Here is a 138,644-nt window from a genome sequence, read left to right on the forward strand (position 1 = left end):
GCGGCTGCCCCGGTGAGGAGCGGGTGAGGCGCGGGTGAGGCGGGGCCGGGCCGGGCCCAGCGGCCGCGGCGGCCGGAGCCGCGGGGAGCCGGGCCCGGAGCGCGGCGGTCGGGCCCGGCCCCGCAGCTCGGTCACCGCTCCGGCGGCTGGGAATGAGCCCCAGCCCTGGGCGAGCTGTCGGGCGCGGGGGCACCGAGGGACTCTGACCCCGAGCCCGCGGTGGCCTTGTTGTTTGTCCCAGCAGCCCCAGGCCGGCGCGGCGCCGTGCCCGTGCCGTGAGGGAGGAGCGGCGGCCGGGCCTGGAGGGATGCTCCGGGAGCGGCTCCCCGGCTCTGCCTCCGCGCTGCTCTGACTCGAAAGGTAACTCGGCAAACTGGCCTCATTGCCCCGAATGTACGGCTGAGATGCTCCACGAGTGCGTCCGCAAGATGCCTGTGCGGCACTTGAAGCTCTTTGTGGCATTTTCAGTCGCGAATGGGACTGTTTCCCTGTTTGCGTTAGAGCACTGGACAAGAGCTACTGTTACTAATTAATTTTCCTGTGTTTTCTGGGGAATCAGTTTTCTTCCACACATCAGTGAAATGTCCCTGTGTCACCTGTGCCATCTCCATATTTCATTATTTCCCCCCTTACAGCTGTCTTTACCTAATAACACACAGTTTGCTTTCTGACTTTTCAATATTCTGTTGGGCATTTTAAAAAAATTTATAAAGCTATCAGTATTTTTTTTTCAACCTGTAAAATGCCTAATTATATTTCACATTGCTCTAGATTGGTTACCTGGGTTTTTCTAAAGTTTAGTATGCTATAAAATAGCTGTCTCAAACTGATAATTTGAATTGGATGCATTAACTTGGTTGATGTTGCAGGGTGGTGGCAACTCTACAGAAAAGTTAAATGTCTTCAGAGGACAAGGAGGCTCAGGAGGACGAGCTGCTGGCTCTGGCCAGCATCTACGATGAGGATGAGTTTAAGAGAGCAGAGTCTGCCCAAGGAGGAGAAACAAGAATTTGTCTGGAGTTGCCTCAAGACTTCAAAATTTTTGTGAGGGGTGAGTTGAGATGTTTTGTGTTATCCCAAGGGAGGCTTTAGCAAGCTGAGGTGGTTGTGGTGACCTGAGGGAGCAGTGACTGCACAGAGCTGTGGCTCACCCTCTGCTCTGCTTGTTGGGGATTGTGTTTGAGCAGTTTAATCCTCATACACAGAACGTCCTCAGTAAACTTCACAGATGAGTAACAGCACTTCTTCCGAATAATTAAGTTTCTTTATTGGGGTTTCATTCCCCCAGTGATATGTGTTTCCAGGCTCCTGGTTTGTGCAGAATCTGACATTTCACAGTGCTGCTGTTTACCTGCTTTAATCACAGACCTCCAACCCTTGACATTTTACTGCACCGAGAGTTTTGTTATTTAGGGTGGAACAAATAGATTTAACCCCAGAAATATATCAAACTAGCAGACATTGGGTGCTGTCAGAAGCAGCAGCAGTTGGTTCATTTTCATTTTTCTGTTACTTCTCCCACTGCCTCGGTGGGCCCTGGCTCAGGCAGTTCCGCAGAGAGCCTCCAGAGCAGTGGCTTCGAGTACTCCGTGTGCTTCCTGCCTCCCCTCGTGCTGAATTTCGAGCTCCCACCTGACTACCCATCGACCTCGCCGCCCGTGTTCACCCTCAGTGGGAAATGGCTCTCCCAGGCCCAGGTTTGCAGAGGATTTTTTACATTTTGACTGCTGAGTTAATAGTTAACAGTTAAGCAAAGTAAAAAAACCAGTGACATTGCTCCTCAGTTGGCCCCTTGTCTCTTGCTGGTTTTCATTTGAGTACTATTCTGAAGAAAGAAGCCTTGCATCTGTGAGAACTATTTTAATCAGCATGGAAACTGTTGAATCTGACATCAACCTTTGCACTAGGGACTGCTTGAGGGGAGGAGCCCAGTGAGGAGTTACAAACTTACTGAAATCAGGAATTCTTTGCTCTTTCCTAGCTCAGCGCTCTCTGCAAGCACTTGGACAACGTGTGGGAAGAGAACCGAGGCTGTGTGGTGCTCTTTGCCTGGATGCAGTTTCTGAAGGAGGAAACACTGAATTACCTGAATATCTCATCGCCATATGAGCTGGAAATGTGCCCTCAGGGGAAGGGGCAGGGCCGGAGCCCAGTGGGGCCCCTCGAGGCTGGGAAGGACTGTGGGGGTGCCACAGGCTCTGCCACAGCTGAGGAGGAAATCCTGGATGCCAGGGCTGTGCAGGATGTGGAGTCCATGTCCAGTCTGATCAGGGAGATCTTGGACTTCGACCAGGCCCAGAGGAGGAAGTGCTTTAACAGTAAAATGTACTCGTGCAGTATCTGCTTCTGTGAGAAGCTGGGCAGTGAGTGCATGCACTTCACCGAGTGCAGCCACGTGTACTGCAAGGCCTGCCTGAAGGACTACTTTGAAATCCAGATCAGGGATGGACAGGTGCACTGCCTCAACTGCCCCGAGCCCAAGTGTTCTTCTGTCGCCACTCCAGGCCAGGTAATCCCGTGCAGGGGCTGGGAGTTCTGGAACCCAGCCCAACCCAAGTTCAGGGCCTGTTTGTGGCCCTGCATGCTGGATGCTGGCAGTCAGAGTAATTTAGGTCAGAACAGACCTCCAAGGTCACCAAGTTCAGCCTTTGACCCAGTCCCACCATGCCACTAAACTGTGTCAGGAAGTGCCACTTCCTTGGACACTCCGGGGATGGGGATCCAACATTCCCTGGGCAATTCCAGTGCCTGAGCACCCTTTCCATGGGGAAATTCCTGCTGGTGTCCACCCTGAGCCTGCCCTGGCCCAGCCTGAGGCCGTTCCCTCTCCTCCTGTCCCTGTCCCTGGGAGCAGATCCTTGACCCACGGTGACCTTTTGGAGAATCTAAAGCGGATTCATCCCAGCTCTTGATATGTTTTCAGTGACTTGCTGTTTGTTGCTGCAGCAGGCTCAGAATTACAGATGCAAGGAATCAGGGAATCCCAGCCTGGTTTGGGTTGGAAGGGACCATAAAGCTCATCCAGTGCCAAGGCCAGGGACACCTTCCACTGTGCCAGGCTGCTCCAAGCCCTGTGCAGCCTGGCCTTGGGCACTGCCAGGGATCTGGGGGCAGCCCCAGCTGCTCTGGGCACCTGTGCCAGGGCCTGGGTGCGTGTGGGTGAAGGCTTGCTGCCTGCATGGGCTGTGTTGGCAGGTGAAGGAGCTGGTTGGGGAGGAGCTGTTTGCCCGCTACGACCGCCTGCTGCTGCAGTCCAGCCTGGACCTGATGGCTGACGTGGTTTATTGCCCCCGGCCTGGCTGCCAGACCCCCGTGATGCAGGAGCCCGGCTGCACCATGGGCATCTGCTCCTGCTGCAACTACGCCTTCTGCACCCTCTGCAAGATGACTTACCACGGGGTGTCCCCCTGCAAGGTCACTGCAGGTGAGTCACCTCCCCAGGGCTCCACAGTCACCCACACACAGCTGGATCTTGGGAGGAAAAGTCCAAAGTTGGGCAAGGGAGCTCCTCACCCTGAGCTTTCGGAAAGATGCATTCATTTGAAGGAGGGCAGTTGCTGGCAATTAAATATTCCTTTGGTGAGACTCCTCAGCTCAGGAGCTCCCTAAACTGCTGGTTGTCAAATGCTGAGAGGCTATAGCAGGGGAAGAATTCCTTTATATTTTTATTTGTATTGTCAGAGTTAATTCTGGAATCAGGTGGAGGCTTCTCTCTCTGGCCTTAAAATACCGTGACAGAATTTAATTAAATACACAGTCAGAAAAAAAAAATCCATTTTCTGTTTATTTTACATTGTTCTATTTCCATCAACAGATCTCTTTTATAATAAAACAGTGTAAAACTGCTGAATTTTGAGGCAGAGTGGGTTTAATATTATCATCTTATATATTATAATAGTTTTCTTGCTTTTTAATTCATGACATTATTGTTCTTTGAGAATCTTTGTGCTGCAATTAACTGGACTTCTGTATCTAATATCTTACAAAAGCTGTCTGGTTTGGTTTGATTTTGCCCCCCAGAGAAATTAATGGATTTGAGGAATGAATATTTAGAAGCAGATGAGACAAATAAAAGATTTTTGGAACAACGCTATGGCAAGAGAGTGATTCAGAAAGCCCTGGAGGAGATGGAGAGTAAGGAATGGCTGGAAAAGAACTCCAAGTCTTGTCCTTGCTGTGGGACCCACATCGAGGTGAGTGAGGAGGGAAAGGCTGGGGAATCATGGAACAGGAAATAGCTCACAAGGAGGCAGTTCTGGGTGTGTTGGAGTCTCGAGGGAGAGGAAATCTCTAGGAAATACTAAGAGAACTTTCCATTTCTGTGTGACATGGAAAAGGAGGTGAGGTGATATTTGTGGATCCCAAGGACTGGAGTACAGACAATGACTGGTGGTCAGGCTCCCACACTAAACACATCCAGGCTGACTCTGGATCTGTATGAATCCTTTTGTTTTCCTGGCGTTTCAGGCTACCTCTGGCTCACACTAGAGCCAGGAAATCAAGCCAGCTTCAGAAAACTACTAATTTCCAGTAGTTTTAGTATTTTAACCAATTTCCAGTGCTGGGATTCCAGCTCCCAGTGAAAATACCGGTGTGTGGTGGAGCCAGGGGGGATTGTGCTCACTGTGCTGTGGTTCTGGGGGCTGTTGGCAGAGGGGGACTGAGGCCTGCCACAGTGGGGCTCTGTTACCAGCATTTCTTGGTTTTTCCCCCAGAAACTGGATGGCTGTAACAAGATGACCTGCACAGGGTGCATGCAGTATTTCTGCTGGCTCTGCATGGGCTCCCTGTCCCGGGCCAACCCCTACCGGCACTTCAACGACCCCTCCTCCCCCTGCTTCAACAGGTCGGTGCTTCAGGGGCCCCTCCACTGCTGGAACACCTCTTTGCTACTTTTCCTCACAGTCGCTCCCAGATTCTTTCCTGAAATTTGTAGCTACAGTTTAAGACACAGTTTCTCCTCTCAAATATTTGCACTAACAGCAAAAATCAGGAGTGATTCAGGATATGGTTTTGCTTTTGAAGAACTTTGGGTTTAAAATTCTGGAGGAGTCTTCTGAGCCTATTCCTGACTTTTTTGGTCAGGTCATGACCTCACCCTTTCTGTGCTGCCACAGCCTGCAGGGAAGTGCTTCCCTGCCAATGCTCAGGAGCAGCTCGAGGATTTGGGGAAGAGCTGCTTCAAGGAGCTGCAGATTTGCCTGACATTCCCTTGGGGATGAGCCAAGGGACAGAGGTGCTGCTGTGGGACAGGTGACAGGCAGGTCACAGCAGGGGGACAATGGCAGCCTCTCTTGTCCCGTCCACGGGGCACGGGGGGTGGTTTGTGATACTGAAGAAACCAAGGGAACTTGCTGTACTGTTGCTGCATTTAGGGAGTTACTTTTTTAACATATTTGACTTTTTTTACACCCTGATATTGCTGATTTTCTGTCTTGCAGATTGTTTCAAGCCATGCACATAGACGATGGGGAGTTCTGGGAAGTGGAAGCTGATGATCAGTAGCTTTCTCCAGCTCCAAAAGATGAACAAACCAGAGAGAGATGCTTTTTGTGTCCTTTGTTTGCTTTTCACTTCCATTGTGTGACAGAAGAGTCGTAACTGCACTGCGGGACACTCACACCTCAGAGCCTGTTGCCAAAACCAAAGGAGACCTTTTCCCCATCCTGGGATCAGGATCATCATGGAATGCCCAAACAAATGTCCATTATTAAAGTCAGAAATTGAAAAACCATTGGAAAAATATATACCAAGAGGTGCCCCTTTTTAAAAAGCAAACAGACAAAATGAAGCCTCAGATCCTGGAAGTATTCTGGGGGTTTCCTTTAGGGAGACTGACCCTTGGCTCGTGAATATTGTGGGGTTTGGGGTGGTGTGGTGGAGCTGTAGTGCTCTCTCTGGAGCTGTTTGGGCTTGGGGGGTTTTCTGATACAATACAGAAATTTCTTCCGTATTCAGCAACAAACTTTGTTGCTTTTATGAATTTCCTGATGTACGTCTCTGAAAAGCAGCTTCTGACTCTGTCACTGGTACTTTCTAATGACATTAAAGCCGATTATCCCCAACCCCTCTCGTTGGCTGCTGTGCCTGAGCCTTTGCATCCCTGAGAGCTTGGGCAGAAAATGACCCGCAGCCATTTCCAGGGATTCCTGTGAGGTTGGGACTCCCTGTGTTGCTGTTGGATTCCCTCACGTTGCCTGTCCTTGTTTTGGCAGGGATGAGTGCCAAGGCAGTGAGCTGAGGCTGTGACCAGTGAGAGGGTGAAAAGTATCAGGAAGAGATGAACTTGAATTCTTCAACATACTGACAATTACCTTGTGTTCTCAGTTGATGAAGTAATTTATTATTAACTCTTCATATAAGAAATTTGATGGCTGATACTTTTGCTTCTGGACTAGATCCTTTATTTCCACTGGTTTTGCACTTCAAATTATTTCAGTAACCAAATTGTTTCCCCTAAAATCTCAGCAAGTGGTTTTGAGTATGAAGGTGATTACTGGAGGCAAACACTGATTTTTTTTACAAGTTTTTCCACTTGCAGAACAGTCTAAAAGTTTATTTGGAAACTAGAGCTGCATGTGCTGTGTTCAAGAGCAGTAAGGCCTGGATGGAAAGCTCTGGAGCTGAGACTCCTCAGGAACTGTGTGTGATGACAGCTCACTCAGTTCTGACTGAGAGTTAATAAATTTATCCTGGGATGTGTGGCCAAAACAAGTGGTGCTTCAGTTCCCTGTGCAGAGGAAGAGTCTGCACTGTTGGAACTGGCACAGAGATTAAAAAGATGGAAGGAAGAGCAAATCTCACCTCAGCTGAATCTCTAGGTCAGTGTGTAGGAAAAGTGTACGCTGTGGGTGGTTTGAGTTGTTTTTCCTGCACCTTTCACGTGCACTAAATTCACATTAAGATGGTAAATGCAGTGTCCCTGTTTGTCTTCCTTCTGGCGTGGATTTGGCAGCACAGGTGTGCCCAGGTGCTCCTGGGAATGGAACAGCCCAGAGCTCCCACCTGGAGCTGGCAGGGATGTGTTCTGCTCATGGGATTTCATGCATGCAGAGTGCCCTCCCACCCCGAGGGCCCTGCTTTTCCCTCAGAGGAAAACCTGCCAGCAAGCACTGGGCAAGGAAGGGGGAGCAGCAGGAGCTCTTCCCACCACACTGCCTCCAGAACTGCTTTGCTACCATGAGCAGACTGAGACCGAGCACCAGATACAGCCAAATGTTACCATTTAAAAAAAATTAAAGACATTTAGTGAAGAAAGTTACATTACAGATCAACAACTTACAAAACTTCTGTATTAAGAAAATAAATGTTGCCCAGTTTTCTTGCCCCTCGTGTTGAGACAGAAATCCCAGGAATCACATTTCAGAACTGGTGGGGTCTTGGCTGTTGTTCACCTGTGTGGGGTGTCTGCAATTGAACAGGGGCAGAAGCCAGTGGGAACAGAGTGTTTCCTTTGGGGCTGGTTTGGCATTTCCTCAGAGAAATGGAAAATCCTGGAGAAGAGAGAGCACCAGGCATAGCAAATCACAGCTGGGCCTGAACATGAACAAGGGCTTTGTGTGTGACAGCAGTGACATCCTCAGGTGCCTGAGCTGCACCATGGACCCCGTGTGGGGGATGCTGCTGGAGCCTCTTCTGCTGAGGGGTCTCAAGTCCTACAGTGGCTCAAAGCAGGGCTCAACCAGGCCTTCATCCAGTCAGTTCTTGGCAACCTCCTAAGGAGAGAGCCTGCACAGCCATGGGGATCCTGTGCCACTGCTTTTCTGTTCCCACAGTGGGGTTTTATCCTCTCCAGCGTGAGCACTGTGTCTCCACTCCCACCCCACTGCCCCTTCTCTTCCTCCCCCTGGCTCCATCCTCTTGCTGCCTTCTCCTGGCTGTGGGTGCTGCTCTGAGCTTTCCCTTCTCCAGCTGGACAATCCTCTTTTCCAGGATTCTAATGTAAGAGTGTTTCAGGGAGGAGGAAGGAATAACAGAGACACTTGTCCTAATTGCAAGGAATACACCCCAAAGTTATCACCCACTTGTTTCTGAAACATTGTACTTTCATTTATCCTCACATTTCAGTTCTGCAGCCTTCAGTCTGTGATTACAGTCAGTTCACTGATCAAACAGTTCATTCTTCATTTCCTTCAGAGAATGAGTTAGTGGCAAAAGTTTGTGGAACACAGAACACTGGATCCCATCCTCCTTTGGTTAATTAAGGCAGGTGTTTGGCATCTGTCTCTTCAACGGAGAGAAGGAACCATATGATCAGTCTGCTAATTTAAGAACAAATATGAGATCAGTTTCTGCAGCAATTCCCTTTTGTCCCAGCTGTTTTCAGCAGCTGGTTCAGCACTGGCCCAGCACATTAATCACTGTATGGCTTCTTGGGCTGGCTCCTCTCCGCTCCCATCTCCTTCATGCTGTACAAGGGCTCCACGAGCTTGTTGTGAACCAGCATTAAACCTGATGGAGAGAGTCAAAAGGCAGTTTAAGTGGACATAATAAAGGAAAGTTCTCCTTCATTGGATGCTAATGGAATTAGACATTATTGTTGTCCTTGTGCCTTTGCTTCCACACCAAGCATTAAGCATTTACCTTCACACGTACTGCTGTGGTATATTTAAGGAATATACTCCTTCGGGAGTTACTTATACAGCAACACCTCTGCAAAGCATGGCTCGTGGCTCCTAAACATGTAACAGAACATCTGCCTGGCCTGGTCAAGCATTCACCTTTGAAGTATTTCACTGTTTTGACTTTGAGCTCCAGCGTGGCGTCCTCGTCGCACACGAACACGGTGTTGGGGTGCTGCTGGAAGGCCGACACCGTCCACATGTGGTTGACACCGTCCTCGATGGCTTTGTACAAAGCAAAGGCTTTGTGGGCTCCCGTGATCAGGATCATCACCTGCACCCCCAGACACAGAGAGGGGCAGTCAGGGCCTGGCACCGGGCTCAGGGAGAGCCCAACCACACCCTGCCAAGCTGAGAATGGGAGCACCCCTGTCACCCTCCCCACAGCCACTTCTCTGTGCTGCTGCTGCTCTGGCTGCTTCAGCTCTCAATGGGATCACAGCCTGCTGGGTCACTGCAATGATCCTTTGGGCACCTGCACACTGAGATTTAACAAGTGTAGATCAAGAATAGACTCCAGTAAAAGTGCTTCCACACAGTTTTCATGACCTGCTGGTGTGACATCAACTCAAGCTGATTTCTGCAGTTACTCTCCAGGTGAGATTCCTAACCAAAGACACCCTCCCAAACCTTGGCTCCCTGGGGGGAACAGCTGCTGCAGGGTTACACAGACACAAGTGCCAGCAGAGACAGAGCAAGAGCCTCTCCATGGTACTGTAGGATGCCAGAGGACAGGAGGATCAGGCATTCTGTGGCAGGAATACCCTACACCAGAGGACACACGGCTGCTCCATAACAGGATAGCCTTTGGCTGCTCCAGAGGAACTGCAGGAAGCCACTTCTTATTTCCTCACCTCTCTGGCATCCATGACAGTGCCTACTCCAACTGTCAAAGCCATGGTGGGCACTTTGGAGAGGTCTCCATCAAAGAACCTGGCATTGGCCAGGATGGTGTCCATGGCCAAGGTCTTCACTCGTGTCCTGGACACCAGACTGGATCCCGGCTCGTTGAAGGCGATGTGACCGTCGGGGCCGATACCTGGACAGGGACAGCGTCAGCAGAGGGTCAGCTGTGGCAGCAGAGCCAGCAGCTCTCCCAGGAGAAGCACAGGCAGTGCTCCCGGGAGCACAGAGCTGAGAAAAACCCCTGCAGTTCCTCTGCTCCAGCTCAGATTTGTGTCTGCCAGGAGCAACAGCAAGAGCCCCCTCAGGAGCCAGCGGACAATGCCCGGATTGCGCTGGGACAACGACAAAGCAAAGGAGGTGGCAGGACCTGATGGCAAACTGATGGGAAGAGCTGCTGTGGGAAAAGCTACTCCCAGCAGTTCCCTGTTGCCACTGACAATTGATAAGTACCTCATATTTGTACAGTTCTAGCCCTTCCCATTTCTCCTGCTAACACTTCCTGAACAATTCACTGACTGCACTGAAAGCCCTAAAGCTGGGAGGGTAGGTGGGGAGACAAGGCTGCCAGGACACTGCAGTGCCCAGGGCCACGGACCGTGGGGTGGATTTCACTGCAAATGCACTGAAAGTGAACAATCCTGGCAATAAATGAGAGCTGGGGAGGACAGGCACAGCTTTGGGACAGGGTTTAGAGGCTGCTGCTCTTGGGTTCTCACCTCCAACAAAGAGCTCGATGCCTCCAGCTGCTTTGATTTTCTCCTCAAATGCATCACACTCTGCCTGGAGATCAGGGGCGTTTCCATCCAAGATGTGGACGTTTTCTGGTGAGATGTCAATGTGCTTGAAGAAGTTATTCCACATGAAGGAATGGTAACTTTCTGGGTGATCCCTCGGGAGGCCTGGTAACAGAACACACAGGACTGAGGCCAGCTGGAACAGTATCACCCATAACAAAGCACTTCCACACCCCTGCAGTGGTTTTGGTGACAGAGCACTGCTCTCTGTCCTTTGTCACACCCTCAGCTTTCAGAGTTGTTTGTATTTCCCTAAATACCAGAATTAAACTCAGCTCCTGTAAGACATATGCCCATATTAATATACAACAGATGTTCAGAAAGCAGGTGTGTACTGTGCCTCATCTGTCAGTACCTTTTCAGCCCTTTTCCCGTTTCATATTAGTAAGAATATCTAAAAAACTATGCAGAAGTCTGGGAAATAATAATTACTGTATAATTATTGCATATTTACCCCCCTTGAATGCTGTAAACCCACACTGGACTGCTTATTCCCTAATGCTGCTTGACTGGGATTATTCACAGAAAAAAAAAAAACAAACCCTCTTGACCAGGATAAAATTAGCATTAGCAAATATTTAGCTTGTATATTTTTCACCTTTGGGTCTATTTCTTCTGAGGAGGCTGTTTCACCATGACTTCAGAAATGGCATGACTTTGCTACCTCAGCAGGAGATACCAGAGGGCACCCAGGGAGCACAGTGGTCTTTGTAAGGGACCTTTATAACCCCAGAGCAAAGGTGGAAGGTAATGCTGCACGCTGAGCCTGCAGTGATAAGCTGCTCCTTGCCTGGTCAGTACCTGAGTGCAGCTAACACACAGCAGTGTCTGTGACAGTGTGTGCAATACCGGGCAACAGCCAGCATCCAGTTTTGTCCATACGTATTCAAACATGTGGAAAAATTTCAAATTTCCTCCACAGGTTTTCAAACTGCCCCCCTTTGCTAATTCCCTGGAGGTGTTTAAGGAAAGACTGGATGTGGCGCTCAGAGCCATGGCTCAGCTGACACCGTGGTGTGGGGTCACGGGCTGGACCCGATGATCTCAGAGCTCTTCTCCATCCTAACTGATGCTGTAACTCCGTGAAATGCTGGTGCTGTAACTCCGTGAACTGTTGTCCACCTTACCTGGACAGGTGGATTTCGGGCACCGCCAGGCTCTGCCGGGATAAGGGCCCAGCGGCTCCCGGGCAGGGACACAGGCGACAGGACGGGTGGCTGCGGCACTCACCCACGTACTCGTCCATGTTGAAGGTCTTCACGTACTTGAAGGAGAGGTCCCCGTTGCGGTAATACTCCACCAGTTTGCCGTAGCAGCCCAGCGGGGTGCTGCCTGCGGGGAGCGGCCGCCTCAGCCGGGGCAGGGCCCGCGCTCGGCCCCGGCCCGGCCGCCCCCCGGCACCCACCTGTGGGCAGCCCCAGCGTGAAGAAGCGCCCGGGGCCGGGCCCGAACTGCACGATGCGGTTGCGGATGTACTTGGCCGCCCACTCGCTGGCCTGCGAGTAATTCTCCAGGATGATGAGCTTCATGCTGGGGCCGCCCGGGACCGCCGCTGCCTCCCGGGATCGCCTTCGCCGGGGACCGCCGCTGCCTCCGGGACCGCCTTCGCCGGGGACCGCCGCTGCCTCCGGGACCGCCGCTGCCTCCGGGACCGCCTCCGCCGGGGACCGCCGCTGCCTCCGGGACCGCCTTCGCCGGGGACCGCCGCTGCCTCCGGGACCGCCGCTGCCTCCGGGACCGCCTTCGCCAGGGACCGCCGCTGCCTCCGGGACCGCCGCTGCCTCCGGGACCGCCGCTGCCTCCGGGACCGCCGCTGCCTCCGGGACCGCCGCCGCCTCCGGGACCGCCGCTGCCTCCGGGACCGCCTTCGCCAGGGACCGCCGCTGCCTCCGGGACCGCCGCTGCCTCCGGGACCGCCGCCGCCTCCGGGACCGCCTCCGCGGGTCGCCCGTGTCCGGAACCTGGGCTTCCTCCCGGCTCGCCCTGCCCGGGATCACTTCCGCGGGCCGCCCGGGTGGGCGGGGAGCGCCGGGCGCGGCCCCGCGGGAGGGAGGCGGGCAGGCCCGAGCCGGGGCTGGGGCGGAGCGGCGGCTCGGGGAGTGTCACCGCTCGGCCAGCGCGCCTGTCGTCCAGGCAGAGCTGTGGGAAGCAGTGCTTCCTCCAGATACATCGAAACGGCCGTAAATATCCCGATGTGGTTCTGCTGGAGTGTCACCGTCGCCGCAGGGATCCACCCGACTCTGTCCTTCAGCTTTTCAGCCCTAAAGCGAATCTCCCAGCCTTGTTCCACCACAACGAGCTGTTCTCACGCTTGAACTGTACTGTAGGGACTCACTTTGGGGCGTGCTGGGGTTGTTCTGGGGGATGCAGAGACCATGATCTCTGTGTGCCCTTGCTCCTGGCACACTGGTATCCCCAAAACACCTTCCTGCTGTTGCTCCAGCTGCCTTCAAGCTCTCATGGAAATGTGCCCAACCTCTCCTTGCACAGGCTTGGTTCATTGCTGGGATACAAAGCTCTTACTTCAAAGTTAGACCGATTTTCAATTTCGTCAGAAGAAAGAATGAGCTACAAATTGCTTTGCTGGGATCCAGCCCATGCAGTTACTTCTCATTTTAATAATTTAAATGACCTGGCTAGAACCAGCGCTCCCGGCATTGTCTCTTCCCGGAGAGCCCTTGGTTTGCGTTGGGACGGGAATGATGGGTGTGGCGGGCTGTGGGCAGAGCCGGGAAGAGTTTTAGGCCGCAGAGACTAAATAAATTCCATGGCCGTGTGTTTCCATGAGCGGTGTCAGCCCACGGGCAGGTGTCTCGGTGGCCGCTGTTGGGTGAGGAGCTGGCAGCAGCGGCATTCCCGGCTCTCCCGCAGGGCAGGGCAGCCTGGGCTCTGGCTCCGTGGGACACAGCTCTTCACTTGTGCCATCGGGGCCATTTCGGTGCGACAGACCCACGGCTTCCACGGACACTGGCAGGAATCAGGGCAGCGGAGGGTTCAGAGGCACAGGACCGAGGTGCTGGGCTAACCGGGGGCTGTGCCCCGCCGGGATGGAGGGGATGGGGACCTGGCTGAGGTCCGGACCCTTCCCATCCTGGAGCTGCTTCAGTCCTTTCTCCAGGATGCTGCCGGCACGAAGGACACCTGGTGAGCGCCCACCTGGCCTGCAGACACACCTTGGGAGCTGCCCCATCACCCCTACTGTGGCACAACTGCAGATTCTGGTGTGCAAAGCCCAAACTGCTGCAGGGCTCGGCACGGAGAGAGCACCGGCACCGCCGCTCCCCAGAGACCCCCCAGCGGCTCGCTGGCGTTACCACGGAAACGCGGCCAGCGCTCGGAAATTTCGGAAAAGCCAATAGCGGAGGCACAGCCCGCACAGGAATTGCCGGCAGGAGACACCAAGGACTTCCCTCGGCGGTGAGCTCTAGGGCAGCAGCCGGGGTGACCTGCGGGTTGTGGGCTTTGTCTGCCCTCAGAGCGGCCTGTGGACAGCCTCACCTCATCCCCTGCTTCCATCTCACCTGCCCTGGCTCTCCTGGGACGAGTGGAGAGCTGCTGCCTTTGGCGTCGGCCTTGCAGCCCCCCAGAGCTGCTCACACAGCACCGTTGTGGGGATGGCGTCTGTGAAATCCGAGTGCTGGAAGGCTCTGACTGCACAGGTGTGGCTTTCACCTCCCCTGCGAGTGGCTTGGGCAGCTGCAGTGCACAGAGATGCAGGAGGAGCCGACAGCTCCCTGCAAAAGCAAAACATGTTTTGGTGAAAGCAAAAAGTGCAGCAGAGCCAGGCAGGTGCCCCCGCGCTGCCCACACGCAGCCCATCCTGTGGATCCACACGCTCCATCCACCCCGTGCTCCTCCGAGCTGCTCCGGGCTGGGCTGTGCGTGTGACTCGCATGCTGGGTATTTTTAGGTATGATAATTTCTGCCTGTTATTGTTCCTGCATTTACAGCGAGCTGTTCCCGTGCTGAAGAACTTCCTGGTGTCTGAACAGGCTGATTTTCCTTCCTTGCAAAAGCAGCAGATGGAAGGAAACAAACACTTCTCTTCAGGAGAAGTTGAAGTTTAATGGGGGAGCTCTAACAAACACAGCATTTTCTTTTGCCCCGTCTTGAAGGGATCAGAGTCAGCAGTGCTCAGAGACCGGGGCTTTTGCTATTGGGAACTGCTTGGGAGCACTGGGATTCTTTTCCTGAAACAGCAACAATTTAAAAATTATCTCCATGAAGAATCCTCTCTCCAAATCCTGTAATTAAAGAGTCTTTTCAATATCCACCATCAGTCACCTCTTCCTGCTCCAGCATGTTCCATTTACCTTCTGACCCCAATTTATAAGAAAAGGAGAAATAATAGATCTGGAGGAGAGCTGCTCTTTCCTGCAAGCCCCATGGACATCCTAGCTCTCCCAGCAGCACCCAAGTCCTACTTAGGATTTTTTGGGGTCACAACAAGCCGATGTGTAGGGCAATGCATGAACAGGCAGCTCCGGAGAGCACCCATGCCAGTCCCTTCCCATTTTGCAGGTGATGTTCCCATGACAAAGCTGTCAGGACCTCACTCCTCACCAGGTTCAAAACTGCCAGCCTAAGCAGTACGGGATTTAACCTGGATAGCGAGGTTAAATTAACCATTGGTTAATTGTGATTTCTCCAGTAGGGTGAAGAAACAATGCAGCAACAAAGGGCATTGGTGAAGTCAGTGAGCCGGGGCCCCTGAGGTCAGGCTGGACTGAGCTGGCTGCGCTATGTGGAGGCAATTTGGAGCTCAGCTCTGCTTGCCCCGTGCACCATCCAGCACAACTCACTGCATCCCTCCATATCTGCCCCTCGGTTCTGCTGCTGGCTTTCAGAGGAAGACAACTCCCATTGGGAAATTCTTCCAATTCAATGCCACTGTTGTTTTCATTCCTCCTCCTCACAATACTCGTGGCTTTTTGGGCCATCATTTTCCACACCAGTGAACAAGGCACTGCTTCCACCGGCTGTGGGACGTGTGGCTGGGCTTGCTGGGGCTCTCCTCGTTCCAGCAGACCCCATGTGACCGAGTGGCTTTTGTTGTTGCAATAAACACCAAAATTGCAGCTGCCTGCATGTCCAAAACCCCGCAGGGAGCCCACACCTGCAGAACCTGCTGCTTCCGAGGCAGTGGGGCAGCTTCCCTGGGCAGGGGCTGTCGCAGAGCCACAGAACAGTTTGGGTGGGAAGGGACCTTAAGATCATCCACTTTCACCCCCTGCCATGAGATTCCACCATCCCAGGAGGCTCCAAGCCCGATCCATCCTGGCCTTAGACACTTCCAGGAATGGGTCAGCCACAGTTTTACTTTTTTGGGCAAAAAGATCAAAGACGATTCAAATACAAGATGATCCCAAGCACAAAAAGTCTTTGTGGCCAAGCGATGTTTTGGGGAGGAGCATCTGTTAGACAGCATTTATTAACCCTTAACAAATCTCTCCAGCTTTATTGTACAACTTTAAATCAGGATGTTATTCCACAGTGGGAAATGACATCTGTGTATATTCAAACCCTGTGAATCCAATTCTTGCACACGGAGTGTCTCTGCCTCCAGGGACAGAGGACTACTTTCGAATTGATGACAAAATGTTTCTGTTATGTGAACATTTTGATTTTTTTTTTAATTGGGTAATTTAGCACTAAAAGGTTAGAAGAAATATCTAGCTTTAATATTCTACTCAGTTCTTACTTAGTTTAACTTACACGCCCTGCTTTTGAAGTTTATTATTTAGCTTTTGGTGTTCAATATTTATTACAAAATGCACATTAAAAGTGTTCCCTTTATTGCTCAGTTGTACACAATAATTAAAGGAACACATGTACAGCTCCAAGATTTCAGAGGACTCACTCCACTACTTGTCATACTTTCAATTGCTTTCAAATACTTTCACAGCACATCCCGTACGGAAGTCACTAAAATCAATGACTTCAAGCTTCAAGTGTCTCTTGGGAGAAAAGACATTTTGTACTGGAGAAAAAGACAAAAAACACAGAGGCATGAAGTGATTTGCCTCAAACCACTTGGGAAATGAAAGCAGAACCAGTCATGTGCTGTAACCACAGCATCATCTTTCTGCTGAGCTTCCCCACCTTAGAAAACAAAAATAAATACAGAGAGAGAAGCTGGAAGAAATTGCCCTTACCCCTCTGGAGTCAGTCATGCTCAGACTAGATGGACTAATTAGGCCATGATTTGCCTCCACTGGCCCCAAAATGGCTTTGACACAAATGGTTTCACAATTCTCCAGGATACGTTCTAGCATCTTCTCTGAGGACATGCACAGGTTGGATCTTATCTTAGTCTCTGTGTTGTCCATGTCAGTCACTGTGCAGCTAATTACCACTGCTGCCACAGCCTTACTTAGGGGTGTAATCCCACCTCAGCAGCGAGTAAATCCATGCATGTCATCAGGACAGCTCCTCACTGCAGGGAAATGCTCAGTGCAAATGGAGAGTCTTGTGGAAAGGTGAAACCAGAGTCTGTCGGTGCCTGCAGCTCTTGTTCCTTCAAAGGCATGTGTGTTGCAAGAACCCTGCCTCGTCCTTGTGTCTCCAGCACTTCTCAGGAGTCACTCTTTGAGGTTATTCATCGCTAAAATCCTTCACGGTTCCTGCCTCTCCTTCAGCATGAGAACCGGGATGTTCATTCATCTCACTAAGACATCGATGAACTCCCTACCCCTCAAAGGCAAAATACAGGGAGAAAAGAATCCAGGCTGATTATGGTAGGGATTAATGAGCATTGAGGCCTGTATTTATGACTGAGTGTGCAGCTCAAAACCATGTCCTCGGGCTTCAATGCTTGCAACTCTCTGAATTTGCAGTTTGGAATCCCAGCGGGGCTGATTCAGCCTTCCTCATCCTAGAGCTGATATATTTAAATCTCATCCACCTTAGGGATTGATGTGGGTAATTTTGTGCAAGCCTGACTAGAGCTGAACCGCGCATGTAGAAAACAAATGTTACACAAGCTGAGAAGTGTTTTGGCCAATGTAACACTGAAGAACTCAGAATAAACCAACTTCTCTCACTGCGTGGTTTCCTACACGTGCTCCGTTTGGAAGGAAGGAGCTCAACACCATCTGCTCCCTGTGGATATGGAAGAGCTGACGGCCAACACCTCGTGTTTGGTGCAGCGGTCGCTGGCCTGTTCCCTGCCCGTGTGGTGGGACAGGGATGGCTGGGGTCATGTGTGACCCAGGCTTGGTCAGTGTGGCTCAGACAGGGCTGGTTCCTCGGTGCTGGCTCTGGTGGGTGCCTGCTGAGGCAGCAAGGCTTTACATCAATTTCCTGACTCCCTAGGTTTCACGAACACATCCCATGGCAGCTTCCACTCTGAAATCTATACTTGAGTTCCACAATGCACATTATACGTAGTGCACGGAGCTTGTGGGGTGGCTCCTGCAGCTGCGGCGGTGCCGGGGACATGCTGCTGGCTCTCGGCAGTCCCGCAGGCAGCGGCACTCGGGATCCCTGCACACAGCCGGGCTGGCTCCGGGCTGGCTCCGCTCGCCCTCCAGCCCCAGTGGAGCTGTCCTGCTGGGAAACCTGGGGATGCTGGCTGACAGCAGCTGAACAGGAACCAGCGTGTGCCCAGGAGGGCAAGAAGCCAGCGGCACCTGGCCTGGCTCAGCAATAGTGTGGCAGCAGGAGCAGGGCAGGGACTGTCCCCTGTGCTGGCACCGGTGAAGCACCTGGAATGCTGCGTCCAGTTCTGGGCCCCTCATGGGGAGAGAGACACTGAGGGGCTGGAGTGTGTCCAGGAAAGGGAACGGAGCTGGGAAGGGGCTGGAGAATTCCTGAGGGAGCTGGGAAGGGGCTCAGCCTGGAGAAAAGGAGGCTCAGGGGGCCCTTGTGGCTCTGCACAGCTCCTGACAGGAGGGGACAGCCGGGGGGGGTTGGACTGGGAACAGGGAACAGGGAACAGGGAACAGGGAACAGGGAACAGGGAACAGGGACAGGAGGAGAGGGAACGGCCTCAGGCTGGGCCAGGGCAGGCTCAGGGTGGACAGGAGCAGGAATTTCCCCATGGACAGGGTGCTCAGGCACTGGAACTGCCCAGGGAGGGTTGGATCCCCATCCCTGGAGTGTCCAAGGAATTCCTGGCCGCGGCACTCGGTGCTCGGGGCTGGGGACACGGCGGGCGTTGGTCACAGCCTGCACTCGCTGCTGTTGCAGGTCTCTCCCCGCCTCGGCGGTTCCGCGATTCCGTGGCCCCTGGAGGAGCGCTGCTCGCGGCCCGGGGCGGCTCCGGCGGCGGGCGGGGCGGGAGGCGGCGCGGCCGAGCGTGACGGGGAGGGCGGGAGCGAGCGGAGCCCGCAGCGAGCAGCGACCGGGCCGCCGCCGCCGCCGCCGCCGCCTCCGCCCGCGCAGCGCCCGCACCGACCCCGCAGCGCCATGGCGGCCGCGGCCGCCGAGCCCAGCAGCGGCCGCTACCAGCAGGTGAGGGGCGCCGGGGCCGCGGCCGGGCGGCTCCCGGGGCGGCGGGGCCGGGAGCGGGGCCTGTGCTGGCAGCAGCGCCCGGGGCGGAGGCCGCGGGTCCCCGGGGGGTCGGGCCGGGCTCGGCCGCGGAGCCGCTGCCCGCCGGCTCGGGGCTGGGTGTGCCCGCGGCCGGCGTTCGCCCAGGCCCGGGGCTGCTGTTTGCTCTGTCCTGGGGCCGGTGTTTGCCCAGTCCCGGGGCGACCTTGGCGCAGGGCGCTGACCCCGCCGGTCATTTCCCCCCTCGGCCAGGGAACGGTCTCGTTCCGCATCGTGCCGAGGTCACCGTTAGGTTTCTTCCATCTTTTACGTGTGGACTCCCTCTAGGCCGGGGGCTGGCCTTCAGGAGCTCCCTCGGGAACTGGGGTCATTCTTCTCTTGCTGCCTCCCGTTTGTCTGCAGTGCCGGCCCCACGGAGAGGGCCGGGTGTCAGCCCGCCGTGTGACCCAGTTCTGGCAGGCGCCTTTCTGACATCAGACATGGAGAATTCTTTACTTAGAGAAATGGAGAACTCCCTCAAAACAGCAGACAGCTCGCTCCTGCTGCACCGAGGCTCTCCCAAGAAATCGCCGTGTTGTGACTTTTCCTGGGTAGCATTCCCAGCGTGGGTAGCCTGGAGCTCGGCAGAGTTCGAGATGCACCCTCCCATGGGATGGAGTACTTGTCTCGTCTGACAGCTGCAGGTCTCCGTGTTTTTACATACTGGTAATGTAGAAGTTCAGTAAAACTTAGACTTTTTTTTTTTTTTTTTTTTTTTTTTTTTTTTTTGTTCAGTGCTAAGCAGATGTGCTCACTTACAATGACAAATCTCTTTGTGTTGTTCTGGGACCTGCTAGGCACAGATAACCAGGTTTCTGCAGTAATCGCCTTTCCTGGCAGAGTCCTGCTGGTGGTGTTGACCCCAGCAAGTGTGTTCACAAATGCTTTTCCCAAGGGATGTGCTCCCATGGCCTGGAGCAGTGGGGATGGGCGACACAGTGGCTGGAGGACCCCGCTGCCCGCGGTGGTGTTACCTGGCTGATGCACACACTCCTGGTTTCCCCCGAGAGGAGTGTGTAAAGCTGTTGTTTGCCAGCTCAGTGTTGTGTCTGCTCACACCTCGGGCAGAGCCAGGGCAGACTCATCTGCGGAGCCCTGCGGAGATTAGGGAGCCAGGCTGTGCCAGAGGATTTGCACTGCTAAAGACAAGCACATAATGGAGACCTGTGGAGCCACTGGTTAAACTGGAGTGAGAGGCAGATTCTCACATGTAAACGTATTTACTTTTGTGCAGCTGTTTAGAAATTGCTTCTCTTTCCTTGCCCTCTGCCAGAACCCAGGTGTTGCCGTTGTGAAGTGTGTTACCACTGAACTGGCTCCTAATGCTTGTGTTGCTTCAAAACCCTGCAAGCTGTGGAGATGCAGTTGGGATTTAGATAAAGAGAGGATGAGAGAGTGGGAGAGTCTCTGTAGCACCGAATGTGTCGATTTCCCCCCCGTATTTTGAAACTTATTGTGTGTGGGAATATACAATAATGAGGGAATGTACAATAATGAATGTACCATGTGCCAAGGAAGAGAGACTGATAGTGAAGTGGTAACTGCAAGGGCTAGAGTGAATACAGGACCCAGTCAATGGAGGCAGCCTGGAGAAATTCACAACAAGCTCATTTAATCCTTTAAATTATTGGATTATGAGTCAGTGGAGGAAGTTTTAAAGCTTGATGGTTTTGGGTGATGGGGTAATGCATTAATGGAATTGGTTATATAGGTAGGTGGTTCCTGTACTGGTAAACGTGATTGACTGTCCAAGCGTGCCAGGCACGTGTAACCCTCAGTCTGGGATGGGTTCCTGATGCATCCATGTGTATGTGGGAGCAGCACTGAGGTGTGGGCACTGTGGAACCTGTACAGTATTTGTAGGATTCCTCAGTTGTCTGTATTTTTAGGAAAAAAGGTGAGAGTTAGTGACCATGATCTGAGCACAACAGAACTCAATACCCCAGTTTGAGACCTGTGTGTTTCCTCTCCTCTCCCAGCCCTTCCTCAGCCTTACAGGTGGGATGTGGGAAGGTGGGAATGTGGGCTGTGCTCCATCAGCAGCCTCCTTCTTCCCTGCAAACTTCCAGCCTGTGTCCGTTCACCCTCACAGGCAGTGTGCAAGGGCCATGCACTCGTTTATTTTCCAAAGCCAGCTTCCTAGCCCATGGCTTTGTTCAGGCACAGGATAATCTGATAACAAGTAGCCTGCAAAAAGTGATGTCTTTGGGCAATGCGAGTCTGAGCTCACGTACTGAGGAAGTGCAGCTCCGTGGAAAATAAAACTGAAACTCTGGAGAAGGGATTTCAGCCTCCCCCACCCCTTCCATGGGAAGCAGGGCTGGGACAGGCTCAGACTGCTGGATTTGGATCCTCCTCTGCAGGCCAGGTGCTGGGGCTGTGCTTGTGGAGGTGGGAATGGAGAGGTTTGGGAAGAAGGAGAGAGAGCTGCAGCCTGCCCTGGTACTGTTATTCCAGGCGCTGCTGTGTCCCCAAAGAGGGACACTGAGAGGCTGTTGTCATTTCAATCTGCCTTTGGGAAAGTTATACAGGGATTAGTGGGCTTAAAGCCTTTCCAGCATAACCCTGGGTTGAGAGTTCATTTGACAGAACTGTATTTCATCCTTGGAATAGAAATTACCCTCCATTCTGGAAAAAATAGCCCAGCTTTAACAGGTTTATTTACACCCTGTGTTTTCCAGGCATGCTTTGCACTTGGAGCATTCAAAAATACATGTGAGGTGTATGAGTAATGTAAACCCACCTAGGAAATGGTGGGAGTGTTAAATAATGAAGATGTATTCCTTTTTAAGTGTTGTGTCTTCCTGTTCCACTTGTTGAAGGTTTACATGGATCATGAATCATTCCATAAAGGGAGGCGTCGATGGGAAAAATAAGGAAGAAAGATTTTTCCATTTGTTTGTTTTTTGTTCCGTGAAAACTGTAGAAGAAATACATTGCTGGAAATAGAATAGGAATAGAATTTAAATCCATGAAGAACTGCAATGCTTCTTTAATACCTGGGGAGGCTGGAGTGGAACAGGAGGCAGATATCAGTTGCTGCCTTGTGTGTACCTTAAGCTTGTGTTTAATTTTTCAGCTGAAATGGGCACACATCTTGAAACAAAAAATGAGAACATCCCAAATCTTTTCATGTCAGCAGATAGAATCAGAAATGTCAGTGACTGTTTCCTCAGTGAGGTCCTTGTAGTGTGCAAGATGTGCTGGCTAAAGATAAGAATGGTAAGAACAGTTGCAGGGTAGGTTGTTTGCATATTTATTTATATATTTTATTCTGTTTGTAAGCAGAATAGGAGATGTCATTGACATAAACCCAGTAAAATTAGAAAAATTGCGAAGTGAAATTGTTTGTGCAGCCTCTGCTCCGAGGTTGTGCTGAAGCTGCCCCATGTCCAGCCTTGGCAGAGGAAAATCTGGTTATTTTCCTCTGAAACATCCACCTCTGTAGGCAACAGTACCTGTCAGGTAAGTTTGCAAGGGTTTAGTGATTCTGTGTGAAAAAGTTATTATAGAATTTAAATACATTCTGTCCCTAAAAATCAAAGGATGTGGGAAAGGCAGGGAAACAGCAGCAGTCCAGGGTCATCTCACAGCTTGTGTAGCAGGAGAAAATAGCTTTGCAGGCAAACTTTAAAATACAATATTATCCCAGGCATCAGGATGGTGTTGAGCTCCGAGTTGGGCTTTTTTAGTAGCTTTGCTTTCATGACTAAAATTCAGTGGGGCTCAGTAACCCCGTTGGGAAGCAGCTGTAGGAACAATTCCTGAGGGCTTTGGGTTGTTAAGTGCTCCCAGGAAATGGGCAACCTTTTTCTGTGGGTTTGGCATCATGGCTTAGAAGTTACCATACAGAATGCAAGGATCAAAAGTTCTGTGTGTGTGTGTGAATTCTGATCCTTTGTCATGGGGACGAGTGAGCAAAATTCAGAATCGAGGGCTATCCAGTCATTCTGTTCCTGCCTGTTGTGAAATATCCAAATTTGATCTATGCTGGCACAAGGGACTTTTTTTCCATAGAAGATACTTAACCCTTGTTGTACCTTCTTCATATGACCATTTAAAAAATGTGATATTTTAAAATGTTTAGAAGTCTTACTGAAATACCCTAATGTCCAGGAGAATATTAATCTGATTCTAAATATTATGAGAAGGCCTTATGCTTTAAGTGTGGGAGGTTTAATTACAGCTATCCAAGATTAAAACCTAATTTTTCCATATTAAAACCTTGATTCTCTCAAGTCTAAGGCCAGTGTGTGGCACAGGTTTGGGCTGGCCCAAGTGCTTGTTTCCAGTCAGTCCAGACCAGTCTAACTCCCTGTTTGAACAGAAACGAGGGAATTAGACCAGCTTGTTTCCCAGGATTGAGGAGCATTTCTGTGGTGTCAGGCCTTGGCTGCAGTGAGTCAGAGGACAACACCCTCATGAGCACAGGTTGTATCTTGTGGACATAAAGTTGGTTTTGATTTGTGTTTTTGCCTTTTGGTGGCTCACGGGGTCGTTGCCATCGCCCCCCTCAGCTGGATGCTGCTGCTGGTTCCTGCTCCGTGTGTGCTCCAGCCAGGGAGTTGCTCCAGCTGGATTTGGGGAGTGGGGCCGCAGTTTTCAGTCCTTTGTTAAAAGGGAGGAGTATCTCAGAATCTCAAAGTCACTCAGTTTGGAAAAATCGAGTCCAAGTTGTGCCCCATCCCCACCTTGTCCCCAGCCCAGAGCTCTGAGTGCCACCTCCAGGTGACACCTCCAGGGATGGGCACTCCAAACCCCCCGGGCAGCCCCTGCCAACGCCCGAGCCCCCTTTCCATGGAAAATTCTCGGGCTGGCATGTGGAGGGAGGTCACTCCCGGGGCTGGGCTCTGCTCAGGGCTGGTTCCCCAGCGTGGGGCTCGGCCAGGGGCATCAGCATCTCCCCTGGGAGGGTTGGCTTGGCACAGGTGCCAGGTGTGTCACCTGAGAGGTGCTCAACACACCTGTGCCAGTGCAGGGGCTGGGCCAGACACTCAGGGCTGTCGCTGCTCCGGGGAAATGGAGAGCCTACCCGAGAAAACAGTTATTTGCTCATCAGGGAGAGAGCTGCGGGGTGTGGGTTGGCTTGTGTGGTAGCTTATCATTATTCCTGCTGATTAATAAGCTGATATTAAGTTTCAGGAATTTGCAACAACATCGAGCAAAAGTCAGGATTTCAAATCAAGTTGTGTTTAATTAAGTAAAGCGAAAGTCAGTAAAAATAACTCTGCTTTTCAGAGTTGGCAGTGACTTTACTTCCAAAAGGCTGAAGATATGTAATGATATGTGATCTACTGCTAAGGCCAAGCTTGTAGTAATGCTGGTTTAGTGTAGTGATGCTGATTTAGTGTAAAGAATATTTACACATGCAGCCTCAGAATTTGGCAAAGGAGAGTTAAAAAATAAAGATTCAAAACTATGAGAGCAGCCCATATGCTGAGTTCAGGAAATTTGGAAGAATTAACCAATATATTTATTGGAAATGCTTTCTTCAAAGTTGACATGGAAATATTTCCAAACAGCTTGGAAGATTTCAACTTTTATGTTGCCATGCTGTGTATTTGTATGGGACAGGTCTCGGTCAGGGCAAGTGGCAACCAGAAGTGATGTCCTGCTCAGTGCCAGCCTTCTGATGCTGGATTTTTTTTTTAAATAAATGTCCCTGGGTGTTCTCTCAGTTAACTTTCTGTTGTTTTAGCAGTCTGGTGAAAAAATCCCAGCCAAGCTGTTGTTTCAATAACTACACGCATGGCTGTAAAGACTGTTTTATTTTTTTATGCCACGAATACCAGAACCTTGCCTGAAAAGCTAAAATCCATCAGTGAATCTAGGAAAGAATTATCCCACAGCCTCAGCAGAACAGACTGAAGTCAGACACCGCTTTAACCAGGCTCTCTGGGTACTGAAGGCTCGGGGGAATTCTCTGGGAGCCGAGTCCATACCTGGAGCTGTGCAGGGCAGGTGGGCGCCGGGGCCAGGCCAGGGCAGCAGTGCCGCCCTGCGAGGCCTGATGAGTCATTCTTCTGTCACATGAACCCTCCCTGCTCTGCTAATAGGCACTTAGTTGAATTTTAGATGCCTGCAATCATTAAAAAGGCTGGAAGGCATTTGTGTACCTTGTCCATTAGAAGAAAAATATGTTTTCTATAACTGTAACCTCCTACAGCCTCGAGCTCTACTTCAGAAAGCAGCTGCATTTTTTGGTGTCATTATCCATTACCTGAATTGGGATGTTTGAAGGCAGCAGTGAATTCAGCTGCTTTCTCCCACGTGACATTGGTGGAAGAATATGTATTTCTTTTTACTATTGAAAGAAGAACCGGTGGTAGGAGTTAATATTCCACTCAATATCTGTGTCCTCTTTGTTTCATTTCTTCCAGTGTTGTCACATGTGGTGCTTTCCTCCCCACTCCCCTGGTGGCTGGGCTCTCAGGCTGTACCTGCCTTCTTTCTTACAGGCATGAGGGGTTGAATTTCTGCCACCCTCTCACCTGGAGAGCAGGTAGCAAAGGGCACGTGGAATCCAGAGTGTCCCAGCTGTGACAGAGCCTTTCCTCCTGCTAATAGACCAGGTCCTGCACAGGCAGAGGGAGAAAAGAAGTGCTGAATTTTTGTGGGTAGACTGACAATAAGCATGGTGAAGCATTTTCTGAGAATTCATAAACTACAGAGCTGGGGGAATCGTGGAATCACAGAGTGGTTTGGTTTGGGATGACCTTAAAGATCACATCTTTTTAATCTTTTTTTAGCCCTGCCATATCCAGGGATCCGGGGGCAGCCTCTCTGGGCAGAGATTGAATCAAGCAGTTTGGCTCTGTGTTTTCCTGTCCCTTCCATTGCCCCTCTTGCTCTGTGCAGGGTGGTTTGGGATTTCTGGAGTAATGCGGTCTTTTTATTTAAAAAATTGAAGCATATTCTAATAAGCAATTGCTTCTCAAGTTAGTTTGCATTTACTTCTAATGCTGAGCTCCGTGGGGTTTATAAAATGAGGCGTTTTTGTTCTTGGAAAGGCTTTCAGAAGACGAAGGTGTGGTGGGAGTTGCTGCAGCTCCTCCTGTCCCTGCTCGGTGCCCTGGGGCTCAGTGAAGCTGCAGGTGAGGCAGGTCCTTTCACCTCCAGCCCCACACATCCCACCTCACACCCTGGGATTGTTTGCTCTGCCTGACATCTGGCCCGGGAGCAGCGCTGGGGCTGTGTCCTGCTGACAGCTGTGCTGGGAGCTGCTCCCTGGAACACGGATTAAATTTTCATCCGGATCACTGATTTCTCCTTCTTCAAGGAGATGGTTCAGCGTTGTCATGTGAGGACTGCTTATCCACAAAGCTTGGGGCTGACCCAAGTGCTCTTTTTCTTCCCCACCTATTCTGTTTAGAAAATGTTCCTGGACAGCAGAGTGAGCTTCAGCTGACGTGCAACTGGAGCGCAGGACTGTGGTGCTCTGCTGTTTGGCTGCACCTGGACTGGCAGACAGTGCTCCTGATTTTGTTCTGATGCTTTCCAGTGTAATTTCCTCCCTTTTCTCCCTCTCAGCTGACCCCTTGAACCTGCCAGCAGAACCACTTGTTGTCATCTGCTAAGCACAGTCAAGACTTTCACAGAGGATGTGGACATAGTGTGATCTGGAGCAGACTGTAGATTGTAGACTTTCACTGGCACAGAGCAGCTGTGGCTGGCCCTGGCTCCCTGGCAGTGCCCAAGGCCAGGTTGGACATTGGGGCTTGGAGCAGCCTGGCACAGTGAGAGGTTCCCCATGGCAGGGGGTAGAATGAGATGGGCTTTCAGGGATGGCCCAACCCAAACCATTCCGTGATCTTTGATGTTAAGCAGCAAAAGGAATAAAACTCCAAAGCACAGAACACTTGGATATCCAAGATCTGCATTTAGAAGTGTGAGCTGATTTATTTTCCCCTGATACAAATAAGATAAGAACATTCCCCTACGCCCCCACCCCTGTGTTAAACGCTCAAGGAGAATGGCAGCATGTCTCTCCAAAGAAAAGAAAGCAAAATATCCTGGATGGCTTCAGGAGCAAATGTGTGGGATTGCAGGAGGGAGAGCTGGAGGAGACATTGTTCAGTGGTGATTTCAAACGAGGGCAGTGCCTCCTGCTCAGCCCAGTGCTTCAGTCTGGAGGTGCTTGTTTGAGGTGAGTTGTTCTGCAGAAAACCTCAGTGCCTTTGCTGCTGAGGTGATGGGAAATGGAAGGAAGGGGAACATGAGATGGCAGCTGTAACCTCCTTTCTGGCCTGGTACTGCTGCTCCTGATCAAAGCTGCCATGGCACACCTGCCTCGTGCGGGTGATGCTGGATCTGTGATAGCTCCTGGTTATTTATACAGAGCCTGTGGGAAGCACAGTGCACAAAATAAACCGGCTCCTTTTCAGTCATGCGGTGTGAAAGGTTGAAGGGAAATGGCAACATTTATACTTCTGTGCATCATTATGTAATGTATCCATGGAAAAAAAACTTCCTTAGCAAAGCCACAGGCAGCAATGGAGCCTTTTGTTGGGTATCTCACTGTATTTCTTTGACTAAAAACAGATGCAACTGCAGCTTCCACACAGTGTGAGCTGAGGAAGTGCCAGGAAAATGGAAAGGTACTGGAAAGCTGTGTGCTGTGCTTTGCTGGAGTCCAGGTGTGTGAGGAGAGGGTTTTAAAACAACATTAAAACAAGGATGAAAGATCATTTCAAGTGGGAATGCTTCGGAGGGAGGGAGCAGCTGCTCTGTGTCCCGTGGTGCTGCAGAACAGTCTCCTTCCAGAAGAGTCTGTTGTGTGCAGTTAAAGCTGCAGGGGTGGTGTCAGAGCCCTGAGGAGCCCCCTGAGCCCTGGTGTGTGGTTCTGTTCAGCTGCAGAATGAAGAGGAGCCGGGCGAGGCCGTGCCGGTGGTGAACGACGCGCCGCCGCCCTACAGCAGCATTTCTGCAGAGAGCGCAGGTACTGTCACCTGGGCAAAGGGCTGGCATTGCTCTGCTGCCACTGACTGCTCTCCTCATCCACGGCTGGCTCTGCAGCACCTTCCCAAGCTGCAGGGATCAGGATTGATCCACACAGCCTGTCGGTACAGCCTGTGGTTTAGGGGATGCAATTTGGCTGCACTCATCTGATGTCATCCCATCAAGGGGTGTTCAAGTTACAGTTCACAGTGTTCTCAGTAAATTGAAGGCAGTTAAAAATCAAAGTGCTGGGAGGATTTGTGGTTCCTCTCTCATTATCTGGCATTTGGATGATGCTGTGCCCCTTCCTTAAAGGATTCCTTACTTAAAAGGGTTTAAAGAATTCACTTTTCCTGCACTTTCCAATAACTAAGCACTTGGCCATAAGTATGGGACTTTGAATCATCCTCCTGTCCTGTCACTAATAACTTTAATAACCACTTGGATCTGGAAACGTGACTGTTTCTGAGTATCCAAGTCAGCAGAGGCACAGCATGTGGTGTTGTTTTAAGCAGAAGTACAGCCAGACATGTTCAGTGAGTGTTCCCTGGGTTGCTGGCTATCAGAGACGGTGCTCCCTTTCTGCTTTGGGATGGCAGGAGGCTGGGATGGGGGCAAGGGTGGGGAGGGGACAGGCTTGAACAGCGTGGGGAACGGGGCTCCTTGGGAGTCACCCGGAGCACTGCTCGTTCCCAGCACGGCGTTGCTGAGGAAGTGCTGAGTCCCCTCCTGTGTAACTCCTGAGTTCCCTCCTGGTTTTGTGCAGCTTTCTTTGACTACAAGGATGAGTCAGGCTTCCCGAAGCCACCGTCCTACAACGTGGCCACCACTCTGCCCAGCTACGACGAGGCCGAGAGGACCAAGGCCGAGGCCACCATTCCCTTGGTTCCTGGCAGGGTGAGTGTCCCTGCCTGTCCCTGCACTGCTGCATGCAATTTCAGCTTTAGCTCCTGCCCGTCACGTGTCACGACTTCTAACATTTGTGTTGGGTTTTTTTGTGTTTTTGAAGCTTCCTGGGGTGGTGATATTCCACACTTCTGAGAGTCCTGTGGCTATTTTTTTTCCTTCGTTTTCCTCTGAGCGCTGTGATGATGTCAGACATCTCAGTAATGCCAGCATGTGCTAGCCAGATTAGCTTGGCAAGCTGACAGAGGGACTGTGCTGTATCCCTGTGCACTGACACTGGGGTTTTTGTTGGTTTTTTTTTCATTTTAAAAAAAGATTTAGGATTAATTCTTCAGCTGTCTGGCATATCTACCCTTGATACTCCTGCTTCTTACTTAGTTGACTTTTCTGGAGGTCAGTGTAGCTGATACAAGGATGATAAAACCATTCTGTCAGAATTACATCTTTCTGTTTTTTCAATATTATCTCTTGTTCAGCCATTCCCTTCACCCCTGCTAGCATTAGAAGTCCACTGCTCATTGCACTTCTTCACAGAAGCCAAATTCCTTGCTGAGATGATAATTTTTTGATGAGTTGAAGAATTCTTCACAGTGAGAACAAGAACATGCTGGATCTTGACTGTGTTAAAAATAAAGATACATTTCCTATTATATAGATAACATTCCATGCCCTGCACCATTTCAGGACGAGAAACAGGAATTTTCTCATGCTTGCATTTGTAGCCTTTTGAGATTTAGGATTCCAGCCCTTTTTTTGAAGAGTCACACCCAGAAGTAGGGTTGCTGTGTGGACTGGCCTGACCTAAATCCCTCATGTGCTGCCTCCCTCTGCATTGCAGGATGATGACTTTGTGACAAGGGATGACTTTGATGACACCGACCAGCTGAGGATAGGAAATGATGGCATTTTCATGCTGACTTTCTTCAGTAAGTACCTGATGGAATGAACTTTTTTCCAAGCACTGACCCAGAATAGTTAGGGTCACATTTATGTTTATGTAGCACCAGGAAAAACATGTGTGTGAGGGGTTCATGTTTTTTTTCCTTGGAATATAAAGGTGTCTTGACCTGCTGCTTTTCTCCTGCTTTCTCAGTGGCATTCCTCTTCAACTGGATTGGATTTTTCCTGTCCTTCTGTCTGACTACTTCAGCTGCAGGACGATATGGGGCCATTTCTGGCTTTGGTCTCTCTCTTATTAAGTGGATCCTTATTGTCAGGGTGAGTTGTGTGGTGCAAAACCACGTACAGACACTGACACTGTTGTTTCCCAGCAGGTTTTTATCTCATACTGAAATTAGTGATAAATTTAGCTGGTTTTTTTTAAATAATAAAATAATTTTTGAGCTACTTATTCAGTAAGAGCAGAGCTTTTTCATAATTCCATCCTGTTTATATGCTGGAATTACAATTGTAGTAAAAGAAAAGAAAGATTGCACACCCAGATATGCTTTGGGGATGCTCCATCCCTGGAAGTGTCCAGGTTTAAGCTGGACAGGGGTTCCTGGGATAGTGGAAGGTGTTCCTGTCTGTGGCAAAAGAGAGGAGCTGTAGGACCCTTTCCAGCCCAGCCCACTCTGGGATTCTGGGATGCATTCTGTGTCTGACAGAGGCACTGGCCTGATCAGAGTGTGGTTTGTGCTGAGCAGCAGCAACGCTCTGATCCTGGGAAAACATTAACCCAGGCAAGGCCAGCCCTGCCTTCAGCCTCTGCAGCCTGCTGTACCCTAGGCTCTCCTCTGGAAAGTAGGAGATTCTCTAAAATGCAGGCTAGCTGATGAGGAGAGGGAAGCAGGGCCGTGGGAGGAGTGAGGTTTGGAGCAGCAGTGGGAGAAGGCCGTGGGTGCCCTCTGGTGCAGCCTCCCTGCGGCACAGGAGCAGGCACCAGGAGCCAGCTGCCATCCTGCTCCAGGAGTGAGCTGCCATCCCGCTCCAGGAGCCAGCTGCCATCCCGCTCCAGGAGCGAGCTGCCATCCCGCTCCAGGAGCCAGCTGCCATCCCGCTCCAGGAGCCAGCTGCCATCCCGCTCCAGGAGCCAGCTGCCATCCCGCTCCAGGAGCCGGCTGCCATCCCGCTCCAGGAGCCGGCTGCCATCCCGCTCCAGGAGCCGGCTGCCATCCCGCTCCAGGAGCCGGCTGCCATCCCGCTCCAGGAGTGAGCTGCCATCCTGCTCCAGGAGTGAGCTGCCATCCCGCTCCAGGAGCCGGCTGCCATCCCGCTCCAGGAGCCAGCTGCCATCCCGCTCCAGGAGCGAGCTGCCATCCCGCTCCAGGAGCCAGCTGCCAGCTGCCATCCCGCTCCAGGAGTGAGCTGCCATCCTGCTCCAGGAGTGAGCTGCCATCCCGCTCCAGGAGCCGGCTGCCATCCCGCTCCAGGAGCCAGCTGCCATCCCGCTCCAGGAGCGAGCTGCCATCCCGCTCCAGGAGCCAGCTGCCATCCCGCTCCAGGAGCCAGCTGCCATCCCGCTCCAGGAGCCAGCTGCCATCCCGCTCCAGGAGCCAGCTGCCATCCCGCTCCAGGAGCCGGCTGCCATCCTGCTCCAGGAGCCGGCTGCCATCCCGCTCCAGGAGTGAGCTGCCATCCTGCTCCAGGTTTTTTGCTCTTATGTTTTTTGAGGGATTGGGAGAAAATATTTCCATCAGGAAATCTTTATTTGGAGCCTGTGAAATGATGGCATTCCAGGCTGAAAGTTGAATGTCAAGCAAAGCAGCTCGCTGGCTGTAAGTAGAAGTTGAGAGCATTAATGTCAGAGCTGTCACTTCCTACCCTGTCTTTTGGGGCTGGGAATTCTCATGTGTAAATACAGCATCTCTTCACTTTTCTGTAGACAGTTTTTGTGGTCATCTTGGTACAGAGGTGTTAAGGACTCTTTGCTGGATTAAGAGGTGACATTAACTGTGGATTTGATTTAGATGTCAGTAACTAACTTATCTTTTGTTAGGTTTTTAAACTTGAATAGAACAAACCCAGAGGAATGATACTGTATTTATACTGAAACTGTGAACTTCAGTGCTCTCATAGTGCTGGTGCCTTTCTTTTAATAGCAGTAATTTCCCAATTGGGAGTCTTGTCAGTGGGTTCCACAGATGTGGGATTTCTTTCCCAGCTGTTAAAGAATCCAACCTGACAGTGTAATGAATGTACTGCACTGCTGCAAGCCTGCTCTGCCCTTTCTGAACCTGCAGCTGTGCTTTATAAGCATCCAGGACACAATTTAAAACAGGAATATTTGCCCAGTGTCCTTGTGCCTCACTGATTGCCAGAATTCAGAGCTGGGTGTTGAATCTGTCCCATTCCCCTTGTTGGAGCTGGTGCAGAAAAACCATAAAGAACAGTTTGTGGAGGTAACTCATTCCTGCAGCTGGTGAAATGCAGCATTCCATGAGATCTCTTGTATGCAGCCCTGATCTGGTTACTGCTAAAATTGGTGGGGGTAGACGTTGGTTCACAAACTTCCATGTGCTCTAAACTGCATTTTTTGGCTGTTTTTCAGTTCTCCACCTATTTTCCTGGTTACTTCGATGGCCAGTACTGGCTTTGGTGGGTCTTCCTTGTACTAGGTGAGTGTCTGCGGGGGGAAAGATGTCTAAAAACTCTGTGAAGTCAGTTAGGATTTTGTGAGCATTCCTGGCTATTAAATACGTGTGTGTAGATGTCAGATGAAATGTGAGCCTCATGCTCCTCTGACTGAACACATTCAGGTTTTAAAGGCACATGTAAACATTGTCCTTCTGTTGCCAGTTCTTTGTGGCAGCATCCTGACATCATCCAGAAGTTTAGAAGAGAATACTGCTTTTAACTGGTGTTTTGTCTGCTCTTGCATCTTAAATGGAAGAGAGGATTGTTGCCTTCCTCATTTTATTTTCTTTTTCCTGCTTTGAGAATCACTGGATCTTGTTTGGATTCAAAAGTTTTGTGGTTGCCCAAGGAAAGTTTGTTTTTGAAGTTACCTGAAATGGAAAGAAGAGGTGTTACTGCTACCAAAAATAATTACTGTGTGATCAGCTGCTGTGCATCCCAGTGATGAGGTTCCTCTGTAGTGGTGGCAGGGAGTTCAGCTGCTCCCTCTCCTTGAAGAAGCAACACCTGTGTTAACTGGACAATTGTGTCTCTCCCCTGCAGGTTTTCTGCTGTTTCTCAGAGGATTTATTAATTATGCAAAAGTTAGGAAGATGCCAGATACGTTTTCCACTCTTCCCAGAACCAGAGTTCTCTTTATTTACTAAAGGTAAATTTTCTGCTTTCCTGAATTTGTTCTGCTTTGATTTTAACTCTATTTAGTGACTTTTCTAGGCCACACTTTCCATTGCTTGAATATTTTTAGAAGTGAAGGACGCAGGGAACAGTTGTTTCTTGGTACCCCCTGCCCAGCTCCTGAGTCTGCAGAGCCCAGACTGACCTGATGGGAGGCAGAGGAACACTGGACATTTCTCCCTGAGTTTTTGCTCTGAGGAATTGGATATTCATTTGATTCCCTGACTAGATACTGTGAGAACAAAACCTCTGCCCCTTGGTACTGCAGTGTATTTGGCAAATGTGTCTTTGAGAACAAATCACATGCCTGAAACACGTGGTGTGTCCCAAACCCGAGGAGGGGTCACAAAATGTTGTTAGAGGGGCGTGCTACTGCCTTTGGCTTTTGTCCCAGAACGAGCAATTTGTCTGAATTCTGCTGTTTGAAACTGCTGCCAGGTTCCTGAAGAAATGACACCCTTGCACACCTTTGCTCTCCTCAGACCCTCCCACACACCTGAGCTGTCCTGCCTGAGCATCTTGCAAAAAGTGCCTGGGAGTCTTTTGCTTCAGTGCTGAACCTCAGCCTGGCTGCCTTAATGGGGCTTTAAAGGAGGAGGCTTAAGTAGCTGAAGCCTTGTAGCATAATTTCCTGCTCACAGCAGATAATGGCCTGGCATTAACTGTCCCTCCCCGAGGGGAAGGAAATCCTGGAATAGGTTGCTTCCCAGCTGGGGAATGCAACATGATGCTCCCTTTAGAAATATCATAATAACACTCCATTTCCCCAGAGAGGCAATTGCAGCTGGGACAGTCAAAGAAACCAAACCAACCCCAGCTTTAAATTGGGGGTCATTAAATTGTTGAGATTTGAAAACCGAGCCTTGGGTTTCCAAATGCACTTCCCTTTTATTAGAAACTGCAAATTGCCCACGATTCTACTTCATTTCCAGGCTGTGAGGAGAACCTGCAGCACAGAACAGCCATTGTGCAGTGCTTTCCTCTGGTGATAGTGTGTAAAAATAGTTCAGCCAATTTCTTTACGTGTCTCAGTTCTGTTTAAGAAAGTTCTGGTTTGTGACCTCCTCCAGGATCTGTAATGTCCTCCCAGATTCCTGCTGAGTCACCAGAGGGTTGATTTCCCCCAGTTTATGGTCACGGAATGTGAGCATTTAAAGTCAACTTTATCTCTGTATTTTGTCTGACTGAACAAATTAAAAAAAAAATTGCTCCTTTACCAAAACTTTTATTTTTTATTTCCTAAATGAACTCGGTGGTTTCTTTTTGCATAGACTTCTCCTATGTTTGAAACTACAGTTTTAGAGACCTGGCTTCCCTCCTTGCTTTTGGAGATGTAGAGTTTTTAAATTCTTATTTATGTGTCATTTTAGAGCATTTTCAAAAAGCACTTTCAGATATGCTGAGATAAATGTCCAGAATAATTCATAAATATTTCAACTGTGATACTTCCCCTGAAAATAAATCTTTAATTCTGAATTCTGAGTGAAAAAAAACCACAAAAGACTTGGATTTTTAGTGTATTATTGTCCTTAGATGAGATTTCCTCTTCAGGGCATGATGCAAAGGGCACAGTGAGGGATTATTTTTATTTCAGAGCAGGGATAATTTTTAGAAAATTAGGAGGGCAATAATGAGTGCAAACCAGAAAATACAACCTGGTGAAATGAATCTGGTGAAAAGCTGGAGTTTACTATTCCATCTGTGTGTGCAGTAATGGACACAATCCTGGTGTTATCCCGTAAAATACACACAAATTCCGGAGCATTTCGCTGGAGTCACATCATTGTGTGCTGAGACACTTCATAAGCCCTTAGACATCCTGTGCTGTGTGAACAACATCCTCCTGTTATCCAAAATAACCCTCTGACTGCAGTGTCGGTGTTCAATATCCTTCTCCAACAGATGTTTTCTGGCAAATGTCTTCCTGCATTAGTGAAATCCCCCCCAAGAAGCAGCAGGACACCTGCAGGAAGTGAATCAAGGCTCTGGAGCAGAAGAAAAAATAATCACCTGCTTTAAAGTAAATAAATAAAAGTACTGTTGGAAAAAGAAAAAAAAAGGATAAGCATTACTTTTGATTTGTTTTTAGGTGTAAAATTTTAATAATTAACGCAGAATTCTGTAATTGTTGACTCATTAGTGGCTAATGTTTGAAGCAGCTCTTGCAGCCAGTGCTGATGGAGCCGTTCAGCCGGAGTTTGTGGTGTTTGGGCAGCAGGAGCCGCCCCGGGGCCAGCAGGGGCCAGGCTTGCTTTAGTTCCTCCTCCAGCCTGGGAGCTGCCCGGGCCCTGCCTGTTCTGTACAGTGTGTGTCACCCTGATCTGTACAGAGTGTGTCACCCTGTTCTGTACAGTGTGTGACACCCTGTTCTGTACATTGTGTGTCACCCTGTTCTGTACAGTGTGTGACACCCTGTGCTGGGCAGAGTGTGACACCCTGTTCTGTACAGTGTGTGACACCCTGTGCTGGGCAGAGTGTGACACCCTGATCTGTACAGAGTGTGTCACCCTGTGCTGGGCAGTGTGTGACACCCTGTACTGGGCAGAGTGTGACACCCTGATCTGTACAGAGTGTGTCACCCTGTGCTGGGCAGTGTGTGACACCCTGTGCTGTACAGTGTGTGTCACCCTGTGCTGGGCAGTGTGACACCCTGTGCTGTACAGTGTGTGACACCCTGTTCTGTACAGTGTGTGACACCCTGTACTGAGCAGAGTGTGACACCCTGTTCTGTACAGTGTGTGACACCCTGTTCTGTACAGTGTGTGACACCCTGTTCTGTACAGTGTGTGACACCCTGTTCTGTACAGTGTGTGACACCCTGTGCTGGGCAGAGTGTGACACCCTGTTCTGTACAGTGTGTGACACCCTGTTCTGTACATTGTGTGTCACCCTGTTCTGTACAGTGTGTGACACCCTGTGCTGGGCAGAGTGTGACACCCTGTTCTGTACAGTGTGTGACACCCTGTTCTGTACAGTGTGTGACACCCTGTTCTGTACAGTGTGTGACACCCTGTTCTGGACAGTGTGTGACACCCTGTTCTGGACAGTGTGTGACACCCTGTGCTGGGCAGAGTGTGACACCCTGTTCTGTACAGTGTGTGTCACCCTGTTCTGTACAGTGTGTGACACCCTGTTCTGTACAGTGTGTGACACCCTGTGCTGGGCAGAGTGTGACACCCTGTTCTGTACAGTGTGTGACACCCTGTTCTGTACAGTGTGTGACACCCTGTTCTGTACAGTGTGTGACACCCTGTGCTGGGCAGAGTGTGTCACCCTGTCCTGTACAGTGTGTGACACCCTGTGCTGGGCAGAGTGTGACACCCTGATCTGTACAGAGTGTGTCACCCTGTGCTGGGCAGAGTGTGACACCGTGTCCTGTACAGTGTGTGACACCCTGATCTGTACAGTGTGTGACACCCTGATCTGTACAGTGTGTGACACCGTGTCCTGTACAGTGTGTGTCACCCTGTGGTGGGCAGAGTGTGACACCGTGTCCTGTACAGTGTGTGACACCCTGTTCTGGGCAGAGTGTGACACCCTGTTCTGTACAGTGTGTGACACCCTGTTCTGTACAGTGTGTGTCACCCTGTGCTGGGCAGAGTGTGTCACCCTGTGCTGGGCAGAGTGTGACACCCTGTGGTGGGCAGAGTGTGTCACCCTGTCCTGGACAGTGTGTGACACCCTGTTCTGTACAGTGTGTGTCACCCTGTCCTGTACAGTGTGCGCTGTGTCCTGTACAGCCCACACGTGCCACATCCTGTCCAGCCTGTGTGCATCGTGTCCTGTACATCCCATGGACCTCCATGTACTCCGTGTCCTGTCCATCCTATGTGCTCCATGCACATCATGTCCTGTCCACCCCTGTACTCTGTGTCCTGTCCCTGTCCATCCCTGTACCCTGTACTCCATGTCCTGTCTATCCATGTACTCCGTGTCCTGTCCATCCTGTGTACTCCATGTACATCATCTCCTGTCCCGTCCCTGTCCATCCCTGTACCATGTACTCCATGTCCTGTCCCTGTCCATCTCCTGTACTCCATGTACATTGCGTCCTGTCCATCCCTGTCCCCCGTGTCTTGTCCATCCTGTGTACTCCATGTACATCATCTCCTGTCCTGTCCCTGTCCATCCCTGTCCCCCATGTCCTGTCTGTCCATCCCTGTCCATCCCTGTCCCCCGTGTCCTGTCCATCCCTGTCCCCCGTGTCTTGTCCATCCTGTGTACTCCATGTACATCATCTCCTGTCCTGTCCCTGTCCATCCCTGTCCCCCATGTCCTGTCTGTCCATCCCTGTCCATCCCTGTCCCCCGTGTCCTGTCGATCCCTGTACCCCATTTTCTGTCTGTCCATCCCTGTCCCCCGTGTCCTGTCTGGCAGCGCAGGGTGGCTCTGGAGCTGAGGTGACAGCACCTGTGAAGGTGTGTCAGCAGGGGTGGCTGCGCTCCTGCAGTCCCCCAGCACCCAGGGGCCTGTGGAGGAAAAGGGGTCGCTGCAGTCCGGACTCCAAGGTGTCATTGGGAATTTAGAGGTGGCACAAGTATTAACTTTTAACAGTCTTTATTCTCGGTGTTGTAGTATCCTTTCCTTTCGCACCACCAACTTTTTGGGCTCTCCAGGGGTTTTCACGGAACAAGTCTGTAGTGTAAAACTAAAAGATCATGTTGCAACTTTGTATAAAAACCATCTTGCAAAACAAAGGCCTTTTTTTTTTTCTTTGGCTTGGGACTTTTGAGACAATTCCTAACATACCTGTAATTCTTGCTTTTATAATTTGTGTTAGCAGAGTCTCTGATGCATTGGAAATGTAGATTTAATGTGCACTCCTGTGCTTTCTGCCAAGTGGTCATTCACTTTGGAGTTTTACAATGTTCAACCTGTAAATACAGCAGAACGTCAATAAATGTCACTTCTGTAGCAATTGTTGCTGTAGGACAATGTTTAATTGAGTTTTGATGTGTTATTGCACCTGGTTATCCATGACAAACACAGATTATCTGGGGCATTCCATCTCTTTCCATGGAAGGTGTAACAAATCTCCAGGGTGTCCCATCTTTTTTGTAACCAAGCCTGTCAGGAAATGGTGATTCCATTTTGGGGGATTTGTTGGATTTTGTGGTAGTTACACGACTTACCTGACCCATGAAACTGGTTTTGGTTCACAGCTGAACTTCTGAAATGTACAGTCCCCACGAACAAGCATTTGGGGCTGACAGAGATGGATAGAGGTTCCACAGATTCCTCTTTAAACAAGAATAAGTGAACATAGAATTAGGAATTTTATCCTACAAGGCAGAATCTGCAGCACTGGGGAACTCTGAATCACATTTGCCCAAACTTGGTCGATCAGCCTCTTGTTTGCTCTCCTGGCATCTGGGCCTTATTTGGGCTTGAATATCCAGAGAACTGGAATATTTGGCATTCCTGTTGCTCCTCCTGTGGTGGCCTGAAGCTGCAGACACCTCCAGCTCTGCGTTCCTGCACAGACGGAGGCTCTGGGGGGGACGGGCGGGTGACGGGCTCGGGAGAAGCCACGCTGTGTTTGGTGTGGGTTCACACTGACTCCAGGCTCAAACACTTGTGTTGGGTCTGTGACAGCTCAGCCACTTCACACCACCTAAGTGGCAGGGCTGTGGTCACCTGCAGTGACCAAGTGAATACCTCTGGCCTTCCCCGACAGCCAGGCTGTGATGGAGGCCTTGGTGCTGTGGAGGGCAGACACGACTGGAGCTGCTGTGCCGTGGTGGGCAGAGAGCTCAGGCTCCCCAGGACTACTGACACGGCCAGGGAGTGATAGGACGGGGGGAATGGCTCCCCCCTGCCAGAGGGCAGGGCTGGATGGGATATTGGGAAGGCATTCCTGGCTGTGAGGGTGGGCAGGCCCTGGCACAGGGTGCCCTGAGAAGCTGTGGCTTCACTGGCAGTGTCCAAGGCCAGGTTGGACAGGGCTTGGAGCAACCTGGGACAGTGGGAGGTGTCCCTGCCCATGGCAGGGGGTGGCACTGAATGAGCTTTAAGGTCCCTTCCTACCCAAACCAGTAAGAAGTGCATCTTGAGATCTGATTTCCAGTTTCCATGGAAGATGGAAAAGCAACCCAAGGGGAGAAGGCTCAGCTGAAGGGAGAACAGCACGTGCTGGAAGAAATCAGATCTGCCTGTGGAGGAGGTAGGAGCACCACGGAGGAAAGGAGTGGGGTCTGCCCATTGTCTGTGCTCTTCTGCCTGCTCTGGTGGGAACCCCGGTGAAAATATTGGTGCTAAATGTCCATGGCATAATGTGAAATAGAGGATTACACTGAGGAATAAAAACACTCAACTGGAGACCTCCCAGTTTCTTCAGCTGCACGTTTCCCCTCTCCTCTCGCTCTGGGTAATAGAGTTACATGTGCAAGAAGTCTATAAATATTGCTGGATTTAGGAGTGATTTCTCTAAACCTTTTGGCTTTATTGCAGAAATCCTTTCTCACCAGAGAAACTCCAGTGAATGAATCCCCGTGTGCCTTGGCCACACAAAGCCAAGGACTGACTCATTTTGGGTGCCTTCGTTAGTGGCAGTGATCCACGGGCTGGATCGCCCTGACCTCTCCTCGGGGCTGGGGCTCTCCTCTCCTCTCAGATCTCTGTCATGGCCCGAGAGAGATCCTGGAGCAGGGGCTGGGAGGGAACAGCTGAAAGGGCCAGAAAATGTAACGGGGGCAGAGCTCATCCTGGGGCTGCTGTGGCTCCGTGTGCCCAACCGGTGCCTGCAGGGCCTGAGGAAATTCCTTTTTACATGAAGTTAAGTTTTCATAGCACCTTCTCTTGTTTTCACTGCCTTGCGTTCAAAAGATGGCACAGCTTCCATGGGAGCAGAGAAGAAACCAAAGTGCTTGAAAATACACAAAATACTCCAAACCTGGAGGCAGCTGGATTAAAGAACTGTTTAAAACCTCGACACAGAACATTTACAAGGGCTGTTTTAGTGCTGATACCTGTTACTCATCACATAAAACACTTCACAGTGTGGTACTGGTGGGGTCGTTGTGTTCCCCCCAGGTCCTGGGAATGCCCAAATCCATTCACTGCTCCAACTGGTTGCTCAGCTGGGCTGCCACCCTATCCTGCTCAGGGCTGGGTGCTGCTTAGAAAGAGAATTTCCCCTTGGCTTTTTTTTTTTTTTTTTTTTGAGACTTCTGGGTAAAATGGACAAAAGCCAGGCAGGGAAGGAAATTATCAGAGCACAAGGATAAAGTCACTGTCTAAAGTGAAAAATCAACCACAAGATATATCCTAGAAAGTAATTATAAATCACAGGTCTTACATGGATACAAACCCTATTTTGCTAAGCTTTAAGTGTGTTAATAAAGCCTCATATCAACGAATGTAACAATAAAGCAAAAGGCAGGGATCTGTGCCGGGCTCTGGAGCATCAGGAAGGTCTGTGCCGGGTACCATGGTGCCAGGGGATGAAACATGGTCCATGTGCCAAGTGGAGAGAAGAACGAGAGCACTCTGAACTTGCTTTTAAAAAAACTTGACTTAATAGAAGCTCTGCCAGATGAAAAATTGGTGTTTCCAAAATATCCATCACCCCTCAGCGAGCTCTGATGGGCCCCGGAGCTGTAACCTCGGGTGTTTTTCACTGGAGCTCCTGGGATTTCCCCTGGAGCATCCCTGGGGCACTGGGGGTGGCGTGAGGGGCAGTGGGTGAGGCCAGGGTGTCCCCTGCCCGTGGGAGTCACCCGGAGTGGTGTCACCTCCGGGTCTGGAGGCAGCATGAGGGGCTTGGTGGGCCAGAATGCCCCATGCCACGGTCACACAGCACAGGGACAAAGTAGGTGGCAGCTCAGAGGAACCATGGGAAGAAAAGCCCATCTTCGACCAGATTCTGTGTTTGGTTTTGTTGTTGCTTTAACCAAAGTGGCCGGAGCGCCGTAATTAAAGGCTCAGTGGCTCTAATTGGAGTCGGTTTAAACTCGAGGTCAAAATCCCTTCTGGCACTTCCTCTGCCTAATAACCATCAACAGAAATCAAACAAATCCGAGCGGCTCCAGCCCCTAATCTGTGACCAGCAAAGGTCGCGCTGCTGATAAGGGAACTCGGACATGGAAACGCAGCCCTGTGGCCCCACAGTGCCGGGGGACAGCGGGGACAGTGCCATGGCCACGGGTGGCTGCTGGGGGCTGGCTGATGCTGTGCGAGTCCCTGGCCGCGCGTGTCGGGTTGTCCCGGGTGCTGTGGGACACAGCGCGGATGGGGCATCGTGGTGCGGGTGCAGCCCGCGGGACAGGAGCCGAGCATCACGATTTCACCGAAATGCCCATTTTCTCTGGGCAGATGAAGGCGCCGAGGCTGTGCTGGGGACGCAGGAGCAGATTTTACAAGGCACTGCTGATCCCGGCGGGTGTTGTGCCCCCCCGGCCACCCACGGCTGCCGCTTCCTGCCGCCGCCGAAGGTCACTGCCCTCGCCACGCTAACTGCTTCGCTAATTATGCCCGAAGCTGGACCTTTAAAGTGATCTGGGAGGGAAAAAAAGAAAAAAGAATAAAGGAAAGCCAAGGGGCTGCAGATGTGCAGAGGCCAAGCTCGCCAGGGCCGTCCCCCCTGCCCATCCTCACCGCGACGCCTCCGGGAGCTGCTGCCTGCAGGAGATGCGCCTGCAGGAGATGTGCATGGAGGAGATGTGCATGCAGGAGATGCGCCTGCAGGAGATGTGCATGCAGGAGCTGCTACCTGCAGGAGATGCGCATGCAGGAGATGTGCATGCAGGAGATGCGCCTGCAGGAGCTGCGCCTGCAGGAGATGTGCATGCAGGAGATGTGCCTGCAGGAGATGCTGCCTGCAGGAGATGTGCATGCAGGAGATGCGCCTGCAGGAGCTGCGCCTGCAGGAGATGTGCCTGCAGGAGATGCGCCTGCAGGAGATGTGCATGCAGGAGATGCGCCTGCAGGAGATGTGCATGCAGGAGATGTGCATGCAGGAGATGTGCATGCAGGAGCTGCTGCCTGCAGGAGATGCGCCTGCAGGAGCTGCTGCCTGCAGGAGATGTGCCTGCAGGAGATGCGCCTGCAGGAGATGTGCATGCAGGAGATGCGCCTGCAGGAGATGCGCATGCAGGAGATGCGCATGCAGGAGATGCTGCCTGCAGGAGATGCGCATGCAGGAGATGCGCCTGCAGGAGATGCGCCTGCAGGAGATGCGCCTGCAGGAGATGCACCTGCAGGAGATGCGCATGCAGGAGCTGCTGCCTGCAGGAGATGCGCCTGCAGGAGATGTGCATGCAGGAGATGTGCATGCAGGAGATGTGCCTGCAGGAGATGTGCATGCAGGAGATGTGCCTGCAGGAGATGTGCATGCAGGAGATGTGCATGCAGGAGATGCACCTGCAGGAGATGCACCTGCAGGAGATGCGCCTGCAGGAGATGCGCCTGCAGGAGATGTGCCTGCAGGAGATGCGCCTGCAGGAGATGTGCATGCAGGAGATGCGCCTGCAGGACGTTCATGTGAATGGTGCCGGGGAGCTGCTCCCGCTCCTCTCTCTGCCGGGCCCCGCACGCCCCATAGCAGCGGGGTTAAAGGGCTGCCAGTGTCTCGGTGCCTGGGCTTCGTCTGGAGGGTTCATCCCGTGCCAGGGGAGGGTTCACCCCGTGCCAGGGAAGGATTTACCCCGTGCCAGGGGTGAGTTTATCCCGTGCCAGGGGAGGGTTTATCCCGTGCCAGGGGAGGGTTTACCCCGTGCCAGGGAAGGGTTCATCCCGTGCCAGGGGAGGGTTCACCCCGTGCCAGGGGAGGGTTTACCCCGTGCCAGGGGAGGGTTCACCCCGTGCCAGGGGAGGATTTATCCCGTGCCAGGGAAGGGTTTACCCCGTGCCAGGGAAGGGTTCATCCCGTGCCAGGGAAGGGTTTATCCCGTGCCAGGGAAGGGTTTACCCCGTGCCAGGGGAGGATTTATCCCGTGCCAGGGGAGGATTTATCCCGTGCCAGGGGAGGGTTTATCCCGTGCCAGGGAAGGGTTCATCCCGTGCCAGGGAAGGGTTTATCCCGTGCCAGGGAAGGGTTTATCCCGTGCCAGGGGAGGGTTCATCCCGTGCCAGGGGAGGGTTCACCCCGTGCCAGGGGAGGGTTCATCCCGTGCCAGGGGAGGGTTCACCCCGTGCCAGGGGAGGGTTCACCCCGTGCCAGGGAAGGGTTCACCCCGTGCCAGGGAAGGGTTTACCCCGTGCCAGGGGAGGGTTTACCCCGTGCCAGGGGAGGGTTTACCCCGTGCCAGGGAAGGGTTTATCCCGTGCCAGGGAAGGGTTCATCCCGTGCCAGGGAAGGATTTATCCCGTGCCAGGGGAGGGTTTACCCCGTGCCAGGGGAGGGTTTACCCCGTGCCAGGGGAGGGTTTACCCCGTGCCAGGGCAGCCCCTGAGCTGCGGCCGGGTGGAGGTGGGAGTGGGGCTGCCCCGAGGCTGCCGAGCTCTCCGGGGTGGGATGGAGACACAGCTCCTGTGCAGCACCGTCCTGTCCCCAGCCAGCCCAGCCTGCCGCGGGTGTCCCGGCGCGGAGGAGCCCAGGCCACCCTCCTGCTGCCTCCTCGGTGCCGAGAGCATCCCGGGCTGGTGCTGGGGCTCTCGGGCAGCGCTGCCACGGCAGATGGCACTCCTGCCACCGGCTCTGCACTTCCAACAGGAGCACCGAGCAGCCAAAAAATCAGAGAATCCCAGAACGATTTGGCCTGGGAGGGACCTTGAAGCCCCTTCCATTCCATGCCCTGCCACGGGACACCTTCCCCTGTCCCGGGTGCCCCAAGCCCGTCCAGCCGGGCCTTGGGCACTGCCAGGGATGGGGAGAGGGGAGCAGCTGCAGCCCCACTGGAGCCCTTGGTGCTCCCAGGGCAGCTGCGATGTGTTTGCAATCAGCTCCCACCCCCTCCCACAGCTGCGAGTGGGTGGCGGTGCCCAGAAGCCCCAGCCCAGGGCAGGTGTTTCATGTTCTGGGGTCTCTGTGCCTGCAGCAGGTCATGGGAGCTTTCTCTGGGGGAAAACCTATCTCCCCTGCGCCCCAACCCTGCTCTGGGACCCCAAATGAGCTGAAACCTGTGCCAGCAGCATCCTTTGCCATAGAATGTGCTCCTGGTTTGTGTGAGGACTTGCCTGAGTTGCTGCTTGATTTCCCAGCTCACCGAGGTAAGTGAGAGCAGCACGAAGTCCTCCTGCTGACACAGAGCACTGGGATTTGTCCCTTTGGGTGGGGAAGCTCTTGGTGGAACTGGCCAGGTCCCTTCTCAGACCGACCCTTGGCTTCAGGATTGGACCTGGGGCTGGCCGCAGAGCCTGGAAGGGTAAATTCTCTTCCAGTTCCCCGAGGGGAGAGATGAGGGGTTGGATCTTGCACCGATTAATTAAAGTTGGGATTGGGAAGCAAAGATCCTGGCGCTGTTTCCTGGTGCCAGGGTGGCTTGGTGGGTGGGCAGGGAGAGCTGGGCAGGGGTCACCCAGCCCTAAAGGGGCTGCCCAGTCCCAAAGGCCCCCAGGGGCAGCTGCTCAGCCTGGGCAGGTGTTTCAGTTTTACATGTCTCCTGGGGAGTGGTTTCTCATGGCATAGGATGCAGAACTCTCTGCGGGGACTTCTGGATGAGTCCCTTGCGCTTGATTCCTGCATTGTGTGGGTGTTTGTGCCAGTGTCTTTTGTTGGTTTTAGTCTGTTTGGAGCAAAATAGCTCCTAAATGTATGGAGGAATTTTACAGCCCTCTCAATCTGTGTCTCAAAGGACATAAAGTGTCCCCAAAACACTGGGGATAAACCTGGGGCTGGGATGTGAGGACAGAGCCCCTTGTCCTTGGCACTGCTGGTTTGTGACGGGCTTTGACCACACCCGGATCTATCACCCCAACCCTCCCAGCTGGAAATAGAGAGGAAGAAGCACTTTACAGGCCTGAACTTCCTGAAGCTGCTGGGAATGACTCATCCATACGTTGGCAGAGCCTGAGCCAGCTGCCAGCAGGAGAGAGCAGGCAGGGCTGTGCCGGGAGGAGGAGGAGGAGGCAGGGAAAGGCTCTTCGTGCTGCTTTTCCCCTCGGCCAGCTCCTCTTTGGTCCAGTGTGTGCCCTCTGCATTGGGACAGGGCTCAAAGCCCAGCAGGAGGTTTGCAAAGAAAGAACCAAGGGGTTCTTTCAGCCCACCTCACCCAAAGCAGGCTCCGAAGTGCCAAGGGATGCAATTAAGGGAGCTGCTGTTTTTCGGAGATGCAATGCTTCTATTAAGCAACTGCTCCAGCTATGTCCCTGCTAATTGAAGTAAATTGCTTTCTGCTATCAAATTGGGAAGTTCCCCTTCCGATCCTAATGTGAGTTTAGAATGTGATTTCCAGTCTTTAGTCTGCTTTTAGTGCTCTCCCTTTAATTAGTTCCCTGGATGCAGCTGATTCCTGCCAGTCTGCAGAGGTGGCATTTGGAGGACTCTGCTTCCTTTTGGAACCAAAGGGAGCAGGAGGGATTTCTTTGCTGTGTATTGCTTTTCCTCGCCCCCAGCCTGTGTTCTGGGTGCATGGCTGAGGCAGAGCTTGGATAATTTTGAGGCTGGCTTCATCCAGGCAATGGCCAGTGCTCCCAGTGTGGGCTGCTGCATCCCCATGGCCACAGGCTCTGCAGGAGGAGAAATATTTTTAATCTAGTCCTGGAGTAAATTACTATTCTAGATTAGAAATGAAGACCATGAAGTGGGCATGAGTCACTCTATTTGCTGTGGTCACAGATTTTCCTCTCATTAATCTTCTGTCCTGTTCTCACTCTGTGTTCTGCATGGGAGGGAAGATGGAGAATGGGAACGTCAAGGCTGTCCATGGCTCCTTGGACCCTGCACAACTGCTGGGATTTCTTATTTTAATTCTTTCCATTCTGTGGAGTATCTGTGTGTTGTCCCAGGCGTTTTGCAATAGCTGTGTTGAAAACCAAGGCCCTATTTGCAAGCAAGCATAGACCACTTTAATTTAACCAGTGCAAAGCCATGTTTTGTATTATGTAGAATCCCAGCCTGGTTTGGGTTGGAAGGGACCTTAAACTTCATCCCATTCCACCCCTGCCATGGCAGGGACACCTCCCACTGTCCCAGGTGCTCCCAGCCCCAGCGTCCAGCCTGGCCTTGGGCACTGCCAGGGATCCAGGGGCAGCCACAGCTGCTCTGGGCACCTGTGCCAGGGCCTGTCCACCCTCCCAGGGAGGGATTCCTTCCTAACACCTAACCTAAGCCTGCATTCTTTCCTCTCAGCTCGAGACCATTCCCCTTTTCCCTGCCATTATTAAAACTGATTTCTTTTGGTTAAGTTTATATTGATTTCTAACTGGCATAAAACTTAAGGGGGAAAAAAGCACAACTGAAACAACCAAAACTCAAATAATGCCTTGGGAGGCAGGTGAGCTCGTGGTCCCGTTAGGAGCAGGTGGTGTGAATTGAGGAGTTAGGCTCGGTCCTGTTTCAAAGTCTAAAGCTAAATCCATCCTGGGACAAGCCCACTGCAGGCATTGGTGCTGATCAGGCTCATCCCAGGTTTTCACTTTCGCTTGTGGGATGAGCAGATTTGGGTCGCTTGTGGTGGCGTGAATTCCTGTCTCTGTGGCCAAGAGTCAGCAGAGAGGAGCCAGTTGTACTCTGGACTGCAGCTCTGTGCTGTGATGACATGATCAAAACATTAAGGATCCTGCTTCTTGGGGAAATGCAGGAATCCAAAACATCTGGGCAGTTTGTTTGTGTGTGTGTTGCCTTCCTTCGTGCCTTTGTTCATCCTTTCCAATTACTGCTGCTAAGTATAAACTTAAAACAGAGACGAGGCTGAGCTTGTGGGGAACATATGGACAAATGGAAAATAAACAGCATGAGGAATTCCTGGCTAATGAGCTCTTGGATGATAAGATACTACCAAAAAAAAAAAAAAAAAAGCAAAAGAGGTCTGAGCTTTGCTTCTGTTGTAGCATGAGAAGAAAATTTCCCTAATGATGCCCAGCATCACTTTGATGCTGCACTGCAGCATCTCCTCTGTGGGCTGCTGGGGACGATGCTCTGTGTCCACTCTGGATGCAGCCTTGGGGCTCAGCCCAGCTGTACTGGGCTCACAGGTGGGTTTGGGCCATGGTCTGCAGCCACCAGCTCTGCGAGGGGATGGGGTCACTGCCTCTCCCTGCATCTGTCCTCCCCCCAGCTGGCTCCACGCTGCCTCTCCATGCCCAGCTCCTGTGCTCCCCACCTCGGCCTCCCTCGTTGCACATGTGGTTAATTGCTCCAGCTGAACAACAGGAACGGGCTCCTTCATCCTGGAGTTCAAGGTTTGTGTCTCATTCTTCCTGGCAAAGGAAGAAATGCTGCCCTTGCTCTTGAGGCCAGACTTGCCCCACCAGCTTTGCAGTTTGGTGGCTGTGGGATGATTTTTGGTGCCAGGATTTGGGATTAGCAGTTGCACTCTCTAAGTCAGGACAAAGCCATGGAATCACTTAGGTTGGAAACCTCTGAGATCATCAAGTCCAGCCATTCCCCCAGCACTGCCGAGGCCAGCACTGACCATGTCCCCAAGTGCCACATCCACGTGGTTTTGGAACAATCCAGGTGTTCATCCCTGCTGGGCTTTGGCACCTGGATCTGACACTCGGTGCTGCTGAAACTCCCTTCATGTTCTCGAGGGGGGAGACAGGAAGGGAGAACCAAGGCAGCAGGGATCAGGACAGGGTGGCACAGCACATGGGAGGGGCAAATCCACTGCAAATGTAAGTGAATAAAATAAATACAGATTCCTATAAATGTAGAAAAGTAGATTGAATGCACAGGAGATAGGAACAGAAGTGTTTCTGAGGAGTTTCTGCCCGGGAAGGGCACTGTCAGACTGTGCTGGCTCTGGTGGGAGCTGGCTGTGGGTTTGGGCTGGGGGTGTTTATATTTGGAGCTGCTTATGTGATCCCCAATAGCCGCATTCAAGAAAAGCAGCAGTGGAGTGCTTCCTTCCAGAGGGCAGGAATGCAGTTGGAAATGCCTCTATCACATCCATCCCTCTGGCCAAAATGCTATTTAAGCACCAAACCACATGGACCCAAATGAGGTGGCAGGTTTCAGTTCAACTTGAAAACAATTAGTTAAAAGTTAAAGAAGCAAACACATTGTTAGTTACTGGTTTGTGCTTTTTTTTTTTTTTTTTTTTCAGGGGAAATTGGGATTCTTTAATTGGCTCAGCTGGAGCAAAAACCCCAGATCAAACAGCGAGTGAGCTGGAACAACAAAGGAATGTCCTGGTATTTCTTTTTCCAAGTTTAGAAATGGAAGTCAGGGCAGCCTTGGGATTTGTGGAAATTCCTCTGTGCATTGTTGGGAGGTAGAGGAAGTGGTTTCAAGTTGAGCTCCTGGACTGTGCCTCGCGGAGCGGGGCCAGTTTCCACTCGCCCGACTCCCGTTGTCCCGGCTCGGCCGGCGGCTGCTTCTTGCAGCAAGATGATCCTCAGACATTCACCCCTGGCCACTGCAGGCACCTGGGGGCTCCCTGTGCCTCTGCCCCGGGCTCTGCCATGGCAGCCAGCCCAGCAAAATACATGGAAACATTTTTCCATTCCTGCTGGTGTTTCTTTCTTGCAGCTGCTTGGCACAATTGGAGTTGGAAAAGGTTGTTTTCAGTCCTCTATCAGCTTCTGGAAGAGTTGTTCCCGTTACTATACAAAGCTGTTCATATATAGATCATAATTTTAAGTTTTGATGCCTGTTTCCCACAGCTACTGGGGTAATTTGATGACAAAAAAGCTTTCAAGAGCCACAGGCAGATCATCAATGAGAGGAGAGTGCTCCTGGTTTAAAGCGTGTGCTGTTCACATTCCTGTTACAGTGGAGATGTTTTGTTGGTGGTTTTTGGTAGTTTTTGGTTTTCCTTGTTTTTTTGGCCAGCACATCCATGCAGCTGGAGGGGAGAGCCGGTTCTCCAGCCAGGAGGCAGGACACGGATGGGATGCGCCGTCCCTGGGGGAGATGTCCCCCGCCGGGCAGGAAGCGAGAGCCCCATCAGCTGCTGCCAAGAAAAACCTCTCCAGAACGTCCTCGGCGCTGCCGAGCCCGGAGGATTCTCACTCTGCTCTCCCTCGTGGCACAGGGGCTGTTCTCCAGCGAGGGCTGGGGACGGGCACGGCTCCTGCGCCAGGGCCGCGCGCTGCTCGGGGCTCTGGGAGCTGCCTGGTGTCTCTTGCTGCTGCTGGGGTGGTGCTCCCAAAAAGTGCCCTCAGTGGGGCACAGCACCCGGCTGTGGGGCAGCCGTGGACCACAGGGTGCAGTGGGATGTGCAGGGCTGTGCTGCAAGGGCCCATCTCACCTCGCTGCCTGCTGGGCACCCCGGGATGGGGATGGGCAGGGATGTCCTGAGCCCCGTGCTGGGGCCCAGTTGGTTTCCAGGGTCCTGCTGTGGTGGTTTCAAAGGCAGGGATAGATTCTGCATGTGCTGAGCCAGCTGGGGCTGAAACTGCAGCATCTGGCAGCTGCCCACGGGGATGCCCACATGGAGCAGCCTTGGCCAGTGTCCCACTGTCCTCCCCAAATATATATATATATATCCCCCTTTTACATATGTATTTTTTCCATATGTGGTTGATTTTCTTTTTTTCTGATGTTTTAATGCAGTTTATTTCTTCAGTCACTGAAGTGCTTTGGATGTTAATAGGAAACAGTATCACATTTTTGTGTGTTTTGGGTTATTTGTCTCGGCTTTTATTAGGCTTGTCTTGCAAGTCATCAGGCAAAAATGTAAAAGAAGAAATTATGTGTGTGTGTGTGTTTGTACAGGGGACCAAACCCAAGAGCCATCAGTACACGGTGCAGGGAATTGCTCTTTGTTTTCCAGGGAATTGGGTGCCGGTACGAGGAAGCCCTGGGGGCGATGAGTGGTACCTATTGTTTGGTTCATGGTCTCTGTCAGCGCTGCCTTCCCAGCCCTGCCACATGGGCTGGAGGTTCTGCCACGGGCATGAGCAGATGCTGAGGGACAGCAGCACATCCACAGCAGGGTTTTTCCACTGGGTTTTACAGAAATCTGAGACTCGGGGGCTGGTGGCTCCCAGCTGGGCGAGCGTCCACGGCTGCAGCACTGCCCAGTCTGGGTGCTGGGGCTGCCTCTGCAGTCACAGGTACCCTCTGGGGAGCTTGGCAGTGCACACAGGGGTGAAAGAGACTCTGAGAAAGTTGTTCCCTCTGTGTCAGTAATGATTGATGCAATCTGAGCAGAAAATCCAGCTCCAGGCCCTCATCTCCTAGAGGCACTGTCCTGTCCTTGGCGCATCTGGGTGCCCAGGAGATGTTCTGCTCCTTCTGCAGCCATTTGCCGTGGTACAAAATAGCTGCAAACCCCTGTTTTGGTTCCACTCTCTCTCTTTTGTAGTTCAGAAGCCTTTTTAGTTGGTGTTTTTAGCCTTGTTTGCAGCAGGGTCCCTGCCTGTCCTCCAGCCTGGGGCAGCTCAGGCAGGGAGATGTTATTGGTGCTGAAAGGGGCTGCTGAGATGTGTCCTGTAGTCAGTGCAAACATCAAATTATAACACTCCCAGTTGGCATTTCGGGGTTTTTAACTCCCTTGTTCCTTCCAAAGGATGTAATTTTGGGGGTAGCCTTTTTGTTGTAGCATACTCATTACTATAATAATTTCATTTCCAGTGCTTGTGGTGCAGAAACCAGGGAATCCAGAGGGGGCAGGAGCAGTGTTTTCAGAGCTGACAGATGGGATCGTGTGCGCTGAGCAGAAATGGCAGCAGAGGTGTTGCTGAGCACTTCCGACTCATGGAATTGCTCCAGGCTGTGGAAGCTCCTGCTCTGCTCTGTCCTTCCTTAATGCTTGAGAAACCACTCAACCAAGCAGCGGCTGGTGGCGTTCCCTCAGGAAAAGGGCAAGGAAGGAGCTTTGGCAGTGAAGGACAACATTTCATCTCCCCGGAGCTTTAGGCAGCGTTTGTCACATAAAGGTGCTGGCTGGGGTTCTGAGCTGCCCTTCCAAGGGTATTGGGACTTAGTATCGAACACCATCTTAGAGCACAGAATCCCAGGCTGCTTTGTGTTGAATAGACCTTAAGGATCATCCGGTGCCACTCCTGTCATGGCAGGGACACTTCCCACCGTGCCAGGCTGCTCCCAGCCCTGTCCAGCCTGGCCTTGGAAACTCTCAGGGATGAGGCAGCCCCAGCTGCTCTGGGCACCCTGTGCCAGGGCCTCCCCACCCTCCCAGGGAAGGATTTTTATTTATTATCCTACAATCCTGTTTGTGTTTTTATCTCCACATGTGAAGTTGGTACTGCAAGTCCCTGCATGTGCCTGTGTGTAGCCAGTGCTTTACTTGCAGCTTGGATGAGCTGTTCAGGGCTGGCCCTGGTTGGAGTGAGCCTGGGTGGCTTCTCTTGAAGCCATCTGAGATCCTGTTGTGTGAGGTTTTCACATAAAAAAATCCCTCAAAACTCTCTGTTCCTGGCTCCAGTTTGTGCATTCCAGTTTTAGCTGGGATGCATGGGCTGAGCCTCCATCCCTCAGGGTACAGCAGGGCTTGCACAGGCTCTGTCTCACCAGCGGGTGATGGCCTTTCCTCCGGGACACCTGGGTGCCTGAGGGTGGGACCGGCCCTGCTGCAAACCTCCAGCAGCCTGGAGGGAAACCTGGGCTCTGAGAGGATCACAGCTCAGCGTTACTGCAGAATCACAGCAGGAGGTTGGTTTGGGTTCGAGGGACCTCAGAGCTCATCCAGTGCTGCCCTGTGCCATGGACAGGGACACCTTCCACTGGATGAAGGTGTGATGCAGTGGTTGGTGTGTCCTGGCATGGTGGGGCAGCCTTGGGTGCAGCAGAACAGACATGCTGGGAGAGCTTTAAAACGCCAAGACAAAAAAGAAATTGGATTTAAGAGAGAAAATCCTCATTTGCTGAAGGGACAAACGAAGGAAGATGGGGAGAAATTGTTTGTTAATAATAAATAATGAGCTTTTACAAAGACCTCGTGTCCAAAGCTCTTTAACTTCTCCTGGCATTTCCCATCCATTCCATTGTTAAGCCCTTTGCTGTCGGAAAACAGCGCCGGGCCAGGGCACTCGATGATCTCATCCCCAAGGCTTCTGCACTCGCCTCTGTTTACCCATCCCACAGCATTTGCTCCTCAGATTTGGTTTCCTACTTTGAAGAAAAAAAATAAGACGGAAAAATGGAAAAAAAAAAATCATTTGTGCAGTGTCTCTCCTCGCCCCCGGCGCTGGGCTCCGAGGAAAATAGCACCTTGGTGGTTTTCAAGGAGAGGATGGACCACAGCGCATTCCCACAATTTATAAGAGGAGACAGGAAGGCCTCAGTGACTCATAAACACTAACAGATTCTGTGTGTGAGCTTCTCTTTGTTGTTTGTTATCCTTAATTTCATGGTTTTCCTTCTTTTGAGCGTGTTTGTGTATTTTAGACGATGCCATCATTTTGTCAGGACACTTTGTGTGTGGTTCCCACACAGGAGCAATGTTGTCTGCCTGATGGCTGGGCTCACAAAAATGAGACAGCAGCCAGTGGAAACGCTGGAGGGCTCTGTTTGGTGCCACATCCTGACATGGGGACCCTGGGACAGCGAGGCTGGGCGGGAGGGACCCTTCCCTGGCGTGTGTCAGCTGGTGCTCTGCATGGAGAGGGTCAGGACCTCCTGCATGGGAGCAGCTCCGAGGGCTGTGCTCAGAGCTCCCCAGGCCACTGACCCCAGTCCACTCAAGTGGCACTGGGAGGGTCAGGCTGGCGTGGCCAGTGTGACCTGGACAGTGACCTGCCCTTCTGAGGGTGGCTGTGCCCCACCCTGGCTCTCGGTGCTCCCAGCCATGACTCTGAAAGTTGGGTACATCTCTGTGTGCAGGCTGTTCCAGCAGTTTTTCCTGGTTTAGTTAAAAACAAAAAATTGTCAGAGAGCTGGGATGAGTTTCCTTGAGCAAGGAGGTCTTTAGCTCTTTGTGTGGACGTTGGCTTCATCTTGCCTTTGTTTTCCCCTTGCCATCCCAACAAAACCTCCCTTCTCGTATGGCAGAGGGCATGAGCTGGCACCCGCTCTTTGCCTCAGAGCTGGAGATGGTTAAATCCTGCTGGGAAGCCAGCATGTTGTACGGCACCTAGAAACCCCTTCAGACAAGGCAGTTCATTCATGTAAGGTATTTTTAATTAGCCATGAAATGGTTTGGGTTGGAAGGCACCTTGAAGATCATCCATTTCCAACACCCCTGCTGTGGGCAGGGACACCTTCCACTAGACCAGGTTGCTCCAAGCCTTGTCCAGCCTGGGCTTTCAGTTTAGTTAAGCCATGAAAGCATCAGCTGCTGGGATTGCTGAGCACTGATGGCTGGGAGTGCCAGGATGTTGTAGTTCTGCAGCCCTGCACAGGGTTCTCCAAGCCCTCTTCCTACTCTGCTCTGGATCTGGGGGCAATACCAGTGCAGCTGTTTAAATACGCTCAAAAATTCAGAAACACAAGTAAGCACTAAACTTTCCCAAGGTGGCTGAGTAATCGTGTTTGCTTTAGCATTTTAGTCCCCCAATTACCCAAGCCAAGGATATTGCCTCTTTAAACAGAGTTCAAAAAGCCCAAGAATTTTTTATAAATAGCTCACATCCTCTTGATAACAACCCGGCTGCTATTTATTGCCCACTTCCCCTCAGACAGACAGGTCAGAGCACTGAAAATCGCACTTCCCATGAAATCCAGAGGAACTGGGGTTTTCAGGTTCCTACAATTGTTTGTCATTCTGGGCTTCCTTTGCAGTTTGCAGTGTTCAGCCAGGCTCACCCTGCAAAGGAGGGATTGTTGGGATATATTTCTGCCTCCCTGGAGCCCTAAGCCCCATTTTCTGCTCCCGTCTTTGGGACCAGCAGAAAATCCCATTGCTTCCCAGCAAAATGGGGTCCCTCCAAGCCATTTTTTTTTAAACTCACACTTCATTGAATCCTCTCTGGTCTTCTTTTACACTCCCACCTTCCCATTCAGTCCAAAGCTGTGTGGCCAGAGCTGTCTCCTGCTGAAAGCAGGTGGGAGCTGCTTGCTGATGCTTCCTTGCTTTGTGGAGAGGGAGCTGCAGGCACAGAGGCACCGTGGCTGCAGAGGCCCCTCAGGAGCTGGGATTTGTCCTGTCCATAACTCATGCTAACCCAATCCCACTGGCTATGCACCAGCCCTGTGCTTCAGTCACTGTGAAATCACAGAATCAAACAGGATGGTTTGGGCTGGAAAGGACTTGAAAGGCCATCTCATTCTAGCCCCCAGTACAGCTGGAGGTTTCTTAGCAGTGGACAGACACCCAAGTAAAGAAAAAATAAATTTAGTTCTATTCCTAAGGATAATTTACAGGAATATGAGGAAAGCTGGTTTGTGCCAGCCTTGAAGCTATTTGCCATGGGGCTGCTGCTGAGGAAAACAGACATCCTCATCCTCAGGCATGAAAGATGGTGAAAAATCGGCTTTGGTGGGACTCTAGATATATTAGATCATAGAACCTGTATGTTGGAAGTGGAGGATCTGTGCCGATGGCTCACCCTCTTCATGAAAAGCAATTAATTACTGTCACAGTGAGGATGGGTTTTAAATAATTCATTCATTCTTTAGCATCTCTTTGGACACGGCGACTTCCCTGAAGGGACAACGTGAACCATTTCCTTGCCAGCTCAGAGCAGGGCATTTCTGGGTGGAGGGTTTTGCTGCTCCACACGACGCTGAAGGCTCCAGTGCCATACCTGGAGCAAAGGGATGTGGTGCAGAATGTCCCAGTTTTGTGCTCTGAGAATATTGTGTTTCTGATTAGGAGCACCCGGTTACATAATGGCATCATAATCACAAACATACCTGCTCCGAGCAGAACGGGGCTGGATGATTTATTCATAAGAGTTTCTTCATGCAGAAACTTCTATTTATTCCCTGTTGTAAGGGCAGGAAAATGTCAATGGAAGCTGCAGTGGTATGGTGCTAATGGGAAGTACGTGGTTCAGTCTTCTCTCCCTTCAGGAATACTGAAGAGTAAATTTTTTAGGGTTTTTATGGAGAAATTCCTGTGTCTTTGTGCTTGGGAGCACAAGCCTCACTTGGGCTTGCAGAACCCAGCTAGCCTGGAAGGGAGCAGGAGGTGATTGCCCTGCCCAGTCCCTCACTGCTGGTGGAGGCTGGTGCGGCAAGAGCTTGGCAGAGTGATCAGAAACCTTAAACTTGAAATCCTGGCTGGTTCTTGTCTCTTTTCTGGGTTTAACAGGCTGTGGTGGGTGGGGTTGAACTGGTCCTGAGCCCTCATGTGCTGCTGGGGGGTGCTGAGCCCATGTGAAATAAATGCAGCTGTTTACACCAGGGAGACACAAAGGTTTGTGATTTGGTTTCTATTTATTTATTTTTATAAACACCTTTTGAGTATTTCCTCCAGTCACACCTTATGGCTGATGTTTCTCAACTTGCTGGTTGTTTTTCACTTGCCATTTATTTATTTTCTGCAGCAGCAGAAGCCTTGTTGTGTCCTAGCTGGTCATCCAGGGCTGGCTGTCCAGGGCTGTGATGGGCTCTGGTGGCCTGGGCATGGTCAGTAACTTCCATGAAGCCTCTTCACCCCTCTTGTGCCTCAAAACCTGGACCCTGGGGTCTGTTTGGGGTGGTTCTGTCCCAAAGCCTGTGGAGGCTGTGTGGGTGCAAGAGGAGGGCTGAGACCCTGCTGAAAGGCTTTGCCTTGACCTCTGTAGCCAATTCCTCCTTCCCTTGGAAAGGGAAGCTTGCCCTGTGTGGGAACCCCCTCTGAGGACATCCCTGAAGTTTTACGGTGCTCAGCAGGGGCCGGAGCAGGAGCCCAGGGATTCAGTGCTCCCACGGGAGGTTAATGTCGGGAGGAAGTAAAACAAAGTGCAAAGGCAATTTATCTCTGTCCTGGCCATTTGTCTGCCACTCACACCGGGGCCACGCTTCATCCCTGGGTGCTGTGTGCTGGTGTGGAGCCCTGTGAGGAGCCGGCTCTGTGTCTGTCCAGGAATGAGGCCCAGCCTCCATCCCCCCATTCCCACACCGCTAATCCCAGCGAGAGAAATTATTTCTTCCTGGGAAATGGCGCTGTGGGAGGCGGTGCCTGTGAGGGACCTGTGGGTGCTGTCTGTGCAGCAGCTCCTTGCCATGCTCCCCCAGAGCCAGAGAGTCAGAACTCTGCAGTGACCACGAGGCAGTGGTGGCGGGAGCCACGTGGACCCGTCACGACTCCGAGCGGGCCACCAGGTGCGCGCAATCCCGGGAAGCTGCGCTCGCCTCTGTGAGTCCCACGCCGTGCGTGGCTGGCCCGTGACAGGTTTGTATCTTCACCACTTGAGTTTCGTTTCCGTGGCGCTGACCCCGTGGCCGGCGAAGCCACCGACGGTTGCACCGATGGTTGCACTGGCGTGCTGTGTCTCACAAAGTTGGGTTGCTGCTTTTCCGTGTTTCCTCCCCGCCCGGGGGTTTTGGCTGTGTTTTTGTGACTTTGCACATTCGGTGTTCCTGTCCCGTGAGCCGCTGTCACGGCAAGGCTCGGCCGCTGCCTTCCGCAGATCGCGTCGGGTTCCACCAATGTTGGAAGAAGCCACCTGTGGCTCCGTTTTCTTCATGCAGAAAAGCCAATTCTTTATTCACATAACTCCTTTCAGACACTTTTCACAGACCTCGTGTGCAGCACCAATTGGCTAATAGTTTTCTTACTACTTCATGTATTGGTCAGAAGGTGATTTGTGTGTACTCAGATTCAAGTGTTTACATTCTTCCTTTCTGGCTTCCCACGGGACAAGATCTGTTGTTTATATAGGCGCCCCTGTTTTTCTCCCCAAAGAATAGGTTGTTGTGTTCACAAACTTTTCATACCCAAGATTGTTTCATATGGGAACTTGCAAGTTATCTGCAATTAGAAGAAGTGACAGACTAGCAGAGCAAGGCCTGGTTTCATAAGGCCTTTTCTTTTATAACATCTTTTACCTGTCTGCAACACTTACACCTTTGGGAAAATCTCATCGTGTTTATTAAGTAGATATTTTAGAAAAATAGTCTTAAAAGTAATTAAAAATGAGGTTTTTATCTCATTTTGTAGAATCCCAGAATGGTTTGGGTTGAAAGGGATCAAGGGATGCAACCTGCTCGATCTGGTCACTCATTTCTGTAAGTTCATGGTTTCTGTTAGTTTCAGCCCATTCTCTCAGAATTAATACATTGATTTAGGGTATTTTTAGGGTGCTTTGATTCACTAGAAATTCCCTTTCAGGTCTGATAGCCGAGAGCTGGGCATGCTCTAGGGCCTGGGAAGTCTGTTGTACTCTTAGCGCTGTGCATCTCTTCACCATTCCTGTGCTTGTGGAATTGGAGTTGGTTTCCTTTGAGAGCCAGTAACTGAAAATGATGTAAAAAAGGATTTAAAAAAGCTGATAATTATGGTAGATTTAAAAAATATTGCTTTAACATCTACTGCTCAAATCAAGCAGAGTGCTCTGGTTCGCTTCCAGCAGAGAGACATGAGCGTCGTGTTGGTATTTTTAAAGCTTTATGTGCAAGACATCAGTTGGTGTTGCCAAACTCTGATTTAAATTTATACATCCTGGCTCAGCGTGTTTGTTTAAAAAAAAAAAAAAAAGAAAAACCACCCCCAGCATAACAAATTCAGTATCTTTTCCTTCTTGCGAGTTTTTTGGCATCAGATGCCGTGATCTGCACAGTGTAGGTATTGTCTCTTTATCTGATCCATTGACTAACTCAACATTATTGTTTCAATAATATTATTTCAGGCCAGGTAACACACTCGGGTTACCTCTGTGATGACACAAACGTGGCACAGCTTCCAGTGAGTCACAGCTCCACAGTGTGTGCAAATAAATAACAGGAATGGTGAAAAATAACCCGGATCCTGTATTTTTAGCAGTCCAGTGTGATGCTGGTGCCACATGAGGAGCTGGGGGCAGGAAGGGTGGTGGGTGCTGGTGGTGGGAGGAGCTCCAGGGTCTGGCTCAGGGGCTGTGCAGGGTGAGCAGGGCCCGGGGAGTTGGTCCTTGGCGGTTTCTTGTCCTTTTCCAAGGAGCTGGGAGCGTTCTGGCTGCCCCCATGTCTGGGGGGGACCTTGGGGTGGGCTGGCCAGCGCTGGAGGATGCTCTGTGCCCACCCACGGCCCTGGTGTGGGCAGCTCTGCTCTGCCCCTGGAAAGGAGAAGCAGGAGAGCTGGAAGTGGGTCTGAGATGCTGAGGGAGGCTCTGTGGGATGGGGTGGCACAACCCCCCTGTGCGGTGGGGCCGCTGACTTTGTGGCTGGCTCTCTTTGGTGTCCATCCCCTGCCACACCGAGGGCTCTGCCCCGTGGAAGGAGCAGCCTGGCTCCCAGGCTGGCATATTTGAGGGGTGCAGGGAAGGAGAGGATTGCTCCTACAAGTTCACAGAGCAGGCTGGTCCTCCTCACTGAGGTGCTGGCTCTTCCCACTGCAGGGGATTTGAGGGTAATTAACTGATGATGTGCCAGGCTGTGGGGAGAGCAACGCCAGCATCACCCTGAGCTCCTTGGCAGGGCTGGAGAGCATCAAATAACCAATGCTGGGCTACTCTCTGCTTGTATTTTTAGAATAATTGCTATAAACATTCTTGGGATTTTTTTTAAAAGAACCACAACAGCCATTTATATATTTAACAATATATATTTATATATATATATAATTTCTAGATCAGTACATTCATCAGTACTTGTTTTTCTTCACAAACAGAAGAACTCTTACAATAGTAGACTTTCTAAAATAAATACTATTAAAATAGAGCTTCAAAATAAATATTCTATACAAAGAAAAACCTTCTGTGGTAACTTTTCAGGGTGTACATGTGAGGGGGTGGTGAGAGGAGATGGGGAAATATTTTTCAGGGTGTCTGAGCATGGGAGGGGAAGGGCATACCCAGTGCTGGGAAGGGCGAGGGCTCATCAGGGTGGCAAAGCCAGTGCCCAGGGAGCACCAAATCTGGGATCTGCTGCTGGCACCTGGTGGGCACGGGCACAGAGCTGTGGTGAGGGGGTGTTTGCCTGTTGGGGCCACTCTGCTCCTGCTGGGAACGTGGTGTGGCGTTGCCAGCACCCTCAGGTCCCCCCTTCTTGCCGTCTGGGCTGTTTTGTGAGGGCAGGGGCCAGCTCTGCCATGAGCCTGCTGCAGCAATTAGCAGTGCAGGTGCCCTGCCCTCCTCCTCCTCCTCCTCCAGAGCATGGCACCTGTCCCGGGCAGCTGCCCTGACCTGCCCTCGTGCCTGCACGGCTGCTCCACCTCAGCGCCGTGGCTGGAGAGGTCAGTGCTCGTTAGCAGCTGTCCCTTCGTTAGCAGGGGATCTGACTGTGGGAGGACGGCAGAGCTGCAGGGCTGTGACATGGTGACAGGGCACCGTGCCCCTGGTACCTCTCTGGGGTGGCAGGAGAGCCAAGTACCTTCAAAGGGAGTGGGGGGACGGAATTGCTGGGATGGGGAAGAGCGGGAATAGCGACGTTATTGACGGGAGCTGTTCCCTCTGGCAGAGCCCTGGCTCGGGCCAAGCCCGGCCCTTTCCCAGCTCCAGACAGGGCTCAGCACCTTCCTGCCATGCCTTGGGCTGGGAGTGCTGGAGCAGAGTCCAGCGGCCGTGCTGGGAGCCGAGGGGAGGAGGGAGGGTCACTCTGCTACACTGACCACTGCTCTAACACATCCACAACGCTTGACAGGCTCCAGCACGGCATCATGGGCTTACAGGGCTTAGATATTCAAACAAACCAACAGAGAAATAGTTTACAGCTATGTACAGTGAGAGGAAACCCGGCTGGGAGTGTGTACATCAGTGTAGATTGGCACAGTGGCAACCGCTCCAGCGGTGCCTTTGCTCACAGGACCATGCAGCCAAGCCATGGGCTCTGCCAGTGCGGGTTTTCAGCACAGATTCCCCAGGAACAGCCAGGGACAGAGGGTCAGAAGGGCAAAGCAGCCGTGGGTGGAGGCCATTTGGACATGTGTGGTCCCAGCAGAGGAGGGCAGCAGGTAAATACCTCTCCTGCTGGCCTTTTCTAGCTTGCTTTATCTTAGGAAAATGATTTCTCTTATTAAATACAGTATCTTATACATTCAACCAACAGTTCAGCTAGTTTGGGGTTGGTTTTCCTTTGATCTTTCCCCCTCCAATTTGTGCAAGATAATAAATACAGCTCTGGATCCCCACCTGCTTCCTGGTGCCCACATACAGTTAACATGAGGCTACCCTGTAGGAACTGGTATCTGGTAACAGGCATTACATCCTTTTTTTCTATGATTCAGCATGTACAAGCTAGCAAATGTTATAAATAGAAAAGTTGGTTGGTCTTCTTTTTTTTAACTCCCCCATTCAATAAATATCTACAGTTCAATTGAGCTAAACCCCAAGTCATCCAGCTGAGCTGAATTCTGAGACCCAAAGACACCAGAGTCCCATCAGGACGCTGCTGCCAGCCCCTACCCGTGGCTGCATCACAACCAGGCCAACGGGATTCCTGGAAATGCTACATGAGCTCTGCCTATTGCTTATCTAATTAGAGATGACATTTCACTGTCACTGCTGTGCACTTACTGAGGAAATCTCCTCTAATTAAAAACACCAAGAGAGACTAGGTCAGTTTTCTGCATGCAACAAGTACCTACCTACTCATTAGAGTGTTGCATGTTTGGACCAAGATTCTTGTTTAGCACCTTGTGGTTGTCAAGAAAGAGGGGTCACAGCATCCTTGGGGAAGGCAGAACCAGCCTCAGGATGAGGGCACGGACAGAGCCAATATTTGCATGCTGAAAACCACGGGCCCATTTGTTAACTACACTCTCCTCCTTCCCCTGGCCTTCCCTAGTGTGTGTTAACACTAAAATAAACAGTAAAAGCATTCTTTACATTTAAAAAGACACTTTTGTACAGAAGAGGCAAAAGTCAAACAGCAGCAATAGGGGTGGGGGAATGTGCTGTACTTCAAGCAAATGCCATTCACCCCCAAGACAAAAACAAATCTTAATATCTAATGAGCAAAGAAGAGCTTGTTCCAGGAGGGGAGGTACTGGATTGAGGTCCCTAGAAAAATACATCTATGTGCATCGTACACTTAGGTTTGTGTGACTTCTTACCAGAGGTTTAGAGGAACAAACCCCGCCCGTCTGCGCTCTGTGGCTTGAGTTACCTCCCCTTTGCTCCGGCACCGGGGAGCGAGCTGGGCCTGGGGAAACGGGGTCGGCCACCTTCCTCCTGGAGAGGGGCTGTTCTCTTGAGGGAAAATTCATATTCCATCGAGTGAAACCTGATGCCACGGATCAGCTTACAGGCAGGAGGACCCGGTGTTGATACAACTGCCCGAACACATCCTGCTGCAATTCCTCCTGGGAGGAGCAGCCCTGCTACCATCTTGCTTTAGGAAGAGGGTCCAAACCAGTGGGGCCGGGTGGCATACACCCAAGGGGCAGAAGACCCTTCAACAAATGAAATTTAGCTTCACTTCTGGTCCAAAAATCTTTGAGGGACACAGAAAGCTTTTGAGAAACATGTACTTTGTGTGCAACCAGCCCTTGGAGTGGTGTCTAGGAGGGAAAGAGGGTGGAGGGAGTTCCCCCATCACCTTCAACAGGCTGCTGGGAACGAGCTGGGGTTTGGAAGGAGACAGGAAGCAAGTAGCCCGCCCTGAATCTGAATTCAAAGCAGCTTTTTGCAGCTGGGAATGGGGATTGGTTGTGAGGCGGTGCCTGCCAAGCGAGCAGTTAATGGTTCCTGTGGTGTGCAGGCCTGGTGAGCAGCCATCCGTCCAAGCTGGGAGTTTTTCAGCAGCTGTACTTCATGATGTACAGGGCTTTGCAGCTTCACTCTGCATTATTAACATTCCTCCTTTGGCCCCATCTATTTCAACTGCGACCAGTTCCAAAAACCCTGAATAACCCAAAGTGCTTCAGTTTGTGGAAATAGTTGCTTCCGCTTTCTCCGAAGGCAAGAGGCTGACGCTCTCCTCAGAACACAGGTTGTTAAAAGAGCCAACACCACCCTGCTCCGGGGAGCATCCTCCCAACTCCGTCCTCCCAGACTATTAGAAGGGCTTTTCTGCCCCTTTGCTCTCGGGCAATGCCTTGCAAATGACACTGTTTGTGTTTTTGCATCTGCATCCGGGCCGGCTCACTTGGTCGTAGCACCTCTGGGACAGCTTGACGCAGCCAGTGGCTGGCAGGTAGCAGAGCAGGCAGGGCAGCACCAGGGACAGGGCGCTCATGAAGGACCAGCGGGCGCAGCAGTTGGAGTGGGAGCAGGAGCAGGGGTGGTCGGCACACGTGCCCTCGTCGTCCTCGTTGGTGCAGTGGTAGAAGACGCCCTTGACCAGGCACATGCAGGTGGAGTAGTTGACCAGGTTCTGCGCCGAGCACAGACACTCCTGGTTGCACACCCAGCACGAGGGCAGAGTCCGGGGCAGGGCACACTCCTTGCACTTGCATTTCCCACAGGCCTCGCACAGCAGGAAGTGCTTGTCCAGCTCCTGAGACACGGGGCCCTTCAGGTCCAGGGGTTTGCAGTTGATCGCCTTGGGCTGGATGCGAACGGCGCGGGGGGACGACTGCTCTGCCACGGGCACCGGGGCCATGTGGTCCAGGAGCCTTTGGTCTGAGGATGTGCTGCTGCTGCTGCTGATGGAGCTGGGGCGCCCGCTGAAGGAGATCCAGGGGTGGGTGACATCCTGCTCACAGCGCTGCGGGTGCTGGCTGGCCGAGCCCACTTCGTGGGGGGCTCGGGGATGCTTCTGGGCCGGCGGCTGGGAGGCGCTGGGATTGTCGGTGTAGTCGTTCTCCATGTGGGTGGTCTTCATCTGGTCGATGGGCAGGATGGTCAGCGGGTGCTGCAGCCGCCCGTAGGGGATCCGACTGTCCAGCAAGGGCTGCACCATCGCAGAGTTGGGGACAACGGTGATGTTGTGGGGAATCCGGGGCTCCATTGAGAAATCAGGCTGACTGCTGGGGGCAAATCTGCGCTTAAGTGTCCTGGGAGAAGGGAAGGAGAAAGAAAAGGGATGGGGGAGAGGGAGAGAGAGCGCATTGTTATTGTGGTATCCTGCAATCCCGGCCCAAAAGGGCTCCTTGCTGAGCCTGGTTGTTATGCTGAAGGTCTTGTAAGGCACACTTGTGTCCGAGAAGGCAGAGCACTCGGGTGCAAAGTGCCTCGCTCCTCCTTCGCTACTGTGTCCCTGACCCTGGCCATCTATAGCTCTTCCAGCCCTGGGAGGGCTGCGGTCACTGCAGGCTCCTGAAGAGCCCACTCATGGTTTTACAGAGGGAAAGCAAATCTTGGGGCTACTGTTGTACATTTACATGTGGTTTTGTCAGCAAATTTCCTGAAATGATTTCTCTAAACTTTGGAGGTTTTCCCCAGTTGACCCTGATCCCTAAAAAAACCTGATGCAGGATTGTGGCTGGTGGAAGCATTGGCCTGGTACAAAGGTGCTTTTGAGCATGGGGCTGAGCACCTGTCCTTGCTAACCAAGGATCTGCCTATGGGAGGATGGATTGATTTTGGTGAGGAAGTGTCCCCCCTCCATCAGGAGCCGCTGGTTCCAGAGGCTCCTTTATCCCTCCCAGGGGAGGTGGAAGTGCTTGCTCAGCACCTTGTCTGGAGGCAAGCCAGGATGGGAGCCAAGGGTGCAGCTCCCAGGAGAGCACCCACATGGCTCAGGCTGGATCCATCACCTCACACAGGTAATGAGACACTCGTGCTGCCCACTAAGTGCACTAATATTCAGCTGAAGTGCTGTTTACCAGCCGCCCTGGCTGAGCCGTCAGTGCCGCAGTTTCTAATTTCATTGAAAGAGTGCAATTTATCCTGGAGTCAATCCAAAGATTCAGCAGTGGCGTAGGACAAGAAACCACAGGAAGTAACTAAACTTAAATCAAAGAACGGAAACGACTCAGTTCAAATTTAGAAAGTGCACATTGTTTTCTAGTAGATGTGCCATTTCCTCACGGGGTGACCTTTATTCATAAATAATATAATGCTGGAGATCAGTTGAAAGAAGGGGTGAGTAAAGCTTTGGTCGCAGGAGGGGAAAAGCTGCTGGTATCAAGAAAAAGGAAGTAGTGAACAGCTTAAGGCATTGCCAGTTGTTTGTGTTCAACAAATAAATTAACCTTCTCCAACAGCGTGAAAGATTTGGTCTTGGCAGCGCTGGTTTAACAGCTGGGCTCGATGATCCTAAAGGTCATTTCCAACCTAAATGATTCTGTGATTCTATGACTCTTAATTTCACAGCAATGGGAAAAAGGAAAAAACTGCATCCAGCTACAACCAAATAATGCACGAGAAGTGTGTGTGTAAATGTGAGAGCACATCTCCCCTAAAACGAACACGGCACCGCAAAAATCGGAGCAAGAACTGCTTCCGCATTCTTGGAAGAAGAAAGGGAAGCCCGTTTTTACCCCCTGAAAAATGCCACCAGAGTCCACTCTTGCGTTTGTAAATCGTTGCTGTGATGGATCACTTGGCACTTGGGGTTGGAGAAGTGCCAGTTCTCCCGGGACCAGCAGGAGGGCGGGCGGGCTGAGGCCGGAGCGGCAGCGCGTGGGCAGGACGGCACATGCTGGGTCCGGCACCGCGTCCGGCCTGCCGGGCCCCCTGCGTCCCCTGCGCCACACCAGCAGGAAGAAATGCTTTATTAGCAGTCATGATCATTATTGTCACGCAGCCCTTATGCTGCTTCTCTTCCCCAGTTAAAATTCTCTGCTGGGTCTTAGCTTTGGATTTTTTTTATTTCATTATTCATAGCTCATTGACATCCTGACTGGAGGAACAAGAGGGTTCATAAAGCATCTCTTGCTAGTTACTGTATGTAAAAAACAAAGAGAAGCAATGACTCTGACAACTATGGTGTGCAGAGGGAAAAGAACTTGATTTTCTTTTGTGCATCAGAATCCAGTGTCATGATATAAAAAGTATTTGCTGCAAGCCAGAGTTTAGCAAAATCATCAGTTCTGTATCGGCTGCACGTTACATTTGCAGGGAGGCTTTGATTCCACTGGGTTTTTTGTTGTTTTTTTTTTTAAGGAGAGAGATGCAGCTGTTTTGGTTGCCAAGAGTAAGTGCAGCAGAGCTGATCTTAGATGGAAGGTAGCTGGAGGAAATGGTGGCAGCGCTGCAGGGCGTTGCAGCCTGTCTGCTCCTCCTCGCCCTGCCAGCCCTGCCTTCGTGGCCTCTCCAGGGCTCTCTGCTCGCTCCCACTTGTCACCAGCTCTCTGGAATCTGCTCCATTCACCAGACTTCCACTGGATCCATGGGGAACCGTTTGTTTTGAGGTGCCCTGTGTGGCAGCACCTTCAAATAAACGGAGAACCACTTGTTTTAAGGTGCTGCCTTGTGCGGCAGCACGTGTGTGGAGCAGAGCTGCTCAGCCCAGGCAGTGAGCTGGTGCTGTCCGTCCCCAGGGTAGCACCTCTGCCTGCCCAGGGTGGCACACCGAGGGCGTTCTGCATCTCTGGTGGCAGTGTGGGAGCCCCTGGAGATGGCACTCAGGCTTTGCATTAACTCTGCCGTGGTCCAGGGCCAGTGGTGCCATCACACAGAAATGGTGTCACCAGATTAATTTGGGGAAGGGTTAGAGCCGGGCCACTCCTCAAACACCCCTGTGTACAGACAGGGCCTCGTGCAGGCAGATGTTAAAGATGGCTTATCTGAGATAATGCTAATCAAGATTTCAGTTAATTACCACAGAAAGGAGAGGGACCCTGGACTAAACACCACACGTCAGGAGAGTTAAGGATAGAAGTTTTTCATCCTCTTTTTTCACTGTAGTACAGTTTCAAATTGTCTTTTTAACAGGTAATCTATTTCTGCAGGACAAGGGGAAGGGAAGCCTGACAGACCCTGCAGATATCTGGGCACGGGATCTACTTGGATAAAACCTGTGGAGGGAAAACAGCCAAACAAGACCCAGCTCTCCCCATTCCCAGACCCCTGCTCTGGCCACAATGTCTTTCTGGCTCAATCAAGATCACCTTTAAACCACCACAGATGTGCACCCTGACAGGTTTTGGTGCTTGGACACGTGGTCCTTCACTTTCTGCCCTGCCCTCTCTCTCCTGAGCAGAGGGTTTCTGCAGTGAACTGCTCTCCCCTTTCACGCTGCTCTTAGCAGACAAATGTTTCTGATATTTACGGAATTTTCCAAGGACCGTGACTACATTGCTGCTGCTGGCCTTGTCACCAGAAGTTCCGGCAGTGCAGCGAGATCGCTGGTGACAGATCCAGGTCAAACACCTGGAGTGCTGAACTCCGCTGAGCTGGGTGCTGTCCATCCTGCCGGGAGGCTGCTCTCCCCTGCGCTCTGCCCAGATGGCAGCCACGGCAGCGTTCCCCGGTGTAGCTGCTCCAGTGTGTGTCTGTGTGCGGGGGCACCTTTCCCTCAGCTGTCTGTGCTCCCTGTCCGTGTCCCAGGGCAGCGCAGGTGTCAGGGAAGGGCCCTGGGCAGCTGTGCAGGCACACAGCGCTGCAGCTGTCCTGGCAGAGAGCAATCCAGCCGAGTCCGGGGTTAGGGATTTGTGCTGGGCCAGAAGGGAATCGTAAGCCAGACTGCCCCTGTGGAGTGTCACAGGCCTGGACACCTGCTGGGGCCTTGTGACTTCCCTGGATGATCCTCCGAGACACCACAACTGGACCTTTTCTGGCTGCTGTGTACCCAGAGGCGGGGCAGCATTTCCTTCACCTTCCCCCAGAACCCACCACACACGTGGGGTGTTTGCTCACAAGGATAACATTGCCTTCGGCAGCAGTGCTGGTACCTTACAAACTGAATTTATAAAGCTTATCCCAGCCAGATCCCAAATCAAAATTAATGTTTGGGGTAACCCAGCAGAACTTTAGACCTTGAAAGAGGACAAGAGCTGAGGGGTGCAACCTTAGGGATCTTTGTTGTCCACTGCACTAATCCTGACTGTAAATTGCATTTCAGTCGAGGAAAAAAAGCCATACAGCACACAAAAATAATTAATTTTTGATCACAGGTAATTACAGATGTATTACAGCATTAACACAGGCACAAATTCACTGTTTGTACAGATAATTTTCTTAAAGTAGACAACAGGAAGAAAAATTCATGACTGTGTTCTTACATAGGGAATTTTTCATTCTTTAGAGGCAAACAATGAGGTTCTTTTCAAGGCAGCAAACTCCCATGTAGAGAAAAATTTCTCTTCCCCCATGACTGTACAGTCATTCACCACATACAATTTTCAAGTCAAAATATACTTCCTTCCAAGGGAGTAAAATTGGACTCAAAAGTCAAGTTCATACACGTGTTGCAGTGTTTGTTCCATCTCTTCATCAAGATATGGCCAATTTAAAATTACTGTTGTACTGGGTAATTGCAAGTCCTAAAGTTGTAGGAAACCAACTGTTATTGTAAAGTGTTTTGGTATTATTTCTGACTCAGATGTTTTGTAGGGTTTTGAAATCAGATTAAATTAAAACAAAAGGCATTTTATGTTTTAGTAGGATTTTTGATTTTCCTACATCATTTTGTCCTTGTAGGCAATTCCATGAGAAAGTCACGTAAACCCTCAGGAAAACTCATTCTCATTAACATCTTCAGAACAAGTTTGAAAGAACAAGGGTCTAATATCTTTATTTTCAGAGTGGAGTCGGACAACGAATCTTCCAGTAACTGAAAAACAAAATGGATCTTGACTTAAAAATCCAGTGAGTGCAGAAACATAAAATGTTCATAACTACCTGAGTCACCCACTGGTTGATAATTTTAATAAGTCCTTTCTCACATGTTTAACAATATTCTAGATGTTTGTGGTAATAAAAGAATAACAAGAGTAAGGGACTTAAGTCCAGAGGAGGGTCCCATGTGGAAGCAATCCTGGGCAACCCGGGACTGCCACATGCCCAGTGCAGCCAGCAGGAAAATGGGAAAAGCTTCCCTGAGCTCCTCCTCTGCAGCCAGCACCAGGTACAAGGTCCCACAGTTTTGCCCAACCCTTTTGGGACACGAGATCCTTCCATGGACATGTCTAAGGGGAATCCAAATGTCACAGAAAACCAAAAAGCCCCAAATGTGCTGCTTGGGCTGTGCTTGCTGAGAGACCCCGGGGTGGGCAGGGAAGTGATGCAGCCACCAAACCCCTTCTGTCCTTTGTCAGCTGTGTGCTCCAGATCAGGGGCCACTTATCTCTCTCTAATTAATTACACCTTAATTACACCTCATGAGCAGCCTGTCCCTTCTGTTGTGTCTGACAGCACCGGTGGCAGGAGCCGTTTGCCTCAGCAAACCAAGACTTCTCCTGGGGTTGCTGGCACTGGATTGTCCCCTCCATGTCCTGTGGCATCACTGGTGGCTCCTTTCTGGAGCCTGGACTGTGCCCTGGAACATCAGGGAGCTGCTGAACCTGACAGTGGTGCCATGCTGCCCTTTGCCAGGGGCTGGTGTCCACCTCCAGGACCATTTTATATCTATATCTATATGTATCTGTATCATCTATATCTATCTGTATATCTATATCTACCTATATCTATACACTTATCTATATATCAATATTTATCTATATATCTGTACCTATATCTATCTAATCTGTATCTATATCTTATAAATGAAAATGGTTGTAATGGTGCTGGGGACATGGAGAGCACTGGTGCACAAAAAGCCACCTCCTTGTTTTAGAATTGTTAAGGTTGGAGAAGACCTCTAGGATTGTCAAGTGCAACTGTAAACGGAATAAAGCAAATTTGATGCTTCAACATGAATTTTCAATCACAGGTTTCCAGGAGTTTCCCAGCTGTTGAAGCATCACAAGCTTCTGTGAAGAAGGGATGGAGAGATTGCCATGGGCTGATGAAAGGCTGAGCCCTGCACGGGGACGGGGTATGAGCTGAGCTGCTCATTTGGGGATCTGTTTTGGGTCAGACCAGACAACTCTGACTCTTGGCACCTACAGAGGAATCACACCTTCTCCTGGTCACTGATACTAGACCTGGGCTAGATTAAATTTTAGGAAGAACTTGTTCCCTGTGAGGGCGGGCAGGCCCTGGCACAGGTGCCCAGAGCAGCTGTGGCTGCCCCTGGATCCCTGGCAGTGCCCAAGGCCAGGATGGACAGTGGGGTTGGAGCAGCCTGGGACAGTGGGAGGTGTCCCTGCCATGGCAGGGGTGGCATGGGATGAGCTTTAGGGTCCCTTCCATCCCAAACCATTCTGTGACTCCATTACCAGTGCAAAAGTTGAATTAGTCTCTGGAAGAGTTGTGACAGTCACTCATTGACACTGACAGCAATAGCTGCAGTAAATGCACTGCAGAAATTGGTTTCTTTTCTTTGCTGTCTGGGACACACAGATTTCTGAAAATACTGAAATAGCGCAAGAGGAAGAAAACAAGAAATGCATAGAATATTTAGTCAATACAGGAAATGATCATAATTGAAAGCAATACACTGGAAGCAGTATCATGCCAGGGGTGGGCAGAAACATTTCCAGGATGTGCAAGGCAGCACAGCTCAGAGTCGATGGCAACCAGTGTCAAATCTGATCTGTCACCACCAGTCTGTCTCCTCTGTGGTTTGGTTAAAAAGCATTTTTTGGTTAAAAAGCGCTCCTCTAGAAGGGTTGCACCTGAGCATCGGGCAGGGCACTGAGGGGACAGGACAGCGTCTCACCCGAGTGGTCAATAAAGGATTTGCTCCCCAAGGCCCAGCAGAGGAGGAGCTGGAGGCAAGGGAACAAATTCTGCCCCTGCCTTTGCTTGGGATTAAGGGCATCCTCTCGTCCAGGCCTGCCAGCAGTGACATGGGACACACTGCTCCTGGTGCAAGCCAAAGGGTTCAATTAAAGCTTTTAATGAGGAAGACTACACTCAGAGGTAGTTAAAGGAGACCTTGCAGCAAGCACATGTTTTTAATGTGGGATTAAGAATAATTCATAAGGTTGGAGTTCATTAAGGCTGAGTTCAGCTGTCTGGATTTTGAGTCGAGCTGTAAATGCTTCAAAAAAAGGAAAAAAATGCTTTTTTCCCCTGAAGTATGTATTAATATTAACAAAATATTGGCATTCATTCTTTTCGTTCCCCTCCTTAGCAGCCTTATCTAGCTAGGCCAGCTAGAATCTTCTCTACAAGTAAGAAGGCAGGAAAAAAAAAATTCGAAAGCTTATTAGGGAAACCTGCCATTTTTAAAACGAGACACTAAATTCTTGCCAGAGCGTGGAAATTCAGGAGCTGGGAAATGAGACCTGTAGACTTCCAAGAAGCTGTCTCTGTCCAGCTAAAGTCTGTTCCTATGGTGCGAGTGAATAAAGCACATTTTGGCCCACTAGCATTCAGATCTCTGGGGACTTGGATTTCTCAGTCAAAGCCTTTTACTGGACAAAAACATTTATTTTAAGGTCAGAAAACTAAGCTCAGATATGATCTATTAAGCTAATGGTACTAAATGATAACCTTATTGGAAGGATTGTAGATTGTCTTGAGGAAATACATTGTATTGCATTGAAAAAGGACAAAAAAACCCCAACACTTGTGCAACTGTTTGCCTATAAAAACACAGCTTTTACTACTGGCTGAAGCAGGGAAGTTATATAGCAATATGATGAATGAATTTTTTTCTTTCACATTTAATTTTATGAAAACTGTCAGAACTGGTAATTAATTATTGCTGTAGTGTTGTAAGGGATGTGAATTTTATTTCACCGAAGTCTGAGAACAGAATTTTTTTTGGGGGGGGGAAGGAATTGCTTTTTGAGATGTTGCATTCCCCAGTACGATTTGGGAATTAGTCATGATTCCAGGAAAACAGCTTTTGTTTTGCTGTTTCAGGAGAACAAATAATTTCTCCCCTGCACATACCTCATGGAGAATTTCAAAAGGACTGCAGTATTCAGAAATTGTCCTTTTAATTTTATAATCCCAATATAGGGTCCCTTCCAGCAAGGGAAAACACAGTAACCCATGGAAAAGGGCACATTTATCAACAAGACATCCCCAGTGGGGTTCCAATAACTGAGAACAACCCCTCCTCCTGCTATCATTCATTTTTATACGGACAAGGGGGAAGCCAGTCATCAGGATCATTGTGATTCCGTGCACAAATTGGGGCTTTATTCTTTAACCCAAAATAAAGGCAGAGAGGGGAAGCTTTAATATGGGGAAAGCCGAGTTCCTCTTTACCTAATTAAACAGCAATTTCTTGCCATACTGTCCCCTTGGCACGGTATGGAGGAAAGGCAGCAGCTGGAGAAGTTTTAAAGAATCTAGAACGTGCTTTTTCCACGCTGGATAATGCAGGGATGCTTTTCCTTCTCTCTTTCGTTCTCTCTTTCACCCTTTAAAGAAAAACTTGGGGCTACAAAGGACTTAAATGAAGAAATCAGACCCTTGGTAACTGGAGGTGAAAGAGGGAAGCCTTTTCCCCCGTGGTATTCCTTTGCACTGCCATTTCCAAGGCATTCTGCATTGCCAGTCCTGCTTTCCTCTAAGACCTTTGTGCCTTTTATATGCCCCTTTCTGCTTTTTCCATTCCCCTCCTGATAATGAATTTTCAGAACATGTCGTCTCTAGGCTTGTCTTTCTCCTGTGACGCCAGGACTGGTACCAGAAAATAAAATCCTGGCTTATCTTTGCTACGCAGTTGGTAGAAAAGGAGCAGCCAGCACAGGTTTTTCCTCCATACGTAAAATATTTCATATATTAGATGAAGTTATTCCAGGTACCCATTTTTATTACTCATCTAGCCTTTAAAATACAGCATCCATCCAGATTTAAAACAAGTGTACAGCAAGACAGGGAAGAACAGTGATGGAATAAGGCACTGAGGCCAAAAAAATGAAAAAAAGGCTTGTATGAAATAAAATGCTGAAGAGCAAAGGTCATGCAGGAAAGGTCTGACACACGAGTGGCTGATTTCTGAAGTGTCCTATTATAAAGACAGCTAAAAACTACTTGACACTCACAAGACAGGGCTTTGGAAAAGAGAGGAAATGCGGATAATCCATTCCAAAGCAAGAAAGATCCAATTCTGACTTGTCAGCCCAGGTGACCATGTATTTATGCTCCTTTTCGGGGAAGGAAGGAGGGATGGAAGAGAAGACATCCCATCAGCAGAAAAAAGCCACTTCTTCTGCTGTAAAAGCCTGCAAACAAGCCCGACCCAAGTGTGCTGAAACCTGCCTGCCATATATGTACAGCAAATGCAGATGTTGATGGGAGAACACAGAAAAGAGGTATAAATCAGAGACGCAGGGACACAAATGGAAATTCTGCAAGAAACAGGATATTTCTCCAGAATGCCAAGTCTCCTCTAGGCTGGGAAGCACCAGGCAGCTCGCCACTGTACATAATTATAGCTAATCACTGTTAGAAAAGTCATCGCCAGAAATATGCTCATGATCGGCGATCTGTAAGGAGCAGCCCAACACATCTAGAACGAGCGCAGGATTTTCCCTCGGGGAGCAGGCTTGGCTTTTTCTACTTAAAACACTTAACAATTGCTCGCAAGCACCGATCTCGCACTTACTTTAAATAATTCAGCTAGGACCATCTCTCCATGGACGAGTTAATCCCAAACGCGAGGCGGACGAGGCGCCGGACCTGGGAGAATGCTGGCAGGAGCGGCAGGAGCTGCGGGCAGGAGCTGCGGGCAGGAGCTGCGGGCAGGAGCTGCGGGCAGGAGCGGCGGACAGGAGCTGCGGGCAGGAGCTGCGGGCAGGAGCGGCGGACAGGAGCTGCGGGCAGGAGCTGCGGGCAGGAGCTGCGGGCAGGAGCGGCGGGCAGGAGCTGCGGGCAGGAGCTGCGGGCAGGAGCTGCGGGCAGGAGCTGCGGGCAGGAGCGGCGGGCAGGAGCTGCGGGCAGGAGCTGCGGGCAGGAGCTGCGGGCAGGAGCTGCGGACAGGAGCGGCGGGCAGGAGCTGCGGACAGGAGCTGCGGGCAGGAGCTGCGGACAGGAGCTGCGGGCAGGAGCTGCGGACAGGAGCTGCGGGCAGGAGCTGCGGACAGGAGCTGCGGGCAGGAGCTGCGAGCGCGGCGCTGTCAGCGGCGGCCGCGGCGCTGCGCCCGCCTGCCTGGGAAAATGGCTATTTTATGAATGGGAGGGCAGCGGCCGCTCGTGCGCATGCGCTGCCGCCCGGCTCTATGAATGGGTGGGCACCGCGGCGGCACCGCGCATGCTCCGCTGCCTTTTATGAATGGGGGCTGGAGGGGAGCGCGGATGCGGCTCCCGGGTTTTTTTTTTTTTTTCTCCCTTTTTTTTTTTTATGAATGAAGGGCAGCGGCGGATGCGCATGCACCGCGCCCCCCGCCCGGGGCTGGAGGTAACGGCGGGGGTGGGGGGCACCCGACCGCCGGGGGGGCAGCGCCGAGCGCCCTCCCCTGCGGGCCCGATCCCGGGGAGCAGCCGGGAGGATGCCCCCGGCCCCTCGGGCATCCCCGGCCGCCGCCCCAGGCGGCCGCATCCCGCCGGGAGCGGGGCGAGGGGCGGCAGCGCGGGCAGCGCCTCTCGCCGGGGGGAAGCAGGGGCACGTTCGGCCGGAGGTTGTGGCGGTCCCCGCTTTTGGGGTGTGTGACCATGAGTGAAACGATGGGAACGGCTCTCCGTTAGCGCTCGGCTTCGTTTGCCGGTGCTGGGAGCCGCGGCTCGTTCCGTTCGCCGCTGCATCGTCACACACCCGTGTTCGTCCCCTGTGCCTGGCGCTTGTGGCAGTCCCTGGGTGAAAATGCGAGCACAACCCCCCCCGAGTGATGTATGTGCAACCTGTGGGTTTGTTCCATGGCCCCTCTCCCCTGAGGAGGAGAGGAGGTGGGGAAGAGCTGCCGGTTCCCCACACCCAGCCAGCGCCAGCCGCTGCTCCGGTCTCATGGACGTGAGGCCATTGATGCTGCTCTCAGCTCCGCAGTTCTGCCCCTGTTCAGCGTTTTGGGGAGCGTCTCCCAGCGCTCCGCAGGCGGGTCCTGGCCCCGGGCTTCCCTGCCTTCCTCAGCAAAGCGCTGCTGCTCTGCTCCGTGTCGGGCTTCCCCGAGAGCCCTGCCCGGAGCGAGTGCCGAGCTCTGAGCGTCCTCCCGAGCTGCAGCTCCGCTCGGCAGGGGCAGAATCTCGGCTCCCAGCTGGCGCGGCAGCGGCTGCAGGTGGGGCCTCGGGCCCTGCGGTCCCCCAGGAGCCTCCCAGACAGGTTGTTCTCCTGAAAATGCATTAATGGTGTATTTTAATATCTGCGAGGAGTCATCTGCAGAGAACAAGCCAAGGCCCTGCTCATTTCCTGCCGTATTTATGGCGTGTGTATTTCAAAGCTTGCACAACACTGAAAAAAATACCCCGTTGTTTATTTATTTAGTGCTAATACAAACAATGTATGTTACCGCAGATACAAAACCGGGGAGATTTCTTTCTCCAGGGAAGATTTCTCCCTCCAAGAGCAGTGCTCTGAGGCTGATCATTTTCTTAGGTGTGTTTGTCTCCGAGGGCAGACACGTTTCCGAGTGGGAGCCTGTTATGGGTCATGGGCAAATGCAATTTAACAAGGAAAGGACAGAAGATGGAGACTCCCTAAAGAGCAGCTTTTCCAGAAGGTTGCATAAAATCGTACTGGCCTTCAAATCTATCAGCTGGGTGCTTTTGAAAAGAAATAGAAGGTGGCTGGTAAAAGTGTTGCTTTGTTACTGGTTGTGTTCTTTGCAGTGAAGTACTGCTGGAAGGACAGGCAGACAGAGAAATTCGATGTCTATGATTTTGGAAATTGGCAAATAAAGAGATAATGGAAGAAAATGTGACTTTAAAAAAGCTTGTATAGAAGAAAAGATAAAAAAAAAAAATCATCGTACTGTATTTCGTGCTGGAAACCAGCCCAAAACTGAGAGACTCAAATTCCTGAGCACAAAAAAAATCTCTGATCCCATCATTTTACAACACTGGCACAGGATAAATTCTGCACCTTGATTTGAGTGCTGCCAGTGTTCTGTAACTCGCAGCAGTGGGAGAGTCAAGCGCCTCTGAATTCAAGGCTTTTATCTCTGAATGCCGAGTTCTGTGTTCCGGGGCCGCGGGCACAATACCCGGGGGAAGTCTTTTGTTGCAGTGCGCTGAGCATCTCCCTGCGAGCCCCCGGCCCCTGCAGAGCTGCTCCGTGCTGGCTGAGGCTGTAATCCCGCAGCAGCCCCAGGCACTGCCCTGCCAGCCCCTGCCCTCCTGAAACCCCCCAGCAATAAAGCTGGGGAGAGGAAACAAAAATTATTATCCAGGTGTGAAGGAGTGAGGAGGAAATGGGGTCTGGCTGTGTGGCTCTCAGGAGAGAACATGGGGAATATTGCTGGCATGGCTGTGGATTGATGAAACCTTTTCAAGCAGAGAATTATGAGACTGTAAATCTTGGAGCTAATTCACCTCCTCCTTAAGACATATTGAAAACATGATTTGACTAATTCTCCCCTATGGACAAAGGTGTTTCTGGCCAGATCTTAGCCTGGTTGCTATGCTCAGGCACGCAAGGCTTTGGAATTGTGCATGGATTTGGAATTGTGTGTGGGTTCGGAATTGTGTGTGGGTTCCTCCAAGCTGCTGCTCCCGTTTGTACCAGTGGGCTCTGCTCTGGCTCTGAATCAGGATCCAGAAGCTGAGCTGGGGGTCACTGAGGCAAAAGCCCAGGGTGAGGGTGGTGGATGCTCTGCACTCTGGAGATTCCTGGCTCCTCTGGAGGCCCTCTGCAAACAGAGGGAGCTGGAGATGCCTGTGCTGCTGGGCTGGGCTGGGCTGAGCAGGGGAGGGATGGTGGTGCTCTGCTCACCTCTGCTGATGCTCTGCTTCCCAGATCTCCTCATGCTGCTGTGAAAAGCAGGTTGTGCCTGTGGGGAGGAGACTCCTTGTCGGGAGGGCTCTGGGGCTGCTGCAGTGCCAGGGAGGAGCATTGTGTTATCATTGTGGGATTCTGGAAGCTGAGGCTTTAAAGGAAATACCATTATCCCAGGACATGTAATAAGTTTATACACGTTGGCAGTGCTGCTGATACTGAACTCTGCACTCCTTCCTCGTGCAGGAAATTAATTGCTCGCTCATTTCATGCCCATTTAAACCCTGAAATGGCTGCAGATTTTTGATTGTGATTTCTTCTCTGGGATGAATTGTGGTGCTGCCACACTTGCTTTGCCTCCGAAGTTCTTTAATCTAGTTCTTGCACATCCTGGGAGCAGCCTGCCTGGCCCGGCAGAGCTGGGTCTGTGTGAGTGCTGGCAGTCACCGGCTGCCGGGCTCCCTTGGAGCAGCTCGCACTGGAGCGTGGTTCTCCAGCTCTGCCTCTGCTGTGTGGGCTGGCAGAGCTCCAGGCAGGGCGTGTGTGTCTTGGCCCAAAGCTGGCGGTTTAAGGAAATGCATGGTTCCTAATCTGCCATCAGAAAAAAGCAAATATGCAGGCAATTTAGGAAAGTGAAAGTGCAACCCCCTGGGGAACGCGTAACTCGGGCTTCAGAGGCGTTCTGAACGTGGAGCCATGTTCTGCCTTAAATCCTGGGCCACTTGGCGTTCTGCTATCTTTAAGCAGGATCAAGAGCAGATGTGTAGACTTTATCTGCTGAGGTTTTCGTGCTCCTCCAAATCCTTTCTGGCTGGCGTCGAGCCTTACGGTAACGGGGGTGAGGAAGGAGCGCGATCCCTGTCTCAGCTGATCCTGCCTGTGGCATTTTCTGATTTGCTGGCAGTGGGTGCAGGTTGTTGTGGAGGAGGTGGTTTGTAACCTTGCCTGGCCTCTCAGAACCAAAGGATGCCCACATGGGTGGCTTTGCCATCTCTTGGTGATAGGAGGAGAAGAACCTTTTCCTTCTCATTATTCACTTCACCATTGCCGTGTGTGTTATAAGAATGGAAACTTTAGATTAAATTTTCCTATTAAAAATGAAAACTGAGAATTTCAGATCTTTTCATCTCTTAGATGATAAAACCTGCAAAACTGAATGCTTGTCTTTTAATCCACTGACACAATATGCCCCTTGCATGGAAATGCATTGCTCCAAAATCCATCTGGGGCAGCATCCCATATTCCTGATTTGTTTGATGCCTGTGATGCCTCCAGCCACAGGCAGAGTAGGAAGGATGAGTCCTACTGATAAGTAGTGGTGGATTGTGCCAAATCTTTGTCATACGTAAGTCAGAGAAGTTGTTTGGATGTTGCTATAGGAATTCTCCTCCCCTGGTGCATTGCAACCAGCAGTTACTGTGCTGCTCTGTCATGGAGATGAGGGAGAGGGGGTTGGTGTGGAATCACAGAAGTGTTGGGAAAACAGTGGGATCGTGGGCTCTCGGGCACAGCCTGAAATGGGAAGGAGATGCCAAACAGAAAGCAGGTGCCACAAAAGAGGTGCCAGCCAGGAAGCAGCAGTGCCTGCTCAGCTGTGGAGGTGCCGGCTGCAGCTCCCACAGGGTGAGATTGGCAGAATCTGGGAGGATGGGAGCTGATGGAGCCTGTGGCTCCCTGGGAAACACCATCTCCCAGAGCGTCCCTCTGGATGGCAGCCTCTGTGGGAAGTCAGAGAGAAGCCTGGTGCTGTAACCAGGAGGGGGTGGATGGATGGCTGGGTGTCACCTCACTGGATTTCGTGTGGGTGGGAGGCAGTGCTGGGCTCATCCGTGCAGGGACACTCGGGAAGTGTTCCCCAGCTTTATCTTGCTGCCTTGAGGTGCTCTGGCACGCAGCAGGGGCCTCTCCCTGGCAGCCAGGCCCCTGGCACGGGCAGCACGTCCCCTCCTGTTATGAAATCACCTCATAAACTCTGCAAACTGCCCTGGGGGTGGCTAAGAATCCTTATCTCTGTTCCCAGTGAAGCTCTCGCAGCCGCCGCTTCTGCGGCACAGATGAAAGGTCTGGGCTTCCTCCCGTCTTATCAGGCACCTGTTGTTGTATCCAGACATTACTCACATCCTTGGAGTCACATCTTGTTTTGCATAATTAACACCAACTGCTTCGTTTCCTTCCTTCCCTTGCAGTTCTGCTCTGTGGCCTTACCTGCCTGTGGAGCCTTCAGGGTTATTTTGGGTTTTGACACAAGCAATGGAAATCCGGGAGCAGCAGCTCAGGGAAGATGAGGAGATTTTAGTCAGGTAGAAGGCATGCTCCTTAGTCTTGACCTGGTGCTGCAGCCACGGTCTGTGGTGGGGAATTCTGTACCAATTCCTTACGAGTGGTATAAAAAATCCCGAAGCAAACCTGAACAGAAGTCTGTGCAGCAAATTTGGACTTGGAAAATGGCAAATCACAGAATCCTGGGATGGTTTGTGTGGGCAGGAACCTTAAAGCCCGTCTTGTTGCACTCCTGCCATGGCAGGGACACCTTCCACTGTCCCAGCCGGCTCCAAGCCCTGTCCAGCCTGGCCTTGGATATATGAAGTATATAAGGGGTTTTTTGAGGGTTTGGGTGTTATACTTGTTCCTTTTTTGCAATTATGTCTGTCTTATCTGGCAACTTTAATCCCACCTGAATGCTCCATCTTTTGGTCTTTTTGGAGTTTTGCTGCTTTGAAGATGTTTTCTGACTACTGTTTGCTGTGTGCTGGCTGTGTCATCATCTCACAAGCTGAACTCGGTATATCAGAGCAGTTTGCACTGGAATAAAAAATTCCACTGAGATAAATGCAAATTAATGAAGCTGGGACCTGACCAGGGCTGGGATTTTGGACTGGCTGCTCTGCAGAACTGTGCTTTGCACAGGTAGAGCCCCTCAGGCAGAGAGAGAGCGGCTCCAGCCCGGTTGAGATGGATGAGCAGGGTTCTGAGGCTGCTGGGATCCCTCCTGCTGCCCAGCTGGCAGAGCAGCAGCGCTCGTTATCAGGCAGAGCCTCTCAATCTGAGAGATGGATTTTCCCATCATGGGCTCCAGGTCTGAACCTGGACCTGCTGCTCAATCTTCTTGGAAGGGCTGTGGGTTCTTTTCCAGCCTGTAGGACCCAGCCACTTGATATTATTTCAGGGAGGGAAATATTTCAGCTGGTTTTGATTGACTCGATCAGCTCAAGGACCATCAATTGTGCATATGTCCATATTTTTTTTCCTGAATATTTATTTACGGTTCAGGTCAATAGTCTCCAGAAACACAATTCTGCTTACAAACGAAATTCCTGGGCTGCATTCCCAGGCGTTCCCATGTGACTGGAGCATTTTTAGCAACTAAGTGAACAAATGCACACATATTTTCAGGGCAGGGGAAGCGTTGCTCTCCACATTCTCTCCGAGAGCCTGGGAGCTCTCTGCAGGTGCCCTGGATGTGACAGGGCAGAGGAGCCTGTGGAGCATCCCTGTCTGGGGAGCCTGGCAGGTCTGCCCGGGCAGGCACAGGGACTTTGGCCATCTGCAGCTTCATAATGCAAAAGGAATTGGCCCCCTGGCCCCAGGAGTGGCCAGTGCCCTGGGTGGAGGCAGGTGGTCCCCTGGCAGGGCACAGCCCCCCTCTGCCTGTCTGCAACAGTGGGAATTGTCTTTCCTATGGACTTCCAGGCTCAGGAGAGGTGGATATCTGTTTTTTAAATGCCAGGGAAGAAGTGATGCCAGCAGGCAGCACCTGCTGGCTCAGGGCTCTCAGCAGCCGTCACTTCACCTGTGACTAGGAAATGAATTTTCTCAGGGAGGAAATGGTGTTCCCTGGCCAGCAGAGCAACATTATGGAAAAGTCTTGACCTTAAAAGTCGTTTTGATTAGACCTTAAAGTTTTGATTTGCTGGGGAAGGTGTTGGGGCTGTTTCTTTAAAAAGAGCTGAAGTCCTGCAATGCCAGTGGATAAATCCCTGGAGCTGAGGGAGGTTTGATCACCAAGGCACTGCCAGTGTCCTTTTCCTATTGCATTTCTGGCCTGAAGTTTATGAAACTTGGAGCAAAAAGGCACATGTTTGATCCCAGTGTAGCTGCTGCAGTAGTTAAAGGTATTCCTGTGGGGTAATTTCTGTTATTTCTGAGGTTAAGGTTTGAAGTGCAAGGACCCCACTGAGAAGATGTCTGTGGGCTGCAGTGACAGGGGCTGTGCTGGTGGGAAACAGTTGGCTTGGGGTTTTTATCCTATAAAATCACTTGGGATTGTAGCTCTCTGCTGGCTCCCCAGGATGGGGAATGATTAATTAACTGCATTTTTTAACCAGAGCTCCTCTGGGCCCTGTGACATTGATCTGGTTTGTGTGGCTCCTGTCTACAGCCCCACACGGTCATTTTTAACTGGGTTTGGCTTTTGGGGGATCTGTAACACACATCACAATGGAAATGCTGAAACCTAGCATTGCATCCATGATTTATAACAGCTAAGATAAATAGCAAGTGAAAATATTCCTCCAAGTTCAAGTCCCTTCAGGAAAGTGCCATTCCTTGAGGAACTGGTGAGAGTTTGTTCCAGGCTAAGGTTTGGGGTGAGTGTTCCAGGGGGTTGATGGTGGTTGTGGGGGCCCTGGTGGAGCTTGTGGGGGGCTTGCACCTCACCCCAGCTGCATGGGGATGAGGGGGGTCTGTCTCTCCCTGCAAAATCAGCTCTGATGCTCCTGCTTTTCCATCCCTCGTGTTTACTCCTCCACAGGGTACAGCAGTAGAACAAAATCAACCCAACCCTTCCCTCTTTGAAGTATCACTGGGTATTACAGAGTCACATAATTGTATATAATTACCACATTCTAACACTTAAATATTTTCCTGACTAATTTCCTCCTGTCTCTGCTTTGAAAATACCCAGATTATATCCATTAAAAATTTACAGACTGGAAAATATGCGATTTGAAAGGAATTTTTTTTTTGCACTTAAACCCCACTTTTCTCTGTGGCCTTAACCTGTTGCCTTTGACAGAATTACTGGGGTTTAGTGTTCTGTTGTGGTTTAGTTTTTTCTTTAAAAGGCCCCCAGCCCACAGCCCCCTCATGCTGTATATCAGGATGTTATGACAGCTTTGCTGGGCTGAGTCCAGCAGTCGATGCTCTGTCAAAATACCCATCATTTCCTGTAGTTTTGCCTAATTAATGGTGCAGTAATGTGGAAACTTAGAACAGCACCAGAAGGAAAAGTAAATGTTAAATGATTTGCCTTTAATGGATCTCAGAAGCTTTTTTTTTTTTTTTTTTTTTTTTTTTCTTTTTTATCCCTTTGTTCCTCATGAGATCTTTTTTGGGCACTTTCTTCCTCTCTGCTGTTCCTGGTTCCCTTCAGAGTTTTCTTCCTTCCTACGAGTGGGGGATTTCTCAGTGTCAGGGGCTGGCAGCACAAAGGACACTCACAGCACCTGGGAGGGGATGCATTTCCTCAGCACTGCAATTAGCCCTGGCTGCTGATGAACAAAAGCAGATAGTATTTGAAATTAATGTGACTCATTCCAGTTCAGCTGATAGCACCCTTTTGTTCCTGTCCCTCCTCAGCTTTCTGATCTTTGAATAGGATCCAGAGAGTTTGGGTAAAGCATCCCCAGAGCCTCCTTTTCCTGGCGGGGTGGGGAGGGGAGGTGAGCCCGGGTGGTTGGAACAGGTGGAAAGGTGGGCATGGAATGAGAGGACAAGGGAATTCCCACTGCCAGAGGGCAGGGCTAGATGGGATAAAGGGAGAAAATCCCTCCCTGGGAGGGTGGGCAGGCCCTGGATCCCTGGCAGTGCCCAAAGACACTGGGGCTTGGAGCAGCCTGGGACAGTGGAAGGTGTCCCTGCCGTGGCAGGGGTGGGGATGGATGAGATTTCAGTTCCCTCCCAGCCCAAACCAGTCTGGGATTCTCTTTAGTTTATCTTAAAATGGGAAGTAAGTCAACCCCAGACGATGAGCAGGATCTCAGTGATTAAGCAGAGCTCTGTGCAGTCCAAGGGGTTCCTCACCTGGGCACCCTGCAGAGCCACGCTGGCGCCAGGGGAGCCTCCCCAGCCCAGGGTGAAGGGCACCAGCTCTGCCAGGAGCTGGGTGATGCTGGGCCGGGTTGCCTGATCCTGTTTTACGGTGTTTTGGTTCGCTGAAAAATATTTTGTTGTGAGAAACTCCAGATGGATGTGAATGTTCTCAGGGGTGGAGGGAACAAGTGGAGGGAGAAAGTTAGTCATCGTCCTGGCAGGCGAGAGCCAGCGAGGACAAGCACTGGATGATGCACAGGGCAAAAATAGCCCAAGTTCCAAATGGAATGGGATGTGACGGCTGAGTTCCTCCAAGGGAAAATACTCCCGAGTCCTTGGGCACGTCTTCGCTGGTGTCTTGGTGCAAAGCAGTGCAGGGGCTTTGCTTATCTGTGCGACAATGGAAAAGGCTTGGGAAACGGAAAACTAGGGAGGAGAAACTGGTGTGAGTTATTGGTCCAGAATTTCGGGAAATCTGAGATTTGTATTTCAGTCCAGTCTAAAACCCCAATTTTTCAGTTCTTAAACAAAGTCTTCTGTCCGTCTAATGGATGGCAACACTTCCCAAGACCATCAAGTTATGTCCAGTGTCCCTTGAAAGGGTTAATGTTAGAAGGGAAAAGTTATTTGTTCTAATTTTGACCTGTTTATCCTTTGGTTTTGTGAATTTCTTTTCATTAAAACATGTGTTGAAAGACACTTGAGATTTCACCTCAAAACTTGTCTCAGTTATCGAAGTAATTAGAACCAGAATGGATAAAGTTTGGAAATTACCCTGAATTTTCATAATCAAATCAAATCTTGGCCCCCAGAATTGTCAGGAATGTTAAATTCTTATAGCTGGTCTGCAAATTGATATCCCTGACAGGAGCTTGGCAGCCAAAGGGGCAGGGAACCCTCAAAATTTTTTGTCCTATCTCAACAAGTTCAGTGATATGAGTAATGAAATTATATGGATTTGTCCTACTTGTCCGACCCTGGAGGCAGGAGGCCCTGGTCCAGCTCTGAGGGCTCTTCTGAAGGGCTCTGAGGTTGGAAGCTCCAAAGGGAAAGGTTTTGCTGTCCTCAGGAATTTTAGGGAGATTTGTAGAGCGGTGCAACAACAGGTTGAATGGAACCCCCACCTTAGTCCACTTTTCCTGGATTCCCCATCCCAGGCACTTTACTGCTCCAGCCACATTTTTTTCTTAAAAATAGTCTTTAGAGGTTGTCATGACTCCCTTTTCTGTCCCAAGCTCTCTTTTTAAGCCTGAAGTAACTTTAGCACCTTTGACAAGTCAGTTTTGCTTTGTCCAGCAGGAAAGCAGTGAGATTATTTAAGGACAACCGTAACGAGGGACTGCACACTCTGCCCATCCCGTGGCGTGTCTCTGATGGTGGTGGGGTGTCTTTCCTTGCTCCTGTTTCATTGTCTTGGTGCTTTTCAACAGGAAAGCTCTGATGTCAGTGCTGCAGGATCCCCAGGGTGCCCCCTGTCCTGTTGGGTATTTGTGAGCGGTGTGTTCCAGACGTGGCTTCTCCCTGTTTGAGGTTTCTGTGCCTCAGGGGTTGGATTGACTGCTCTGATGGAACAGTGTGTATCTCCAGTGGAAGTGTTTTTGTTTTCAAAGGCAAGCAGCACATTGTGGACACATGGAAGTGTGTGGCTTTCAAAAAACCAACCACTATTTCTGGATGCTTGAAGAGCCGGCGTCGGCCAGTTTGGGGTATTTTTAGCAGCAGAGACTGGACCATTTGATATGGAGGGATTAAGGTTTGGTGATCTGGAGGCTGGAGATTTCAGTTTCAGGTGTTGTCATTTGTTCCCTTGGCGATGGAAAAGCCCTGGGCTATTAAACTCCTGTCTCTCCAGCCCTGGAATAGCAAGTTAAAGCATCCCAGGAGAAATGAGGATCTGATGCCACTCAGACAGGCTCAAGCTATTGCATGGCAAGCTGACCCTAAGCTTGATCTTAGCCCAAAACAAAGTCCAGTCCTAGTGTTTGGCCCTGTCAGTCACTTGTGAGCTATGAAAGGGGACCGTTGAGGTCGAAAATCTGTCTAATAGAACGTACTTTCATTAGAATAAAGCAATATTATTAAGATAACTAATGCTATTATGACTTAAAAGAGAATGTGTGCCAGCAGTTTCTTCATCTGCTTCTCTTTGGAGGACAAGCTCACCCTCCTAATTATTGTGTTCCTGTTCCTAGGCATATGAGCAGTGAGAGCATGACAATAGCCTGGGATTTAATGTATGCACAGGTTAAATGAATCCGTAATTTTCAGGAGAGCGGTGAATGAGTATCAGGAGCTGAGGAGAGACTTTCCTACGTGCTGCTCACTCTGCTTCCAGGAGGACGTGTTGGTCCTGGGCGAGCTGCTGTGGGCACAACGCCGTGTGTGACAATGGGATCCCTGTACAAACAGTGCTGCCTTCTCCACGCAAAAAAAAAAATGCAGCAAGGAATTTTTAGCACGTTGTCATGCAGCACTCTCTGTTTCCTGGCTTCTACATTCAAGCTGTGTAATAATATTTATATACAAATGCTGACTGTGATTTTCCACCCCGGAAAAAGGAGATGTCATTTAAAAGTGCCGTGTGTGATGTAAAGCAGAGATTTGACTCGCGGCCTTGCATATGGTGTGGGCGTGGATTTTAATTGTTTGAAAAGAGATCATTTAAAAAAAATGTAACAGTCTTGCTACAAAAGCACATTCTCCTGGAGTAAAGGTCATTTTGCTCTTTAGAAGTTGCTTTTGGAAGGGAGTGGAGGGTCCTGCTCTTGCCTTTCCTCTTTCCTACCTTTGGAAACATCCTGGGGAGCAGAAGTGTCTCACTGTGGGGCTGAAGCAGCTCTTAGACCATGCACAAGGTGGGATCCAGTGCCAGGAGAGCTGCAGTCGTGGCTGAATGTGCACTGGCACGTGGCAGCTGGTTTTTCCCCTGAAGATCCATGCTGTTCCATGTCCCCAGAACCGACGCCTGCGTCCTGGTTTTCCTGAGTCAATGATCACACTCAGTCTCTTAAGCTTTTCTGGAGCTGGGATTTATAAACAGTTCCAAGACAAAATCGCTGCTTTTTGGCTCCAGCCAAGGAAACTGTTCTGATATCTTGCCAGTTGCCAGCACATTTCTAATCCTGGTGTCCTGGGGCCTTGGTTTTCGTGTTGAAATCTCTGTTCCTACCAGGCTCTTGGTGGACTGAACACACAGAAAATAACGACTTGCTGAGCTGGGATGTGTTTGCTCATCTTCTGATCCACACTTGACCAAAGAAGGTTGGATCATGGCTTTGTTTTATCCTGCTACAGTGACAGAATCCAGATGTAAGGATCCTAAATCTTCAGTGTTCCTGGTTTTCTCCTTCATAAACCCTTTGAACCCAGGGTTGTCACTCTGGCTGTGCAGCTCCTGGTCTGGCAGGGTCCTACACCTCTCTAACTCTGTAACCATGGGGTCATTGGGCTACAGGTGTAGCTGTACCCAGCTGTATTTCTAGATAATCTCAACGACAAACCAGAGGGGTCCAGAGAAAAATAAGGTATGGAATAAACAATAGGTGGCGTAAAACTCATCTGTCAGAATGTCATGGGAGACTCTCCCAGGAAAGATGCTGCAGCTGAATTTTGGTTGGCAATTGTTGTATTACATTTTGCAGGTTGCTTGATCCTGATTCCTTTTGAATGGCATTTCTGGAAGAAAAAAATATAAATATTTTTATGTGCTAAATTCAACAGAGATTAAGGGAAGTCCTCCTCTGGATCCACATTCCAGAAATGCTCCTCAGGAGAGTCAGGGCAGTTTGTTGGTGTTGGGTTGGGTTGTGCTGTCAGCAGCGTCTGTCACAGCAAAGCCAGTCCTGCCCAGGAGAGGTCCAGGGCTTTGCCCAGGATGGGAACTCCTTGGTGGCTCTGTTCCATGGAGTTGTTCATGGGGAGATCCATATTCCATGGGCTGTGTTCTGTACCCTGCTCCACGGGCTGTGTTCTGTACCCCGTTCCATGGGCTGTGTTCTGTACCCTGTTCCACGGGCTGTGTTCTGTACCCCTTTCCATGGGCTGTGTTCTGTACCCCGTTCCACGGGCTGTGTTCTGTACCCCGTTCCACGGGCTGTGTTCTGTACCCCGTTCCACGGGCTGTGCTCCTGTTCCACGGGCTGTGTTCTGTACCCTGCTCCATGGGCTGTGCTCCTGTTCCATGGGCTGTGTTCTGTACCCCTTTCCATGGGCTGTGTTCTGTACCCCATTCCACGGGCTGTGTTCTGTACCCTGTTCCACGGGCTGTGTTCTGTACCCTGCTCCATGGGCTGTGCTCCTGTACCCTGTTCCATGGGCTGTGTTCTGTACCCCATTCCACGGGCTGTGTTCTGTACCCTGTTCCACGGGCTGTGTTCTGTACCCTGCTCTATGGGCTGTGTTCTGTACCCTGTTCCATGGGCTGTGCTCCTGTACCCCGTTCCATGGGCTGTGCTCCTGTACCCTGCTCCATGGGCTGTGCTCCTGTTCCATGGGCTGTGTTCTGTACCCTGCTCCATGGGCTGTGCTCCTGTTCCATGGGCTGTGTTCTGTACCCCGTTCCATGGGCTTTGTTCTGTACCCCGTTCCATGGGCTGTGTTCTGTACCCCGTTCCATGGGCTGTGTTCTGTACCCTGTTCCATGGGCTGTGCTCCTGTTCCATGGGCTGTGTTCTGTACCCCGTTCCATGGGCTGTGCTCCTGTTCCATGGGCTATGCTCCTGTACCCTGCTCCATGGGCTGTGCTCCTGCAGCGATGTCCGTGCGGTGCCCAGGCGTGGGCAGCAGGGCAATGACCTCGTCTCAAACCCCTCTGCAGCTTCTTTGGGTGGGGGTTTGTTGTGGTGGCTGCCAGCTCTGGCTTCTGGCTCTTGCTTGAGCTGTGCTCCCCCGTTTTCTGCAGCTGAGAGCTGAGTTATGGGGAGCTGCACAGAGCTTTCTCCAGGTGCCCACTCGAGGAGATTTATTCACTCCCAGTTGGAATCAGCTTTATCTCGAGGTGGGTGTTTTGGGCTGCAGCAGCTGCCAGGCAGGGGGATCCTGGCTTTGCACAGGCAGAGTGACACAGCTTTAAACCCCTGGGCTGGAAAGGACGGTGAGAGCCAGCACTTCCTCCCCTAAAGCATTCAAAAGCAGTTTTAAATCGGATTAGGATTTAACAATCACTTCATGGTTTACTCACTGCAGGGAGGATCAAAGCCCAGGGAGGACTCTTCAGCTGTTTGCTTTTCCTTTATGTAGAAACTTCACCATGGCTGCCCTTAACCCCCACTAAATACAATAAAACAACTCCCTTCTCAGAAAAGCAAATTACTTAACCACAGCCTAAAATAAGGTGTTCATTATCTGGTGACACTTTTTTCTCTATTTGCTGTTTTACTAAGCTCCCATTCTGAGGCAGTGCAGGGAGCAGGTCTGCATTCCCAGCTGCAGCTGGACTGATCCTGGGAGATCCCAGGACTGGAATATGGATTTACCTTGATGTGCTGCGTCACCACAGTGCCTAGGCAAAAAAAAGGTTCAGCATTCACTCTGTGGAATAATGGTGTGGTGTCTCAGGGGAGCAGGGACTACTGCAGTGCTGCACAGATGCTGTAGGGAATTTTCCTTGCAATTTGGTGGAAATGTTTTTAAAATCTGAGAGGTCTGTGTGCATTTTCCTGCTCAAGATGACACGGGGTTTATCCTGCTGGGAGAGGCTCAGAGACCTAAGCAGCAAGGTTTAAAAAAAATAGTGGTAATGGGAGAGGGGAAAATAATTTTGTGGCTAAAATTGAGCACGTGTCTGTCCCTCTGGCTTCTTCCTATTGTTGTAATACAGATTTGTCTGAAAGTGGCTCAGTTGCAGAAGTGGCACCTGGGGACTTTGTTTAGTGGTGGCTTAACGGTGGCACTCGACCTTGGAGGCCTTTCCCAACCTGAAGGATTCCATGATCCTGTGGCATCTCAGAGAGCTGCACCCTGGGGTGCTGAGCCAGAGATGCCCATGATTCATCTGGAGGCTAATGCCTCTTTTCTCCTCCCCATGTAATGTGGTTTAGCTCCGAAAGGGAACTAAATGCAGAATGAGGATTAAACTGTGTAAGCCTGATGGATGTTTTGTAGGTGATGCTTTGCAGAAAATCATTACTTTGAAATGTTGGAATAGAAAAGAACATTTTTCAGGCTTTTCAGACATAACATGTTGTGGAGAAGAATCTTGGAACAGATGTACCCATAGTTTATTCCATTTATCATATTAAAAATAAAGAAAAGACAATTTCAGCTCATTTACTGCTTTATTAGTTCAAATAAACAGCTTTTCTAATCAATGTGTATGGCAAGCACAATACTTTCATAATTGGCAGTGGTGGTTCCAAAATGAATGGTTCTGTTCTTGTTTGTGGTCTGTAACAAGTCACACAGGCAATACATTGGTCTAATCCAGCCTTATCTCATGTTCATTTCTGCACAGGAAAAATTATCACCTTATTTTTAAATTTTAAAACTTTTGAGGGTTGGTTCTCCCCCCATCCTTTTGAGAAAATGCAGTTGGAAATGAGGAGAGCTGCACAGGGAACGGTCCCAAGGAGAATGGCTCAGCTGTGTCCAGGGCAGACTTTTGCTCTTATTTATCTGGAGGTATTTATTGATTTTACCTTCCTTTGCAAAAATACTGATTTAATTTATGAGGTGATAGAAGAGGCTGGGAGAATAATTTTACTTATAAGAGAGCAGAATTGTCCAACTAATTGCTCAGGAAAAAGAGAAAAGATCTGCTGATCTACCCCTGCAGATGTTTCTCATCTGGAATACAGACCAATTCCAGACATTTATTTTTTTGATTACTGTTTATTTTGATGCTTTATTACACGGTCATTGCCAGGAAGGAAATGGTGCTCAGAAATCCAGCAAGATGTTTTTTTCTACTTTGGTACTATTTATTCAGTAACAATTTGGGGTTTAACCCCTTTCTCCCCCTTTTCTTTGTCTGATTGTGAGCCCTCACTTCCATCCTTCACTGGGAACAACAAAACACGCTGGTCCCGGGCTGAGCCCTGTCACGGCTGGTTTTAAACTCCCTGAATTTTTATAGAGACATTAATGCTCATTTCCAGATTGTAACTAATAAGAACCTGTTGGCTTTTTTTGCCACCTAGTGCTTCTGTCCCTGCACTGCTGTGGAGGGTTGTGTGAGTGAGGAGCCGCATGGTGCTGCAGCTCCTCGGCCAAACGCCCGCTTGGTTTGTCAGAGGAGTTTCCCTGCACGGGTGGAATCAACTCCGACCTTCCCTGGATAGCTCAAGAGCCAACAAAGGCTGTGGAAAGCCTTCTGTGTGCTGAGTGGGAGAAATAAGGGAGCACCTTTACTTCTGGTCTGACTTTAAACCTGGTGATCCTTCCTCCTGGCAGATGCTGAGCTTGCTGATGCTTTGTGAGTTTGACAGGATGGTGCATGTTCCCACTGTGGACAGAGCTTCGGATCTGATGGCTGGGCAGACAGAGCACCTCTGTCCTCTGGGCTGGCAGCAGTGATGCTCCAACACCCCTAAGCTGTGGTTCCACATGATTAAAAATGGCTGGAAAATTAAATATATGCAAAGCCAACAATCCCATGACACTTTATTTCTTCGGATTTCTCCTGTAGCTGTTGGTGTGCCAAATCTGCCTCAGGCACTTGCACTTACACCCACAGGTACATGTGATTTGTAATTTAAGGTGATGCTGTGCATTATAGCTGGAAATGGGCTAGCCCTGGGTCCAAACTGGGGGTTTGCAAGAGCCCCTGTTGAGTTTGGGGGTGTGTTCATACTGAGGGATGTGCAGCCCCTCCTTTCCCTGTGCAGGCTCTGCCTTGAGCAAACCCCAGAGCACAATGGAGCCGTTCTGCTCCAAACGGGAGCAGGAAGGTGGGCGGATTAGGAAATATTTTATATTAGGAATTTTTTTTCCACTGAGCCATGTCACATTCAAGTCCCACCATTGCTTTATGGCCACGTGCCTGTCCCACTCTGCGAGGAACAGAGCTGCTGCTGTCCACGTGTCCTTGTGTCTGTGCGTCCATGTGTCTGTGTGTCTGTCCGTGTGCCCGAGGCAGGGCTCTGCTCACCCTTGGAGTCACCAGGGGCAGTGCTTGGCAAGGCTCTGCAGTGCCCATGGCTTGGGATACAGCAGCACTGACAGGCTTCTGCAGTGGGTAATATATTGCCTTTTGGTTCCTGGTGATGGCATCCAGACCTCCCAACCTTTCATAATCCACAAATGGAAAAGTGGCACTTAAAATTAATTTATTCAGGTGGGAGCGCTGTAAAACATGAAAATAAGGCTTTTGACTTGCTGCACCTACACTTGAGTGTCAATGAAAAGCTTTTTATTTGGTTTTAGAGCCAGACTTGCAGAAGTCAATGTGCCTTGTGGTCTGGCCCTGTGTGCTACGGGAGCCAGCCTGGAGCGGGGCATGGACAGCGAGGAAGGGACTGGGAGCAAAGCTGCCCAGTGAAAGACCAGCAAACCTTTGAGCATCTTAGAGGGCAGAGTTTGCCTGGGGAAGGCTGAAAATGGGAGGGGAGAGATGAGCGAGACAAAACCCCCAATGAGATTCCTTTGGGATTAATAAATAAGTCTTTATTTGCATGCCATAGTTTTTGTCCCTGCTTTGCGCAGCGGGATCTCCTGGCTGCTGCCTCCCTGCTGGGCAGCACGGGAGCATCTCCTGCCAGCTCTGTTCAGCCCCAGGGCTGCGGGTGGAGAGGAGGGAGCAGGGAATGGTGGTGGAGGAGCAGCAGCGATCAGGCGCCGCTTGCCTTTGACCACTTATTTGATTTGACACTGTCCTCAAACACAAGGTCATTTACAGCCTGCCGGGGCTGCCAGACGAGGAAGTTACCTTGTGAAGGAAGGAACCAGCCCATGCTGTCTAAATATTGTCAATTGTGTGCTGAATGGAGGCCACAGCCTGAGGAACCTCAATAGTAGCTCTTTGTGTCCCCGGCTGCCTCCTGCCAAAGTACTTTCCATAATTAGGAGTAAAACATATTTACATTCCTGCCGTGCTCGGTGCCGGCACACACCTGTACGTGTGTGGGTGTTCATGTATGGGGTGCAAGCGTTTATATTCCTGTGCTTTTAGAGTGAGTATTCCTGCCTGGAGTCATGGGAATGGTGCGGCAACCGATGGAGGTAACTGGGATGTGTGGGACAGTCAGGGGTTGCAGTGGTGAGAGGAGAAGAAGTCCAATGGATTCCCCCTCTGCCAAGCAGGACTATAATCCCCATATAGAGAGATGCTGTATTTTGTCTGAATCGGAAGGTCTGGGCTGAATGCTCCCTTTTAAAATTCATTGACGTTTGCATGGAAACCAGAAAAATGGGCTTAAGTCAAGAATGCAATAACCTCACTCAAAACTGCTCTCCATGGCAGGCACTCATCCGCTTCCAGCCGTTCTGCTCGCGGGAAGATAAATGGAGGGGTGGAATCCTGGGTATGGCTGCATGGGAGCGGGCTTAGAATACACTGGGTGATGCACAACAGCTTTTCCAGGCACGTTTCTCCCCCTCCCTCCATGATAAATCGCAGCCAGACATTGCTTGGTTCAGTTTGGGGGAAAAAAGAGTCGTGCAGGACAACTGGATACTTCAGCAGAGAGATTCCTGAGCCGAGGCCAAGGGAGAGCGGGGCGGTCACGTGGCGCTGGCGCCATGCCCGCTTCCAGCTGCCGAGGTTCATTAGGAGACAGCCAAAATACATTAATTAGTCTTCTAACATAACTCTCCTGTGCAGGCAGTGCTATGGCTTCCACAGGGGCAGAGGAGATGGCCTGTACATTGTGAGAGTGATGGAAGCTCCGTGTCAGCACGTGTCCTCTGCCCGAGGCTTCCAGGAGTCCCCCGGGGTGGTGGGATCATGCTGGGGAGACCAGGGCACAGGAGGCAGCCCGCTTTAGGTTTGGGCTTTCCCAAAGTTCAGTGTGCCTTCAGATCCAGGGCTGTTTTGTGTAGGAGGTTGTAGCCAGGTGGGGATCGGTCTCCTCTCCTGAGAACAGGTGACAGGACAAAAAGAAATGGCCTCAAGTTGCACCGGGGAGGTTCAGGTTGGATATTGGGGAAAATTTCTTCCCTGAAAGAAGAGTGGAGTCCCCATCCCCAGAGGGATTTAGCAGCTGTGTGGATGTGGCACTTGGGGACATGGGTTAGAAGTGGCATTGGCAGTGCTGGGGAACAGTTGGACTCGATGATCTTAGAGGGCTTTTCCAACCTGAATAATTCTGTGATTTCTTCTATGATTTTATTTCTATATGAAGTCTCCTCTGACAGATGTCCCCAACAGTGATTTCAGACAAGTACCCTAAAATGGCTACATCTGTGCTCCTCCTGCAGGGCAGTCAGAAGAGACACCCCAAATGCACCCAGGTAATCCCTGCTCCTGTTGCAAAACCACGTGTGAAAAATTCTGCAGAAATCCAAGGAAAAAGTCATGCTCAGTCTAATCAAGAGTTTACCTTTTCTCCAGAAGCTTTCTGAGCTTTCAGGCACTTAATGGAAACACCAGTGCTCACACTTGGAGGGCAGGCTGGAAAGTTTGCGTGGGCTTGTGTGTGCGCCAGGGAGTCAATTTTTGTCTGTCAGAAGCCTCTTTCCATTATGCTTTTGTCAAACTTTGCCTCCGTAAAGGGAAATTTGGACTTTCCATGTCAAAGCCCTCTGCAAATGTTACCCAAGACCTCTCATCAGTGCTGTAGTTTGTACAGGAACACCTCCCAGTGCTTGCCCAGGAGCGGGCAAGGCAGTTCTAACGCTCCTGCCCTTTGAGGGAAATGTCTGTTATTTGGGATTCTTCATTCTTTCCTCCCTCAGCGTTCAGCATTTCGGATGCAGGCTCATGCTCCTGCTCTCTTTAACAGCCTGTTTTTCCTCTAACCACTTCCAGTTCCAAAACCTCTCCACATCTTCTCAATGTAAATACACTTTGCCCAGAGCAGGCTGGGGAGACAGTGGTGACCTTCAGCTGAGAGCAAAGCATTTCAGTTTGACCTACTTTGCAGCAGAGAGGGTTTGGCCGTGGCAGGACAGCTCTCTGCTCCCTGCCCTCCTCCTGGGGAAGGTCCTGGGGAGATGCCCTGTGTGAGTGGGAGAGCAGGGCTTAAGGAGATGGAAACTTCAGGCCCGAGTTGAGGCGATGTTTGGGTAGCTGGGTGCTGGGTTTCTCCCCAGTGCCAGCTTTTATATTTGCAGCTTCAGATGTTTGATTGTGCCTTTAAAACATCTGCCACAGGTCGGTAACACAAAATGCCCGTCACAAAATACTCGTTTTTCATTCACTGCCTCATTTTTTTTCTCTTTGCTTGCTTTCCTCAAGGCTGGTTGTGTGAAGGGAGCAGCTGCAGGAGGAGCCAGGCTGCCGTGGTTCTTCCCAGGGCTCCTTGGCTGCACCAAGAAAAGCCATGGTTGCTTTGTCAGGTCCCCCTTGTCCTCTGTAAGAACTTCTGGCCAATGCCAGTGCAGCTGTGGCTTTGCCTGGGTGGCACAGGTTGCCCAGAGAAGCCGTGGCTGCCCCATCCCTGGCAGTGCCCAAGGCCAGGCTGGAGTAACCTGGGCTAGTGGAAGGTGTCCCTGCACATTAGGATTACTTAGCTCTTTAGATCTTGCCATTTTCTGCAGTACTGGTTTCTCAGGAGGGCTGTGGCGTGGCCCCTCTGGAAATACAGTTCTCTTTTGTTAGGGGACATGTGTCTTTAAAACCAAGTTCTCTCCTTATCTCAAGCTTAAAGTGCAAAATTCCCAGGTTGGAAGCAAGCTAAAATTTCCTGTTCCAGCTGCATCTGCATTCAGTCTTGGAAGCAGATACTTGGCTGTAATTCTAAAAAAAAAAAAAAAAAAAAAAATTGGTATTGCAGGTAAGAAGGAGCAGCTGAGGAAAAGATCCTTTCAGAAACCCTTCAAGCAGCTTTCAGGATAATTTTCACTTATTTCTGAATAATTCCTATGACTGGTCACCCAATAAAAACAGCAAACCCAGACTCAACCCCACACCCCTGCTGATAAACACCGTGGACTTGCTCGTAGCTTATCTAATGCCTGAACATCTGTTTCTCCCTGGCTGAGAGGTTTCCTTGGATGAGTTAATGCAATTCCCTATGCAAAGGTTAAACAAAGTTGAGAGGCTCCAACCAGTGGCTTTGTGCCACGGGGCCTGTGCTGCACAAGCAGCTTCACTGTGAAATGTCCCATCGTAACTCGGGAAGAAGCTCAGGAGGGGAAAAGAGTCACCAGCCTAAGCCTGGGCTGCAGCAGGGCTGGACTTGATGGTCTGAGAGGGCTTTTCCAGCCTTAGTGATCCTGTGAGCTCTCTGGATTCTCTGAGCTTGCTGATTCTGAGCTTTCTAGATACTCCAGTAAGGAAAGGTGCTTGGAGTGTGCTCTCTCCCCGGGTCTGAAGAGCTGGGGCTGAGCTCTGCACCTGCTTCCTCCTGCCTGGGCAGTGCCACCAGCTTCCCATGGGATGGGCCTGGAAGCTGAAGGCCTGTTCTTGGTGGTTTGTGTGCACGGGATTATTTACATTTTTGATTATTTAATAGGGTTATTTACGTTTTTGATTATTTATTACTGTTTTCTGTCCTGGACAGCAGGACCTTCTATGGCTGGGACAGCTGGAGGTGGGAAGGGCTGCAGGGTGATGGCAGCACCGACCCCTGGAGCTGCTGGGCTGGGCTGAGCCCTGGGGGCTGGCTGCCAGAGATGCTCCAAGTGACACAGACAGCTCTTCCCGCGGGGATGTCACCCAGGCAGGGGGGTTTTCACACAGCTGTAACCTCGTGGTGAGACCAGGGTGGCCTCTGGGATGAAGGATTCCCAGCCCGCTGCCCCTCTCCATCCCCATCGCTCCCCCTGGGAGGGGCAGCCTGGCTGTAACCACTCCAGGTCCCTGCAGCCCAGGATCCACCCTGGGGCTGTGCCCGGGTCCAGGAGCTGTTCCCAAACACCACATCCACCCTTTTGCTTCTGTGCTCTTTCCTTTCTGTCTCAGCTTTCAGCTCCTCTGGCTCCACATCCTGCGGGGCCGCACTTCACACACGGAGCAGGAGCATCAAAGAGGAGATCCCGAATAAAGCCCCCACTTTATGACATCTCTTCAAAGTGCCTTTTTAAGAGTTCAAAGGACACCAGGAAAGGAGGGGATCAAAATCAAAGGAAGATTTGGGGGAGGGAAATTAAAGCCTCAGAGGAACTTTATGGCAAGTTTTCTGTAACACTTTCAATGCCAAAATCACAAGTGTTCCCAGCACTGACTCTTCCCTGGCCATCAGATTTCCTGTCTTACCTGCACTGGTTTCAGGGCAGCCCAGCAGCTCTGGGTAGCTTCAGTCCCACACACAGGCACAGGGCACCCACAATTTCACTTTTTCATTCATTTTTTTGTAAGACCAAAAGTTGCCATTCTGGTCCTTCAGGCCAAGGGGGAGATGTTTGTTCTGAACTGTCTGGAAGTCCTTGGGCTGACAGCAGAGCTCATCTTCTATGAAAATCCTTTTTTTTTTCATTTTCAGGAAGAGCATCTCGCTCTTCTCTTACTGTCTTCTACTGCAGGACCATCGTTGTATCCATGTTTGGGAAATTTCCATTACTGCTGGGGGAAAGGGACTTCTCCTGAGTGAAGACTGTGGGATCTGACTTGAAGCAAGACGAAAGAAGCAAAGCCTCTGTGTGAACATCACAGGTAACATCTACAGACTCTGCTTTGCAGGGAAGAAGTGCAAATCAGTGAGGTATAAAGTGCTTAATATTCACTTAGCTCTCATAATTTTATCAGTTTCCTGTCTGTTTTTAAACAGAGTAGAAGAAAAAATTGATGTACAAAGCAAGGGAAAGAAATCAGGCTGGTTTCAGCTCAGGATCAAACCCTTGGTAATGCTGGGCTGAGGTGAGCTGGAACCACATCCCTGCTGAGGGGAGCAGAGTGGGGCAGAGATGAAGCTGGAAAGGACTGGGATGCACATTATGCTTTTCCAGGCTGTGTTACAATTTGGGGAGCTTTCAGGAAATGAATGGAGAGACTGAGAAGACAAGTTAATTATCTGAGAAAACAAAGTGGGTGTTGGTGGAGGGAGGCAAGGCTCAGGCTCAGAGGAGCTGTGGAGTTTCCTTGGTGCTCCTTGAGCTGTGCAGGAGCAGCCTGTGGCTCCAGTTTGGTGCTCCCATGTTTAAACCATCAGTTAACAAATGCATTTCCTCCACAGGGGGGACTGTTTCCTCGTCCCACTGCTTTTCCAGAATCCATAGTGTGTGTTCCTGCAGGAATTCTCAGCCCTCATCCTGCCCCAGGTGAGCTCACCTGCACCAAGGGCTTTTCCCATGAGTGCTTTCCAGGACTGCTGCTCAGAGAATGGCACAAAGCTGCTGCTGAACTCCCTTCTCTTTAATCCATTCTCCTGGTTTTGATATACTGAACTACACACCGTGCACTCTGTGCCCTGCTTCAGGCAGCAACCCAAAGTAGTCTGGAGTAGTCAAATATGGGACATGAAACTCAGTGTGTGCTGGACTGTGGTGGAGGTCTTGTGCTGGGCTGTGTGGGTGGTGGTCTGGAGAACAACTACTGCCAAAAAACCAAATTAAATTGCTTTATCATCCAGAGAGGTCCCAGTTTCACTAATTATCACTGCAAAGGACACCTCAAGGTGAAAATCAGTACGTGTTTAATACATCTCAGCAAAAAGATAGTTTCATTCACTGGTAACTGTAAGGGGAAATCTAAGGCATGTGGAGTAACTAATCAGATTGGAACTTGCCTCGGAGACTGGGGCTAGGGCCTGTAAGGTTTGTTTACAAGAGGGGATTTCCATCAAGGAGGGACCCCTTAATACAGGCTCTTTACATTAATTGCTTTGGAGCTGGCCTGCCTCAATGAACAGATGGCTTTATTTCCCTCACGGTGCTCCAGGCCACGTGGGGGGATTTCCTTTCCAAACACGCCGTGGGCAGTGGGGACATGCACACAAAGTCCCATCCTGTGCTGTGCCAGGGCTGGCAGTGCCTGGTGGGGAAGGAGCACCCGGGGGTCACCAGCCCCATGGCTGCTCGCTCAGCATCCCATAATAGCACTGCTGTTAAAGGACGTGGCAGTGTCCAGGAGGTTCCTAATCTCTTCCCATGGGAACTGGGAGCCTGGTGATTTCCATCCACCTCACCCAGAAGTAGAAAGGGCTGTTTTGAGTTCCCCTCTTGCTCAGCCCTGGGTGAGCAGCAGGGCCACACTGGGCTGGGAGTGCTCCTGGGGCTGGGAATGCTCCTGGGGCTGGGAATGCTCCTGGGGCTGGGAATGCTCCTGGGGCTGGAGTGCTCCTGGGGCTGGGAATGCTCCCGGGGCTGGGAATGCTCCTGGGGCTGGGAATGCTCCTGGGGCTGGAGTGCTCCTGGGGCTGGGAATGCTCCTGGTGCTGGGAATGCTCCCGGGGCTGGGAATGCTCCTGGGGCTGGGAATGCTCCTGGGGCTGGAGTGCTCCTGGGGCTGGGAATGCTCCCGGGGCTGGGAATGCTCCTGGGGCTGGAATGCTCCCGGGGCTGGAGGGCTCCTGGGGCTGGAGTGCTCCTGGGGCTGGAGTGCTCCCGGGGCTGGAGGGCTCCTGGGGCTGGAGTGCTCCTGGGGCTGGGAATGCTCCTGGGGCTGGGAATGCTCCCGGGGCTGGGAATGCTCCTGGGGCTGGAGTGATCCTGGGGCTGGAGTGCTCCTGGGGCTGGAGTGCTCCCGGGGCTGGGAATGCTCCTGGGGCTGGAGTGCTCCTGGGGCTGGGAATGCTCCTGGGGCTGGAGTGCTCCTGGTGCTGGAATGCTCCTGGGGCTGGAGTGCTCCTGGGGCTGGAATGCTCCTGGGGCTGGGAATGCTCCTGGGGCTGGGAATGCTCCTGGGGCTGGAGTGCTCCTGGGGCTGGAGTGCTCCTGGGGCTGGGAATGCTCCTGGGGCTGGAGTGCTCCTGGGGCTGGAGTGCTCCTGGGGCTGGAGTGCTCCTGGGGCTGGAATACTCCTGGGGCTGGAGGGCTCCTGGGGCTGGAGTGCTCCTGGGGCTGGGAATGCTCCTGGGGCTGGGAGTGCTCCTTGGGCTGGGAGTGCTCCTGGGGCTGGAGTGCTCCTGGGGCTGGAGTGCTCCTGGGGCTGGAGTGCTCCCGGGGCTGGAGGGCTCCCGGGGCTGGAGGGCTCCTGGGGCTGGGAATGCTCCTGGGGCTGGAGTGCTCCTGGGGCTGGAATGCTCCTGGGGCTGGAGTGCTCCTGGGGCTGGAGTGCTCCTGGGGCTGGAATACTCCTGGGGCTGGAGGGCTCCTGGGGCTGGAGTGCTCCTGGGGCTGGGAATGCTCCTGGGGCTGGGAGTGCTCCTTGGGCTGGGAGTGCTCCTGGGGCTGGAGTGCTCCTGGGGCTGGGAGTGCTCCCAGGGCTGGGAATGCTCCTGGGGCTGGGAATGCTCCTGGGGCTGGGAATGCTCCTGGGGCTGGAGTGCTCCTGGGGCTGGGAATGCTCCTGGGGCTGGGAATGCTCCTGGGGCTGGAGTGCTCCTGGGGCTGGGAGTGCTCCTGGGGCTGGGAATGCTCCTGGGGCTGGAGTGCTCCTGGGGCTGGGCTGCTGTCCCTGCTGGGGGAAGAGCCGTGACTCAGCGGGGCTGAAGGTGTCCCTGGGTGATGTCAGTGCTCCTCCTGGCTCTGGGACACGCAGTTCCTCCCAGCCTCAGCGGGGCGTTGGGGCTGTAGGACAGAGCTGTTTGCTCCTGGGGCAGGAGCCCTTGGAGCACCTCTGTGGCCTCCTCTGGACTCACTCCAGCAGCTGCAGGTCCCTCCTGGGTTGGGGACCCCAGGGCTGGACACAGTGCTCCAGGTGGGGCCTCGCTAGACAGGAACAGAGGAAGGAATCCCCTCCCTCGACCTGTACCCACCCTGCTCTTAGTGCAGCCCAGGGCACCGCTGCCTTTCGGATAACGAGGGCTTGGTGCTCCTTGGCAGCACCAGGGGCTCTCACAAAGCTGAAGGTGGAGGAGATGTTAATTGGGCAGAGCTGGAGCAGGTGGGCTGCAGCGTGGCCTCGCCTCCAGGTCTGTGCCGGGTCTTGCTTCATTTTATTTTTGTCAGTGTTGCTAAGAGATGATTCCCCCTGGAAGCTGCAGGACCCACACAGATGCAAACCGGTTGAGGAGGGAGGGAGGCTCCCTGAAACCCAAAGGGAAATGAAAATCTGTTTGGGAATCCTCAGCCAGCTACACACAGGCACTCCCAGGGAAACAGTGCTGGGCACAGGGTATAGCCATTTCCCAGGATGGTCCTGGAGCCTGGCACCTCCTGGCACTGTTTGCTGTGTCCTTTCCTAATGAAATTGGTTTTTTGTGCTTTTCTTAGGCTGCAAATGGCTATGCACATTCCTAAATATTTTCCTACTTCCCTTTTCGGATGTCTAACATTATGTATTATTTTCTGATACTTACCTAACCCGGGAAATCTGTTTTCCATCTCACTTCTGCCAAGGTTTTCTTTTTAACCAGTCCTTCCCAGTATTTTCCTTTAACACTTCTGGTTCGCTGAGTGAACTTTGCAGTGTGAGGGTAAATGAAAGTGAAAATGTATTGCTTGTCACACACAGGCTGTTTAGAGAGGGTTTGGGGTTTCCCCCCCCACTTTGGATTTGAAGAGGGAGATATAAATCATTGATTTAAAACCAAGGTAATTTAACAAGATTATAGGAGAGGGAAAATCCACTTCCTACCCAAAGTAACAGTCTCTTAGGTCTCTCCACCTACACAAGCCATATGCATCCTCTGAGCTGCCCAAGATCCTCTTTTGTGTTTTTCTGGCAGGACTGTGGTGTAGTAATTGAAGTCCATATGCAAAGCTTTCTTGGTGGGTCTTTTAATTACTTTGTAATTGGTCAGAGAGTTACCATCCCTCAGCCCCCAGCCTCGTCTCTGTGTCCCAGACCTGATGGGATGTTCACAGCTCACAGTCCCAGACCAGAGGGATGCGATCAGGGTGGCATTTTTGTGCCATCTCCCTTTTTAACCAGCACGAGCAAGCCATGCTTTTCCTGCTTTTCCTTGCTGGGGTGAAGCTCTGGGGCGGGGGGAGCAGAGGGATTTGTGCTGCAGCAGTGTCGGGGGGATGCTGGATCCCAAGGGCTCTGCATCGGAGCAAAGGGGTGGAGAGAGGGATGGTGAAGGGAATGCTCATCCCTGGCTGGAGCTCTGGTTCCCAGTCATGGAAAGCCTTTGTGCTGACCCCAGGGGAAGCATGGCATAACAGCTCCTCACTCAGAGCACTGGCACACCTAAAACTCAGGCATTAGCTGGGCTCAGTGGCCTCATCCAAATTCACTTGGTCCTCGCTGCGATGTTCCCCCTTCTCCTGAGGGGTGGTGGCTCCCAGGTTACCCAGGGCAGGATGCAGAGGCTGTGTCTGTGTCTGAGGCCAAATACTGAGTTCTAGAATCAGGTACAGCCCCAGCTCTGTGGCACTGCCACGCCTGAGCAGGTATCACATGAAATGCCCTCAAAATAACAGATATGCTGCTCTTGTTTTTCCCATTCTCGTTGGGAGTCAGGACTCCCACCAGGCACAGGGACTGGAATCAACAGATCTTTTTAATAGATGTAGCAAACCACACATAATCCTTTGATTCTGGGAGCTGGAACTCAAAGCCCAGCTCCTGTAACACAAACATGGGCGTCTCTTGGGTTGTCAGTTCAGCGGGAATATGTCACCAAAAAGAGGTGTCCTGGATCCTGCTTTGCTCCCACTGGCAGGACAGGCTTCCAGTAATGAATTTCCAATGAAGCGTTTTTCTAATTATAGCAAATTATTTTTACAAACATTTTCCTGGGAAGAGAGTTTGAAACTAGAGCCAAAAAGGAGAAGACTGAAATGTAGGCAGTGCCTGAAAAAAAATTAAAGATGGATTGCATGCTAGTTGGCTTTTATTATCAGGCCAACTTGTAAACTTCAATTTAATGGGTTTTAAGGAACTTTATTCCAGTATGAGTTCCAGTTTGTGTCATTGAAAACTGGCATGGTTTAGAACAGTGCCATCAAACCCAGCTCTTCCCTTCCCTCTCCCCACAGGACACCCTGGTGGCACTGGAGAAGGGTGGGTGGCAGAGGTGACAGCCAGCAGCAGGTCACTGGCAACCCTGGTACAGCCTGAGCAGAATCTCTCGTCCAACAGCGCCCAAGGCAAATAATTTTGTATTTATTCTCCTTTCTAAATTCTGCAGTGAACTTCTCTTTCTTTTCCAGAACAGAGCCAGTTTCCAGTTGCAAATGCTCTTGGTTTTGGGGGAAAAGGAGGAGTAACTCTCAGGTACCACTAAGAGAAGTGTGACCACCCATGCCTGGCTGCCCCACACCCTACAAACGCAAAGGCAGCGTGTTTGTGCCGACAGAGAGGGCTCAGCTGTGGCAGGCTCAGTGCTCCCTGCTCTCTTTTCCAGGAGAGATTCCCTCTGGAAGCACAGGGGCTGGCAGTACCATGCTGTTTGTGAGCATGCCTGTCTTCCCATGGCTCTTGAGCTCAGCTGGGGAATTTAATTAGAAGTCAACCATGGAAAAATCCATAATACTTACATAGAGGTGGTGTGGGCTGTGTGCAACTGAGGGATAATCTTAATGCAAACCTGAATGTAGGTTATTGTTCAGCAGGAAGGAGTTGGTTGATTATTTCTAAAACAGAAAAAAAAAAATAGAGAAAAAGGCCACCCCCAGCCAAAACCCCAACGAGAAGCCCCACGCAGGGCACTAACCCTGGGCAGTGGGAAGGTGTGGTGCCATGGATGGCTCTGAACGAGGGCTGTGCTGGGGTTTGTGCTGTGGGTTACTGGGGCCCTGGGAGCAAAGGTGGCCTGAGGGAGCCTTGGAATAATGCAGGTGGTGGATATTTCATGGATGTGCTTATTTGCTCGAGGAGGAATTTGAGATAGAACAAAGGGTGGGAGATGCTCATCTGGAAACCCATTGCAACCGCAGGCTCTGGCTGTGGTGGCTCTTACTGAAGCACCTAAGGGTTAAAGATGGGCAGTCTCCCTGCCCCCCAGCAAAGGTAATTACCCCCCATCTATTTATCAGGGAAAGAATTTGCCATTGAGCAGACAGGGCCGGTTCAGGAGAGCCCTTCAGCCCCCAACAATATCGCATTTCCCCGGCGCATAAAGAGCGGGAGCGTTTCCGCTGGCGGGACCATAATGGAGGTATCTCTTTACAAAGCCCCCACTTCAGGCCAGCTGAATGCCTCTGCCGAGCCTCCGAAATCCCGCAGCCCTAATCCCTTTAGCAACAAAGATCTGTTTCTTTGCTTAGCATGAAGTAGACCTCAGAGGCCGGTGTGTGCCTTGGCCTGTAGGCCAAAAGCCTCCTGTTTACAATTTCCCTATTCCTGTTTTTAATGTTGTTCTGAGAGCAGCCACAAAGGGCCGGTTTTGTCCAGCAGGAACAAGGGAGCTATTAGAGAGGGACGGAGGAAGGAAGGAAGGGAGATCCAAAAGGAGCAGCCCAGGAGGGATTAGCATACACAGCTGTTCCCTCAGGGACAGGAGCTTTATGCTTTTTATAATTTCCCTCTCATTTACATTTTTTAATATCTGGTTTCCTTGTTTCCAGCCCCCCTTCCCCCCATGTCTCCAGGACCATCTGCCCATTTTATTGGATTTTTTTGTTTTTCAGGCGGGTGCATCCAGCCCAGGGTGTTCACTGGCTCCAGCTTAAATCCTGCAATCCCTGTCAGCCGTGGGCTTGCTCACTTGAAGCCCTGTCTCTTGCCTGGCTCATTTTGTACCACGACCCTCCATCCAGCCCCATCACCTCTCCCTGGTGTGGTGGGAAGGCAGTGCTGAGCATCCCTGGATCAGGATGCCCAAGGCGAAGGGTTTTCATCCCTGAATTCACATTGTTCTTGGCTCTGCCCAGGCCAGAGGGGAGAATAGCTGAGCTGTTTACAATATTGTTTCATAGACTGCTCCAAAGCAGCGCCTGTTTTCCAGAAGTGCAATGAAACATTTATGAGTACGGGACGTGGTGCAGCTCCGGAGCTCTGCAAGGGACAAGGGACAGTTGGGGTTTTTGATGTGCACATCCCAGCTCACGAGGGCTGTCAGCAGAGGTGTTAGCAGGACACATCTATCTCATTTTCACTCCCCTCCTCCAAGGTGGTGATCCCTCAGGTGCCCTGGCTTGAGGGCCAGCAGAGCTGGACATGTCCCCGGTCCGGGGCAGGAGCTGGTGAGGTGCTGCCCTGCTCTGCTCTCCAGCTTTGCCTGGCTCTCTATTTCTGAGCTCTTTATTTCTATTTCTCTGTTTCTATTTCTATTTCTGAGTTATTTATTTCCCAGTATGGTGCATAAATCCTGGTATAAAACTGTGGAGCTGCAAAAGTCCTGTGCCTGCCCTCGAGTCTCTCAGGACAAGATGAAATGGCCTCAAGTTGCACCAGGGAAGGTTTAGGTTGGATATTAAAAAAGTTTTTCATGGAAAAGTTTGTTAAGCACTGGAACAGTCTGCCCAGGGCAGTGTGGAGTCATCACCTCTGGAAGTGTTAAAGAAAAATGTAGATCAGGCACTTAAGGACGTGGTTTGGTGGTGAACATGATGGTGCTGATGGACTGACGGTTCTGATCTCAGAGGTCTTTTCCAACTGTAACAATTCCCCGATTCTGTGTGATTCCATGATTTATGTCAGTGAAGAAACAGATGGAGTAAAGCTGGATTCTAGGATTCTAAACCTTTGCCAATCCATGCTAACCACCCTAAACCTGGACATTTTTTGGAAAGAAGTGAATAGCATGGCAGGTTTTTCCCTCTGTGCAGAGGAGAGGTCGTGCATCTGTCCTCGTACAGCTCCCCTTTGGTTATCTCCAGTGCTCCAGTTCAGTCAGTTCTTCTGAATAATGACCTGCTCTTTTCCCAACACAGGATCACTCCAAAGCTCATCAAGATTGTTAAACTGATATATTTCCAACAAATAGACACTCTAAGCAGAATTGTACCCTGGCTGTAGCTAAATGTGGGGATAAATCAGAATTTGAGTTTTACTGTGATGTCTGTGATTGTTCCCCTGTATCTCTGGCATAAGAGGTCCCATTGTACTTATCAAGTACATTGTGCATCCAGGATGTCTCAGCTTTTACGTGATTCTGTCTACATTTCTCAAGAGTTAATGTTTGAGGTTCCTTCTAGGGATATATCAAAGGAAAAGCTGGATTTGAACTCCATTCAGAAAGTTTTGCCATATCCAGAATTACTTAGTGTTTATAAAAGTAATTTGGTTCTGTGGAAGATGTTTAATGAATCTCCTGGAAATGGGAGGTTTTGTCCTGTTGAGCAGAGCCTGGGCTGGGAGTGGGACCTGAGCTGTGGTTTAACATCCTCCCCACTCACCCAGGGACGTCCAGCCTAAACCCTTCCTTCCTGCCCAAAGTGGAATTATCATTAACTCATAACTAGTTTTCAAGAAGAAATTTTTTTTTAGGCTGTGGAGTTCTTCCAAGAATTTTTCAATTTTTACAAATGAAAATATAAGCTCAGCCAGATGCCAGCTAAAATGCAGTTCTGTTATACCAGCCAGCCCAGGCACCACAGGCTCAGCACCACAAACTTTACAGCAGCTTTTCTAGAACAAGCTGGGAGAACACTTTCAAAAAAGCCACAACTACAGCTGCTCTCATTACTTATAACATCCCTGATGGAGAGGAACTTAAAAATAATTCTTAAGGAACTTAAGCTTCAACAGCCCCCAGTAGGCTTAGTTTATGTGCAGTGCAGGCTTCCCTCGTGGAATTACAGACTTGGGATGGTGATTATAGTGTTGATGATAATGTACATTTTCTAAATCATTACTTCTGTAAGAATAAAATAAAAGGAGTGAAGCCTTTGTTTCACTTTTCTCATGCAGACAAATGGGTCAGGGATTTAGCCACTTGTTTCTAAAATCAGAAACAAGTTTCAACGTTGTCTCCACATATTTATTAAGCTAACAAGTTTATTACATATGTAAAATGCATTTGGACACACTCTATTTCAAATCAGTAGAATAATTTGAGTCATCAGCTTTGTAGATGCATAATTACATGTTACTTCCTGGATTTTTATAATATTCCAAGCTGGTATTTAATTAAAAACTGGCACTTGGGATCCTGTTTCTTTCATGTTTTGTATATGGAAACCTGGACCCTAATTTCAATATATTTGTTAATATCTTGCAGCTTTCCTGACTCCTCACCCATCCTCTGCTCTGGGCTGGCTTGAGGGTGCAGGGTAGGGCTGTGGTCCTGTTGAACTCAAGAGATCAAACCACCATTAAATCCAATTTATTTTACTAGAACCAACAAAGATTTTGCACCAACACTGTCAGAACACTTCAGTCGTGATTGAACTATAATTTTTCTATCTGTGAATTTTCTGCTCTTAAATTAATTCCAATCAATATGTTGAGCTATGGATAAGAATTGTTCTGCCTCTTCCCCTTCTTTAAGATGGAAACAAGATATGTTTTCATTAAACCCCTTTATTTTCACTCATATCTTTCTATTTCTCTTGTTATCCAGCACTTTGGTTTTCAGATTTGTCACCTGGTGAAGCCGTGGTTCTGCTGAGCCTCTGGTCCCCTGGCAGCAGCAGGATATTGAGGGATTTGAGCCGAGATCTCTGAGCAGCCACAGCCCCCTGCTCTGACCCCTCCTTTCCACCCCAGACACAGCTCCCTCAGCCCTACATTTCCTCAGGTAAGACTCAGTTTCCAAAAGATCTTATTTCTGACCACTCCACCTTTTCTTCGCGTTGTTTTGTCCCAGCAGGAGGCTGCAGGGCTGGCTCCTGTCCCATGGGATGGTCCATGGGGACCCCTGCCCTGGGCTCCTGGGAGCTCTGGTGTTTAACCCACAGCCATGGGGACAGGGATGCTATTCCAGAGGGGAGGATGGGAAGCACAGCTCTGCTCTCCAGAGGATGGCTGCTGGCTCCTCCAGCACATTGTTCTGTGCTGGCAGGAACAAATCAGGGCTTGGTCTCTGCTCCAGGAAATTCCCTGTCTTCCCTCGCTGAGGTACCCGGCTACCCCAATTGTCTTTCTGCTGCCACGGCAGTGGATCCTGACACCCACACACAGGACTGGTGTCCTGGGGTGGATTTTCTTTAGGACTGACTTGGGAAGTGTGCCCATAGGAAATGAATGAATAATTCAATAATTTGTAGCTGGTTGGAGAGCTGGAGTACCTCCATGCTCTGGCCAGGGTTTGGAAAGTCGATGAGCAGATGGAATGTTGGGCTGTGTCCTCTTTCATCCCTCGTAAAATTCCCCCACGGCTTTGGGGAGCTGTGGGCATTTGGGAGAAGCGGCAGGTGGTGGCTCTGTGCTGGTGTCCTGTGCTCTCTGAGTGGGATGTCTGTACGGGCAGGACCAGGCTGTCCCAGTGAGGATGGGGGAACTGGGGTGTGCCGTGGCTCTGGGCACCAAAACCAGAGGAGGGGCTTCCTCTTTCTGGTGTGTGCTTGCCGAGGCAGCCTGGAGGAGAAAACAGAGCAGGGAATCAAATAGAAAATCCGGATGTTTGGTGGAGGAGGGAGAGCTGGGAGCGGAGTGAAGCAGCCTGGAAAACCGTGGGGTGTTCTGTAGCCTGAGAGGGGAAAGGGGGGTGACAAGGTCTGGGACAGTGCCAGAGAACAGGAGGAGGCAGAGACCGTGGAAAGCAGCTGGGAAGAAGCCTTCTTTGCGGGAGGAAATGTTATTATTAGTGCTCAGTTTCCTGGACAAAAGATTCTTGTCTATTTAAATACTTCAGCTTCACGGAGCTGCAGTTCTCCAGACACAATAAAATCTGCCTTTTCTCCCTGTCATTGTCATTTCCCACTGGCAGCAGGTGGCTAAAGCTCCTGTGCTCTGGAGTAGGACATTGCAGGGCCAGGGAGGACAAGCCCTGGGGACGGGGGCTTTGTCCCTTGTGCCCCCTCACATCTGTCCACGGAGGTGCTGCTCTCTCACAGCAGTGCAGATGTTGCTGATAGAGAGATTAAGATCTATTAGATTTGAATAAAATTGGCAAAGGCATAAAAAATATTAAAAAGTTAATTATCTTGTTAGAAACCACACTTAAGAAACCTCCTGGGCCATCCTCAGGCTTCCTCAGCCAACCATGGCAGGTTTTAAGCACCAGCAGCAAAATGCAGAACCTCACTAATGCCAAATAATCACAGCTAATGGATAACTGGAATTATTCTTTCCATCCAGGCATGAACAAAAACCACACAGGGGTTGGAGTTGCTGTTGTGGGGGGAAGAGATCCAAGTTCTGTGCAAGGTGATGCACCTGAGCTGTCTTGGGTGAGTGAGGTGAGGTGCTGCCCTGGCCCTGGTGTCTCCGTGTGATCTCCTCTGTGTGCTTCAGCAGGTCAGGTTCTTTTCACAGAATATCCTGATGATTTCCTGTGATAGGTGAGAAATACTTTTCCTACCTGTCTTGAAATGTTAAAATCTGACAACAGTAGTATGGAATTTTCTCTGTAGAATCCTGATTTTTCCCCCTGTATTCATGTAGCATGAGTTTAATATCAGATCTGTCCCTATAAAGACAGAAATGAGACTTTTATTCCATAAAAAGATGGGAGATGTCTCACTCTGCTCTTTTCCTGATTATAATCGTTGCTCGTTCCAAGCCCTGCAAGACTTTGAAAAGCCAGCCTTCCTGAACGTATGACAAATATATCACAGAATCACGGAATATCCTGTGCTGGAAGGGACCCACAGGGATCACCGAGTCCAACTGCTGGACCTGATATAAATATATATTTATATTGAATTACTACAAAAGTGCAGATGTGCTTAAAGCAGCGTCAGGGAGCCGTGGTGGGGCTCGTGGCTGTCACGAAGGACACACAGGATGCACAGTTGCTAAACCACTAAAAGCACGTCCTGTTCATCTCAGTGGGGAGCGTTTCTGTGCTGGGATTCTGGAAAACTGAGCAGCTCACTCACAGTGAATGAATAAACACAGCCAACCTGCAGTCATGCCAGTTAGACATAGAGTTTCACCAGAGAGTTTTGGAAGATAACAGCAGCCATTCTTTAAATGCAAAACACTTGGGGATGAGCTGCTGGTGTTTTATAGGCGTGAGTTTGATTTGCTGGTTTTGTCAGGGTGGGTAAAGCTCCAGCTGTGTGTGGCCTGCAGCCTCAGCACTGATGTGTCAGCCCTGGCAATTCCTACTTTGATTTCACAGCAGCCTGCACTGTTCTGTGCTGCACTTGTGATTCTGCACTGGGCTCCATCCACCCCAGAGCTCCGAGCTTCTCCTCCTTTGCCTGGGGTCCTGTTCCTCTCACCCCATTGCCTGGGGTCCTGTTCCTCTCACCCCATTGCCTGGGGTCCTGTTCACCCCACCCCATTGCCTGGGGTCCTGTTCCTCTCACCCCATTGCCTGGGGTCCTGTTCCTCTCACCCCATTGCCTGGGGTCCTGTTCACCCCACCCCATTGCCTGGGGTCCTGTTCACCCCACCCCATTGCCTGGGGTCCTGTTCCGCTCACCCCATTGCCTGGGGGTCCTGTTCCTCTCACCCCATTGCCTGGGGTCCTGCTCCTCTCACCCCATTGCCTGGGGGTCCTGTTCCTCTCACCCCATTGCCTGGGGTCCTGCTCCTCTCACCCCATTGCCTGGGGTCCTGTTCACCTCACCCCATTGCCTGGGGTCCTGCTCCTCTCACCCCATTGCCTGGGGTCCTGTTCCTCTCACCCCATTGCCTGGGGTCCTGTTCACCCCACCCTATTACCTGGGGGGGTTCCTGCTCCTCTCACCCCATTGCCTGGGGGTCCTGTTCACCCCACCCTATTACCTGGGGGGGTTCCTGTTCCTCTCACCCCATTGCCTGGGGGTTCTGCTCCCCTCACCCTATTGCCTGGGGGTCCTGTTCACCCCACCCCATTGCCTGGGGGTTCTGCTCCCCTCACCCTATTGCCTGGGGGTCCTGCTCCCCCCACACCATTGCCTGGGGTCCTGCTCCCAGCCTCTGGCACAGCCTCCAGCACAGGAGCTCCAGCCTCTGGCCAAGGACTGCCGCCCCCAGGCCCTTATCTCTCCGGAAGGCTGTGGTGAGATGTTCTTCTGTGCAGCTCTGCAGCTCTCCTGCCACTCCTCAGGCAGGGCTCTGCTTCCCCTCTGCTGGAGCCGAGCTGTGGGAGTGAGGAGATCACTGATTGTGCTGTGCCACTGTCCCTGCACTCGGGGAGGTGCCAGCTGCCACAGCTGCCTGTCCAGGGGCAAGGACAGGCACCCAGGGACTCCTTCCAGGCTGTGCATAAGAACAGGCAGCAGGCCCAGTGTAGCTGAGAGCGTGGCCGGCAGCAGGAGAAGCCGAGAGGGAGCACTCGTGCCAGAGCTTGCCCGTGGCAGCAGGAGCCCAGGGGATGAGGGATTTTGTTTGCCCTCCAGACCAGCTGTGCCTCTCCCTCTCCCTGAGGCCATGGGGACAGCAGTGGCTCCTGGGTGACTGTGCAGTGCACGTTGGCCCTGCTGATGAACTGAACTGCTCAAGAAAATCATCCTAAAATAGGCTTCATATGTGATGCAGAAGAACCCAAGCAAAACAGAGCCCAGCCAACCCCAAATTTATGCTTGTGGTTACTAAAGCTTGTGAGATCAATTTTTTGTTTACTTAGAACTGATTTCAAAGAGGGTTTTTTTTTTCCCTTTCTTTCTTTTAATTCTCATTCTTGATCCTTGGGCTGGGGGATGGTCATGGCACTGCTCCAGCTGGGGCTGAGCATCCTGCTGTCATCATCACAGAGCAGCTCTGTCCCAAAATGACCAGAATTAAGGTCCTGGTGAGGTGGGGGAGCACTGTTACACCACCAGAACAGGACCTGAGGTTGCTGTTCCATTGGCACATCCCAGCAATCACCTGCAGCATCCTGAGAGATTCTCTTATTTTCATGACAACCTGGACAAATTGATATCAGTGGAGCTTTTTTTTTTTTCTTACTTCTAACTTTTGAAAATATTTAAGCTAGGAAGTGTCAAAAGCATGCATTCATTTGAAAAAAAAAAAAAAGAAAAAAAAAAGAAAATAAAAAAAAAGGGCCAAGAAACAAAAACCCCCAAAGCCCACAGAGCCTCTGTGGAGCTGGCAGAAGCCAGAGCACAGAATCAGCACTGGCTGATTCCATCCCTTTGTCATCCCACATGTGGGGTTTGCCCCAGTGGATAGGAAAGCCTCGAAAGCCCAAACTGCCATATTTCAGGAGAAACTGTGGAAAATAAACACGTGGGATAAATGAAGCACAGGCAGGAAGTGATGACTTTGTGGGACGGAGACCTGAGGTGATGCTGCTCACAGCCCCCAGCTCCTGCTGCTGGGGACCCTTTCCAGCCTGGCCAGGGCAGGGAAGCGAGGCAAGCACCCACCTATCTTCTTTTTCCAGGAATCCCTGGCTGTGTGGCCCCCTTTTCAGCAGAGAATTCCTGCAGCCTCGGCGTTTGAAGTGGCCGAATCCCTGCGGGGCCGGGGCCAGCAGCTCCATCTGGCCAGGACCCATGGTCCCTTCAGCAGCCATGTGGTGAGTGCCCTGGTGCCAAGCCCAGATGGAGCTGTTCCCCGAGCACATTCCTTCCTCTGGCTCCTTTTATTTCTTCTTTTCCTCTTATTTTCAACACTTATTGGGAGATCTGTCAGTGTTAGGGGTGGTGTCCTGGTGGCAGTTTGTGTTGGCCTCCTTGGGGTCCCTGTGCCCCGAGGGGACGAGGACTGTGTGGGGACAGGGCCAGGCAGCACAGCCTGCCAGGGGGGACAGCCCACAAAGGGGGCTCAGCGCTTTGGAAAGAAAACCTATTTGTGTTTGGGAATGGAAATGGCCTTGGGGCAAAATCCTGGGGAGAACAGGGTGGCCGGTGCTGCTGCTGTCTGTCTGTCTGTCTGTCCCTGCGGAACCTCAGCGCTCCTGACCGCGGTTATTGTGCTGCGTAATTGCTTTTGGACGGTGTTCAGGCAGCAAAGTGGGGCAGAAGCAGCTCTCCAGGCTGGTTTAACTCTTCTGTGGGGTGTGATTTCTGGTTGGTTCCAGAGGCAGGTGAGCTGGGAGATGGGATGGGCAGCAGCAGACAGCAGGGCCTGGGAATGTGGGCAGCACCTGAGAGAGCAGTGAGGGACACCAGAAAAAGGATTTTACTAAAAAAAAAATGAGGTCCAAGCCTGCATTTCAGTGAGGAAGGAGAAGAAGTGGTTTTGAAGGGTTTGGAGGAACAGAATGGAACAACTCCTGGCTGGGGGAGCAGGTCTGGAGTGCTCTGCACATGCTGGGAGCCATCCCATGGGCACAGAATGAATCAATGTGTCCCAAGCATTAGGAGGGAGGAAGATCTGTTCCAGAAACCCAGCCCAGAGCAGGCTGGGGGAGCAGAGGGCATTTAGGACCTCTCTGCTCCTTGGTGGAGACAGTGTTAATCGCTGGGGCTTAGCGCGTGGTGGGGCCGGGAGGAGGAAATTGTTCCGTGTCTAGATGGGCTTAGCACAATGTAAACTCTGTGGTGCACAGAAAGCTCCAGCCTGACGTGTGAAGGAGCTGTTACCCAGCACAGCAGCGTGGGCTGAGGGTTTCCTCACGTTGTTGGTGGAGCTAAAGCACAGTGTCCGTGTGCCTTCTCCTCTGGACAAAGCATCTGCAGTCACAGCTGACATCCTCAGGGATGCCCTTCCCAAGCTCTTTCTTACACAAGTTGTTTGGCTAGGAAAAAAAAAAGTATTTATTTTGTACTGGAGAAAACCTGTCCAGATTCTGGGGAAAATTGGTCAAACAGTGTTTTAGTTATAATTCGTTGCACTCTGTCTCATTTTGGAATCACATTTTTGGCCGGGGTACATCTGGCCAACGATGCTGTGATAGTGCCTCAAGGCTTCCTCTTGGTTCTCATTTAGGTTAGAAAAGTAATTAAAGGAGGGTAAAAAAAGAAGTGACAGAGTTACTGACTCTCCAAAAGTGAAGGGTTTAGGCCAAACTCCTGCTAAGAAAATAAACAGAATTTCATTTTTTTGTTGCAAGTTCTTCCCACATATTGAATTTCCATGCTCAGTGACAAGGGGGATCTGCTCGAGTGAGCAGCAATTGGATTCTGATGGCTTTGAGCTGTGCTTGGATTTGCTTTGGAAAGCTGGGGCTGTCCTTGGAGAGCAGGGTTTGGACCTGAGCTTGAGGCCTTGTTCTCCAAGGAGCACAAACCTTGCAGCCCAAGTGATCAAGCTGTAACTTCTATGGCTGTGCCTGGAAATTATTTTCCTGCCCAGTGTCCTACTCAGTGTCCTGCCTATCTGTGATAGAGCCCCTCCTCCCCAAACTGGGCCAACATTTGCTAGTCTGAGCCTAGAAACCATTTTTAATTGAGGCACGTTGCAGAGGTTGGCTCTTTTGGCACATGTGGGTGTGAATGTCCTTCCCACCTTCTCTCCTGCAAGAAGAGGAAACCCATGTTGGGATAATTTCTGCAGAAAGCAGTAAATTTGGGGTAGTGGGGCGTGTTTGAGCGTGTCCCAGGTGTACCCACCCCCAGCACCCTCTGAGGTGGGGCTGTGCTGGGCAGGGATGAGCCCTGGCAGTGGGCTGGGAGATGATTTGGCGGTCACCACGAGCATCAGGGCTCCTCTGGGCAGCTGGATGACAGCAGATGGTCCCAGGGGAAGTGCTTTGGGAGCCAGGGGGCTGAAGATGCTCTGTGCCTCAGGTGATAAATTGATAAACGTGTCATGGCTCAGCTCCGGAAACTGGGCAGGGAAGGATGTGAGTGACACAGGATTCATATCCTGGAAACGCCGCCGTGTCATGGCTGGGGAATTCAGCAGGATAAATGCATTTGTCTGTCCTGCTGCAGGCAATCTGCTTAATGTGGGAAGCAGAGTTTCCTGTAGCACCGAGCCGGTGGGAAGGGAAAACCCTGAGAGGCAGGAAGGGCCAGGGAGAATTAAGCAGGTAAACCCATTAGCAGTGACCACCTCTTTGTGTGGGGATTACACAAAGCTGCTGCTTTTGGATGCTCAGCGTCTCGGGAGGAGCCAGGGCTGCGAGTGGGGGCCTCTCCCCTCTCCTGAGGGGCTCGACCCCAGAGCTGGGATTAGCACTTGCCACAAGCTGCCCTCACTAGCCAGAACAAATTGCTGCACGTGCTGAGACAGAGTCCAACCTGCAAGAACCGTGGTGATGCTGTGAGGCAGAGGTTTGGCAGGCTTTGCTCAGCAAATCCCTCCACTCTTCCCAATGGGACCTTCCTCATGGAAGTCGCCCCTCTTTAATGAACAGATTTACACTGTTCTGCTACTCTGGACAGAGGTTTACCCCAGCTCCCTTCTCAGCTTGGGAATTCTTCAGATACTGGCTCTAAAAGCGGAGTCAGGGCACAAAGGGGAATAGATGTGTTGTCCCAAGAGCCTCTCTCAGTCAGGGCATCCCAAAATGGTCTGGCATAAGCTCGGGCCAGTGGGGAGGGAGCTGTGGGGTGCAGTGGAGGGTGCTGGGGGAGGGTGTCTGTAGGGGGGACACCCAGTGCCAGGGAGAGCTGCAGGGATGGGCATCACCAGTGCCCAGGCCGGGGCTGCCGGGCTCCCTGGGTCCTTGCTGGAGCCTCCGAGGGGACGATGCTGCCCGACCGCGTGGTGGCCAGCACTGTGTCCCACAGCTCCCGTCCCGAGACGTGTGTGTCCTCCGGCAGCCTTCCCAAAATGCCAGCCACAGGAAAGCAGCAGAAACCCAAGCTTTCCTTTTGCTTGGACTCCCATCAGTTCGCAGACTTTACTAACAGACCATTCCAGGCTCCCTCGCTCGGGTTGGTTTGGCTCTTCGGCCCGGGGCCGAGCTCTGTCTCACGGGCAAAGCAGCCCCGGGTGAGAGGAAGAGGAAGGAGAAGCCACGCTGTGGGATGAGCGTTTAGCCGGGAGCGTGACCCCGCTCGCCCCGTGCTGCCCCCCACGGGGGTCCCGGCCAGCCCCGGCCCCACGCGGGGCTGCCCGCGGTGGGCGAGCAGCGGCAGCTCCGCGGCTCCTCTCGCTCCATTTGTGCGCCAGCTGCTGAGCCAGATGTTGGCGCGGCCGTGCCCAGCGGCAGCGCCGGGGGATGCCCGGTCCCCGCTCCCGGCCGGGCTCCGGCGCCTCGGCACCGCCACCTCCCGGGCATCCCGGCGGCTCCCGAGTCAGCCCGGGGGCTGAGCTTATTCATTTCCTTTATTCCACGGTGCCTCCCGGGCACCCCGGAGGGGACGCGCGGTTCCCGTGCCAGCCCGCGGGGCCGAGTTTATTTATTTCCTTTCTTGCGCGATGCCTCCCGCCCTGCCCGGCCCTGCCCAGCAGCCCTCTCCCAGCACGCTCGGGCTCGCAGCACTTACCGGGAGAGGTATCCACGTGTAACGATTTTATTAAATCTCATCATTCTCCTTTTTGGCCTCTCACGCTAAGCACAAACACCCCGAGGTGAGCGTGGTTTCTCGGGGCAATGCTGGCTTGTCCATCTGTCTGAAGCAATTACTGCGCCTTCCCCGGGGATTATTTTTCAGACCAGGTGTTGACATTTTTCCCCAGCTGGGTGTCAAGCTGTACCTGCGGGGGCGGTTTTGGAGCAGCAGAAGCCTAACGAGAGCGTGCCCTGGGTTAATGAGGTGTTGCAAGACAGCACAGCTAAATCCAGCATTACACGGTCCAACTTTCCAGTTTAATTAGAAACCTGCATCTCCCGCTCATGCATTAATTCACTTTTTTCACTTGAGTGACAGCTCAGCCTCTCACAGGGTAGGTGACCACTGTGTTTAAGAAGCGTGGGTGTTGTTGGCTGTCCTCATCCCCCTGTCTTGCCCAGCTTTGTGTTTGCCATGCGAATATCATGCTGGGCCCACCAGAGCAGCTGAGCCAGGCAGTGGGTGCCTCTCTTGGCCAAGAGGAGCAGCTGGGACCTGCAGGATTAGCAGAATCCACCTTTCCCCTCTATTTCCTTGTGGATGCCACAGGTGGGAAGCAGCTCTGAAGGGCCACAGGGAGGGTGCAAGGACCTGGCACATGCTCCTTCCCAGCTATGGCTCCACCACTCCCATGCCAGCTCCCTGTTTGCTGGCAGCCCTGGGATTACAGAGATGCTATCAGTGCTGGGGAGAAGGTTTGTGCAGCAAGTGCAGAAGTTCAGGAGAGCAGTAATTAGCAGAGCAATTGTAAAGTACAGCAATTAGTGGCTAATTGCTGCTGCAGAAATATGCAAGGCAGCCTTTTATTCCTTCCTCCGTGTGGGATGGCTGATCCCTGTTTGCTGGGAGCAGGGAGCACTTGTGTCTGCTCCCCATCCTTGATGGCAGGATAGGACAAGGGGGAAATGATTTAAGATGAAGGATGGTAGGTTTAGATTTTATATTAGAGAGAAATTCTTCCCCGTGAGGGTGGTGAGGCCCTGGCTCAGGTTTTCCAGAGGAGCTGGGATGCTCTGGGTGGAGCATGGCAGCGGGGTGTTCTGGTGATGTCCTCAGCTGGCAGGAGTGGCTCTTGAGCTGCCCTTGAGCTGCTTAGGAGATGTGCACTGTGCCAGCAGTGGAGAAGCTCAGCTTCTCAGGGGGTTTGGGAGCTACCAAGGGGCCTCAGTGCCATTTTTAGAGCCCCATTTGGTCAGACACAGAGGCAGTGGGAGGAATCCCTCCGGAAATGGGCGTGATGCTCTGCCGCCCTTGTGCAGCCCCTTGCTGTTGTATATCACACCCTCACACCACTCACTGCCACTGCCCCAGCCCCATCCTCACTGGGACAGCCTCAAGGTACCTGGAATTACGTATGGACAGCTTGTAGAAGAGACATATTTACTTAATAAATAAATACAAATAACATATGGCAGGTACTAGCATGAAATACACACTACTGATGTTGTGAGGGAGATAAGGTCTGAGGCTGGAGCTTTGCCTAGTTCAGCTTAACGTGCCCAGCTGGCACACCAGGCTGGCCCTGGATAACGGGACTGACAGTGCAATCTGGAATTGCTCGGGGGCATGTCAGAAGCTACACACCTGGATGGATAAATATATTAACACACAGTATCCAGGGAAGCTTTGCCTTAGAAAGCCTGGGGACACAAAGTGTGCGCTTGTCTGGGAGCCGGCGTGACCCTCGGGCACACTTCTGGGTGCCTGCCCAGGGCAGGTCCCGGAAGCTGCAGCGTGGTCATGGCACACATGGGCACAGGGCTTAGGGTCATGGCACACACTGCTGAGGGTCATGGCACACATGGGCACAGGGCTTAGGGTCATGGCACACACGGCTTAGGGTCATGGCATACACGGCTGAGGGTCATAGCACACATTGGCACATGGCTTAGGGTCATGGCGCACACTGCTGAGGGTCATGGCACACATGGGCACAGGGCTTAGGGTCATGGCACACACTGCTGAGGGTCATGGCACACATGGGCACAGGGCTTAGGGTCATGGCACACACGGCTTAGGGTCATGGCACACACGGCTGAGGGTCATAGCACACACGGCTGAGGGTCATGGCACACATGGGCACACTGCTGAGGGTCATGGCACACATGGGCACACATTGCTGAGGGTCATGGCACACATGGGCACACACGGCTGCGGGTCATGGCACACATGGGCACACATTGCTGAGGGTCATGGCACACATTGGCACACTGCTGAGGGTCATGGCACACATGGGCACAGGGCTTAGGGTCATGGCACACATGGCTGAGGGTCATGGCACACACGGCTTAGGGTCATGGCACACATGGGCAAACATGGCTGAGGGTCATGGCACACATGGGCACACAGCTGAGAGTCATGGCACACACGGCTGAGGGTCATGGCACACATTGCTGAGGGTCATGGCACACATTGGCACACTGCTGAGGGTCATGGCACACATGGGCACACTGCTGAGGGTCATGGCACACACTGCTGCGGGTCATGGCACACATGGGCACACAGCTGAGGGCAGGGGCAGGTGGGGCCCCATGGACCTCGGGATGGTGTCAGGGCTCATCCCCTCATCTCTGCAAAGCTTTGTGCAGAGCAAAGGGGCTCTGCTTCGGCTAGATTTGGCAAAGCCTTGACCTAAAGCTCGGAGCTCTGCTGAGCTCTAAGGAGGCAGCAGCAGTTGGGTTTCGGGGTTTGGGGTCATCGCTGGGCTTCGGGGCCGGGCCTCAGTCGGCCGAGACGGGCAGCGGCAGGAAGAGGATCGCCTTCTGGCCATAGTGAGTCCGCGGGCCCAGCTTGCTGTTCCCGTTCTTCTTCAGCCCCACAAACCAGTTCTTGTCTGCGTGCATTTTGGAGACGTAGGTGTTGTAGTGGTTCTCCTCGAGCCTTTCCAGGAACAGACACTCCTCACCCAGTAACTGCTGAAAGAGAGCCCGGGGGAGGGACAGTGAGCCGGGGGTGCTCCTGACGTGACAATCCCAGCTCAGCTCTCCCCTCTGAGGAGCCATCCGGACCCTCCTCTGAGATTTCCACGCCCCAGTAAAGCTCTTATTTAAACTGCGGGGTAGGTGGCCTTGATTTACTCCCTGGGCCGCTCCTGTGGCAAGGTGTCTGTGACCTGGGAATTTTAATTGGCAGCGACCAATCAGCCCCGTGCTCCATCAGCCGCTCCTGGCCCTGGCTCCTGCTCTGGCCCTGAGCTGTGTGGGGGCAGCTGCAGGCTCAGAGCACAGAACCAGAACAGTTTGGGTTGGAAGGGACCTTAAAGACCATCGAGCTCCAGCCCTTTGCCATGGGCAGGGACACCTACCCCGGGTGGCAGCTGCTGAGGGGCTGCAGAGCAGCTGCTGCTCCAGGTATGAAACACAGTATTTATCAAGTGTCAGATAGGAAATACAGTATTTGTCAGAGGCAGGGCAGTAAACGGCATTATTTGCTAATTTATTTATGTCCCCCCAAAATAAAGCCAGATGCAGAGTGGCTGTGCAGCTGCCAGAATCACAAACAGAGCCTGATTTTTGCCTCTGGTTTGCTGTACTCAGCTGAGATGTCTGCAGCCCTCCAGCCCTGTCCACGTCTGATCCCACGGGATCCTCCCACCTACCGAGCCGTAGAGCAGCCCGTTGGTGTCCATGGCCAGGTACTGCCCCGACTGGGTGCTCCTGATGTGCACCACCCCCACGCTCTCTGCACTCAGCTGGAGCTGAACTGGGAGTAAAAATAAAACAACAACAGTGAAAGGAAAATAGGGAAAGGCGGGGGGAAAAGAGCTGCCAGGAAGTTTAGTGGGGTATTTTGTTGAAGTCTGGCTTATAAAGAATTTATAGGAAACAGTACAGTGTGTAATAAAAGTGTCTCCTTGTACCCTCTTCTTCAAAGAAATCCCACAGCCATCCTTTAGGAACCAAAGACCAATTTTTCCCTTATTTTACATCAAAGGAAGGACAGCCTTTTGGTTACGATGCTGGAATGGGACACAGGAGATTGGGGTTTTAAATCTGGCTCTAATTTACAAATTTCTCATGTGGTTTGACAAGACACTTAAGGAGTGACATATGAAGAAGTATTTTGAGAGCTGAGCCAGGGATGGGCAGACTCCAGATGCCTGCACTGCAACCCCCTGATGCAAAGCATCCCATCCAGCCGTCTGCTGCAGCTGGATTTATCCAGAGCATTGTAGATGGGGAATGGGGAAATAGAAAAGGCTGTGGCTGCAGTCACAGTGACTTGCAAATTCCAGCTCTTCCCAGTGATCGTTCCCATCTCATAGGCAGCTTCTTTCCCTAAGATTTATAACAGCAATATTTAGGTTAGTTGGAATGAAGTATGAACGGATGTCTCTGCTCCAGCTCCTTCCTTCCTGTTTATATTTAATTTATTTATCCTTATTTAGATGAGGTAAAAGGCAGTGTTACCTCTTGGCCTGGTGGAACATCCATTGCAGTGAAATCTTTGCTGTAATGGTTCACATTCTTCATTTTTGGCATTTCCTGCTCAGTAAATGATAGTTAATTAGGAAGCAGTGTGGGTGCAGGTTTGCAGGAACACTTGGCCCCCGTGCACGCCTGGTTTGGCCTGGGAATGTGCACTGGGAAAACCCCAGCCCACCTGCATTCCCTGAGGTGCTGCAGACCTGGGACCTGGCCGAGGAGCAGTCCAGGGAGAAAAGAGGGAAATGGGATGAAAAGGATGATGCTGTTCTAAAAACTATCCCTGAGAGGGGAGTGAGGGACCCTCCTGCTGCCAATGGGGATGTTGAGGTTTTTGGCCAGAGAGGGAAGGAGAACTGTGGGTCCGGAGGAAGGAGCTTGTGCACTAAATTGTTTCAGGTTCTCTTCCAGGTCTGTACAGAGATTTCCCTCCATGAAGTAATGGGATGGAAGTGGGAAAAGGTGACTTTGTGTAGAGATGAGCATGCACTTCATCCTGGAGAGTCTGCAGTGTCCAGGTAAGATTTCTTTCCATTCCTTGCTGCAAGCTTAGAATATCCACATAAAAGATGTGGGAAGTGGATCCTGATGTGGGCTGGACAACAAAGGCTTAGAAAGAGTGACTCCTTCTTCTCTTCTTAGAGATCCTCCCTGATTCTGAGGCCATTTAAGAGAACAATAAGGATTCTCGGCATTTGTCTGGAACAAAATGCACATGGGCACGGGCAGTTTGCAGAGCACTGGTGCAGCTGGAACGCTGCTGTCCCCTCTGGCCTCCCAGTGAACCCTGGGTGTTCCTGTGCCTTGTCCCTCCCTGTCCCAGCTGGGTGACAATGTCCCACAGTGCCAGTCATGGTCTGGGCTGCTCCTCTTGCACACCAGGGAATGATGCTGAGCAGCTCCATCACGTTCCAGGCGCAGGGGCAGGACCGTGGGCAGCCACGGGTGCTCAGAGCAGGGTACCTCTCACCGAGGCTGCTCTGCTGGCATGCAGCCCTTCCAGGAGTTTCCTCTGTAAATATTAGTATATTCCTATATCCCAGTTTACGAGATCATTTACAGGAGGTTCCTTTCTGGCAGAGGTTTGCAAACATGTGGCCCCAGGCCAGCAGCCAGGGAGGTGTGAGCGTGCTGGGATGCAGGACCTGCCCGCACTCACTGCCCACGTGCACGGTGCAGCCCTGGGGACCACGCCAAGGTGATGGAGCTGCTTTTCCAGAGGGAAAAGGACTGGGCTGTGTGACAGCATCCACGCTGTGAGACATCAGCCTGAGGCAGGGCACAGGAGTGGGCTCATGGCCTTGGTGGCTCCCCATGTCCCAGGAGATGCTATCTTGGTCCTGACCTCTCCTTCTGACTCCAGCAAAACCTCTGGAAAATGCTGCAGAGACACTGCCTGAGCTCATACCACCTCTCCTGGTGGGTCTGTGAGCCCAGTCCTGTCTCTTGCAGATCCTTTGGGTCATCATCCAGCCTTTCCAGGGGTTTGAGGGTTACGTGCTGGGTTTATTCCTGCCTGGAGGCTGAAGCTGCACGCTGTGTTTATCCAGCCTCAGGGGGCTCATCTTCATCCATCCCCCTGCACTGCCTCGTGCTGGGGAGACAGTGTTTGTAATTAAAACTCGGCTCTAAACTGTCTGTCAGTAAAACAACAATAGCGAGAGGAAAGGTTAGGTTTGGGGGAGAAGCCACATGTGTGCTTGTGGTTTAAAGAAAATAAAAGTGCTTTTCTTAGCACTTTGTAAGGCTGGCTTGGCTCCTCCCAGCCCTTCCTTCTAACGAGATAGGAGCCTGGCAGGTCCCGGTCCCATTCCAGTAAACGTTCAGGATATGAACCTGGAGGCTGCTGCCAAGGGGAAGAGCCCAGCCCCGCTGCCCACGGAGCCCTGCAGGAGCTTTGCTGTGTGGCCTGTCCAGCTCTCCTGGGCAGCGGGTTAAAAAATCCTCTGAAGAGTTTTTGGTAATGTAAGAGCACAAGAAGCATTAAATTCCCAATGATTCCTCGGTGGAACAAGTGGTGGCTTCTGTGGGAGCAGCTCCTCCCGGCAGAGGTGCCAGTGTCCCACGGGCTGGAGCCACCACGGTCACTGACTGCAGGGATGGGGACAGCCAAGGGGAGACCCTGGCAAGGGTGACCTAGTGAATGGCTGTGGCGCACGGATGGCAGTGCAGGGACAGCACAGAATTCCATGTGGTGCTGTGTGTGTGGGATGCCAGGCTGCCCTGAGCCCCCCGTGCCAGGGCCAGCTCCCTGTGTGAGCCAGCCCTGCTGTGTCCCCGGGTCTGCCTGCCCGCCATGAGGTGAAGCCAGTGCCAGGTTTAATACTGGAGATGTCGATTCCTGCACCTCACGTCTACACCTGGAGAGCACACATGCGACACCTCCCCTGCCCTGTGTCCCAGCTTTGGTGTGTTTGGTCCCTGGGAGGTGTGCTGTCACACCAACCTTGTGCAGATCCCGTTTTCCCCAGCTCCCCCCTTCCCATCACAGCCCCAGGACGCCGCCCGGGTTTGCTCACTGTGCTCGTCGCTGCGGTCCCTGGTGCCATCCACGGTGCCGTCCGGGAGGATGCGCAGGAAGTGCCCCCCGTTGCTGCAGTACAGCAGTTTGGGTTTCTTGTAGTTGCCCGGGGGCAGGTTGAACTTTTCGGTCAGGGCGCTGAAGGTGGTGATCTCCCCCTCGGCCATGCCGCAGCCTCTCCCAGGGCCGGGCTGCAAGAGAGGTGACAGCAGGGGTGACACCGAGTGCTGGCACACGCTGCTGCTGCCGGGCTTTAAAGGCAGGCAGGCAGGGAGGGAGGGAGCCGGGGGTCCCGGGCTGGCTGGGGGCCGGTGATTCACAGCCCAAGGGGATGCTCCCCCAGCGTGGGAGGTGCGGGGGGCTGTCTTCTCGCTGGGTGGGGCTGGGCAGGAGGGACTCTGTCCTTTTAATTTTATCACGGTGAACTCTGTTTTTGTTCTCCTTTCTATTGACGTACGTGCTAAAATTACACACCGCTCAGAAAACCAGCTTGAAAAACACCCAGTGTCTGATTGGAACCCACAAGAGGCGGGAAGGGAGCCCAGGTGAAACCCTCTCTCCGCTATTATAACTCTCAAACACAATTATGACCGGGAATTGCAACACTCACTGCATGTCAGATAGTAAATATTGCTCATCTCTTGGCACTCTGCAGCTCACCTGCCCAGGACACACATGGAAAAGGTCAGGACACACGTTAGATGTGGTGGGAGATGGGCAGGAGCTTTCACTGCCTGGGCTGAGCAGATTTACCAAGACACTGATCAACAGCATTTGGAAATGGGAATTTTGAGTGTGGGATATGCCATGAGTCAACCAACAGCATCTCAGTGCCTAAAGGAAGCTGGAGAGGGGCTTTGGTCAAGGATCTGGAGGGACAGGAGAAGGGGGAATGGCTTCCACTGCCAGAAGGCAGGGTTAGATGGGATTTTGGGAAGAAATCCCTCCCTGTGAGGCTGGGCAGGCCCTGGCACAGGGTGCCCAGAGCAGCTGTGGCTGCCCCTGGATCCCTGGCAGTGCCCAAGGCCAGGCTGGACACTGGGGCTTGGAGCAAGCCGGTCTAATGAAAGATCATATTGAAACCTCATTTTGCTGGAGACTGTGGTCACAATCCATGTTTAAGCAGATGCTGTGCCAAAACCTGAAGGCATCACCAGAGCAATCAAAGAAAGGTGCTGTGGAGGTTGGAGGCTGAGAAGTGAGGAGTGCTGTCACAGGAGTGCCATCGCAGATGTGGCATCAGGAGATGCCACAGGTGGGGGCCAGAGTCCCGTGGATATTCCAGGTACAGTCATGTTTTTAGCCTAGAAACTACATTTAAAAATCTCCCACTAATTCATTCTGTCTTTCAAACACAGAGTTCTGTAGTGCTTGGAGAGAAGTGGATTTATGAACAGAAAAAGACATGGCACAGAATAAATCTAGATACAGGAAGTTGCTTTAAATGCCATGTATTCCCACAGCTATATTATGGAAAACATTTTATAGTCACTGTTTCTGTGTGTTTATAGATTGTAAAAATGTCTCTTTAGGACTGAGTTGTGCTACTGGCACGTTGGGATGGAGCCAGTACCACACTGTGTGGGTTTGCTGTGGTGCTTGGAGTGCCCTGGGAGATACTGAGGGTGGCAGCTCTGCAGCACGCACACTCACACACGTGTGCATACACAGAGAATCTCGAAATACTCGGCTCTAAACTCTTTAGTATTTCAAAAACTCTGCAAAAGCAGCTGCAAGAAGGGGAAACTACTCCTGGAAATGGATCCCAGCTGCCTGCAGAGAGTAAAAACCTCAGGAAGTTGGATTGCTAAAAGATGGATCCCTGGAAATAAAGTGTGGCTGTTGGTGAGAGCACCCCCAGGCACTGCACCAACTCTGCTTCGTACACAGACTTCAGCCCAGGCTCTCAGACGCCCCACTGGACACAGGCTGGGATTTTGGGAAGTGCTTTCTGGAGTGACAACATAGGCCAGCCCCCACCTATTGGCACACACGAGGCTGGACATGCAGCCTCAGAAGCTCTAAGGCTCCTGGTGGTTTCCAGAGCAGGTGATGCCAAATACAGACTCAACATCTTTGTTTAACACCATTGTCAGGTGAAATTATTTCTTGGAGTGTCTAAGAAATAGTTATTTTTCTCTCAAGAAGTTTTTTTTTTTCTCAAGAAAAGTTATTTTTCTCTCAATAAAATAATAATAAAAAGTTATTTTTCTCTCAAGTCATCATACTTCTCATGCAGTAGTTCAGTTTCCTTGCCAGCTGCCAGCCTTTTCCTGAAAGAAAGTCCCCAGGTCACCCAGGGTGGCACACAGGGCTCTGGTCCTCCACTGCGCTTTAATCGACATCAGCAGCACTGGGTAATTTCCTAGAACCAAAGCTCTACTTGAACCTTTATCTGAGGGTAAAAGGCACCCAGAAGTCTCCTGGGTTGATGATGGATGGTATTGAGAAGCAAACATCCCAGATCCAAGGGCTCTGAGCAGGATCTCAGCAAACTCTGCAGCCAGCAGGAGTGAGGAGCAGGCTGGATTCTACCACAGCCACCTCGAGCTCTGAGGGCATCTCCAGACAGCTTGACCAGAGCAGCTCAACTGGAAACAGTTTCTTCATCATCACTAATTGCCTCTAAGGTTATTTTTGCTATTTTTAGGAAGACTCCAGTGCCTGCCAGCTGCCCTGAGTGCCCCAGCAAAGCTCAGTGAACACTTTTCCACTCCTCTTGTCTCCCCGTGCTAAATACTATCGCTGTTCTCAGACGTTATGGCCATGGAGTTGTTCCTCTACAAACACCACCACTCATGGCCCTAGCATTATACTTTTGGCAGGAACATGTTAGGTTTTTATGGGAATTAAAAAGCTCGAGTGAGAGAGAGAACCTGAACCAAAGACAACATAAATGGCCTTATTTCTTTGGGTAGGAGCCCAACAATGCTATTAAATAGCTCAAAGCAGAACAGAAAGCTCTCTCAAATATGCAAAGCTCAGAGACACCACACTGCAGTGGTTAGCTGGTGCCCCATGGAGAAAGGAGAATATTCCAAGAGGAGATGGCTGTGAGGGGCATGGCTGCTGCTGAGCTCTGACCCCGCCGGTCGCACCAGGACTGGATTTGGAGCTGGGTTGCAGCCTGTTTGTCCACAAGCAGCTGTGTTTGTGGCTCCTCTCTCCTCCAGCTCTTGTGCACAGCCTTGCTGTGCTGCCTGGGAGAAAACCCCCACCGAGGAGGAGTCCCTGGGAGCTGCAGCCAGGGCACCTGCTCCAGGACAGCCCCAGCTCCATCTGTGGCGTGGGGAGCTGTGGGCACCCAGCTCTTTCTCCTGGATGGAGATGTCAGCACCCCAAAGGACCAGAAATAATTTCTGAAGGTAAAAAAAGACTTAAGGAGTGAGTTAAACCGGAATGCTCATTTGATCCAGGTCCTGCTGAGCCGTGGTGGCTGCGCCGTGCTGCTCCCTGCAGCTCTGAGGGAGAGGAGCCCAGGGCAGGGCTGGAATAGCTGTGAAATTCTGAGAAGTTTGGGGTGGGTTCCAAACTTTATCACTGGCCAAACCAGTGGCTTTGATGTGAAATCCCAAACTCTGCGAGCATCTGACTGAGCATGGAGGGCTGGTTGTGCTGCCAATATCAGGCGTGTGAGCTCTGAAATAACAGCACACGCTGGGAGCCATGCAGGAGTGGGGACCTTTGCTCTCTGCTTTAAAGCTGATACAGGCTTCACTACACAGCACTTGTTTGCATGACAGAGGTGGTGTTGATGGAAATGTGGGGGTTTCCTAATGGTCCAAAAATCTTTTGCATGTCAGAATTGCCAGAAACTTTTGTGGCTTTTTTTTTTTTAATGGCTCCTGTGGCACAGATTTAGTGGCCAGCAAAGAGTCAACCCAGAGGTAGCCAGCTGAAATAAGCCTTTTTTCCTTAGGTATGAAATACCTGGCTACTACATGGAGGAAAGCAGAAGTATCTCACCTACTGGCTTAAAACCAGATTGGATTGATTCAAATGCATCAAAATTGCCCTTGGCTTTGGACACCATCTTTTACGTAGGGTTGGAAAGAAATGTTCTGCGTGGCCTCTGAGTGGCCATGGTGATGAAAAGTGCAGCTAATCACAACTGTCGTTTAGGTGATCAGCTAAAGATCACACAGAGAGCTCCAGAGAGATGAGAAGCTGCTAAACCCAGGAGTCTCCTGAGGTTTTGTCCAACTCTGCGTAATGAGATCAGTGTCTCCTGAATCTGGCTGTGGTGAATTCAGTGGAAAGACTCCAGTTGGTTTCACCTTGGAGAGTGTTATTTTCTCCATTAAAGCAGAAATCCTGTTTGTTCCAGGATGTGTGACTCAGCTGGGATCAGACAGCATCACCTCCTGATGGGCTCCCTCCCTTTCCCACTGCTGACTGCAGCCACCTGAACAGAACAGTCACTTCCCAGGCAGTTCAGACACTCCACATGGGAATGGAAAGCTCTTAGAACAGGTAGAGTATTTTTAAGGAATTCAGGCTCTGAATTGCCTGTCCCAGGGATTCCTGTGAGCTTTGGGGCAATCTGAGATCTACCTGGGCATGTGGAACAAACATCTCCCAGATAAACAGGGATTTTATTCGTGGTAAGTTTTAGAGAACCGTTTCATGGGATGGATTTCCTCATCCAGGAGAGGATTTGAGACCAGGCAGAGGTCTCCTCATGCTCTGGTTGCTGCAGGAGCAGCTCAGTGGGTCTGGGGTTATCATCAGCATGGGCAGCCTGCCAGGGCTGCCTCCCCTCCTGAGGGCTGGCAGTGCAAGGCACAGCTCAAATTCCTTGGACTGTACATCCTCCTAGAAGGATTTAATAAATGATTAGGCAAAGCATATGATAAATATGTACTAGATCACTCTGTGACTATCAGTGGAATGCATTGGCTCGTTTCTAGTCTTGTTTATGGCCAGGTGATTTTATCTCCAGTGATGTGATTGACTGCTTAATGAAGTATTTATCAGCCAGGTTTTACCCTTTGCAAGTGGAATATGTTGTGTGAAGTGCAACCAGAAGCATAAAAATCAATTTAACTACCGCCTGCTCTCATCATTCCCTGCTCTCCACCAGAAAACAGCCGTTCCTCTCCGTCACACTGGATTTGTGGCAGGTAAAACTGAGGGGCTGTAAAAGCTGAAACTTCAGCAGTTTCCTGAGTGGGTGTCACTAATGGCCGATGACCAACACAGCAGCAGCACGGGAGGGACAGGGCTGGCCCACCCCAGCCCTGTGCCCTCAGGGATGCCCTAGGGGAAGCCCCATCCCTGCCCCGGAGCCGGGTGTGGCTTTTTCAGAGCTCTGAGCCCGGGGCACCTCAGCTGCTGGGACAGCCAGTGCAACCTCCCACCAAACTGCTGCTGTCCGTGGGGAGACAGGAAAACCAAGGGATCCTCCACTTTCTAATTACCTCCCCGCCTCTCCCACCTCCCACCCACGGCCCTTGGCCAGCCGGTGATTAACTTAATTGCAGTTCCGGGCCCAGGAGCAAACCCAGCCCCAGAGCAGCAGCTTTGCCAGGAAGGTCTTGCCCCTGTGCCCTGTCTGGGCTCGGACCCAGAGCAGGGACACGAGCATGAGCAGCACTGGCTGCACACACAGAGCCCACAGACCCCGCTGTCCCGGATTCGAGCCTGTTTCCCGGCGCAGGCTGGGTGTGTGGGACCTGCTGCATGGCCAGAACACCCTGGACAGAGAATCACCAAAACTCAGTCCCTGCAGCCGAGGAGGCAGGGCAAGAACCCCGGGCTGCCCCTTCCCTCCAGGGTGCAGTGGGTCCTGTCTGCCCTTTCCAGGTGCCCTTTCCCTCTGCCGGGCTTGTGCCGAGACCAGTGCAAAGCCTCGTGCCTGCTCCTGTGCTTCGCTGCCTCCCGGCACGTGGAGCTGCCTGGGAGCAGCCCCCGACAGGTGCCACGAGGGACACCATCCCTGAGTCTCATCCCTGTCACCCGAGGAGGAGGGTGGCTCTGTGCTGCCTTGTGCCGAGGACTCAGGGACGATGCACCAGGCACAGGAACCTTGTTTTGGGTTTGCCACCTGGGTTACGGGCAGGGCTGTGGGCACCTCTCCTCCCTGGATCTGCCTGTGCTTGGCTTCCCGGGAGAGGCATCGGGAGGGAGTGGAAAACAGGTGAGATGCAGCTGATCAGGTGTTGGCTGAAGTGTTTCGTGATGATGTGAGAAACCCCACGGGGCAGGGGGCACTCCGTGTGCCCCTTGGCTCCTGCTCAGCAGCCCTCAGACCAGGGGGGCCCTGCAGTGGGGTCCCTTCTGCCCCCTGCCCGGCTCCTGCTGGGGACACTGCAGTGACCTCTCCGCTGTCCCCATGCCCCACCTGCTGCCCCTCTGTCCGTGCAGGACACTGGGCACAGAGTCAGACCGCAGAGCCTGGCTGTGGCTGTCTGGGCTGGCGCTGCAGGTGTGGCTGCCCCACACACCCACGGACGGACGGATGGACGGATGGCGCCGAATGACAAACTCCAGCCCAGAAGCTGCCTCTGTGCTGTTAATCCAAGTGGTGACCTGGCTCTCCTGTTGCACCATGTCCCGTGTGAGCCCTGCAGTGGCACCCCTCTGCTGAGCCCTGTTCAGGTACGTGCCTGTCCCTCTGTGTCCTGGCCACCCTCTGCCAGCCCTCGGCGCTCAGGCGGGGCCAGCACCTCCGAGGCTGCTGCTGATGCTCAGGGGCTGGAACTGGGAGTGAAAAGCAGGAATGCTCACACGGTGTCAGGCTGCACTTCCTGCAGCTGGCCCTCTGAAGGGTGGCCAAGCCCAGCCGAGGGTTGGCTCCAGCTTCAAAACTGGGATTTGAGTTTGGGTTCAGCCTTTATACCCTGTCCTTCCCCAGAGAAGCAGAGGATGCTGGAATCGAGGGTTTCATCTCCAGGCCAAGTGAAACCCCACATCCATCCTGGTGGTTAACCATCAGTAGACATATCATCGCTCAGAAATCCAACTTCCTCCAGCACAGACTCGGTCTGGGCTGTTCCAAGGAAAATCACTTGGTTTCTGGGTTCACCATCAGCTCAGCAGTGATTTACCATGAAAATGTGCAGGCAGTTAATGGTGTTCATCCTGCAATGTTTGTGTAAGGGCTATACAGCTGCTCTTTTTAACATCTAAGTGAGCCTGGCTGGAAGAATCCTGTTCTTAATTCTGTTGCCCAATGTCTTATTTTAAATTCAGCCCCTAGTACCCCTGGATGCCAGCTCCTGTTTTTTTCCTCCAAGCTGCCTGAGTAAGAGGCTTAAGCTGTTGCTCAATAACAGTGCGATAAAAGCTTGAGTTAATAATGGCTATTACCAGGAAAATCCTCCAATAAATAATAATTTTCTTATCTGCATGACTTTGGGACTGGAGAAAACGCCTTCCAGTGAAAAGCTGCAGCATGTAGGAGTGGGCAAGGAGTGTTTCAGATGAAAGATCAGAGCAGGGCAAGCTCAGGGCTGAATCTAGTTACATGGAGATGAGAGGGTCAGCAAAAAAACCTGGAATTAGTGTGGCTAAGTAGTCACTGGAGTAAACTGAGAAGAGCAGCTGTGCATCTCCACCTCTTGTGGTCTGTGGAGCCAGACAGGTCACTGCTTTGGTCTGTGTTTCTCAGGCACAAATGGGGGAATTCTCGCTCGTGGCGGTGGGTGGCTCTGGAGGCCATGGACACCGAGCTCTCCGTGTGTCACCCTCAGCTCTGGCCGAGGAAGGAGCGTGAGTCACTCAGTGGCACCTGCCAGACCCCGTGGAAGGTACAGCCCTAATTCTGCTCCTGCTGTCCCAGACAGGGCACACCTGTGTCCCTGCAGAGCCGGGCACCTGTTTGGTCCTTGCTGTGACAAGTGTGACCACAGGCTGTGTGACAGCAGCAGGAGCAGGCAGTGCAGCCACACTGCTCCAAGGAAAACAGAGCCCGGCCTTGGGTTTCCATTACAGGAGCCTCAGAGGGAAGGGGATGTGTTTTGGATGCTCTTCTACCCCTTCTCCTCTCCGTAAACAACAAAGCACCACAAAGGGCACAGTGCAGGACAGAAGGCTGCAATTTTAACAACCTGCTGAAGCTCAGCCCCGGAGGTTTCACCCACGCTGGCTATTTCCAGCTCCCCAGTGGGCAGTTCAGAGACACCGCAGCCTTTGTTGTGCCCGCTGTTTCCACAGCTGCTCTGGGGGAAAGCTCTGGGGCCAGGCTGGTCCACAGGGATGTAGCCAAGGATCATGGAATCACAGGATGGCTTGGGTTGGAAGGGACCTTGAAACTCATCCAGTCTCCCCCCTGCCATGGCAGGGACACCTTCCACTGTCCCAGGCTGCTCCAAGCCCCGGTGTCCAGCCTGGCCTTGGGCACTGCCAGGGATCCAGGGGCAGCCCCAGCTGCTCTGCTGTGATGCTTGTGATAATCAAGACAGAAAGATTCCATGGATTGTCTAAGTGGAAAAAAAACCCCACACTAAACCAAAAAGGTTGGGACTGCCAGGCAGAGTGTGTGGATCAGCAGCTGCTGTGCCCCCTGCCTGGCCACAACCAGGACCCCAATGGGGTTTTACCTTCTCCTTACTCGTGAGCTGCACATTCAGCCCTGCACTGGGATCCCCAGGGAGTCAGTGAGCATCCCCTGTGGTCTGGGGAGGATCACATCCCCACCAGGGTAGGTGTGAGCTCCAAGATCCTCTTTTGGAGTCTGGCAGCCAGTAACTCTTCCCATCAAGTGGAAGCTTGTGTGAACACCCTGCAGCAATGGGAATACTGAGGAAGGGGAAGGGAGGGTGTTTTACCTGATGTTAAATACTTGATGCCCAAGATTTGACCTTCAATAGAGATCCAAGTACCAAGGGAGATGGAAAGGCCAGTGGAAAAAGTACACATTGGGGTAGTTTTGTGTGCAACACCCACAAGTCCTGTGGGGCTGTGCAGCTGTCGGAGAAGTAATGATGGATCTCTCTGGGAAAAGCAAGGAACCTCTCTGGGGACAGCATAACTGGAGTGGGGGAAAGCAGGGCTGGAGAAAATATAATTGGAGTGGGGTCTGCCAGTCATGGACACAGGAATGGCCCTGTGCCAGTTCTGGGGGCTTGGCAGGGTGGAGCATGTCCTGTTTGGATGGCACAGGGATGCAGGATCTCCCTGTCCCAGGCAGAGTGTGCCAGGGAGAGGGGCAGGCAGCAGATGGGTTGTCTGGCACTGAGCTCCCTGATCAGCATCATTTCCAGGGGGTTTGTGGCGTGCAGAGAGTGTGTGGGATGAGCTGGGATCTGGAGCTCATCTCGGGATGCACAGAGCGGGGTTTGTCACGGTGAAGATCTCCCCCTCCTGTCTGCCCCGCAGAGAGGATGGCAGCGCAGGAGGGAAACCACTCCTCAGGCTCCTGCTCCTGAGCACAGGGCAGGAAATCTCAGTGTGCAGCTGGGAGAGCTGCCTGCCTGACCCCCTGGGCTGGGAATGCCCTGTGGGACCATCAGGGTGGGCAACTGTGGCCTCACAGGGGTCACTGCCAGGCTGGCTCCACCTTGGAGGGCTGTAACAGACGTGTGGATGTGGCACTTGGGGACAGGGGTTAGTGGTGGCCTTGGCAGTGCTGGGGGAAAGGTTGGACTCAAGGATTTGAGAGGAGTTTTCTAAACCAAAGCTCTTGGATTCTGTGATTCTGCAGAAATAGGGTCCCTGCACAGGTGAGAGCTGGCAAGGCTGGTCTGCAGGTGGGACAGGCAGATTTACCAGCCCTGGAGCTGTGGAAAGGAAAGATCTGAGCTCAAGGCTGACACCCAGGTCTAAATTAAGAGCCAGGAGCAAGGACAGACTTTGTGAGCACCAGCGGGCCATGAGTCATGGATGAACTGTGTGTCCAGACTGCTGTGGGCAGTGGGCAAATCCTTGGGAGGATGGCTCAGGGCAGACAACACCACTCCCAAAAGGAGTCTGAAGGGGACAAAAGGGTTTTAGATGCCACGCCATGAGTCAGTGGTACCTGGGCACAGCAGCCAGCCTGTGAAACCCCTTTCTGCCCTGCCCTCAGGGACAGCTGCCAGGCTTTGATGCTGTGGGCTTGGCAATGTGCCTGTGGGATCCCAGCTTGGTCCTTTCAGCCTGGTGCTTTCCCTGGGCAAGGGAGAGAGTTTGAGGGTAGGGAAAGCACAAACAGAGGGGGAAAGGGGAAAGTTGCTTTTCTGAGCTCAGTCCTGAGTTAAGACCCAGCAGAATGGGGATTGTTACCTAATTAAAACAGAGGTCAGGCTTTAAGCTGGACCATGGGTGCATGTTAATGATGCTGTGCTGGGGTTAATAGAACTTTATTTAGCACTGGCTGTGTATTAGCTGTTCTTGAAGGGAATTCCTAAATATTGACCTTGGCACTGTGAGAGTCTGTCTCAGCCACCTGAGTCTGTCTCAGGCTTTCTCTGCCACTGTCACCAGATGGAAATGAAGCACTTTTGTTATTCAAGGTTTTAGAGAGAAGAGCGGGACCTGTGGCAGACAGTTTTGTCACTGCAGATGCCAGGTGCAGATTGTCTCTGCCTCCTCAGGGCTGGAGGCCAGAGCTGCCTGGGATCCAGGCCTGAGTCCCCATCCCTTGGTGGGCAGTGCCACCTGCCCCGTTAAACACGGCCAGATTTTGGGGAATATAAAACCTGCAAGTCACCGATTGCTGCTGCAGCTGCTCTGCATGGCCCTGGCCTCTGCTTTGGTTCTCCAACAGCTTTAAACCAACAGATTGTGATGTTGGAAACAAGGGGAGGATTAGGAACTGAACACCGAGTCAGGCACCTTTCAAACACGGGGAGAGGGAGAATTCCTGCACCCAGCAGAGACCATGACAAAGCCATTGTGTCTCTTGCTGAACTGGTTTTCAACAAATCCTTCTGCAAAGAGATTTCTAATGTGAGGTTTCTGTTTGAAAGACAGACCCAGCCAGACCCAACCCCCTCGATAATCCCCGATAACTCTGCATGGACAGACAATGCACACAGGATTCCTAAAAATGCCCCAGCCGTGAGTCAGTGCCCACTGTGCCCAGGAGGGAGAAGTGCTGGCACCCAGGAGCAGCCTGGGAGGTCAGGGCAGCCTTTACCTCCCTGGAATATACATTTGTTTTCAGGGAATATTTACTAAAAGGGTTTTTAAGATCCAGTGCAAGTGCTAATGTGTTTTGAGGGCAATAAAGAAGGGGCAAAAAAAAATGGAGATGGAATAAGCAAGGAAGACTGAAAGAGAAATGGAGGCTAAAGGTGAGAAGGAGGAGTCACAAGGAATTGGAGTCACAAGGTTGGGGAGGAAAAAAGTAAAGGCTGAGGAGTGCAGGAGAAAAAAAAAGGTTGATCAGAAATAAAAACAAGGGCAGAAAAAACAGAGGCTGCAAAAGGGTAGAGGGCCAAGAAAGCGTGGGAGGGGGAAAGAAATGCAAAGGCTGAAAAGGGCAGGAGGCCAAAATAAAGTGGGAGGCCAAAAGACAAGTAGAAACAAAAAAAAGTGGAGGGTGAAAAGGGGTGGGAGGCTGAAGAGGCACATGAGACATACGGGAAGGCCTGCCCAAAGAGGGGTCTAAAGTTTAATCGGTTCCTCAGGCTGGACAGGGCTCAGTGGTGATAAGGCAGCACAATGTCCAATTGTTCTCCCTGCACACCGGGTCAGCCCAGCTTCCTCCGTGCCCGGGATCTGCAGGAACACACACTTTGGGTTTGGGCTGGACAGAGCTCGGCTCTGCCGAGGCTCCAGCCAGACCCAGAGCTCTGCAAGCCCTTTGGATAAACTTTCCTCCCCAGCTCCACCCCAGCCCAGGGGATAGTTTTCCTCCCGAGCTCCCTAAATGACTTTGGCCTTCCTCTCACTGCTGATACCTTGATCTTCCTCCCAGCTGAGGCAGCTCCCGATGCAGCTGGCTCTGGCTCCTTGCCCTTATTCCCAACCAGCTGAGCCAAAGCCCCACGGTGCCCAGGACCCCGGCACGGTGGGGACACGGACAGGGAGCTGTTGCTGCCCTGTCAGGGGTTTTGCCTTTGCCTTTGCTCCCGAAGGAGCCAAGAGGCTGCAGGTGCTGGCAAGGGAAGGGGGCAGTGGGGATTTGTGGCCCTGGGGCCATGCAGAGTCTCAGCCTGACACCTGCACCCCCAGACGGGGAGACTTGAGGCTGCAGAAATTTGTGTTTGGCATCTTTGGTTTGGCTGAGAGAGCAGCTCACAGCTCAGAGCATGCTGGTGATGAGGAGTTTTGGCTGTCAGGCCCATCAGGATAATCCCTGTGGTGCTATTTCAGTTATAAATCATAGAATCATCCCAGACTGGTTTGGGTTGGAAGGGACCTTAAAGCCCATCCAGTCCCACCCCTGCCATGGCAGGGACACCTTCCACCATCCCAGGTTGCTTCATCCCCTGTCCACCCTGGCCTTGGACACTTCCAAGGATGAGGCATCCCTAATCATACTTAATTACCCAGAGAAGCTGTGGCTTCCCCAAACCATTCTATGGTTCTGTGATTTATTTATTTTGCATCAAAAACGAACCATTTATAGTGCTGTGTCACTGCAACAATTTTCCTTTCTGTTTGTTGTTCTGTCTGTATGAGTTTTTTTTAGTTTGTTTGCTTTGGGTTTTTTTTAAATGGTCCAAATATTGTGTTTTGACATTTTAAATATTTGGGTTTTAGTATATTTCTGGTCAAATTCTGATCTGGGCTTCTGCTTCTACCCAGAGCTTCAGGTGAATTTGCAGTAATTTGGAGATTGGCATTTGGAATGATGCTCCCATCACTGAGCCACTCCTCCCTCCCAGGATTTGGGGGCACCTGCAGGGTTTTGGGGGGGGGGGGGGTTGTCACAGCTGGGGGGAGCAGGGACCTGCTGCCTCCCCACATCCCAGCCCGACCCTGCACTTGGGAACCTCGCTCTGCCCGCTCGCCCTGAGCACGCCGTGGGGGTCTGTGGAGGCGGCAGAACATCCCCTGGGCAGCCGCGGGCATCCCGCGGGGATCCCGGAGCCTCCAGCGGGAATCCGTGCCCTGGGGTACGTACGAGCATCCCGCGGGTCTCCGTGGGGCCGTCAGGGCATCCCGTGGGGCTCAGCCCCGCGCCTGCCTCGCCCCGGGCGCGGTCCCGCCGCCCCCGCCCCGCACCTACCGGCGGCTGCGCGGCGCTCCCGGCTGCGGCTCCCGAGTGCGCGGGGAGAACCGGGACGGAACCGAGCGAACGGCGAGGATGAGGATGAGGAGGAGCTGCCTCGGGGCGGGGAGCGGCGGGAGGATGCGGGGGGAAGGGGGAGGCTGATGGCATCCACCCCCACAGCGGGGCCGGGCACCTGCCGCACTGCCCGGCCCCGGGCAGCGCAGAGGGCGGGGGCTGCGGCTGAGCCCCCGGGCAGCAGGAGCGGACAGAACAACCCCGACGCCGCGGTGCATCGGCCTTCCCGGCCCTCGCGTTTCCCTTCCTGCGGCCCAGGATGTTCCTGCGGCTCTGGGTGTCTCAGTGCCCTCCGGGAAGGCGATGACCTCCCTCATCCCAGTCAGCCCCGAGCGCCCCGGGCAGCGGGGACGGGATCCCTGCCCTGCCCGGGGGGGTCCCTGCCCTGCCCTGCCCTGCCCGGGGGGAATCCCTGCCCTGCCCGGGGGGGATCCCTGCCCTGCCGGGGGGATCCCTGCCCTCTCCATGGAGATCCCTGCCCTGCCCGGGGGGGTCCCTGCCCTCCCTGGGGGCAGCTGCCGAGAAGGGCCGGGGCAGCCACAGGGCTGTGCCGGGCACGGCTGCGTTGCGCTGGCGCCGGGAGCGCTTGGCCTTAAAAGCCGAAGTGTTCGGGAGCGCTGTCAGGCGGATAAAATGCAGCTCCGTGTCCCCAGCGACGGGCGCTGGAGCCTGGTGGCCGTGCTGGCTCTGCCGTGGGCGCTGTACCGGGCCATTGGCCTTGCTGGGGGCCACTGGTGGGCTCGGGGCTCGCGGGGTGCCGGGGTGGGTGCAGGTTGGGGTGCGGCTGTGCGGGGTGCGAGGTCGCTGCCGCAGCACTAATGAAGCACTAATGAAGCACTAATGAAGCACTGACGGAGCCCGAGCGATGATTTCAGCGCTTGGCCGGGCTCCACGAGCCCTTTGATGCCGTGATGTCCAGGCTGCGTTATCTAAAGCTCGCTCAGAACAGGCCTTTGGCCGCGGCTCACGTGGAGCCAGCGTGTTTGGACAGGCATTCCGGGCTGGAAATGCCCGCAGCCCAGACGTTCGGACAAAACATTCCCGAGCTGACCGTGGTTAGCAGCGCCTGCTGGGGACAGCTCCTAGCGCTCCCCACAGCGCAGGTGGATTCGGAGCTTTCCGGACATATCAATATACTTATTTTCTTTCCTTTATTTTTCATAATCCCGCCCAAGATTTCCTCTTGCTTTTTCAGAAAACAAAAAATAGGTATAGCCAAACATTCCTGAATCTAACAGAAGAGCAGGCCTGGCTTTGCCTCAGGCTCTCCTGGACTAAAGGCATGGGGGTTGTGAGGACGTAGGGAAGATTAGGAAAAACTGTTCCATTTTCTCACTGAACGGAACACCCCCCCTTGTTTCGGAGCTGCAGGGGGCTGCCCCCTCCCTGCAGCCCAGCCCTCCCCACGTGCCCGGCTGCCCTTGTCCCCTGGTTGTGGTTGGCACTCAGCAGCCCTGGTGCGGTGCTTTGCAGACGGTGTCCTGCCAAATTTGTGTCCCTTTCTGTCTGTCCCGAAAGCTGATGGCCCCGGGATGGAGCCAAGAGCCGGAGCGACGCAGACACAGAGCAAACATGGACTTGGGCAGCTGGATCTGCGCCAGGCACGAGGGAGAGGAAGCTCGGCCAAAACCCAGACATCGACAGTGCTGCAGTGGCCCCGGGCCCTGCACCGAGAGCCAGAGGGATGGGGACACTGCAGGGATGGGGACACTGCAGGGATGGGGTCAATACAGGGATGGGGACACTGCAGGGATGGGGACACTGCAGGGATGGGGTCAATACAGGGATGGGGACACTGCAGGGGTGGGGACACTGCAGGGATGGGGACACTGCAGGGGTGGGGACACTGCAGGGATGGGGTCAATACAGGGATGGGGACACTGCAGGGATGGGGTCAATACAGGGATGGGGACACTGCAGGGGTGGGGACACTGCAGGGATGGGGACACTGCAGGGGTGGGGACACTGCAGGGATGGGGTCAATACAGGGATGGGGTCAATACAGGGATGGGGACACTGCAGGGGTGGGGACACTGCAGGGATGGGGTCAATACAGGGATGGGGACACTGCAGGGATGGGGACACTGCAGGGGTGGGGACACTGCAGGGATGGGGTCAATACAGGGATGGGGACACTGCAGGGATGGGGACACTGCAGGGGTGGGGACACTGCAGGGATGGGGTCAATACAGGGATGGGGACACTGCAGAGGTGGGGTCAATACAGGGATGGGGACACTGCAGGGGTGGGGACACTGCAGGGATGGGGTCAATACAGGGATGGGGACACTGCAGGGGTGGGGACACTGCAGGGATGGGGTCAATACAGGGATGGGGCCTGTTCTTGGGTGGGGGCACTGCCTTGGCAGCAGCTCTGCCTCCCCTCTGCCCTCCCCAGTCCAGCGCTGCCTGGGCAGTGCCAGCAGCACCTGCAGCAGGTGCCTGTGGTATTTCTCAGGCTCTCGGGATGAATTTGATGGGTGGCTGCTGCTCCAGTTCCTGCTGAGCTCACGCCCACCAGCCCCCTGGGCTCCGAGTCCCATCAGTAACAGCCAGCTCCCGGGGCTGTTTGGAAGCACAGTGAATTATTAACCACAGAGCCCTGAGGAAGCTGCAGGTGCTCCCCTGCCTGGCCCCTGCCCCTCAGTGCCTGTGAGGGCAGCTGAGCCCCAGCCCCGCTGTCCCGGCGGCTCCTCAGCCCCCAAACCGCGGCCCCACAGCAGAGCCGATTTAACAAGACTTCCTGCACATTTAGAGTGAGACCCTCGAGATCTGCCAGTCCCGCTTCGGTTCCATCCCTCCTGAAGTGAGGATCCTGGGAGCACTCGGCAGGCACGGCTCAGCCCAGAACGAGCTGGGACAGCACCGAAGTGCTGAGCCCCGTCCTGCTCCTGCCAGCCCCCAGCGCCGGGGCAGAGGAAAGGAAAGCCCAGCCGTTCCTCAGCACCACACACGTGGACGAGCTGCTGAGCTTGGCCAGGAGCTCAGGAGCCAGGAACCTGCTGCAGACCCTGTGGGAAAGCACTGCAAAGCCCCCGGGAATCTGTGACGCTGTGCCAGGGTGGGAAGTGCAGGATGCTGGAAGAGGCACTCACCTGAGGAGGGTCGAGGTGCGCGGGGCTGGGCGCTGGGGGCGGCTGGGAGGCAGCGCCGCTGACCTGCCCGGGGTGGGCAGGGATGTGCTGGGGTCACCCTGCCCCTCGCTCCGCCTCCCGGAGCCCGGCAGCGCCTGCCAGGGTCACACCCAGGCCCCTCGCAGCACTCGCGGCTGCCCCCGAGCCGGGCACTGGCACCGGGAACGCGCCGGGGCCCGGCCGGAGCGGAGCGGAGCGGCCCCGGGGCTGGCGCTGCCGCCGCGGCTCCGCGCCCGCATAGGACAAGGAAGTATGGATGGATAATCCTTCGCCTTGCTATTTTTTTCCTCCCATGTGATCTTGTTTTTGGACGGCTATTCTGGGGCTGGACTCCAGCCCAGGTGAAAGACAAGGATTGAATCCAGCCTGCCCCTTCCCGGAGGCCCTCGCAGGACCTCTGCTCGCCCGCCCGCGGCACGGGGACAAACGGTGCCACCAGCTCTGCCACCATCCCTGCCCGCTGCCAGCCTCTCTCCGTCCTGCTGCAGAGCCCTTGCTGCCCCGGGCAGCACACGGAGGGCTGATGGAGGCCGGCTGTGGCGAGCACACCGGCCCGGCCACCCTCCGGTCCCGCGGCCACCGCGCGCCGTGACATCCCCCGGGCTGGCGCTGGCACTCGGAGTGTCCCAGCAGCGTTTGCCTCTCGGTGCCCGTTTCCCCCCAGAGCAGCCTGGCAGGAAGCTGGCGGGAGATAAATACATTAAAAATACGCTCGGAGCGTGCAGCAGCCTGGGAACGAGCCCCGGCGCTGCCATCAACCCCTGATGGCAGCAGTGCCGGGAGGAGAGGGACAAGAGGGGACAGGGCACGAGAGGCACAGGAAGGGACAAGGGGGGCCGGGGAGCTCTTCGGGCCCCTCCACTCCGTGTGCAGCAGTCCAGATCCTGTGGGCGTCTGCCCCTGCCCACCCCGTCCTCTGAGGGCATCTCTGGGGACATCTTGGCGCCACACGCTCAGTGCTGTCAGGATGACCATTTTTATCCTATTTGTGTCTTTCGACCCTCTGAATGAAAGCTGAAGGGGCCCAGTGGGGCACTGGGGAAGGGCAGCCTGGCTCAGAGGGTGCAGATGTGGGGCAGAGCATGGATGTCAGGGTTGTGACACTGGATCTGGCTGTCCCCACGTGCACGTGTCACTGCGGACACACCGTGCCCTTTCACGGCGGGTGGTGGGAGGAGTGGGTGCCTCAACTGTGTCTCTGCATGACTAAAACTCGTTAAAAGTCCCTGTGATGAGTCTCAGGGAAAGCTGCATTTGCCTCACCCAGCCTGCCCAGTTCAGATCTGGGAGAAGCTGGGTTGGCACTGACTGCACAGCACCAGGG

General features: G+C 52.0%; 5 protein-coding genes across 8 annotated transcripts; 2 read left to right on the forward strand and 3 right to left on the reverse strand.

Moving 5' to 3' along the window:
• Nucleotides 1-222: 222 nt before the first annotated feature.
• RNF14 (ring finger protein 14) lies at nt 223-6,065 on the forward strand. Its single transcript, XM_068206249.1, has 8 exons — nt 223-360; nt 870-1,051; nt 1,546-1,697; nt 1,982-2,509; nt 3,196-3,424; nt 4,021-4,193; nt 4,716-4,846; nt 5,442-6,065. The coding sequence occupies exons 2-8, from the start codon at nt 898-900 to the stop codon at nt 5,503-5,505; spliced, it is 1,431 nt and encodes a 476-aa protein (XP_068062350.1). The 5' UTR covers nt 223-360; nt 870-897; the 3' UTR covers nt 5,506-6,065.
• Nucleotides 6,066-6,462: 397 nt separating this feature from the next.
• GNPDA1 (glucosamine-6-phosphate deaminase 1) lies at nt 6,463-18,936 on the reverse strand. The gene is made up of 7 exons (XM_068206254.1): nt 18,933-18,936; nt 11,727-11,878; nt 11,552-11,653; nt 10,244-10,426; nt 9,476-9,660; nt 8,721-8,895; nt 6,463-8,451 (listed from the first exon to the last, which is right to left on the reverse strand). Exons 2-7 carry the CDS (start codon nt 11,848-11,850, stop codon nt 8,354-8,356), a joined length of 867 nt encoding a protein of 288 aa, XP_068062355.1. The 5' UTR covers nt 11,851-11,878; nt 18,933-18,936; the 3' UTR covers nt 6,463-8,353.
• On the forward strand, nt 18,595-78,383 carry NDFIP1 (Nedd4 family interacting protein 1). Of its 3 annotated transcripts, none has more exons than XM_068206253.1 (8): nt 18,595-18,775; nt 27,701-27,788; nt 28,554-28,684; nt 29,532-29,619; nt 29,787-29,911; nt 32,184-32,250; nt 32,813-32,918; nt 78,372-78,383. In XM_068206253.1, the coding sequence occupies exons 1-7, from the start codon at nt 18,731-18,733 to the stop codon at nt 32,914-32,916; spliced, it is 648 nt and encodes a 215-aa protein (XP_068062354.1). In that variant the 5' UTR covers nt 18,595-18,730; the 3' UTR covers nt 32,917-32,918; nt 78,372-78,383. The 3 variants fall into 3 exon arrangements, with proteins under 3 accessions (XP_068062354.1, XP_068062352.1, XP_068062351.1); XM_068206251.1 differs by lacking the exon at nt 78,372-78,383 and adding an exon at nt 34,015-34,435; XM_068206250.1 differs by lacking the exon at nt 78,372-78,383 and adding an exon at nt 34,847-35,003 and having other exon boundaries at nt 18,597-18,775.
• Nucleotides 61,738-72,501, reverse strand: SPRY4 (sprouty RTK signaling antagonist 4). The gene is made up of 2 exons (XM_068206248.1): nt 72,393-72,501; nt 61,738-62,889 (listed from the first exon to the last, which is right to left on the reverse strand). Exon 2 carries the CDS (start codon nt 62,841-62,843, stop codon nt 61,950-61,952), a length of 894 nt encoding a protein of 297 aa, XP_068062349.1. The 5' UTR covers nt 62,844-62,889; nt 72,393-72,501; the 3' UTR covers nt 61,738-61,949.
• Nucleotides 78,384-115,443: 37,060 nt separating the features above from the next.
• On the reverse strand, nt 115,444-121,217 carry FGF1 (fibroblast growth factor 1). 2 transcript variants are annotated; one of them, XM_068206256.1, is made up of 3 exons: nt 121,024-121,217; nt 117,679-117,782; nt 115,444-116,992 (listed from the first exon to the last, which is right to left on the reverse strand). In XM_068206256.1, exons 1-3 carry the CDS (start codon nt 121,190-121,192, stop codon nt 116,801-116,803), a joined length of 465 nt encoding a protein of 154 aa, XP_068062357.1. In that variant the 5' UTR covers nt 121,193-121,217; the 3' UTR covers nt 115,444-116,800. The 2 variants fall into 2 exon arrangements, with proteins under 2 accessions (XP_068062357.1, XP_068062356.1); XM_068206255.1 differs by having other exon boundaries at nt 115,444-116,995.
• Nucleotides 121,218-138,644: the final 17,427 nt, after the last annotated feature.

The sequence above is a fragment of the Anomalospiza imberbis genome, chromosome 15, assembly GCF_031753505.1.
Source record: "Anomalospiza imberbis isolate Cuckoo-Finch-1a 21T00152 chromosome 15, ASM3175350v1, whole genome shotgun sequence".
In the NCBI taxonomy this organism is placed as follows: Eukaryota; Metazoa; Chordata; class Aves; order Passeriformes; family Viduidae; genus Anomalospiza; species Anomalospiza imberbis.

Bases quoted from the DNA above. Each gene is read 5' to 3' on its own strand.
- RNF14 (XM_068206249.1), top strand. From the start codon at position 898: ATGTCTTCAGAGGACAAGGAGGCTCAGGAGGACGAGCTGCTGGCTCTG. The intron at 1,052-1,545 runs GTGAGTTGAGAT...GCCCTGGCTCAG, and splicing joins CTTCAAAATTTTTGTGAGGG to GCAGTTCCGCAGAGAGCCTC. The intron at 3,425-4,020 runs GTGAGTCACCTC...TTTGCCCCCCAG, and splicing joins CCCCTGCAAGGTCACTGCAG to AGAAATTAATGGATTTGAGG.
- GNPDA1 (XM_068206254.1), bottom strand. From the start codon at position 11,850: ATGAAGCTCATCATCCTGGAGAATTACTCGCAGGCCAGCGAGTGGGCG. The intron at 11,654-11,726 runs GTGGGTGCCGGG...CGCTCCCCGCAG, and splicing joins CACGCTGGGGCTGCCCACAG to GCAGCACCCCGCTGGGCTGC. The intron at 10,427-11,551 runs GTGAGTGCCGCA...TTCTGTTACCAG, and splicing joins CAACATGGACGAGTACGTGG to GCCTCCCGAGGGATCACCCA.
- FGF1 (XM_068206255.1), bottom strand. From the start codon at position 121,192: ATGGCCGAGGGGGAGATCACCACCTTCAGCGCCCTGACCGAAAAGTTC. The intron at 117,783-121,023 runs GTGAGCAAACCC...TTTTACTCCCAG, and splicing joins GGACCGCAGCGACGAGCACA to TTCAGCTCCAGCTGAGTGCA. The intron at 116,996-117,678 runs GTAGGTGGGAGG...GCTCTCTTTCAG, and splicing joins ACGGGCTGCTCTACGGCTCG to CAGTTACTGGGTGAGGAGTG.
- NDFIP1 (XM_068206253.1), top strand. From the start codon at position 18,731: ATGGCGGCCGCGGCCGCCGAGCCCAGCAGCGGCCGCTACCAGCAG. The intron at 18,776-27,700 runs GTGAGGGGCGCC...GGTTCTGTTCAG, and splicing joins GCAGCGGCCGCTACCAGCAG to CTGCAGAATGAAGAGGAGCC. The intron at 32,251-32,812 runs GTGAGTGTCTGC...TCTCCCCTGCAG, and splicing joins GTGGGTCTTCCTTGTACTAG to GTTTTCTGCTGTTTCTCAGA.
- SPRY4 (XM_068206248.1), bottom strand. From the start codon at position 62,843: ATGGAGCCCCGGATTCCCCACAACATCACCGTTGTCCCCAACTCTGCG.